The 144,179-nt window shown below is 43.6% G+C and overlaps 3 protein-coding genes across 6 annotated transcripts; 2 read left to right on the top strand and 1 right to left on the bottom strand.

Annotated features, from left to right (window-relative positions):
* The first annotated feature begins 39,036 nt into the window (after window positions 1–39,036).
* Window positions 39,037–41,834, top strand: cldn2 (claudin 2). 2 transcript variants are annotated; one of them, XM_041894575.2, is made up of 3 exons: window positions 39,037–39,173; window positions 39,327–40,948; window positions 41,601–41,834. In XM_041894575.2, the coding sequence occupies exons 2-3, from the start codon at window positions 40,122–40,124 to the stop codon at window positions 41,620–41,622; spliced, it is 849 nt and encodes a 282-aa protein (XP_041750509.1). In that variant the 5' UTR covers window positions 39,037–39,173; window positions 39,327–40,121; the 3' UTR covers window positions 41,623–41,834. The 2 variants fall into 2 exon arrangements, with proteins under 2 accessions (XP_041750509.1, XP_041750510.1); XM_041894576.2 differs by having other exon boundaries at window positions 39,037–40,948.
* Window positions 41,835–43,379: 1,545 nt separating this feature from the next.
* Window positions 43,380–54,770, bottom strand: LOC121578940 (RNA-binding protein 41). The gene is made up of 5 exons (XM_041893235.2): window positions 54,736–54,770; window positions 54,206–54,304; window positions 53,515–53,582; window positions 52,416–52,729; window positions 43,380–43,804 (listed from the first exon to the last, which is right to left on the bottom strand). Exons 1-5 carry the CDS (start codon window positions 54,741–54,743, stop codon window positions 43,646–43,648), a joined length of 648 nt encoding a protein of 215 aa, XP_041749169.1. The 5' UTR covers window positions 54,744–54,770; the 3' UTR covers window positions 43,380–43,645.
* A 982-nt stretch (window positions 54,771–55,752) lies between these two features.
* Window positions 55,753–136,186, top strand: klf8 (Kruppel-like factor 8). Of its 3 annotated transcripts, none has more exons than XM_041894573.2 (7): window positions 55,753–56,293; window positions 108,295–108,492; window positions 121,367–121,663; window positions 123,480–123,717; window positions 127,543–127,654; window positions 132,975–133,117; window positions 134,496–136,186. In XM_041894573.2, exons 1-7 carry the CDS (start codon window positions 56,267–56,269, stop codon window positions 134,675–134,677), a joined length of 1,197 nt encoding a protein of 398 aa, XP_041750507.1. In that variant the 5' UTR covers window positions 55,753–56,266; the 3' UTR covers window positions 134,678–136,186. The 3 variants fall into 3 exon arrangements, with proteins under 3 accessions (XP_041750507.1, XP_041750505.1, XP_041750508.1); XM_041894571.2 differs by having other exon boundaries at window positions 121,367–121,684; XM_041894574.2 differs by lacking the exon at window positions 55,753–56,293 and adding an exon at window positions 107,676–107,884 and having other exon boundaries at window positions 121,367–121,684.
* Window positions 136,187–144,179: the final 7,993 nt, after the last annotated feature.

Here is a 144,179-nt window from a genome sequence, read left to right as displayed (position 1 = left end):
CTTTTGACGAACCTATCAGCAGGGTTCTGATGGACTGTGTTGGTCCTTTGCCCAAAACAAAGACCATCATGTGCGCTGCGTGAGGTCATTCCACTGAGGAAAACCACAGCTCCTAGTATCGTTAAAGTCCTTATGAAATTATTTTAAGCTTTGAGCGTTGTGTCGATCTCTACCCGTCTTGTGGTCTATACCGATCCTAACTCTCTCGTTTTCCTGCAAAAGATTAACTCCACGAATAGCTGACTCCTTAGCTGGAGTCTCACATTGCAGGAGTTTCCCCTTGAAATCAGACATGTCTGTGGTAAGGACAACTTGGTTGCAGATTGTCTTTGAAGGATGGGTAATCAAAAAAGTTTTATGTTTTGCCAGTGTGTAGCCCTGGCATACATTTTGTTTTGACTGCACGTTTTGCCATATTGGAGATGAGTTTTGTTTTGGTTGGGCTCGTCCCAAGGGGATGAGCGTTAGAAAGGTAGAAAGATAAAAAATGTACTTCTCAGTTTTAGACAGCTATATACAGTACCAGTCAAAAGTTTGGACACACCTACTCATTCAAGGGTTTTTCTTTATTTTTACTATTTTCTACATTGTAGAATAATAGTGAAGACATCAAAACTATGAAATAACACATATGGAATCATGTAGTAACCAAAAAAGTGTTAAACAAATCAAAATATATTTTATATTTGAGATTCTTCAAAGTAGCCACCCTTTGCCTGAATGACAGCTTTGCACACTCTTGTCATTCTCTCAACCAGCTTCACCTGGAATGCTTTTCCAACAGTCTTGAAGGAGTTCCCACATATGCTCAGCACTTGTTGGCTGCTTTTCTTTCACTCTGCTAGCCAGCTTGGGAGAAGCGATGGATCGGGTTCTCCAGGTCGTCCAATGCCTGGAGAGGAGAGGACGCGATCTTTCTGGACCAGCTGGCCGACTGGATCCAGCTACCCACACCCCAGCACCCAGAAGGATCCATATATCCCGACCACGGGATTTCGACGGGACAGCTGCTCTCTGCCAGGGATTCCTCCTACAACTGGAGTTGTACTATTCGAACTTCAGCCCGGCTCCATCGGAGCAGGAGAAGGTGTCCGCCCTCGTCTCCTGCCTCTCGGGGAAAGCGCTGGAGTGGGCCAGCGCGGTCTGGAGTGAAGGAGGAGCCGTGTTGGACAACTACGGGGAGTTCGCTTGCCTATTTCGGGCTGTCTTCGATCACCTGCCCGAGGGTCGAGATGCGGGCGAGCGGCTGGTCCACCTGAGGCAGGGGACGAGGACCGCGCAGGACTTCGCCCTGGAGTTTCGGACTCTAGCGGCTGGGTATGGGTGGAACAAGCGGGCCCTCATTGACCACTTCCGATGCAATCTACAACAGGACGTCCGAAGGGAGCTAGCCTGCCGGGACACCATGTTGTCTTTCAATCAACTGGTGGACATGGCCATCACTGGTTGGACAACCTGCTGGCTGCTAGAGGATGTCCTGGAAGGGGCCTGCCCATTCTCCCCCCCCTCCCCCTCCGGAGTGTGTACAACCTGGTGCGTGTCCGAGAGGAGGACGAGTGGAAGACAGCATTCAGTACAACCACGGGGCATTACGAATACCTGGGGATGCTGTACATTTGATGATCGCTCCATCAGTCTTCCAGTCCTTTGTGAACAAAGTGTTTCGGGACATGCTTGGTCGCGGTGTAGTGGTCTACATCGATGACATTCTGGTGTATTCCACTACGCGCACCGAGCATGTGTCCATGGTTCGTAAAGTGCTGGCCCGACTGTTGGAACATGACCTTTATGCCAAGGCAGAAAAGTGTCTGATTAGTCTTTCTCCTTCCTCGGATACCGCATTACCACCTCAGGTGTGGAGATGGAGGGAGATCGCATTTCAGCCATGCGTAATTGGCCGACTCCAACCATGGTTAAGGAGGTGTAGCGCTTTATTGGCTTTGCCAACTACTATCGGAGGTTAATCCGGGGCTTTGGCAAGGTCACAGCTCCCATCATATCTCTGTTGAAGGGTGGGCCGTCCCGGCTCCGCTGGTCTGCTGAGGCTGACAGGGCCTTCAGTAACCTGAGGGTTCTGTTCACCTCAGCCCCGGTACTGGCCCATCCCGATCCATCACTACCATTCGTAGTGGAGGTGGATGCGTCCGAGGTAGGGATAGGCGCTGTCCTATCTCAACCCTCGGGCACGCCACCCAAGCTCCGCCCCTGTGCCTTCTTCTCCAAGAAGCTCAGCCCGGCGAGGCAGAACTACGACGTTGGTGATCGGGAGCTGTTGGTTGTTGTCCGAGCCCTGACCGTGTGGAGGCACTGGCTCGAGGGGGCGAAACACCCTTTCCTCGTCAGGACGGACCACCGTAACCTGGAGTACATACGGGCAGCGAGGAGGCTGAACCCTTGCCAGGCCAGGTGGGCCCTTTTCCTCACCCGTTTTGATTTTACTCTATCATACATCCCAGGTACGAAGAACGTGAAGGCAACGCACTGTCACGGCTGTACGACACAGAGGAGAGGCCCATAGACAACACCCCCATACTCCCAGTCTCCTGCATTGTGGCACCGGTAGTATGGGCATTGGATGTGGACATAGAGCGGGCGTTACGCACAGAGCAATCTCCACCTCAGTGTCCAGCTGGGCTGCAGTACGTGCCGTCTCTTGTCCGTGACCATCTGATCTATTGGGCACACACGTCCCCCTCCTCTGGTCACCCAGGTATCGGTCGTACAGTGCGCTGCCTGACCAGAAAGTACTGGTGGCCTACCTTGGCTAAGGACATGAGGGTGTATGTCTCCTCCTGCTTGGTGTGCGGCCAGAGGAAGGCACCTAGGCACCTCCCAGCAGGTAAGTTACAGCCCTTACCAGTTCCACAACGGCCATGGTCCCACCTTTGTATTGACTTTCTCACTGATCTTCCCCTCTCTCAGGGTAACACCACCATCCTGGTTGTTGTGGACCGCTTTTCAAAAGCCTGCCGCCTCCTTCCTCTGCCAGGTCTCACCACGGCCCTGCAGACTGCGGAGGCCCTGTTTACTCACGTCTTCCGGCACTACGGGGTGACAGAGGACATAGTGTCTGACCGGGGTCCCCAGTTTACATCCAGGGTCTGGAAGGCATTCATGGAACGTTTGGGGGTATCCGTCAGCATGACCTCTGGTTTTCACCCCCCGAGAGTAATGGGCAGGTGGAACGGGTGAATCAAGATGTGGGTAGGTTCCTGCGGTCCTACTGCCAGGACCGACCGGGGGAGTGGTCAGTGTTCTTGCCATGGGCAGAATATGCCCAGAACTCTCTTCGCCACTCCTCCACTAACCTATCGCACTTTCAATGTGTTTTAGGTTATCAGCCGGTTCTGGCACCATGGCATCAGAGCCAGACCGAAGCTCCTGCAGTGGCTGACTGGTTTTGGTGTGCAGAGGAGACGTGGAACGCCACTCACGTCCACCTCCAGCGCGCCGTGCGTCGCCAGAAGGCCAACGCTGACCGCCACCGCAGTGAGGCCCCGGTCTTGGTACCGGGTGATCGGGTCTGGCTCTCGACCCGGAATCTACCCCTCCGCCTGCCCTGCCGGAATCTGAGCCCGCGGTTTGTGGGGCCGTTCAAAGTCCTGAGGAGGATAAACGAGGTTACATATAGGTTATTACTCCTTCCAGATTATCGTATTAACCCCTCGTTCCATGTGTCTCTCCTCAGGCCGGTGGTGGCTGGTCTCCTCCAGGAGTCTGAGGTGCGGGAGATTCCTCCGCCCCCTCTGGACATCAAGGGGGCCCCGGCGTACCCGTCCATTCCATCCTGGATTCGAGGCGTCTGGTGGGGGCCTTTTAAAAATACATGTAGTCCTGCTTTGTGGCTTTTCGCGAAGACTATGTTATACTGATCGCATTTTACGTTTTTGTGGGTGTCGATATGGTTGTCCTTGTTTCGATAGAGCCATTGGATATCTTTCAGCGATGTTCCTATCGGCGGATTCATTGCTAAATATACAAGCAGACACATTTTTTCCAGTCTCTGAAAGACTACAACTTGTGTTGGGCGGTGCTTTGTGCTCTGGCCCCCGTCCCTTCTCCAAGGCGGGCTTAAAAAAAATTAAAAGGAGGCGGACACTAGCAACAATCCTTCGTACAAAACTGAAAGAACTGACCAGAAGCAATGGCTTCAAAGGATTCCTCTCATCAACATGAATTTGACGATGGAGGATCTATTAGCTACATGGTGACATTCAACCATAGATATTTCAACTGGAATAAAGCGAAGAGGATTCGAAACAAAGAGTTGGATTTAGCTAACATTAGAAGCTCAGCTACAGCCGATATCAGCACCAAGAGGGCAGATGACAGTAAGAGGGCAGATGCCTAGCTAAGTAAGTTATTTCTCCTGCAAGCCACCTAGTTAGCTAGCTAATTTTAGTTTATCTACTGAAATACATATTGTGTATTGCTGGCTAACATACAGTACTACTGTGTTACAGTGTGGGGAAATCACATTATTTTTCTGTTTGCTAACTTAGCTAGCTAAACAACTACCGGTAGCCGTATCTATGACTAAAAATAGAAGAGGTTTTGCAATAGGAAATAGTTTGTATCTTGACTGTAAAACCTCTTTTTTTTTGTCATAGATATGGCTAGCTACTAAACAGCAAGCTACAACGTTACAACCTACCACCTAAAGCTAGGTTTACCAGCAAACGTTAGCACATGACTGGAGTTGGCTGGCTAGTTAGCCTGGCACCTGCTAACTTGTTATGCGCCGTGTCTCACGTTTGTAACTTGTTAGCAATGATGTGTAACATCAGCAATTGTAAATAATTTTGCTAACTAGCTATGTAACATAATTGACTAGGGTTGACATTGGTTATGATTATGACCTTGGATGCATTTCAGTCTCACAAAATTATAGGCATGATGCAAGATAGGATTCCAAACAGATGTAAATAAAAAGCATTGCATATCCAGCAAGCTAGCTAGCTAAATGTACTAGCAAACCGTGAGGAGAAACAATAATACAACAACTTACTGTTGTAAATCTCTAAAACTGAAGCTGGTTTTACTATAAAAAAAATAATTGCCTAAGCATGCCTGATAGACATGGCTGTAGGTAGATAGTCTGCCTCCCTACCTTGGCTCATTTGTACGGTCTGGTCACTGTGCAAAGGCTGAGGGTTTATGCCATATTTCTTTCTATTAGGCTAGATATTGTTGTAAATGTAATCTCTGTGCCTGTGCATATGTATGCATGTTCAACTAGTCTACCGTAATGTTGACGTTATGCTGGCACGGTTCAACTGTTGTTCAAACTGTACAATAGAGTATAATTTTCTTGTCTTACAGACAATACCGTGTGGTGCCTGGGCTTCATCCTGTAGTGGATTCTAGATACAGAAACAGAATTCCTTTGCCTGCGTGTGTCATTGTAGCAGAACTGTATCCCATGAACTGTATCCTTCTTGAGGGATTAGACATTAAGATGGATTTCATGAGGAGCTGAATGGCAGTTTGATCATGACAACACTCCTCCCACAGCTTTATAAGTATTCCCTGAACTTACTGTATGTTTCTTTGGAATGGCAATTTCATCATGACCACCTCTCCCATCATCTGCTGATCACCAGTTTTCTTAGCTACAGATTGTTACACCAGATAATGTGATTTAACCAAAGATGTTTGGTATCCATTACTGGGAGTTACAGGATAGGTACTGTTTGGTGCAGCACAGAACATTTTCTACCAACCTGAGCGATGCTGGTTTCGTCCTCGATTTGGGGGAAAAGGATTCTCATAAAATGTCAGTGTCCAGTTGCAGGGGGTCAGTTTGAATTTAGAAAATGATCCGTTATACTTTTTTGCTCTACAAAGTATTCTAACAATATGTGTGGTGCCATCGTGTCTATTTCAACTCTTCTCACTCTTTGATTGAGACAGGTCTCTGTCATCATGACATGCAGCACGTCTCGATCAATGAAAGAAGACTTGAAATAGACAAGATGTCGGCAAAAATCTTTGGGTAAATCACATTATCTGGTGTAACAATTTGTAACTACAGTTCTCTGCACTTGAGACACACACTCAGACACACTGAACTGTACTACACTGTTCATACTATTTTTTTGTATGTTACTTTTACCATATAACATTGTTGTTGAATACCCGGTTCTCTTGAGTTAGCATTAAATAGTGTACACTCTCCTGTATTTTAGATTTTGACAAATAAACATGATGCTACAGAGCCCTGTACAGCTTATATAAATATATTCTGTAAATCCATAAGGGGAGACACATTTCGAAGATTGATAGAAAATATCCATATTTATTTTATGGTGGTTCTACTTCAGGACTCTCCAACCCTGTTCATGGAGAGCTACCATCCTGTGCGTTTTCACTCCAACCCTAATCTAGCACACATTTCTAATAATTAGCTGGTTGATAAGCTGAACCAGGTTAGTTTCAACTGGGGTTGTAGCGAAAACCTACAGGAGGGTAGCTCGCAAGGAACAGGGTTGGGGACCCCTGTTCTACATGGTCTTATGCTGAGCCACACTGGCTGTGTTTACACAGGGAGCCCAATTCTGATACTTAATGACATCAGATCTTTATCAGAACTGATCTGATTGGTCAAAATACCAATTAGTGAAAAAAAAAGGTCAGAAATAGGCTGCCTGTGTAAACGCAACCATAGTCCTTTATCCGGCTTCGGTACACTGGTAATGGTGCGCTGGGGAAGCTGAGACTCTTTGTGCTTATGGCGATGGGCTTGTCCTGTCTGTGGTGAACGGCCAGCTGGATAAGACTCTGCCGAAAGTGGTGTAGGGCTTCTTAGCCACAAACTATTTTGTTTTCTTGTAGAAGATTTCTGGTACCGCACGTCTCCTGGAAAGACATGGTTGTGGTGGTGTTAGCATTTTACACTTTTTGTAGAAGGTACGTAGGGAAACACGCCTTTGTTGGTAAATGTATAAACCGAATGGGACCAGCTAGCGTATTGTTTAGGGACAATAAGGGGACATTGGGAGCTGCTTTTGAGAGCAATGATCAGTCAACAAAGTGAATGGACTGGGGGGCAAAATAAGGTGTGAAAAGTCTTAGGAATGCAGTTCTTACACAGTATGAATTGTGGTGTATGGGAGATTGAGGAGAAATGGCACCTCAATCGCTCTCATACACAATACATTTACTGTCTAAGCACAACCCTGCACACCCAAAACCCCCTTCCTCATCTCAAAGTACTGTCTGTAAACCTCCCCCAGCCCATTGACATTGAAAGATCATGCTTGTCAACAGTAGCCCTTTGCAGGGGAATTTTGTATTGTCTTTGTTTTGTGTTTTGAGAATCTGCAGAGAAGAATGAGGTGGTTGTGTCATTACTGTTGTAGTCTTGATTTTATACATTTCAGTGTCCCTTGCTGGTTTCTGTCCAGCAATCTTGGTGTGCTCCATAACCGCAAGGTGTGTCCGCTCCCTCATGCTTGTGTACCCAAAATGCCCCTGCTTTGGGGTATTTTTCAGCAGGGCACTGTGGAATGACCTGGTTTTACAAAAAGAAAAGTTAAAAAGAGAAGAGGGGTAGACTAAATTGATTACATGGTCTGTAAGGTACTCTGTGGTCCTCAGGCTACCTCGAACCACATGTAACCCCATAACACAAATACAAACCATACAACACTACCCAATTCATGTTTATACCATGCTTACTGTAAATTGAGCTACTGTATCTTAGCCGTCAGCTTGTAAATATTTTGGCCAATTTACCTTCACCTTGCGCAGAGCTAGGGGTTGGAAGCGCATGTTGGTAGAATCAGATTCTGTGCCACCTACAACAAAATAACCACCCCACTAATTGGATTTATCTCTATTAGACTAGCTAAGCATACCTAACATGGACATTTCAATATTGTCAGCTTGCTGTTAGCTAACTAGCATCACCAAATTGTCAACAGGATTGCTAGCCAGCTGAGACTGGCTGAGAACCAACCGACTAATACACATTCATCATTGCTACCAACACACAAAACAGCGTTTGGTTTGCTCCACTTGCTTTTATCTCCATATTATACACTACCGTTCAAAAGTTTGAGGTCACTTAGAAATGTCCTTGTTAAAAAAAAATATATAAAAAATAAAATAAAAAAATTGTCCATTAAAAGAACATCAAATTGATCAGAAATACAGTGTAGACATTGTTAATGTTGTAAATGGCTATTGTAGCTGGAAACGGCAGATTTTTATGGAATATCTACATAGGCGTACAGAGGCCCATTGTCAGCAACCATCAGTCCTGTATTCCAATGGCACGTTGTGTTTGCTAATCCAAGTTTATCATTTTAAAAGGCTAATTGATCATTAGAAAACCCTTTTGCAATTATATTAGCACAGCTGAAAACTGTTGTGTTGATTAAAGAAGCAATAAAACTGGCCTTCTTGAGACTAGTTGAGTATCTGGAGCATCAGCAATTGTGGGTTCGATTACAGGCTCAAAATGGCCAGAAACAAATAACTTTCTTCTGAAACTCATCAGTCTATTCTTGTTCTGAGAAATGAAGGCTATTCCATGCGAGAAATTTCCAAGAAACTGAAGATCTCGTACAACGCTGTGTACTACTCCCTTCACAGAACAGCGCAAACTGGCTCTAACCAGAATAGAAAGAGGAGTGGGAGGCCCCGGTGCACAACTGAGCAAGAGGACAAATACATTTGACTGTCTAGTTTGAGAAACAGACGCCTCACAGGTCCTCAACTGGCAGCTTCATTAAATAGTACCCACAAAACACCAGTCTCAACGTCAACAGTGAAGAGGCGACTCCGGGATGCTGACTTAGGCAGAGTTGCAAAGAAAAAGTCCAGTGTCTGTTCTTTTGCCCATCTTAATCTTTTCTTTTTATTGGCCAGTCTGAGATATTACTTTTTCTTTGCAACTGCCTAGGTCTATAGAGTTGAGTGCTACACACTTTGACCCAGTGGCGTGTATTCATGGATGCCAAGGGAAGCCAGGCTTCCCCAAAAAAATTTATCAAGAAAAAAAGAAAATATTTTTTATCTTTCGTCTCTCTGTGTTTCATAATTTTCCTTCAATTCGCAAGAGGCTGAATGTATCTCGACGGAGAAAGCATCTGAGCGAGCGGAACAGCGCCCCTCTGTCTCTGTGTGTAGCCCATCTATATGATGCTGTCTGGTCAAAAAGAGTATGACATTGTTGCCGCCTGTGTCATTGAATGCAAGGGAAGCCAGCGAGCATTTGGCATCCCTTGATAAAAAACTAAACCGTTTTATTCTACTTGCACGAACGCACATACACACCTTAGGCCTATACAGTATATTACAGTGGCAATGCAATGAACTAACAGGTTATAGAGCAAACAAAGCAATTATCACAACACATACTGTAGGTTCTAATATGGCCTTTTTTTCTGGCTTGGCTTCCCCAGTGATTTTACCCACACAACGCTACTGCTGTGACCTACGTAGGAAAAGAGAGACACTGGCTTGCCTGGACATACTTGGTCAAATAACCACACGCTGAACCACTGACCTCATTTTGAGGAATAAAATAAAGATTATATAGAGAGTTGAGGCCATATAGAGACTGAGTTGAGGCTGACTGAGTTAAGGTTATATACTGTAAAACTTCAATTAAACGTTGAGTCTCAAATAGCAGCCTGTCCCTTTTAATAGCCGGGGCGTGGCACACATTTCAGCAAATAAACCCCCTTTTTAAATAAACGCTGGGTCTAAATGAATTGTTTATGAGGTTATCATGAATTACCATTAATTGTTTAAGAGAATGTTTGATTTGTTACATTAAATAATTCAGTAATGACTCAAAAAAGTATTTTTATCGCCAGTAAGAAACTGCTAGCCATTGGCTGCTAACAGCTTCTTCTTATTATTATTATTCTTTGGGTTTTATGGCGAACTACACGCAAAAAGGTGTATTGTCGCCACCAACTGTGCGGGATGAATATAAAAGATCCCAAAATACAAAATGTATGTGGATAACAAAAAAAAACTATCAACAACATGCTCCTTGTTTCATCTGTTAAAATCAATAATCCATGTCTGATTCCTACACAGGCTCAGGAGCCTGGGAAGCCTGCACATCTTCTGTTCACCAACCCTTGTAAATCTTCCACTGTGAATTCCTAAAGCCCCAGATTCTTTCCTGCCTCAGTCACAATGATGTCCAATTTCTTTGATTTCCTTTCTATTTGAGCCGTGCAGTTTATCACAGTTGCAATGAACGCCACAAAATACACTTTCTTTACATACAGCATGTCTGGTTCTCTCGGTTTACAAATAGGCCTATTCACTACGGGCATTGGTGCATCCACTACCATTTCGTCAACTTCACTTGCTCTCTCAATTATTTTGATTGCCTCCGCATAGGAGATCCGATGGACCACCCTAAATTGTGCCACCTTAACCGCCTTCACCCTTACAAGGCGCTCCATTAACTCTGGGTCATGATCCCCACCACAATTGCAACATGGCCGTTCTTCACTCCGATCTTCTGTATACTCCACCTGTCTGAACACACTTGAAACATGGCCAAATCCTTTACAATTTTTCACTAATGGTTTGGGGACAAAAGCTCTTACTGCGTACCTCATATACCCCAGCTTTACAAGCGTAGGGAGGTGCTCATCATCAAAAAACAATAAAACCGACACTTTTTCTTTCTTTCTTCCATCCACCATGCAGGTCAAGCGATGGGCACTAAACATGCCTGGGATTCCTGTCGCAAGATTTTCCTCCCTGTAGATGACTCCCTTAAAATCATTAAGAGTCTATTGATGCACCTGTGCGTCAATCTAAGTAACATAATAAAAAAAATCCCCAGTTTAAGCTAGAGATATCCATTATTTTGCATGGGCTGCGTTTCAATCTGCCGCATCTACCTATGTGGGCCTTCCAAATCTGCGTTTTGTTGTCAGACCTTCTCATAAAGACGTCTGTAGCGTCCGAACGGTTTGGACTAATATGACTCTATTGAAAGATGACACTCATGAACATGATGGTGTTCTCCGTTTTGCTCTACGTCCCCCACAAGCCCCATGGGACTGGTCTGAATTCGGTAACGCTGATGTGCGAACTTCTGTAGCATCCGAACCGTTTGGGCTACAAACCAATATGACCCCACTGTGGAAAGGGGAGACTCTCACGAACAGAGTTCTCCATTTTGTTCTACAACCCCCAAGTGTCATGGGACTCGTCTGAAGCTAACCCATATAAATGAATGGAAGTCTGGAGGTAGATTGATTCTAACAAAAATAAGGGGTTAAATATGTATTTTAAAAAACAAAAATATATCTAGAGCTTTTTTATATATTCTAGATATAGGACAGACACACTTCAAAACCTTATTCATGATTAATTTTTTACCTTTCTTTTTTGCCATTTATGCATGTTATTAAATGCGTTTCTACGGGCTATAGTAGTAAAGGACACATTTTATAACATTTTTTATTTACAAAAAATTATACCTAAAGGCGTCCTAAAATTCTAACTCAAATAGCTAAATGATCCATATTATGACCATCTTAAAATAATTCCATACGTTATCTTAGTACCGCCCCCCCCACCACCCCTCCCAGAAATTGGCTGATAGTGGCGAAAGTAAGAACTGCCGATAATACACAGTCACAGTGAGTAAATGATTACACATTAGTGCAGGAAATGAAGAAATTGATTGAAATGCTGGAAGTGAATGCTGAAATTCAACAATTAACTATGCAAACGAGAAAAAGCTGTGTGCATTAAGGAAATATATGCCGGTCTCAAATAGAAGCCTATTTCAAATAAGCGCCTGTTGTGTTCTGTGATTTAAGCAAATAAACGCCCAGGCTATTAATTGAAGTTTTACGGTAGGTACAGAGTTAAGTGACACAGTAGGTCCACAGTCTGTTATATTCAGAGACAGTAGATGTAGGCTTACAGTATGTGTATAAAAACAAAGAGACCAAAATGAGCATTTACACAAAAAGTGAAGAAATCTTGTTTTAGTCACCATGTTTACAATGTAACCTCCACAGTCAATTCAAGTAGTTGAACAGCACACTGTATTACATTAGAATAAATATTACAGAGATATCACTATAATGAAATGTAACGGTACATTTTGATTGTCCACCCCACTCTGACCCCATTGAGGGTCACTGTGTGTCTACAATGAACAGTTGAAACTCAATTTCAACCACTCCACAAATTTCTTGTTAACAAACTATAGTTTTGGCAAGTCGGTTAGGACATCTACTTTGTGCATGACAAGTAATTTTTCCAACAATTGTTTAGAGACAGATTATTTCACTTATAATTCACTGTGTCACCAATTTCAGTGGGTCAGAAGTTTACATACACTAAGTTGACTGTGCCTTTAAACAGCTTGGAAATTCCTAAGACAGGGAATTTTTACTATAAATAAATGTCAGGAATTGTGAAAAACTGAGTTTAAATGTATTTAGCTAAGGTGTATGTAAACTTCCGACTTCAACTGTATATGGGTAACAGAGTGACTTTGCCTCTGGCCATCCTGACCACGCCTCACACCTCTGGCCTCATTTGGGGAGGTGTTGGGGTGTCAGGTCAGCCTTCACCCCCCTCTCCTCACACCTCCACAGGCACACTCCAGGGCCCAGTGCCCCTCTCCCTCCCCTCCCCTCCTCTTTCTCCTAGCACCTTGTTAGAGCCAGTCTCATGCACCCGCAGGAGAAACACACTGCAATGTCCCAGAGTTCCCACATCAGCACCTAGACTGTACACTCTCACTGTGACCTGCAGGCACTCACACACTCACTGACATGCCTGAACAAGCTCAGATACACACTTTGAGCCACTGCACTGACCCTGTATTGACCAGTACTAATTTAGTAGAGAAACAATGAAAGCATACAACATAGCCCACATTCTTATACCCCTGACATTCAGCTACTTGGATTCTCATGTCATCACTGGGCAGTGAGAGGGAAAGAGGGATGTGGCTGTAAAAACATAATTCAATTCCCAGGGATATCCAAATGTATTTTTTATAGGATTAGTTTGGGAATTACATCCTTATCCTTCTGGTGTTTTCCTCTGATGATTTTCAAACATGTTTCTGAGGAGTTGTATTTGTATGATATTTCTATAGGTTGTAGCGATGTCATCTTCAAAATGGCATTATATACTCGAGAGGGTCTCTCCGAAATGGTTCTGGACAGACAGGGAACAGCTAATGCCGATTGAAGTCGTTTTAATAGCTGTATTATCAATGTTACTTCTGTAATGTAATTCTTGTGTATTATAGGTCAGAGCAGGGTCAGTAGTTCAGGATATAATTTTTTTTACTGAAATATCACATTTACATAAGTATTCAGACCCTTTACTCAGTACTTTGTTGAAGCACATTTGGCAGCAATTACAGCCTCAAGTCCTCTTGGGTATGACACTACAAGCTTGGCACACCTGTATTTGGGGAGTTTCTCCTCCATTCTTCCCTGCAGATCCTCTCAAGCTCTCAGGTTGGATGGGGAGCGTTGCTGCACAGATATTTTCAGGTCTCTCCAGAGATGTTCCATCGGGTTCAAGTCAGGGCTCTGGCTGGGCCACTCAAGGACATTCAGAGACTTGTCCCGAAGCCACTCCTGCGTTGTCTTGGCTGTGTGCTTAGGGTCGTTGTCCTGTTGGAAGGTGAACCTTCGCTCCAGTCTGAGGTCCTGAGCGCTCTGGAGCAGGTTTTCATTAAGGATCTCTCTGTACTTTGCTCTGTTCATCTTTCCCTCGAACCTGACTAGTCTCCCAGTCCCTGCCACTTAAAAACATCCCCGCAGCATTACATTTTACATTACACTTACGTCATTTAGCAGACGCTCTTATCCAGAGCGACTTACAGTTAATGAGTGCATACATTTTTCATACTGATATCTCAGCTTGCTGCCACCACCATGCTTCACTGTAGGGATGGTGCTAGGTTTCCTCCAGACATGACGCTTCGCATTCAGGCCAAAACGTTCAATCTTGGTTTCATCAGACCAGAGAATCTTGTTTCTCATGGTCTGAGAATCCTTTAGGTGCCTTTTGGCAAACTCCAAGCGGGCTGTCGTGCCTTTTACTGAGGAGTGGCTTCCGAGTGGCCACTCTACAATAAAGGCCTGATTGGGGGAGTGCTACAGAGGAACTCTGGAGCTCTGTCAGAGTGACCATTGGGTTCTTGGTCACCTCCCTTCACCGCCGACTGCTCAGTTTGGCCGGGCGGCCAGCTCTAGGAAGAGTCTTGGTGCTTCCAAACTTCTTCCATTTAAGAATGATCGAGGCCACTGTGTTCTTGGGGACCTTCAATGCTGCAGAATGTTTTTGGTACCCTTCCCCAGATCGGTGCCTCGACATAATCCTGTCTTGGAACTCTAAGGACAATTATTTCCCCATGGCTTGGTTTTTGCTCTGACATGCACTGTCAACTGTGGGACCTTATATAGACAGGTGTGTGCCTTTCCAAATCATGTCCAATCAATTGAATTTACCACAGGTGGACTCCAATCAAGTTGTAGAAACATCAAGGATGCTCAATGGAAACAGGAAACACCTGAGCTCAATTTCGAGTCTCATTGCAGGGTCTGAATACTTATGTAAATGTGTTTCTGTTTTTTATAAATTTGCAAAAATTTCTAAAGACCTGTTTTCACTTCTTCACTATGGGGTATTGTGTGTAGATTGATGAGGGAAAAAGTTAATTAAATCAATTAAGAATAAGGCTGTAATGTATCAACATGTGGGGGAAAAGGCAGGGGGATGCACTGTACAGAATGCACTGTACATGGGATAGGGAGGTGCGAGGTACAGTCAGGTCCAAAATTATTGGGACCTTTGATAAAGATGAGCAAAAAATACTATTAAATAAAAAATACAAATAGTAAGCTGTATTGTATGCTAAACATTTTTTTAAATTCTATTATTTTATGCTAATGAAATTGCTCAGAGAGATTTTGTTTAACAAGTAATCATTTTTCATCTCATAAAGATAGGTTTCACAAATATTGTTATACATGTCAAAAAATATATAAAAATATCAACATTAACATTCTACTTTAAAAAAAATGTTTATCTCAATTTAAGGAACTGTAATTGTGGCCTTCCATGGCTTCCTGTTTCACTGGGGTATAAAAATGAGGTAACACGCATGTCAAATCCCTAGTTACCACAGACACAAGGCCCGCCTGGACCAATCAGATAAGGGAGTGTGATGACGCGTATTCTGACCAGCTTGCAGGGGCAGAGGAGAGACATGCATTTCTTTTATCTATTGATCCATCAATGATTTGGTTATTTATTAGATATAGTAAAAAAATAAATAAAAGTTACTTTAATTGGCACCCAGGCACTTACTATAGTAATTTATTTATTTAACTTAACATACCCATAAGATGAACAGCAAGGCTATTTTGTAACCGTTTCCATCTCTGTACAAAGGCATGGTCTTCAGTGTGTGGAAGATGGCAGCAGTTTAATAATAATAATTAATTGGACTTAAATGATGGCACATTTCTAGACACCCAAAGCCCTTTACAGTGTAAGGGGAAACGCATCACCCTAACCCAAATTACATACTCTTTATTTGTCTCCTGAGTGGCGCAGTGGTCTAAGGCACTGCATCGCAGTGCTAGCTGTGCCACTAGAGATCCTGGTTCGAATCCAGGCTCTGTCGTAGCCGGCCGTGACCAGGAGACCCATGGGGCGGCGCGCAATAGGCCCAGCGTCGTCCAGGGTAGGGGAGGGAATGGCCGGCAGGGATGTAGCTCAGTTGATAGAGCATGGTGTTTGCAACGCCAGGGTTGTGGGTTCGATTCCCACAGGGGGTATGAAAAAAATAAATAATAATGTAAGTCGCTCTGGATAAGAGCGTCTGCTAAATGACGTAAATTTGTATTTATTTTATTGGCCCATCCACCTCCCTCTTCAGAGGACTACAGTTACTTACATTTCGGTTTTTACAGATATTTTTTTTACATATACAGTGCCTTCAGAAAGTATTCACACGCCTTGACTTTTTCCACATTTTGTTGTGTTACAGCCTGAATTTAAAATGTATAAAAAATTAGATTTAAAAAAAGTTATTTTTTACATTTTTACAAATTAATTAAAAATGAAAAACCTTGATTCAATAAGTATTCAACCCTTTTGTTATGACAAGCCTAAGTAAGTTCAGGAGTAAAGAAAATCTTAACAAGTCACATAGGTTGCATGGACTAACTCTGTGTGCAATAATAGTGTTTAACATAATTTGTGAATGACTACCTCATCTCTGTACTCCACACATACAATTATCTGTGTCCCTCAGTCGAGCAGTGAATATTAAACACAGATTCAACCACAAAGACCAGGGAGGTTTTCTAATGCTCGCAAAGAAGAGCACCTATTGATAGATGGGTAAAAATAGAAAATAACAGACATTGAATATCCCTTTGAGCATGGTGAAGTTATTCATTACACTTTGGATGGTGTATCAATACACCCAGTCACTCCGTTGCCGGAGAGGAAGGAAACCGCTCAGTGATTTCACCATGAGGCCAATGGTGACTTTAAAACAGTTCCAATGTTTAATGGTTGTGATAGGAGAACTGAGGATGGATGAACAACATTGTATTTACTCCACAATACTAACCTAATTGACAGAGTGAAAAGAAGGAAGCCTGTACAGAAAAAAAATATTCCAAAACATGCATCCTGTTTGCAACAAGGCACTACAGTAATACTGCAAAAAATGTGGCAAAGCAATTAACTTTTTATCCTGAATGTAAAGTGTTATGTTTGGGGCAAATACAACACATTACTGAGTACCCCTCTCCATATTTGTAAGCAGTGGTGGCTGCATCATGTTATGGGTATGCTTGTAATCGTTTAAGGAAAATTTCAAAACATTTCAACTTCATATTCATCATCTCTAGCACCACCCCAACATCAACATATGTGAAAATTGTGCGTTTCTATGTTTCGTAATAAAAAAGATCGAGGAAGGTAAGTGTTTCCGATGACATCATCGGTGTGCATTGTGTGATTTTAACCAATACTCTCAATGCACATTCCATGCTGGAACGTTCCAAGCACTCTTCCTACCGGGGGAGCCGTTTCCAGTGCGTTGTCAGGCATTGCCAACAGGGAGGATATATTGATAAATATGGATCCAATTTGTTAAAATTACGAAATGACATTCACAGAATGTAAAAGGTACAGCAATGTGCTTGTGAGAACAATTTTGGAAATTTTAAAAACAAGTGTTTCAACATAGTATAACCACTAGAGCTGATGCTAACTAGCTAGCCTCTTCCATAGACTTGACTGGTTAGCTAGGAAGCATCAGAGCTTACTGGCTAATATACAGCACATTCGGAACGTATTCAGACCTCTTCCCTTTTTCCACATTGTTACATTACAGCCTTATTCTAACATTGATTAAATAAATATTTTTCCTCATCAATCTACACACAATACCCAATAATGACAAAGCCAAAAAAGGTTTTTTGAAATGTTTGCAAATGTATTATAAATACAAAACAGAAATACCTTATTTACATAAGTATTCAGATACTTTGCTATGAGACTCAAAATGGAGCTCAGGCGCACCCTGTTTCCATTGATCATCCTTGAGATGTTTCTACAACTTGATTGATTGGAGTCCACCTGTGGTAAATTCAATGGATTGAACATGATTTGGAAAGGCACACACCTGTCTATATTAGGTCCCACAGTTGACAGTGCATGTCAGAGCAAAAAGCAAGACATGAGATCAAAGGAATTGTTCGTAGAGCTCTGAGACAGGATTGTGTCGAGGCACAGATGTGGGGAAGGGTACCAAAACATCTCTTCAGCATTGAAGGTCCCCAAGCACATAGTGACCTCCATCATTCTTAAATGGAAGAAGTTTGGAACCACCAAAACTCTTCCTAGAGCTGGCCGCCCGGTCAAACTTAGCAAACCGGGGAAGAAGGGCCTTGGTCAGGGAGGTGACCAAGAACCCGATGGTCATGCTGACAGAGCTCCAGAGTTCCTCTGTGGAGATGGGAGAACCATCTCGAAGGACAACCATCTCTGCAGCACTCCACCAATCAGGCCTTTATGGTAGAGTGGCTAGACGGAAGCCACTCCTCAGTAAAATGCACATGAAAGCCTGCTTGGAGTTTGCCAAAAGGCACCTAAAAGGACTCTCAGACCACGAGAAACAAGATTCTCTGGTCTGATGAAACCAACCTGAATGCCAAGTGTCACGTCTGGAGGAAACCTGGCACCATCCCTACGGTGAAGCATGGTGGTGGCAGCATCATGCTATGGGGATGTTTTTCAGCGGCAGGGACTGAGAGACTAGTCAGGATTGAGGGAAAGATGAAAAGAGCAAAGTACAGAGAGATCCTTGATGAAAACCTGCTCCAGAGCGCTCAGGACCTCAGACTGGGGCGAAGGTTCGCCTTCCAACAGGAAAACGACCCTAAGCACACAGCCAAGACAACGCAGGAGTGGCTTCGGGACAAGTCTCTGAATGTCCTTGAGTGGCCCAGTCAGAGCCCGGACTTGAACCCAATCGAACATCTCTGGAGGACCTGAAAATAGCTGTGCAGCGACGCTCCCCATCCAACCTGACAGAGCTTGAGAGGATCTGCAGAGAAGAATGGGAGAAACACCCCAAATATAGATGTGCCGAGCTTGTAGCGTCATACCCAAGAAGACTCGAGGCTTTAATTACTGCCAAAGTTGCTTCAACAAAGTACTGAGTAAAGGGTCTGAATACTTATGTAAATGTTCTATTTCAGTTTTTTATTTGTAATAAATTAGCATTCATGTGCCAGACCACACCCACATGAATGTTTATTGGTCAGTTGTTTGACATACTATTCTGGAAAATATTGCTTTGAAAGACCTTGGTCCATAGATGCCTTTATCAAGTTTCATTCAAATCGGCCCTGTGGTTCCGGAGGAGATGTCATTTAAGTGTTTTTCAAAATATCTAAAAATGGTGGAAAATCTATCATGGCAGACCTTGTGGGTCCTTGAGGTAAATTTGTTCCTTGTGAGAAGAGGGACCTATGCACAGAATTTCAGGGGGCCGCAAAGGCCTCGGATAAATTTATCTCAGAAAATAGTAGAAAAATCTATTGTCAGACTATGTCATAATAGTATTTTAATTCCTAATTCTATGGTCAGGCCACTGTCTGTCTCTCTTATCTTGTATCCCCTGCCCAGTATTCATGGATACAGCTCTCAGATGATAAACAATGGTCCGTGATATTCAGAATCCTTTGGATGTCCCTACCCCATTGAAGTTGACATTTAAAATGGTTAAGTTAGGTAAGGGATTTGGTTATGTGTAAGGTTAGGGTAAGGGTTAAGGTTAGGGTTTTGGTTTAGGGCAGGGACATCCCAAGGATCTCAGATAGCACTGAACATAAACACATAGGAGTTATGGATGCAAGGACTGGCCATTCATTGTATACAAATTATAGTTTTAACCATGTTTTGAGGCTATAAAGTGTTTGTTTTCAGTTAAACAGGCCTATGTTTGGTTCTGATGGGGAAGAACAGTTCAACTAAGCTCAACAAGCATTTATACTGTAACTTATTTTCTTAAAGTCTACACACCCTTGAGCCGTTTTCAAATTTGAGATTGACTCCTTTACTGTCCAGCCACACCAGCTCAGGCTCGGTGTGCCAGCCTTCAGATTCACATTTTGAGTATTTGGCGCACGGTGGTGGAAGGTGGCGACAGTCCATCAGAGAGGCTGAGGGTGGAGAAACAGAGTCTGCTGGTAGGGAGACAAACAAGAAGATATGTATTGTCGAGCACATCACTTTACATGGGGTTCAAGTGAGGAATGGGATCAGCTGGAAACACTAATCATTCAACCTATAGAATGTTGTTTTACATTATACTTATAGTTTATTTAATTTTTTTATAGATTTGCTTTTCAATGAAAGAAGACAGCAGCTGATTGACACATAGGTCAATATGAACCATATAGGGTCAACCATGAATAGTTTCGCAAAACTATTTATTGTTTTGTGGTCGACCACTAGCTAGATCCAAATAATTCAGATAGCTTACGTTACACAGAACAACCGGGACCATATACAATTGTATGTGTTACTGTAATTCAGCATTTAGCTGACATAGTACACATGACACGAAATTAACCATTATCATCATCATTGTTGTTGAATCTTGGAGAGCTTTTTGCCATCACCGCTCGAGACCAGTTGGGGTCGCGCGACTCCTTTGTGACTCACTGGACATAGCTAGCTAGCGTAGATACTGTGACCATTAGCTAGCTATGTTAGCCAGGTACTTTGCTTAGTCTTAGCTAGACTACCAATGTTTTACAAACAAAAACGCTAGCTAGCTCAATTAGCTACCTAATATCACATAGGCTAGACCCTAAACGTATTGTCTTAGCTAGCTACCTCTGTTCTAACAGTTAGCTACGATAGCTAGCTAGCTAACAGTCACAGTTAGCTGACGTTAATGGAGAAACATTGACCACATCCATGACCAGTCCAGAAATGAACCTAGTTAATTTGAGCTTTTTGGGTATTTTCTCCAGCTGGCCTCAACTGTTATCCAACTGAGTGACTCTCACAACGATTGTTGGAAAGTCAGGCGCAGAGGCAGGCTCAAGCTGCAAGGCAGACGGCTCGAGTAGCAGAGACCACCGCTGCTGGATCGTGTTTTTGGTTCCTTTAGAGGTAATACTAGCTCCCTATTAAGGATACTTCAGTAAGCATTGATGTTGGCAATTGCCAATACAGTGAGGGAAAAAAGTATTTGATCCCATGCTGATTTGGTACGTTTGCCCACTGACAAAGAAATCATCAGTCTATCATTTTAATGGTAGGTTTATTTGAACAGTGAGAGACAGAATAACAACAGAAAAATCCAGAAAAACATGTAAAACAATTTATAAATTGATTTGAATTTTAATGAGGGAAATAAGTATTTGACCCACTCTCAATCAGAAAGATTTCTGGCTCCCAGGTGTCTTTTATGCAGGTAACAAGCTGAGATTAGCTAATTTCAGCTTGTTACCTGTATAAAAGACACCTGTCCACAGAAGCAATCAATCAGATTCCAAACTCTCCACCATGGCCAAGACCAAAGAGCTCTCCAAGGATGTCAGGGACAAGATTGTAGACCTACACAAGGCTGGAATGGGCTACAAGACCATCGCCAAGCAGCTTGGTGAGAAGGTGACAACAGTTGGTGCGATTATTCACAAATGGAAGAAACACAAAATAACTGTCAATCTCCCTCGGCCTGGAGCTCCTCTGTAGCTCAGCTGGTAGAGCACGGCGCTTGTAACGCCAAGGTAGTGGGTTCAATCCCCGGGACCACCCATACACAAAAAATGTATGCACGCATGACTGTAAGTCGCTTTGGATAAAAGCATCTGCTAAATGGCATATTATATTATATCTCACCTCGTGAAGTTGCAATGATCATGAGAATGGTGAGGAATCAGCCCAGAACTACACGGGAGGATCTTGTCAATGATCTCAAGGCAGCTGGGACCATAGTCACCAATAAAACAATTGGTAACACACTACGCCGTGAAGGACTGAAATCCTGCAGCGCCCGCAAGGTCCCCCTGCTCAAGAAATCACATCTACAGGCCCGTCTGAAGTTTGCCAATGAACATCTGAATGATTCAGAGGAGAACTGGGTGAAAGTGTTGTGGTCAGATGAGACCAAAATCGAGCTCTTTGGCATCAACTCAACTCGCCGTGTTTGGAGGAGGAGGAATGCTGCCTATGACCCCAAGAACACAATCCCCACCGTCAAACATGGAGGTGGAAACATTATGCTTTGGGGGTGTTTTTCTGCTAAGGGGACAGGACAACTTCACCGCATCAAAGGGACGATGGACGGGGCCATGTACCGTCAAATCTTGGGTGAGAACCTCCTTCCCTCAGCCAGGGCATTGAAAATGGGTCGTGAATGGGTATTCCAGCATGACAATGACCCAAAACACACGGCCAAGGCAACAAAGGAGTGGCTCAAGAAGAAGCACATTAAGGTCCTGGAGTGGCCTAGCCAGTCTCCAGACCTTAATCCCATAGAAAATCTGTGGAGGGAGTTGAAGGTTCGAGTTGCCAAACGTCAGCCTCAAACCTTAATGACTTGGAGAAGATCTACAAAGAGGAGTGGGACAAAATCCCTCCTGAGATGTGTGCAAACCTGGTGGCCAACTACAAGAAACGTCTGACCTCTGATTGCCAACAAGGGTTTTGCCACCAAGTACTAAGTCATGTTTTGCAGAGGGGTCAAATACTTATTTCCCTCATTAAAATGCAAATTAATTTATAACATTTTTGACATGCGTTTTTCTGGATTTTATTTGTTGTTATTCTGGCTCTCACTGTTCAAATAAACCTACCATTAAAATTATAGACTGATCATGTCTTTGCCAGTGGGCAAACGTACAAAATCAGCAGGGGATCAAATACCTTTTTTCCTCACTGAACATGTATGCTGCTATTTGCTATGTTGAAAATTACAATCACAGATTTGTAAAACAGACAGGAAATAGTAACCTATTGTTGACTTGGTGATGTGAGGTCTCAATCTTGAATTAAACTTAGTCTATGTTCAGGTTCAGCAACAATGTGGCATGACAAAGAAACGCTATGATGGTGATACGATATGGATTACAATTATCATCCTGAATATTAAGGCGATACTCACTACATCTTACACACATAGACACTCAACCATGCAAATTGTCTGGGTTATTATTTATTTGGACATCACACATTCTAGTCTTACTCTTATCCAGACATCATATACACTCTCACTAAATCACATCCAATATCACACACATCAACCTACTCAGATTTACTACACACATAATATCTTGACTCAATTGTCTAAGATCTGTGGCATTGGCTCACAGGCAAACAGGCAAGGGAATAAAACAAATATTGCAAGAACCTGTTTCTTGGACATGGCAATCTGCATGTCCAAGTATCTATTTTTCAAACAAGCATTGCAGAGCTGGCTACAATTTCAATTTCATCCTCCTGAAAAGATAGAACAAATATTACAACAAATATTATGGCTGAACTCAAATGTGCTGGTTGATAAAAGACCTGTATTTATGGGAAAGATGTTTGTAAAGGGTATTTTGTTTTCAAATGATATTGTACATTTGAATGGTAGAGTTATGTCTTTCATGGAGTTAACACAATTGTATGGGAAGGTCTGCTCAATCCAAGATTACAACCAGTTGATTACAGCATTACCCCAAAAATGGAGGATGCAGGTGGCAGTGGGAGGAGGTAGGGAACTGGTCTGTCTGCCCAATATAAAGGATCAAAACTGGCAGAGGAATAAAAATAGCATAAATAGGAAAGTACAGTGGGGAGAACAAGTATTTGATACACTGCCGATTTTGCAGGTTTTCCTACTTACAAAGCATGTAGAGGTCTGTAATTGTTATCATAGGTACACTTCAACTGTGAGAGACGGAATCTAAAACAAAAATCCAGAAAATCACATTGTATGATTTTTAAGTAATTAATTAGCATTTTATTGCATGACATAAGTTTTTGATCACCTACCAACCAGTAAGAATTCCGGCTCTCACAGACCTGTTAGTTTTTCTTGAAGAAGCCCTCCTGTTCTCCACTCATTACCTGTATTAACTGCACCTGTTTGAACTCGTTACCTGTATAAAAGACACCTGTCCACACACTCAATCAAACAGACTCCAACCTCTCCACAATGGCCAAGACCAGAGAGCTGTGTAAGGACATCAGGGATAAAATTGTAGACCTGCACAAGGCTGGGATGGGCTACAGGACAATAGGCAAGCAGCTTGGTGAGAAGGCAACAACTGTTGGCGCAATTATTAGAAAATGGAGTTCAAGATGATGGTCAATCACCCTCGGTCTGGGGCTCCATGCAAGATCTCACCTCGTGGGGCATCAATGATCATGAGGAAGGTGAGGGATCAGCCCAGAACTACACGGCAGGACCTGGTCAATGACCTGAAGAAAGCTGGGACCACAGTCTCAAAGAAAACCATTAGTAACACACTAAGCCGTCATGGATTAAAATCCTGCAGCGCACGCAAGGTCCCCCTGCTCAAGCCAGCGCATGTCCAGGCCCGTCTGAAGTTTGCCAATGACCATCTGGATGATCCAGAGGAGGAATGGGAGAAGGTCATGTGGTCTGATGAGACAAAAATAGAGCTTTCTGGTCTAAACTCCACTCGCCGTGTTTGGAGGAAGAAGAAGGATGAGTACAACCCCAAGAACACCATCCCAACCGTGAAGCATGAAGGTGGAAACATTCTTTGGGGATGCTTTTCTGGACAGGACGACTGCACCGTATTGAGGGGAGGATGGATGGGGCCATGTATCGCGAGATCTTGGCCAACAACCTCCTTCCCTCAGTAAGTGCATTGAAGATGGGTCGTGGCTGGGTCTTCCAGCATGACAACGACCCGAAACACACAGCCAGGGCAACTAAGGAGTGGCTCCGTAAGAAGCATCTCAAGGTCCTGGAGTGGCCTAGCCAGTCTCCAGACCTGAACCCAATAGAAAATCTTTGGAGGGAGCTGAAAGTTCGTATTGCCCAGCGACAGCCCCGAAACCTGAAGGATCTGGAGAAGGTCTGTATGGAGGAGTGGGCCAAAATCCCTGCTGCAGTGTGTGCAAACCTGGTCAAGACCTACAGGAAACGTATGATCTCTGTAATTGCAAACAAAGGTTTCTGTACCAAATATTAAGTTCTGCTTTTCTGATGTATCAAATACTTATGTCATGCAATAAAATGCAAATTAATTACTTAAAAATCTGGATTTTTGTTTTAGATTCCGTCTCTCACAGTTGAAGTGTACCTATGATAGAAATGACAGACCTCTACATGCTTTGTAAGTAGGAAAACCTGCAAAATCGGCAGTGTATCAAATACTTGTTCTCCCCACTGTGTGTGTGTGTGTGTAATATATATATATATATATATACATACACACACACACACACACACACTACTGGTCAAACGTTTTAGAAGTTTGGACACACCTATTCATTCAAGGGTTTTTCTTTATTTTTACTATTTTATACATTGTTGAACAATGGAGAAGACATCAAAACTATGAAATAACACATATGGAATCATGTAGTAACCAAAACAGTGTTAAACAAATCAAAATATATTTTATATTTGAGATTCTTCAAATAGCCACCCTTTGCCTTGATGATAGCTTTGCACACTCTTGGCATATATATATATATATATATATATATATATATATATATATATATATATATATATATATATATATATACAGTTGAAGTCAGAAGTTTACATACGCCTTAGCCAAATACATTTAAACTCAGTTTTTCACAATTCCTGACATTTAATCCTAGTAAGAATTCCCTGTCTTAGGTCAGTTAAGATCACCACTTTATTTTAAGAATGTGAAATGTCAGAGTAATAGCAGAGCGAGTGATTTATTTCAGCTTTTCTTTCATCACATTCCCAGTGGGTCAGAAGTTTACATACACTCAATTAGTATTTGGTAGCATTGCCTTTAAATTGTTTAACTTGGGTCAAACATTTCGGGTAGCCTTCCACAAGCTTCCCCCTTGACTTTGTTGTCCTTAAGCCATTTTGCCACAACTTTGGAAGTATTCTTGGGGTCATTGTCCATTTGGAAGACCCATTTGCGACCAAGCTTTAACTTACTGACTGATGTCTTGAGATGTTGCTTCAATATATCCACATAATTTTCCAACCTCATGATGCCATCTATTTTGTGAAGTGCACCAGTCCCTCCTGCAGCAAAGCACCTCCACAGCATGATGTCTTGAGATGCTGCCACCCCCGTGCTTCACGGTTGGGATGGTGTTCTTCGGCTTGCAAGCACCCCCTTTTTCCTTCAAACTTAACGATGGTCATTATGGCCAAACAGTTCTATTTTTTGTTTCATCAGACCAGAGGACATTTTTCGAAAAAGTACGATCTTTGTCCCCATGTGCAGTTGCAAACCATAGTCTGGCTTTTTTATGGCAGTTTTGGAGCAGTGGCTTCTTCCTTGCTGAGCGGCCTTTCAGGTTATGTCGATATAGGACTCTTTTACTGTGGATATAGATACTTTTGTACCCGTTTCCTCCAGCATCTTCACAAGGACCTTTGCTATTGTTCTGGGATTGATTTGCACTTTTCGCACCAAAGTACGTTCATCTCTAGGAGACAGAACGTGTCTTCTTCCTGAGCAGTATGACGGCTGCGTGGTCCCATGGTGTTTATACCTGCGTACTATTCTTTGTACAGATGAACGTGGTACCTTCAGGCGTTTGGAAATTGCTCCCAAGGATGAACCAGACTTATGGAGGTCTACCATTTTTTTTTCTGAGTTCTCGGCTGATTTCTTTTGATTTTAGCATGATGTCAAGGAAAGAGGCACTGAGTTTGAAGGTAGGCCTTGAAAAACATCCACAGGTACACCTCCAATTGACTCAAATGATGTCAATTAGCCTATCAGAAGTTTCTAAAGCCATTACATCATTTTCTGGAATTGTTCAAGCTGTTTAAATGCACAGTCAACTTAGTGTATGTAAACTTCTGACCCACTGGAATTGTGATACAGTGAATTATACGTGAAATAATCTGTCTGTAAAAAATTGTTGGAAAAATTGTGGTCCTCTGTAGCTCAGCTGGTAGAGCACGGCGCTTGTAACGCCAAGGTAGTGGGTTCGATCCCCGGGACCACCCATACACAAAAATGTATGCACGCATGACTGTAAGTCGCTTTGGATAAAAGCGTCTGCTAAATGGCATATTATTATTATTATTATTATTACTTGTGTAATGCACAAAGTAGATGTCCTAACCAACTTGCCAAAACTATAGTTTGTTAACAAGGAATTTGTGGAGTGGTTGAAAAACGACTTCCGACTTCAACTGTATATTAGGACGTTCATCTATGATCAAAATATGAACAAATACAAGAAACCCTCCAAAAATATTTATTTTTAAAACTCACCCATTGTCATGAAGTCACCCATTGTCACAATACTGCACTGGAATCATCATTGTAAATATATTTAGTACTTATGGCAATATCCCAAACATTATTATGATAGAACCATATTAGTCGATTAGATCAAATATAGCAATCTTGATGTCACCATATTTGTACAGCAACGTGTCAGACAAACACTGTATTTTTGCTAGTTGTGGCTGAAATAAGCTAATGTTAGTAGTAGCTATCAAAACAAATCGGAACTATGATTTGATTTAGTTTATACTTGTACATAGGGTACTTTCAGGGCAAGTAACCATTCTACAACATGAAAAATCCTGAATTGATGTTGCTAATTATGGAAATCCTCAGGTCATCATACCCAATGTGTGAATTTCACCTCCTCAGTTCCATGTCCTTCCATTTTGAATATAAAAGCTGTTGCATGTAAGGTTCATACCTGCAATTATTGCTTAATGTCAATAACATATCAGATAAGCTAAAAGAAAATGACACCAGTCAGAGCATTATTACAAAGTTAAGGATTGTGCCTTTATTAAGTATGCAGAAGGAGGAACCATCTAATTAAAACAGGGGAAATCCCAATTTAATCTAAAACATTTCTGTCAAATAATGTTATCCATCAATGAAGTTGAAAGACTTACCACCCTCAAGGGCCCCTCAAACCGCAACCTTGAAAAGTAGGCCTTCTGCAAAACAATGAAAGGTTGATGAAGTACTAGAGTAAGCCAAAGTCAACTAATCTAACTGCCTGTGTACAATATTAATTTCAGTTAGCTAAGTATTAAAAATAACATTACATCCATTAATTTACACATAAACACAAGTGCAGGAAATGTATACAGCTGCACAGTAAATGCAGAATGACCAAAACTTTTAGTGCAATTAAACAACTGTCTTACAAGGCACCATGTTACTTCTACAATGTCTTATTTATTCACTTGTTCAGTTAAAGCATTTAGGCTACATATGCATGTACCATTTTACACTTTAGCCTATATCAATTAACACTGAAACTAGAATAAACCAAAAGTGCAATAAAACTAAAGCACTGCTGCACTCAAATACTTTGATTAAAAAGCATAAAACATGAGCAAACAACGTCAGGATTAATAAATAGTGCCATCATGTGGACACCGGAGCTAGCTGGTTCTAGATTTACTAGTTTCCACTACCACTTTACTTCTCTTATTTCCTTTTGCATTCGCCCGAGTAATCCAATTATTCTCACTCTCATCTCCGCTCGACAGGTCATCCGTTTCAAACAGGTCATCCGTTTCAAACAGAACATCCGCTTCCGCCATTTTCACAAATCAGCCCAGTGTCCGCCTCCCACTCTCATCTCCACTCGAAACGTCATCGGATTCAAACAGAACATCCGCTTCCGCCATTTTCCTAAAACACCCCGCGTCCGCCTCCCACTCAACCATGTCACAGATAGAACAATGAGACAGATATTTCACCGGATGTATAAATTTGAAGCAACCGCTTGGCGGTTCCACTCACTACCAAATATGGTAGTGAGGAAACCCACTGGCCGGCAGTGGGAGAAGATGGAACGAGATTGATTTTGGCCGACATTCTACACATTTTGTCATCGATTAAACATTAGATCTCAATAGATTTCATGTTGCCAAAACTACAATCTATTATGAACAGAGTGGACTAAGTTTTGTAGACTTTATCCGTTGTTTAGGAGTGCAAAGGCGAATTGAGTTATCGCACACGCGCACTTCACAGAGTAGGCGTTCCCTAACGGAAATATGCTTATGAATGCCAATAGGATCTCGCTAGCTCGTCCTTGGCTCTGCGCGCCTCCTTGCTGGCTCTGCCCACTATGAGTCATTTGTTTCCATTGGAAACAACAGGCTGTGGTCTATCTTGGTTTAGTTACAAAAAATCTTCGACCAGATTTGTTTACTGGGCGCCACCATTTTACATTATTCTGTGCAAGAACACTAAGGTTGGTTATCACTAGTTACCACAGCCACAACGTCAGAAGGCTCGCCTACTCGACCAATCAAATGACGTGTGATGACGTGGGAAACGACCTATCAGATGAGGTGGGCAGACAGCCGACCGGTAAAACGTCAAAAAATATCTATAAAACAAATTGCATTATCAGTGCGGCGCCACTTATTGGGGTCGGACCCACCTATGTGAAGCTAGCCACAATAAGGATTAGCCACAATAGTGGAATTCGCTCTTTGCTTTCAAAATAAAAGTATGTCATTGACAGTGATGCAAACTATGCAAATAGTGGAAATATGCCATGGATCATGCTGAACGAGGTTGGATTGTTGTTATATCAATTCAACAAAATAAAATAATTTGTTAATTTGACAAAAATCTGTTAATCACACTGGATGTATTAGACTTTAGAATTGCATTGGGGGCATATTTATTTCACTGTACAGCTTTACCTATGGATTATGGATCAATGACATGGGGTATCAGTCTACTCAGTGACAACAAGAGAACATTAACGTCGTAGCTCTTATTGCGGGACTCTGAAACCACTGTGAATTGAGCCACATTTATTGTACCAGTCACCCTACTATGTGTATTGAACACTATTCCTGGATGTTTTGGAGTCTGATAACTCTGAGGAGGACGTTGGGAAAAAAGCTCTTGGTACTGAGTAGACTAACACCCCATTTAATTGATCCCCAATCCTTAGGTAAGGCTCTACAGTGCAATATGAATGTCAATACGCACAATAGGTTGACTGGGGAGGTGATTTCACACAGTCACAGCCCCGCGAGCTATAACGCTAATATTTGAGTAAACTCTTCACAGTTGTGTTCTGTGGGTGTCACCGAGTAGACTGATACCCCATTTCATTGCTCCACATTCCAACCTTGTTTAACATTATATAGTCTAAATATTGCATGATTTCACCAATTGTTACCTTCTGCGTCACTTTCAAATAGGTACTTGTATTTTGAAGGGAAACAGCAAATTCCACTATTGTGGCTAATCCTTATTGTGGCTATTTTCACAACACATACGTTTCCTGGCTGCTTATAAGGTTTGGTTTGGGCAACAGGGTTAAGTAGCTGGCTAGCTAGTTATTTTCATGAACTGAAGTTCAATTTCAAGTGGCTAGCTAGCTATTACTTACTCACATGGATTCCTAAATCATTGCTAAGAATATTGAAAATGACTGCAGTTTCTATTGGTCATTGTTTTCAGGCTAACGTTAGTTGCATTGGTGCTAGCTCGGTAACGTTACCAAGCTAAAGCTAGCTAGCTACCCCAGAAGTTGCTAATAACATCTGTATCAAAGATATTTGCAAACGTTTTTGATCCTGCTCGTTTGATCCTGATCTTATTTCAAATGCTCACACAGACGTTTTCCTATTTGGTTGAACAAATAAGGCATTATTACCAACGCGCTATTGTAAACACATAGTTGGTGGCCGGTATGTGCTTGTTTGCAGACTTTTTGTACAGCTTTGACAGTGCTACTGATCGTAGTGGTGGCGCTTGGCTTGCACATGCAAATTCAGCACACACAACATTCTATAATGGAATTGTATTAGGGTTATTTGACGTGTATCTTTTTTGAGACGCAAAGACCCACACGGCGTTCCATAGTCATTCAAGTGCTTCTTGCCTGACGTATAATCTAGTGGACGGGACAGGATGCTAAGAACAGCAACACGGCTACTTATTCATCCACCTCGATAGCTTGCTAGCCAAGGTTCATGCTCCAGTCGCCAGCTACCCATACTTTAAACTCATGAACGAGGAACTCCCGTGGTTAGGAGAGGCTGGAAACGAATCGAGGAATCTGGGAGGAAGAGAGCGCGCTTGTTTGAAATGGAAAAGCGTTGCGGTAGCTATTGATAAAGAAGAACATCAAGACGAAGTAGCTGCTTTACAAGTGGGATGCACTGTTGAGCACTACATCCCGAGGGGTTCGTGCTGATTGTACGGAGACTGTGACAGACTGTTAAATGGCGTCCCTTGACAAGGCAAGAACAAGATGTATGTCAGGAGAAGTGCAGTATTATCATAAGGAGACTAATACTTGGAATACGGAGGTGGAATGGAGGGAAAAGAGAGAGGCAGAGGTCTAAGAGAGGGAGGGAGGATGAGCTTGAGTCGGTTAAAAATGGCAGAAAAAAGGGAGATGGTTTGTTAAAGAAGAATGGTAGAAGGCGTAAGCAGAGTGAGTTGAAGACAGGAGGAGAAATGGAAGTGAATGAGGGCGAAGTATCGGAGGTGGTAGGTGTGGTGAAGTTCTCGGAGCCAGAGGCTTGCACTGAGGGTCAGAATAAAGAGTCTGTGACAGTAGGAGTGAAGTTTTTGGAAAAAGTGGACCCTTGCCTTTTTGGCTGATCCATTTCTGGTTTCAGGGTGGGTGAAAACAGAGTTGGGTGCTGTGGAATCTGTGGAGGTAACCTGAAGTGGTCTTGTGATAATCGTTTGTGTTTCTGCTGGTCAGAGGGAGCAGGCGCTCCATGTTAAACGAATGGGGACAAGAGATGTGAATTGATTTCTCTCAAGAAAAGGGTGCCGTTGAAAGGAGTGATCACTGCGGTAGCGGTAAATGTGAAAGCTGACCAACTGAAGGTTAAGATTCCTGGTGTTTGTGATGCTCGTCATTTGCTGCGACGCAGACAGGGTGGCGTGAGTGGTGAAACAGAAGTCATTGTCTGTTCTTTTGAGTTTTGATGTTGAGTCTTTGCCCGACAAAGTGATGCCGAATACTTTACGTTGTTACAGGTGTCAAGCTTATGGGCATGTGGCAGCAGTGTGTATGAGGGAGGTTCCTAGGTGTGAGAAGTGTGCAGAAGGGCATGATACAAAGGAATGTGTAGCATTGGGGAAAGTAGTGATGTGTTAATTGTTTGGGTGCCCATGGGGCTGGGGATCAGAAATGCCCCATGCAAGAGAGGCAGGTTGAGGTTTACAGGGTTAGAGTAGTGTTCTACTCATTCATTTGTTTGTTTCAGATCTTGGCTGATCAGGGTTTTACCCTTAAAAATCAAATCAAATGTTATTGGTCACATACACATATTTAGCAGATGTTATTGCAGGTGTAGCGAAATGCTTGTGTTCCTAGCTCCAACAGTGCAGTAGTATCTAACAATTCACAACAATACACACACATCTAAAAGTAAAAGAATGGAATTAAGAAATATATAAATATTAGGACGAGCAATGTCGGAGTGGCATTGACTAAAAATGACTTCGCCCTGATTGGTGCCAATCTACTCACCCCAGCGTTCACCCCTGGCAGGAAACCGCTCCCAGGGAGAGATGTTGAAGAATCCAGAGTCAAATCCAATGTTCGGATTCATATTGTCAAGTTTATTTCTCAAATATTCCAGTAATGAACAATTCCAAATAACATTCAGAAATAAATATAGTACTAAGAATGTGTACATTCAATAACCTGGATTACATTTGTGAACAAAGAGGAAATAAAATGACTAGTGGACTCTATTCATAGACCAGATTAGCTGAGCCACATAACTGTTTTAGACAGTCACTACTTTTTTACACCCCCTGAAAGCTGTAAAGCCTTAACCCCAGTGTCACTATCGTCTATGGTGGATAGTGCCAGACTGTGTTTGCCTCAGTGTCTTACAACACAACCACTATACCGGTATTATATACCGCTGGGCAAGTCAAAGTTTGAAACTCATTTATTGGATTCATATTGTGTTGTTGAAGATAGTTCCAGTATGATGTGAAAGTACAGATGCTTATCCAGTATGATGTGAAAGTACAGATGCTTATCCAGTATGATGTGAAAGTACAGATGCTTATCCAGTATGATGTGAAAGTACAGATGCTTGTCTTTATTATGATGTATTGCATTATGAGAAAAAAAGGAACGGGACAAAGCGCCGGCTGTCATGGTTCCGAAAGACAAAACTGTTGAAAGGCATATATGAACCAAAATAATATTATGAAAATATGAATGTGCATTTTGTTATAGAGCAGGTAATCGGCGTCTTAGAGGGGAGGTTCCATATTCTTGATGGGCCACTTTCTCTTCAGTTTGTGAAAAGACTGCAGGACTAAATGAAAACAGGTTGGTGGCCACAATTGATAAAATGTTACATCAAATCAAATTACATTTTTGTCATTTAGCAGACACTCTTATCCAGAGCGACTTACAGTTAGTGAGTGCATACATTTTCCATGCTGGCCCCCCGTGGGAATCGAACCCACAACCCTGGCGTTGCAAGCACCATGCTCTACCAACTGAGCCACAGGAGGCCCTATCAAATTTTATTTGCCACATATTTGACATTACAGTGAAATGCTTACAAGCCCTTAACCAATAATGCATTTTTTAAAGAATAAAAAAAAAAGAGTGTTAAGTAAAAAATAAATAAAGGCAAATAACTAAAGAGTAGCAGTAAAATAAAATAACAGTAGGGAGGCTATATACAGGGGGGGTACCGGTGCAGAGTCAATGTGCGGGGGCACCTGCTAGTCGAGGTAATTTAGGTAATATGTACATGCGGGTAGAGTTAAAGTGACTATGCATAAATAATAGACAGAGTAGCAGCAGTGTAAAAGAGGGGGGTGGGGGCAGTGCAAATAGTCTGGGTAGCAATGATTAGCTGTTCAGGAGTCTTATGGCTTGAGGGTAGAAGCTGTTGAGAAGCCTTTTGGACCTAGACTTGGCGTTCCGGTACCGCTTGCCGTGCGGTAGCAGAGAGAACAGTCTATGACTAGGGTGGCTGGAGTCTTTGACAATTTTGAGGGCCTTCCTCATGTGTGTGTGCAGCTTTGATAAATATGTCAGCAAGTGGTGTTCAACAATAACAGGTTAGGGGATGGGCAGTGTCCAGCTTCCTAATTCAAGAGCTCAATTGAAAGTAAAATCTGAACTTGAACCGCAAAGGAGTATACCTGGTCAACCTAGTCAATTAAGCTAAATCAGCTGTTATTGTTAGCTCATTAGACACATTCATTTGTGTTGATATGATTGACTTAATACATGTACCAGCATCTACCTTACTGAACTGCTCTCCACCCTGCACTGTCTATATACTCTGCTTCTATCTCCTGAGAATGCAAAACATGAATTGTGACATGTATTATATTAATTGTCATGTGATTAAGACAAAACATTGAATTTCAATAAAAACGTAAATCATGTTTTAACTGACTAACTAATACATGTTCTATTTATACTGAATAGTCTTTCAACCACAATTTGTTTTACCTGAACCTCCTGGTCCATCTCTTGGGCTGAAGTTCCCACAAGCCGAGGGTAAATGTCACAATCGTTGGAGGAAGTGGACCAAGGCGCAGCGTGATATGCGTACATACTTATATTTATTAGAGTACCACACGAACAAAACGATCCGTGACGTCCTTGGTAACAGACACTAACCATACACGGAACAAGATCCCACAATACACTGTGGAAAACAGGCTGCCTAAGTATGGTTCTCAATCAGAGACAACAAGCAACAGCTGATACTCGTTGCCTCTGATTGAGAACCACCCCGGCCAACACAGAAACACATGAGCTATGAAAATGAACCTAGAACACAAACACATAGAAACTACACACCCTGGCTCAACATAACAGAGTCCCAGAGCCAGGGCGTGACAGTAAATGTGCCTCGGCCAGAATCTGCTGATGGTGTCCAATGTCTTGATGATGAAATCCTCATCTCGTGGGACACGGAAGATGACATTTTTGCTAGCGGTCCAGGTGATAAAATCAGCATAGCCTGCATGACAGACAAACATCTGCAGCTGCACCTGTGAAAACAAACGGGACAAAGTAACATGCACCACAGCCCCATGATAGCCTAGCAGTCTAGGCTCTATCATGAGGCTGACGTTAAGGCTAGGGACAAAGTGTAATTCCACTTAATTTTATATGATGCTTTCACACTGACATACTGTATATACAGTACCAGTCAAAAGTTTGGACACACCTACTCATTCAAGGGTTTTTCTCTATATAACTTTTGTCCTTTCTCAATGTTATGAATTTTGGTGACGTTGCCAATTCTTTATCCCAAATGTATTTAGTTATTTGGTCATCAAAATCAGGCGTAAACCTTCAATTCCACTCAAGGCAGTCGGCTGTAATGAGGCCTCACTGGGCCAATCCAAAATCGACCCCTAAACTCTATGCACTTCTGGAGATCTGAGAGGATTTGATTGGTATACACAATATTGTGTAAATTCCAACTAGTGGGGCAAGGTCGAGCTATACCAGCTTGATGCACCTGTCAATTCCTCTCAGATCTCCACAAGTGCATAGGACATAGGGTTTAGGGGATGATTTTGGATTGGGGCATTTATCTTGGATGTAAAAAACATTTAGACAAAACCTTTCACAGTTAATCAATTATTTAATAGCACAGCTGCTTTGGACTTGTTGAATGGATAGCATGTGCTATAATCCTTTTCTACCCTGCTTATTGTAATGTTGCATAGTCGGGTAAAGCTCGCCGCCATTGGACTATGGAGCAGTGGAAACACGTTCTCTGGAATGATGAATGACGCTTCACCATCTGGCAGTCCGACTGACTAATCTGGGTTTGGCGGCTGCCAGGAGAACACTACCTGCCCCAATGCATAGTGCCAACTGTACATTTTGGTGGAGGAGGAATAATGGTCTGGGGCTGTTTTTCATGGTTCGGGCTAGGCCCCCTAGTTCCAGTGAAGGGAAATAACGCTACAGCATACAATGACATTCTAGATTATTCTGTGCTTCCAACTTTGTGGCAACAGTTTGAGGAAGGCCCTTTCCTGTTTCAGCATGACAATGCCCCCGTGCACAAAGCGAGGTCCATACAGAAATGGTTTGTTGAGATCGGTGTGGAAGAACTTGACTGGCCTGACCTCAACTTCATCGAACACCTTTGGGATGAATTGGCACACGGACTGCGAGACAGGCCAGATCGCCCAACATCAGTGCCCGACCTCACTAATGCTCTTGTGGCTGAATGGAAGCAAGTCCCCGCAACAATGTTCCAACATCTAGTGGAAAGCCTTCCCATAAGAGTGGAGGCTGTTATAGCAGCAAAGGGGGGACCATCTCTATATTAATGCCCATGATTTTGGTATGAGATGTTCGACGAACAGGTGTCCACATACTTTTGGTCATGTAGTGTACATGGAATCAGTGAACACTATAACAGTGTAACTTTAACACTGACCTAGTGTAACATTTAAGTGTGACTGGTATTGGAAAGTGTTGGTGTTGAATGGGAAACACTTTGAAAAGTGTACATTTTGTAAATTCAACACTTTTTGGTGACTTTTATATGAATAATAATAATAATAATAATAATAATATGCCATTTAGCAGACGCTTTTATCCAAAGCGACTTACAGTCATGTGCGCATACATTTTTACATATGGGTGGTCCCGGGGATCGAACCCACTACCCTGGCGTTACAAGCGCCATGCTCTACCAATTGAGCTACAGAGGACCAAAAAGTGTTCAATTGAACACCCACAGTGTTCCATTTGCCAATTGGATTTTGCTGTGCTAAAAAAAAGCCTTTATTGAGAATAACCAACAAATATAAATGCCTGGAATTTGCAAAACGTCATTGGCACTTGGATTGGAACCGGTGCTATGGTCAGATTACATGAAAATAGAGCTCTTTGGCCACACACACCAGTGGTGGGTTTGGCGTCGAAAGAAAGATGCATATGCAGAAAGTAACCACATACCTACTGTAAAATATGTTGGTGGATCTTTGGTGTTATGGGGCTATTTTGCTTCCACTGGTCCTGGGGCCCTTGTTAAGTTCAATGGCATCATGAGCCAAAAACCTGGTTTCCTGTGCCAGGAGGCTGAAACTTGGCCGCAAGTGGATCTTCAGGCAAGACAATAACCCCAAGCACACATCAAAATAAATGGTTAATTGGCGACAAAATGTACATTTTGCAATGGCCATCTCAGTCTCCGGACTTGAAACCCATTGAAAACCTGTGGTATGAATTGAAGAGGGCAGTTCATAAGCGCAGATGAAGGATATCAATGATCTGGAAAGATTATGTACGGAGGAATGGTCTAAGATCCCTCCCAATGTGTTCACCAATCTCATAAAACATTTGAGAAAAAGGCTCAGTGCCGTTATCCTCCAAGTGGAGGGTGCCGGAGTATTGAAAACAGGGGTGCCAAGCATACAATATACTGTAGCTCAGTATTTGTATTGTTTATTTTATACAGTATTTTTTGCTAATCTTTATGGAAGCCAGTTTCCTTCTAGAACGGGTGGAGTACAGTTCAAACTATGAGTCAGAGAAGAATCAGAACATAATTTGTCATATCCATTCACACAATGAATGTGATGCAAGAACTTCCACAATTAACTTTCTTGATGCAAATTAGCAGCCGTTCATCCCTGAATTGAATGCTGCAAACTGGTAATGGATGATGGGAGGGTAACAACCACACAACATGAAACCCATTGAGATCCCGGCCGAGACGAGGAATTTCAATGACTATCTTTTTATTTTTACATTTACATTTACATCATTTAGCAGACGCTCTTATCCAGAGCGACTTACAAATTGGTGCATTCAACTTATGATAGCAAGTGGGACAACCATATATAAAATATATATGTGGGGGGGGGGGTGGGTGGGTGGAGAAGGATTACTTTTATACTATTCCAGGTATTCCTTAAAGAGGTAGGGTTTCAAGTGTCTCCGGAAGGTGGTCAGTGACTCCGCTGTCCTGGCGTCGTGGGGGAGCTTGTTCCACCATTGGGGTGTCAGAGCAGCAAATAGCTTTGACTGGGCTGAGCGGGAACTGTCCTTCCGTAGAGGTAGGGGAGCTAGCAGGCCAGAGGTGGATGAACGTAGTGTCCTCGTTTGGGTGTAGGGTCTGATCAGAGCCTGAAGGTAAGGAAGTGCCGTTCCCCTCACAGCTCCGTAGGCAAGCACCATGGTCTTGTAGTAGATGCGAGCCTCAACTGGAAGCCAGTGGAGTGTGCGGAGGAGCGGGGTGACATGAAAGAACTTGGGAAGGTTGAACACCAGACGGGCTGCAGCGTTCTGGATAAGTTGAAGGGGTTTAATGGCACAGGCAGGGAGCCCAGCCAACAGCGAGTTGCAGTAATCCAGACGGGAGATGACAAGTGCCTGGATTAGGACCTGTGCCGCTTTCTGTGTAAGGTAGGGTCGTACTCTGCAAATGTTGTAGAGCATGAACCTGCAGGATCACCACTTTGATGTTAGCGGAGAACGACAGGGTATTGTCCAGGGTCACGCCAAGGTTCTTTGCACTCTGGGAGGAGGACACAATGGAGTTGTCAACCGTGATGGCGAGATCATGGAGCGGGCAGTCCTTCCCCGGGAGGAAGAGAAGCTCCGTCTTGCCGAGGTTCAGCTTGAGGTGGTGATCCGACATCCACACTGATATGTCTGCCAGACATGCAGAGATGCGATTCGCCACCTGGTTATCAGAAGGGGGCAAGGAGAAAATGAATTGTATGTCGTCTGCGTAGCAATGATAGGAGAGACCATGTGAGGATATTTGAAATTTTTTGACATTTTAGTCATTTAGCAGACGCTCTTATCCAGAGCGACTTACAGTTAGTGAGTGCATACATTTTCATACTGGCCCCCCGTGGGAATCGAACCCACAACCCTGGCGTTGCAAGCACCATGCTCTACCAACTGAGCTACACGGGGCCACGTGACTTGGTGTATAGAGAGATTAGGAGAGGGCCTAGAACTGAGCCCTGGGGCACACTAGTGGTGAGAGCACGTGGTGCGGAGACAGATTCTCGCCACGCCACCTGGTAGGAGCGACCTGTCAGGTAGGACGCAATCCAAGAGTGAGCAGCACTGGAGATGCCCAACTCGGAGACCACAAGTTTGGCCATGTTGTTACCATAGAAATATAATGTATTCTAATTCTATGGTTGGTACAGTATACCCATATAGACTCTGCTCTTAATAATCATGTAGTGTTTCTGGTGCATTTGGACCTTGGACCTCTCCCTCTCTCCCCCACCCTCTTTGTATCTGCTCCACTGAAAGAGTGGCTGGATTATATGCTAATCCCATTATGCTGTTGGTGACATGTGAGCACAGATTAATACAGATTAGGAACAGAGCGTCAGGTCTCATACACACTTAGGCCTAGTATGAACACACACTTGTATGTCTCCATTAAGGAATAACATTGACATCTCTCAACCAGACACAGGGATTTTGTGACGGTACGTGTGTGTGTGTGTGTGTTAATGATATTTTAATCCATAATGTAACATTATAGCTATGGGATTTGTTTTAGGGTTGAGGTCAATATTGCTAAATTTGATCTGTCCCTTACTCTCCCTTACTTAATATTTATTTCCCTTGTTTACCCTTAGTTCCATAGAAGTGTTTGGCGAAGATACAGGAGAGATGCTGCTCTCTCTAGCTTGGCCTGTCCATCAGCTGGCCTTGTTGTAGCCTGGACCGTGTACCAAAGGTCTGTTCTGTGAGAGAGATGACTGATGGCTGAATGAATGTTTAACCCACTGTGCCAATGGGGATGTCAGTGTGTGTGTGTGTGTCTGTGTACATGGAGAGGTGAAGGACCTGATAGGTTAGTTTGATGGTGGGTTCACAAAAACAACGAGAGAGGCATAATATACTGAGCCGTAGAGAGACCTAGAGAGAGGAGGAAAGAGACAAAAAAAGACAAAAGTCAGGATTGAGACTGTAGAGTAGAACAAGAATTGAGAGCGAGAGAACATCATTCATCAAAAGCCAGAATTCTTATCACAGTCGTAGCAAGCTAGTGTAACACTCCATCTGGAGGGTCTGGAGAGTGGCTACGGAGTGTTATGGTGAGGAACATGGTTTCAATCAAGTTACCAGCCAGTCGGTAGGTCAGTCTTTGCTAACCAGTATGTGTCTGAGAGAGAGAGAGTAAGGAGTTACCACAGGATTGGAACTGGTTCTATGGCCAGTTACAGTCAAAGAGAGAGCAGCGTGTTTAGAGGATTGTAACAGGCAACAGTGCTGTCATAACAGTCGTGTTTGTAGTAGAAGAGAGTGTAGTGTTTGTGTTAGTGTGGGGAAGGATGACCAGTGAGTGTATGAGTTAAAAGGACGGAGAGCTGGAGTTAACTGAAACAGCAGCAAGAGGGTTCATCATCATCATCAGTCCCACCACAGCCATGGCGTCAGCCGCTCTAGAACTGATGGGTTTCTTCATGGGTCTGCTAGGCATGCTGGGTACCCTGGTGTCCACAGTGCTTCCCTACTGGCGGACATCTGCCCACATTGGGCCCAACATCGTCACTGCCGTCGGCAATATGAAGGGCCTCTGGATGGAGTGTGTCTACCAGAGCACCGGAGCCTTCCAGTGTGAGACCTACAACTCCATGCTGGCCTTACCCTCAGACCTCCAGGCCTCGCGGGCCCTGATGGTGGTCTCTGTGGTCTTTTCTGTCCTGGCCATCGCCATCTCCACCGTGGGCATGCAGTGCACCATCTGCATGGAGGGCTCGGCGGCTAAAGGCAGAGTGGCCGGTACTGGGGGAGGCCTCTTCCTCACCGCGGGGTTCCTGGCTCTGATCCCGGTGTCGTGGACGACCCACGAGGTGGTCCAGACCTTCTACCAACCCAACCTGCCCAGCAGCCTGAAATACGAGCTGGGGGACTGTCTGTACGTGGGGCTGGCCGCCGCTCTGCTCTCCATGCTGGGCGGGGGGCTGCTGTGTGTCTCCTGCTGCGAGAAGCAGGATGTGGGGCGCCATGGAGGGAGGAGACACGGCGGAGGGTACCCCTACCCAGCCACAGGCATGGGGGTAGCCACTGGGGGGGTCAGGACCAGCTCACAGACCTATAGGAACCCAACGCTCCAGATGGGGGTGAACGCTGCCACCAAGGCAGCGACCCTGGCGAGGAGTCACACCAGCACTACTACCCAGTCCAGCACCCCCGCCCAGGGGGCCAAGAAAGACCCACGCCGCAACCCTGCGGCGGGCTACGATGTCACCGGGTATGTCTGATCGTGTTGAGACCAATGTTAACATTTACACACACACCAAGCTGTCTCTTCCATACAGTATATGGTGCAGAGAATGACAACCCCAACTACGTGCTAAGGTAACTGTGTGTGTTCTCTTTCACAATGAATTGATCATGGGACTTTCAGTGCCACACTACTGTATATGAAGACTTTTGCTCCTCACAATGGAAATCAGAGACTTGTACTGCTTGACCATGCATACAGCACTGTAGTGACTGAACGAACTGAGCGTGAAGCTCCAACTCTGAAACATGTTTTATGGATGTTTTGATAGATTTACTATTGAAAATTGATTTATTGCAGCAACATCTGTCTTGATGCGATTACTCTGAAGTGTTCGCTCCATGTGCAGATAAGGGCTCTTGAAAGTAAACACACACTCAGTAAAACCCAGTGACCTTGCACTGCATGCTGTGCCAGCCTCTTCAGTAAGGTCCACTGGGTCACCAACTGCAGTACGGTATCACACAGCCAAATAGGGTTTTAGGACACACTTTCTTTTATACCTTTTCACCCTAGAGCTGATGTCCGCGCCCACGCAGAAATCTAAATGGGCATAATAAAATATTCACCATCACAATATTCACCACACTAATATAACCCCTCTATTTTTTTGCTCTAGGACACCCACAAGCCTCGTCTGAAGGCAGGCCGGTACCAGTTTAAAACATGAATGGAAGTATATAATGGTAGCTTAGTACCCCAGAAAATGTGTTAAATATTGGTAAACAATACATATAATAATTTCCTGATCTGTCTTATATCTCTCAGATACAGGACAGACACTTTAAAACAAACGTCCTTTTGATTTTCTTTTTTTACTCTGTTTTTCCATGTATGAATCTGTTATTCAATGCGTTTCTATGGGCTAATAGCAGTAAGGCCAAATGAAATGTTTCATTAAGAAATATATAAAATAAATGTGTTTTTATACCTAAAGGGGTCCGAAATCAAATAACTAAATGATCCTTGGTATGACCATCTTAAAACAATTCCATATGTTAGCTTAGCAGAACCCCCCCTCCCCTTGCTTATACTATTGTGGATTTAAATCATTAAATGTTCATTATCAATGACTGTTAGCTAATATTGCATGTTTCTTTTGATTAATAATCATTGATTTGAAAGTCAAAATGCTTTCTTCTCTTTTGCAGAATGTTTAATGTGATTTAACACTACTGATAGTTTTTTTTTTATATATAGTTTTTTTCATATTAAGACCGGTTTACAAATAATTGCAACACTTTCTAAACAGAACTTCTATTTCCCAAAGATGTTTTGCAGTCAAAATAGTAAAGAAAACGAAATAAAATATTTTTTAGATCTTCAAACATTAGAACTGTCAATCATTTTCAGTTTATTACAGATGAAGCCCAATGACGGCTGATTAACCTGAATGTCATCTAATGTATCTCTGCTGTAGAGGGACCCTTATGTCCCATCCCATTCCCAAACAGATGAACCATGAACGATGATGAAAGACAAACAAGGAAAGATGGGCGCAAATAAACCCAAAACAAGCAACAAAGACAAACTCCCCTCTAATCGATAAGTAGTTAGTTTCGGTGTTGGTGGTCAGAGTGAGGTCCTTGGGGAGGTTGAGGTGATTTGACAGATGATTTGAAGACAGGTCACTTTGGCTGTTGTCCAAAGGTATACAGTAAACAGACAAGACCGCTGTTTCCTTGTATTGGTGGGAAAGCAATGTAACTGTATGTGGGGTTCAATGACCCCTAAAACGACCTCTAAAAAGAATGCTGTACAACTGACATCCCTGGACTTTAACCTTGATTGAGCAGTATTGTGCATGGTTTAACACACACTTCTGCTGGTGGGAAAAACAAACACAACCTAACACACATTCTCTCCTCAGTACATACAGTTGCATTTCAGTCTATTCCCGCTCCCTGGGACCGGTAGTTGATAATCCTCCTAGATCATTTTGTGTACGAACTTCACTTCAATCAAGGGGTGAAACACCAAGCTTATCTTTCCACTGAGTTTTAAAATATGGCCTACTAGTCAGGACTCAACTAGTCATATATCTACATTTTCTGACCATTATCATTTCGACATGAGAAGAAAAATGTGTACCTTTTCTGACCATTATCATTTCAACATGAGAAGAAAAAGGCTCCTTGCTCTGTGGGAAAGGAGAGAGGAATACCATGGAAAGATCTCCTCTACAACTCTCTCAAGTGGCAACTCTGCCCTCTACAGTCATACATGAAGACTGAAGCAAAACAGGTTCCAAATGCAGATTATAGGGTACAGGTCAGTGAGTGCAAGGCAAAACCACTCATAATGAGCAGTGAGGTATAGTGACGTCTAGTGACCACCAGAGGAATGACACTCACTCAGAATGAAAACCGACCAATAGTCAAAGAGAACTGAAACCCATGTTGGGTTTATATAACTCACATTTCAAACACAGCCAAAGCGATAACACATAAAATCCACTAACATCCAGGACAAAAATACAAATAAAACCACATTTGTTTTTAATTGACCTTCACACAACAAATTGCACAATGACCAGAAATGTCAAACCTCAGTCATTGAGTTGAGTAGTACCTACCACTCTCCTCCTTTGACATCAGTTGTCTGTCTCTTATTAACGACTCAGCCTGTGTTGAGGCTGTAGAGTCTACAGAGGGTCAGAGATCACTACATCCTCCTTTTCTCCTCCTCCCTTTTCGGTTTATTCTCAACCCGCCGCTCTCGGCCAAACTCAATCACCAGAGATTTCCCTAGCAACCAGTACCCATTCACTATCTCCAGGGCTCTCTGGGGCGTTTCAGTGTCTAGAAAATCATATTTTATACCCTATAGAGATCACATTAAATGACTATTTAATTAATGATTATTACTATGAAATAAGCATTATAATTCCTAATTCTATGGTTATACCACTATAGGATATGACATAACATGGCTAAAGTTAGCTAGGTTAGGGGTTAGAGTTAAGTTTAGGAGTTAGATTAAACAGTTAAGGTTAGGGGAATGGTTAGCTAACATGCTAAGCAGTTGCAAAGTAGCTAAAAAGCAGTAAGTAGTTGCTAATGAGCTAATATGCTAAAGCTGTCCGTGATTCGTTTTTGCCTTAAGTAACCATCTGTCTTATGTAACCATACCAAACGTAACATATCATACTAATTTCAGTGTCCTGGGTTTACATTTACTATGTTACGTCTAGTCTATGAGACCAGGCTGATATATCAGACATGTAACATTCATTTGGGTTCCTGGATCCTTTCACAGCATTATAAGCCTGCGTTGAGACAATGACTTATCAATGACCCAAGACCAGCTCAGTTAATCCCTACCATTGTGACGCTAAATTGTCATAATGCTTCAGCAAATTTACATTATACCAGGGGTGTTGGTTGACACAATGTAAGTAACCTAATGTATGTCCCTCTAACTGCCCTGAATGCCTCTACTGATCCTACAGCTATTGTATGCAGTAATCATGTGCCTATGAACCAGATTTATACTGTTAGCTCTGAGGTGGTGTGCCCTAGTAGGAAGTCCACTGTATGCAGCTCACCCTGCACTAATAAAAATACAGTGGGGAAAAAAAGTATTTAGTCAGCCACCAATTGTGCAAGTTCTCCCACTTAAAAAGATGAGAGAGGCCTGTAATTTTCATCATAGGTACACGTCAACTATGACAGACAAAATGAGAAAAAAAAATCCAAAAAATCACATTGTAGGATTTTTTATGAATTTATTTGCAAATTATGGTGGAAAATAAGTATTTGGTCAATAACAAAAGTTTCTCAATACTTTGTTATATACCCTTTGTTGGCAATGACACAGGTCAAACGTTTTCTGTAAGTGTTCACAAGGTTTTCACACACTGTTGCTGGTATTTTGGCCCATTCCTCCATGCAGATCTCCTCTAGAGCAGTGATGTTTTGGGGCTGTCGCTGGGCAACACAGACTTTCAACTCCCTCCAAGAAAATCACATTGTAGGATTTTTAATGAATTTATTTGCAAATTATGGTGGAAAATAAGTATTTGGTCACCTACAAACAAGCAAGATTTCTGGCTCTCACAGACCTGTAACTTCTTCTTTAAGAGGCTCCTCTGTCCTCCACTCGTTACCTGTATTAATGGCACCTGTTTGAACTTGTTATCAGTATAAAAGACACCTGTCCACAACCTCAAACAGTCACACTCCAAACTCCACTATGGCCAAGACCAAAGAGCTGTCAAAGGACACCAGAAACAAAATTGTAGACCTGCACCAGGCTGGGAAGACTGAATCTGCAATAGGTAAGCAGCTTGGTTTGAAGAAATCAACTGTGGGAGCAATTATTAGGAAATGGAAGACATACAAGACCACTGATAACCTCCCTCGATCTGGGGCTCCACGCAAGATCTCACCCTGTGGGGTCAAAATGATCACAAGAACGGTGAGCAAAAATCCCAGAACCACACGGGGGGGACCTAGTGAATGACCTGCAGAGAGCTGGGACCAAAGTAACAAAGCCTACCATCAGTAACACACTACGCCGCCAGGGACTCAAATCCTGCAGTGCCAGACGTGGCCCCCTGCTTAAGCCAGTACATGTCCAGGCCCGTCTGAAGTTTGCTAGAGTGCATTTGGATGATCCAGAAGAGGATTGGGAGAATGTCATATGGTCAGATGAAACCAAAATAGAACTTTTTGGTAAAAACTCAACTCGTCGTGTTTGGAGGACAAAGAATGCTGAGTTGCATCCAAAGAACACCATACCTACTGTGAAGCATGGGGGTGGAAACATCATGCTTTGGGGCTGTTTTTCTGCAAAGGGACCAGGACGACTGATCCGTGTAAAGGAAAGAATGAATGGGGCCATGTATCGTGAGATTTTGAGTGAAAACCTCCTTCCATCAGCAAGGGCATTGAAGATGAAACGTGGCTGGGTCTTTCAGCATGACAATGATCCCAAACACACCGCCCGGGCAACGAAGGAGTGGCTTCGTAAGAAGCATTTCAAGATCCTGGAGTGGCCTAGCCAGTCTCCAGATCTCAACCCCATAGAAAATCTTTGGAGGGAGTTGAAAGTCCGTGTTGTCCAGCGACAGCCCCAAAACATCACTGCTCTAGAGGAGATCTGCATGGAGGAATGGGCCAAAATACCAGCAACAGTGTGTGAAAACCTTGTGAACACTTACAGAAAACGTTTGACCTGTGTCATTGCCAACAAAGGGTATATAACAAAGTATTGAGAAACTTTTGTTTTTGACCAAATACTTATTTTCCACCATAATTTGCAAATAAATTCATAAAAAATCCTACAATGTGATTTTCTGGATTTCTTTTCTCATTTTGTCTGTCATAGTTGATGTGTACCTATGATGAAAATTACAGGCCTCTCTCATATTTTTAAGTGGGAGAACTTGCACAATTGGTGGCTGACTAAATACTTTTCCCCCCCACTGTAACCTGAGTATGTCTACCTCTGCTAAGCTTCCCAGTAAAGCAAGAAAGATAATCAAGCATCCCAGAAAAGTGTTAAAAATAGCCCACGTTAACATATGTAGCTTAAGAAACAAGGTTAATTACATTTTACATTTTAGTCATTTAGCAGACGCTCTTATCCAGAGCAACTTACAGTTAGTGAGTGCATACATTTTTCATACTGGCCCCCCGTGGGAAACGAACACACAACCATGGCGTTGCAAGAGCCATGCTCTACCAACTAAGCTACAGGGGACTGTTCATGAAATCAATAATTTGCTAGTAACAAATGACATTCATATTCTGACAATCTCTGAAACTCACTTAGATAATACCTTTGATGATACAGTGGTAGCAATACAAGGTTATAACATTTACAGAAAAGACAGAAATGCCAATGGTGGAGGTGTTGCTGTTTATATTCAGAACCACATTCCTGTAAAGCTTAGAGAGGATCTCATGTTAAATACTGTTGAAGTAATATGGCTACAGGTTCATCTGCCTCACCTAAAGCCCATTCTTGTGGGAAGCTGCAATAGACCACCAAGTGCTAAGTCAGTATCTGGATAACGTGTGAAATGCTTGATAATGTATGTGATATCAACAGACAGGTATATTTTCTGGATAGTTACAAACAGCACATGAATTAAATCATCAACATGTATTGATCACATCTTTACTAATGCTGCAGAAATGTGCTTAAAAGCAGTATCCAAATCCATCAGAAGTAGTGATTACAATATAGTAGCCATATCTAGGAAAACCAAAGTTCCAAAGGCTGGGCCTAATATTCAATGCCATATCTAGGAAAACCAAAGTTCCAAAGGCTGGGCCTAATATAGTGTATAGGAGGTCATACAATAAGTTTTGTAGTGATTCCTATGTTGTTGATGTAAAATAATATTTGTTGGTCCGTGGTGTGTAATGAGGAGCAAACAGTCGCTGCACTTGACACATTTATGAAATTGCTTATTCCAGTTACTAATAAGCATGCACCCATTAAGAAAATGACTGTAAAAACTGTTAAATCCCCGTGGGTTGATGAGGAATTTAAAAATGGTACGGTTGAGAGGGATGAGGCAAATGGAATGGCAAATAAGTCTGGCTGCACAACCGATTGGCAAACGTATTGCAAATTGAGAAATCATGTGACTAAACTGAATAAAAAGAAGAAACTCCACTATGAAACAAAGATAAATGACAAAGAATGATAGTAAAAAGCTTTGGAGCACCTTAAATGACATTTTGGGAAAAAAAGCAAACTCAGCTCCATCATTCATTGAATCAGATGGCTCATTCATCACAAAACCAAATGATATTGCCAACTACTTTAATGATTTTTTTCATTGGCAAGATTAGCAAATGTAGGCATGACATGCCAGGAACAAGCGCTGACACTACACATCTAAGTATATCTGACCAAATTATGAAAGATAAGCATTGCAATTCTGAATTCCATAAAGTCAGTGTGGAAGAGGTGAAAACATTATTGTTGTCTATCAACAATGACAAGCCACCGGGGTCTGAGAACTTGGATGGAAAATTACTGAGGATAATAGCGGACGATAATGCCACTCCTATTTGCCATTTTTTCAATTTAAGCCTACTATAAAGTGTGTGCCCCCAGGCCTGGAGGGAAGCAAAAGTCATTCAGCTACCTAAGAATAGTAAAGCCCCCTTTACTGGATCAAATAGCAGACCAATCAGCCTGTTACCAACCCTTAGTAAACTTTTAGAAAAAATGGTGTTTGACCAGATACAATGATATTTTACAGTAAACAAATTGATATCAGACTTTCAGCATGCTTATAGGGAAGGACATTCAACAAGCACAGCACTGACACAAATGACTGATGATTGGCTGAGAGAAATTGATGATAAAAAGATTGTGGGGGCTGTTTTGTTAGACTTCAGTGCGGCTTTTGACATTATCGATCATAGTCTGGTGCTGGAAAAACATATATTTTATGGCTTTACACCCACTGCTATATTGTGGATAAAGAGTTACCTGTCTAACAGAACACAGAGGGTGTTCTTTAATGGAAGCCTCTCCAACATAATCCAGGTAGAATCAGGAATTCCCCAGGGCAGCTGTCTAGGCCCCCTACTTTACTGACAACATGCCACTGGCTTTGAGTAAAGCCAGTGTGTCTATGTATGCAGATGACTCAACACTATACACGTCAGCTCCTACAGCAACTGAAATGACTGCAACACTTAACAAAGAGCTGCAGTTAGTTTCAGAGTGGGTGGATAGCAATAAGTTAGTCCTAAATATTTCTAAAACTAAAAGCATTGTATTTGGGACAAATCATTCACTAAACCTCGACTAAATCTTGTAATAAATAATGTGGAAATTGAGCAAGTTGAGGTGACTAAACTGCTTGGAGTAACACTGGATTGTAAACTGTCATGGTCAAAACATATTGATACAACAGTAGCTAAGATGGGGAGAAGTCTGTCTACCTTCTTAACAGCACTATCAACAAGGCAGGTCCTACAGGCCCTAGTTTTGTCGCACCTGGACTACTGTTCAGTCGTGTGGTCAGGCGCCACAAAAAGGGACTCAGGAAAATTGCAATTGGCTCTACAGAGAGCTAACATCAATAATATGCATGTCTCCTCTCCTGGCTCAAAGTGAAGGAGAGATGGACTTCATCACTACTTATATTTATGAGAGGTAATGACATGTTGAATGCACCGAGCTGTCTGTTTGGATACCCATGCATACCCCACAAGACATGCCACAAGAGGTCAGACTATGGGAGGCGCACAGTACTACATAGAGCCATGACTACATGGAACTCTATTCCACATCAAGTAACTGATGCAAGCAGTTAAATTAGATTTTTTTTTAAACCCAGATAGAAATACACCTTATGGAACAGCGGGGACTGTGAAGCAACACAAACATAGGCACAGACACATGCATACACACACATGATAACATACACACACGTACACATGGATTTTGTATTGTAGATATGTGGTAGTGGTGGAATATGTGTGTTTCACAGTGTGTTGTGAAATCTGTGAATTTATTGTAGTTTTAAAAATTGTATAACTGCCTTAATTTTGCTGGACCCCAGGAAGATTAGCTGCTGCCTTGGCAGCAGCTAATGGGAACCTCTACCTATCTCCGGACCATCACCAGACCCCGCCTTTGTCACACCACACAGGCTACCGATTGGCTGGCTCACGTTGATCCTCTTTGGAGCTGCCAATCGCTTGAGTCCCGCTCTTTCCATTGGTCAGAGTCCTTGATCCGGCCTCTTAATCCCGCTACGCCCTCTGACGAACCATCAAACAGGCAAAGTGTTAATACAGAACTAAGATCAAATCCTACTACACCGGCTGTGACGCTCGTCGGATGTGGCAGGGCTTGCAAACTATCACAGATTACAAAGGTAAACCCAGCCATTAGCTCCCCAGTGACACGGGCCTACCTGACAAACAAAATGCTTTCTATGCTCTCTTCGAGGCAAGCAACACTGAACCATGCGTGAGAGCACCAGCTGTCTTGGACAACTGTGTGATCATGGTCTCCGTAGCCGATGTGAGTAAGACCATTAAACAGGTTAACACAAGGCCGCAGGGCCAGACGGATTACCAGGGCGCGTACTCAGAGCATGAGCTGACCAGCTGGCAAATATCTTCACTGACATTTTCAACCTCTCCCTGACCCAGTCTGTAATACCTTTATGTTTTAAGCAGACCACCATAGTTACTTTGCCCAAGAACGCCAAGGTAACCAGTCTAAATGACTATCGCCCAGTAGCACTCATATCTATAGCCATGAAATGCTTTGAAAGGCTGGTTATGGCTCACATCAACACCATCATCCCAGACATCCTGGACCCACTCCAATTCGCATACCACCCCAACAGATCCACAGATGACGCAACCTCTATTGCACTCCACACTGCCCTATCCCACTTGGACAAAAGGAACACGTATGTGAGAATGCTGTTCATTGACTACAGCTCAGCGTTCAACACCATAGTGCCCCTCAAAGCTCATCACTATGCTAAGGTCCCTGGGACTGAACACCTCCCTCTGCAACTGGATCCTGGACTTCCTGACGTGCCGCCCCCAGGTGGTGAGGGTAGACAACAACACATCCGCCACACTGACCCTCAACACGGGGGCCCCTCAGGGGTGTGTGCTTAGTCCCCTCCTGTACTCCCTGTTCACCCATGACTGTGTGGCCGCGCACGACTCTAACACCATTATTACGTTTGCTAGGACAACAACCTCTCCCTCAACGTCAGTAAGACAAAGGAGCTGATTGTGGACTACAGGTAACGGAGGGCCGAGCACGCCCCCATTCACATCAACGGGGCTGTAGTGGAGAGCTTCAAGTTCCTCGGTCCATCTCACTAAGGATATATCATGGTCCAAACACACCAACACAGTCGTGAAGAGGGCACGACAACGCCTCTTCCCCCTCAGAAAAGATTTGGCATGGGCCCTCAGATCCTCAAAAAGTTATACAGCTGCACCATCAAGAGTGTCTTGACCGGTTGCATCACTGCATGGTATGGAAACTGCTTGACATCCGACCGCAAGGCACTACAGAGGGTAGTGCGTACTGCCCAGTATATCACTGGGGCCGAGCTCCCTGCCATCCAGGATCTCTATATTAGGCGTATTAGAGGAAGGCCCAAAAAATTGGCAAAGACTCCAGCCACCCAAGCCACATACTGTTCTCTCTGCTACCGCATGGCAAGCGGTACCAATGCACCAAGTCTGGAACCTACAGGACCCAAAACAGTTTCTACCGCCAAGCCATAAGACTTCTAAACAAGACCGCTAAATAGCTAATCAAATGGTTACCCGGACTACCTGCATTTACCCTTTTTTGCACCAACTCTCTTGCACTGACTATACACACACACTGGACTCTACCCACACACTCACACATACTTACACTGACACCCCAACACACACACACTACATACGCCCACACACACATAACATGCACACACATGCATACTGACGCCACACACTCACACACACTTTCACACATACGCTGCTGCTACTATCTATCTAGTTGCCTAGTCACTTTACCCCTACCTATATATACAGCACATAGCTACCTCAATTACCTCGTACCCCTGCACATCAACTCGGTACTGGTATTCCCTGTAAATAGCCCACTGTCTTTTTATTCCTCGTGTCTCTATTTTTATTTTATCTTTAACTCTGCATTGTTGGAAATCGACCCGTAAGTTAGCATTTCACTGTTAGTCTACACCTGTTGTCTACGAAGCATGTGACATATAAAAATGTGATTTGATTTGATAAATGACAGATTTACAGTCAGGCTGGACTTATGATTGGTCAGTGCTTTTCCATGAGCGCTGTGATTGGTCTTACTCAATTTGAGGTCTGGGCTGAGGCATGAGATGAGTCTCCTGTGGTTTTCAGTTCAGAGTTCTCTGATACAGATGATAGACACAGATGTGCGTTTTCTCCTGTCACTAAGGACATCTCTGTACAGAGTCCAGGAGGTCTGAGGAGGATGCCCCCTGCTGGTCTTAGAGGTATCTTCCTCTAAGGGAAAATACCAAAAACGTGAGCACATAAGTGTTAGTACTCCATGACAGCTTGTAGCCTACTTACTAGGTAGTTACAGGGTAATTGCTTACTGTCAGATTGCAATATTGCAAATGACAAACAGGACGATGGACAGCTGAATTCCTTTCTTTCTTTTAAACATTTTACTTTATATTTTCAATACATGACAGTCACCAACAACAACAACACAAAACATACAACATATACACAAAATACATACCACAAAACCACAGTGATGGTCATTCAAAATAAAACATCTTAAGACATTTTACTTCCCTTCCCTGAAATCCGCAAGAGCCAGTCTGTTAGCTGCAGTGTCCGGTCCAAGCCCAGCCCCCAACTCCTATTGTGTCTTTGCAAGGAATTTGAAAGACACTTCCAACACACATAGGACTTGTTCAAACTCCTCCAAAACTAATTTTCGTTCTAACTCCTTCAGGCTTTCTAACCTCTTGGTCTATGGAAGTTGCAGTGCGAACGACCAGACACTTAGCATTGTATAACATCCTCCCACCTTGGTGATAGAGTGCAGTGAGGAAGCCCAGGCGGTCATTGCCATGGAACAGGGCCTTCTCAATCTCCATCTCTCTGCGGGACAGGGGTCGGCTGGCTGAGAAGCGCTGTGGATTGGACATGAGCTCTGCCCGAGCCGCCATCTTGTCCTGGATCACCTGCAGACGCTGCTGCCACTCCCCGGGGGCACACACACCCTGTGACCCTGTAGGACAGAACACACAACATGGCTGCCTGTAGCACACACCCCACGGCCCTGAACCACACACACACAGCTGCCTAATTGACCATGTTGATTGGAGTGAAAATAGATTTTATCTCAATGAGACTAACCGGTAATACAGGTGGAATAATAATAGCATCCTTTTATGAGTAAGTATTGAAGTAAATATAGTTGAGGAAAGTTACACCCTCATCTCTTACAGTTTGGATGGATGCCTGAGTCAGAAAATCAATATCAGGCTACACCACCAAGAGGTTTTCGTGTCTGACAACACACTCATAGTTGATCAGTCAGTCAATATCACTAACTTTTTGACATTGTTTTCTTTAAATACAGGCTCTGTATTCCTTCTCAGGAGGTGTAATTGATAACCACAACCACACACATTGTCTCTATACATAAAACATATTGTCATTATATCCAGCAGTATATCCAGCAGCTGGCAAAACCAGTGGGCAGAACTGGTTATTACAATCTGGTTGTAGAGACATCATTTCAACCAGTTTTGCCCACTGTCTGGGAAGCAACAATCACCTTCTCTTCACTATTATTACCCATTATTCCTCCTTTGCGGGTGTCCAACTGTACTGTCCCTGGTAGTAAATGGCATAACTATATAAATAAAGAACATTCACCTTCTCAGTGTTATCTGGCTGGTCTCTGGGGAACCACAGTTCTATCTCCAGGTCTGTGAGCCCCAGCTCCCTAAGACTGGCCAGCTCCCTCCCCCCGTCCTGGTGAGCCTGGAACTGGGATATACCCCTCACCCAGGCAGCCTATCCCCAAAGGCTTGTACAACGCTGCAGGGGCAAAACACTTCCTCTTGACAACACATCTGGGACAACACATGAGAGGTCTCTAAGTCTATGTAGTCTCTCTGAATGTGGTCTGAATGTAGAGAATGACAATTCATGTAGAAAGTACATAATGACATTTCGTTTTGGGAGCAGCAATACTTAATCATTTAGTTCTTATGCCTTGCTCGTTTCAGGTGAAATACAAGAGTCGATCAGGTAAAATATGAGAGTTGAGGAATTCTCATATTATTCTCTGACTTTCAGCCATTGTTTAATTCATGGGTTGGGTTAAGTCAAATTATGCAGTGAGTTGACAAGTTCATGTGTCTAGACGTTGACAAATCATTGGCTGGCTGTCCTTTGGTGAAATGTACTGGAATGCACTGGGGAATGTAGACCCTCCTCTGAGGTCAGTCCAGACCTAGGGAATACTAAGAATATGTAAATAGTGTGGCTGTTGCAAACTTGCTATTGTAATGCTGTATCAGAAAAGAAACAGTTGGATGAGGTGAGTGTCTCCACTACTATGTAAAGCACTTTGAGCTTTAAGTTGGTAGAAAAGAGCTATAGAAATCCAAATCAAATTATTATTATTTATTACTATTGTATGTAAACTGTGTGGTTGATGCTATTGTAATTGTCTGTGTGTGTGGAGGCTCACCTGTCTATATTGACGTCCGTGTCTAGCTGCTGTAGGAGGAGACTGTGGATCGGTCTCTGTCCCTCTGTCTCCTGTTCTTCACACATATGACAGGTCATACTGTAACACACACACACACACACACACACACACACACACACACACACACACACACACACACAAACACAAACACACACACACACACACACACACACACACACACACACACACACACAAACACAAACAAACAAACAAGCAAGCAAAAAGTATATGCATTGGTCTCATACACATTACTCTATACATTTTCATTAAATATCCACCTGTTTTTAGCAACCCATTTCAAAGGGGCTGCTATCATTAGAGTAGCTAACTAGCTAACGTTAGTGCATCGCATTCCAGCTACACAATGTTAGTAATTCTGGTGACAGACAGCTATTGGCTACACGATTATATAAACACTTCATATATGCATGCATATCACAGAGTAAACTGTTTTAAAAAACGCAGTAAATCAATTTAATGTGAGCTTGTCAGCAGAGAACGTTGTTTACCGTCGCATGTTTCCGTTTTGTTCTCCTGTAGGAGGAGTTTGGGACACAGCGCGGAATTATGGGAAATGTAGTGAAATTCTGATAGCTCAATTTCACAGACTCCAGAGGGAATTATCGTTCAATCTATAATAATGGCATTTAAAGTGAGTTAATGGAAGAGAATTTGAGGACAGAAGCCATTCTCACATAGCTGTGCCTTAGGTTTAGTGTAGAAAGTCTACAAAGGTAGGTTAAGCCAGATCCTGAAATGTTTCCAGTTGTTGCACTAAAAGGAAAAAACGTTGTTCAGTTATGTATTGTCAGCATTGACAGTAATAGAATTGTAATATAATTTTAGCTGTTGAAACCATAGACAATGTGGTTGAAACAACTATGTTGGATCAACACTCAAATCAAATCTAATCAAATCAAAATTGTACTGGTCACATATACATATTTAGCAGATGTTATTGCGGATGTAGCGAAATGCTTGTTGATAAAACAGTTGTGAAGTGAGAATTCATCTTAATGACACATTTACCTAATAGTCATCTTATGAATACCTATAAAGTAGAGGATGAATAGGCTATACAATATTGGAGGACACCTTTTTAACACATGTTTTGTTGTGAAAGGGCTCCCAGAATGTAGATATTTTTTAGGAAAAGATGTCAAAACATTTTCATTTGTTTTCATACTGGTCAATATCTTCTATTATAGATAATATTGGCACTGTACTGATCATAAATGTACAGTAGTAATTTGGGCACCTACACTATCCCTTTAAGAAAAAGATTTTCTAGGAACCACACCCTTCTGACGTCATGACAGAGACCACACCCTTCCCACGTCATGACAGAGGGTGTGGTTGAGAAGCCATCCTCCCCTCCCCTTACACCAGCATTTACAGAATGTTCAGAATGTAATAACACATTAATTAATGTATTTTTGGACCGGTCTTTCTTGAGTTGCATTGAATACATGTTCCAAGTTAGTTAATAAGAGACATTGCAATATTCAGGTGTGCCATATCAATTTGCCTCATAGACATCCGCTACAACTTACTTTACATCATTAGGTTGACATGTGTGTGTGTGTGTGTGTGCCTTTACAGAAGCTATGACGGCGAAATGCATGCACATTTAGTGTGTGGTTTTGTGGGATAGTTTGGCGTTGCTGCAGGCTCGGGTAGGTCTGGTCTGTGGCTGGCTGCTCAGTTTCTGATTGACAGGGTTGAGGGGTGGAGACGCAGGGTGGGGTCACAAGCAGGGAGAGGCGGAGGAGAAACGAAGAGAGAGAGCCCAACCCTGTACACGGCAACAACACACCGAGAGAGAGAGAGACTTTACTGGTGAAGGAAAGAGGAATAGTCGACGCCGTGGATATGATCTAAAATAATATCCGAAGAGGCAAACAATACAACTTTCTCCCAAATAGCAAATTGATTCGAAAGGTGGAAAACTGCCAAAAAGATTACTATTATTCAAATTCACCCCACCCGATCGACCCCCCCTCTACTCCACCCCTTCAGCGCTGCACCCTAGCTACCGAGATGCACACCGAGACTCGAAGCAAGAAAGTAAGTCTGTCTTGACCATTATTGACTTTGCCCTGTCCAGCAAACTGCTATCGGCAGAAATTTAAATGAGTTTACATTGTCAGTTCAACATGTGCCAATTTAAAGAATTGGAGAGTGTCTTACAAGGGGGAAGGCATATGCAGGAAGCTTGACTGTTACATTCAGTTAGCTTGGTAGTTGACCAACTACTAGGCAACGGTACTGATAATAATAGCATGCTAGCTAGCTAGGTGACTGACGCAGGCTACTGAGAGCTAGAGGTGGAGAGTCGAATCGATTCCTCGACTCCCGGTGTCGACTCCCATTTCTGGGTGTCAAGCTTCGATTCTGCTAGGAATCGACTCCTAAGATTCAGTATTGTTGCAACGGAGGAATCGACAACTAAGATTCAGTATTTTTGCAATGGAGGAGACTTTTGCCGTAGGCTACTTCCAAGAAGCCAAACTCTGGCATCTTTCACAGCAAAGAAAGAGGTTTGATAGCTCCGACAATCGACCGCAGACAGTGATGTTGCCTCTCTCTCCCTCTCTCTTAGTAACTGTTCTCTCCTCTGTAAACGTTAACAATTAACGTGCATGCAAATGACTGGAACGGGTTAACTATACATGCCTTCTCGGGTAACTGTCTCTCTCTCTCATTCCCTCTCTCTGCGAGCTTTGGGGTCCAGGTTTTTTAAAGTGCACTGTGATCTATGTGAGCGAATGAGGCAGGAAGGAAACGCAGGAACTGCAGCTAGTACATAGAGATAGATAGAGATCTCAAGATGGGTATAACCCCTTTTAGCATGGACATTGCCATTGAGGGCTTCGACGATTCAACTGGGTGAGGATTCCTATGGGTTGGGAGAGATCAGATAATGATCAGAGCATTGTCTTCTTCTTCAAATTGGGTTGACTATGGCTTTAAGCTATATCACTGCCATCTAGTGGTCACAATAGATGCGTGACACAATATTTGGTTGTGGACTCCAGTACTGCAGGTGGTGGTAAATCACCAATATTAGCTTTACACTTTTTTCAAACACAAAATAAGAAAAATGACTTCTTCAAAATGGAGACGGACTCAATGGTGCTGCCCATGCCTCCACAGCCCCCATAATGGCACAGATACAAAGATGAGATCTCTATCTATCTCTATGAGCTAGTAGGACACGTCTTAGTTCCTTAAAGGGACAGTAGCGCTCGCTCACATCCCAACCCAGGGAACGAGCCAGGTGTAGGCCTATTGCCTCGAGCGACACTGTACACGCATCCGGCCTGCCGCATCTCGTGCACAGAACTTCACATCATTTGGAAGCCTGCTGTAAATGTTTTGGTACAGCCGTCAGGTACAGTAGCAAAGGGTCAGAGTGCAAGACAAATATTCAGCCTCAACCAGGGACAGGAAAGGAAACCCATCCTTCAAGCTTGTCTGGGGTGTCAAGACTTTTCATCATTCACAAGATCGTTATCCTTCAACAGCAATATCAATAAGGGTTTCATTATGCATTACAAATTAAATAGATAGCCTACTGATCTATCATCATGTTGACAAAAATGATGCATTATCTCTGAGATGCCTCCGCATTTCTTTTGGCCTCAGTTATTGTTTTTCTCTAAGCATGACACAAATCCATTTCTTATCATATCTGTAGTCAGTGTAGTTGCCTTATTATGATGATTGACAGTTTCATGCTGTAATGAAACATGAATCGGATGTCGTCACTCGTCAGTGCTACACAAGAGATACAGACCACACTCCTTTTCCTGTGTGTTTGTGTGTGTGCAAGCGTGCGTCTTTGTGTGTGTGCTCGTCTGCGGGTATGCGTCTCTCTCTCTGTGTGTGTGTGTCTGTGTGCGAGTTTGGCTTGTATACGCCTCTGTATATGTGTGTGTGTGTGTGCATGGCATGGATTAGGCCAGCTCTGAAGGTGTAATCTATAAGCAGGGCCTATTACACATTCCTATGCAGGGCAGCAGCAGCTTCAGTAGGCCTAATGGTTGTGAGCACAGCTCTGTGGAGGGAGAGGCCCAGTCATTTGGAGGCCGGTAGTGTGTGTCTGTCTTGTTTCTGTTTGTTTGTGTGTGTCTATGTGTATGTTTCTGTGTGTGTACGCGCGGCTCAGCCCAGGGTGTGCCAGACGGTAGGCAATGATTAACAGCGGATAGATAAACTTTGCTCAAACTGGTTAAATGCGGGACGGGAGACGAAGGCAGCCATCTCCTGTGTGTGTGTTTTCTGGCCACAGAGTAACCCACCCTAGGGAGGTGTCTGTCAGGGTGACATGGTGACATAAGGGACACACAGTGACTGGTGGTGCCAAGGTGCTTCATGTTGTGGTGGTATTGGCTTAGGTCATCTAGGCCTGATCCTGACCGTTTCTTCATTCAAGCATTCAAGCATGCCAAATTGTCAACTTACCAAATAAAACATTGACAAGTTGACTAAGGCAGAAACAGACTGGCACCCAGGCTAGGAGCAGTGGCCCCTTTCGGGCTTCAGCTTGTTTGGGATTTGAGACAGGAGTGGGCCCTGTACTATTACAGGGTTGTAGCACGTAGAGCATGATATTTGAGGCGGAGGGGATTCATTGGTGAGGGTGTCACAACAGGGGGTAAAGAGAGGTGAGGTGACCCTGACTTGGCAGACTGGGGGCATTAGCTGACTTTGGGGTAGCCAGTCACGTGGGTATGAGCTGGGTGGGGAGACAGGGTGGATGGTGTCACAGGGGTATTAGTTTGGAAGGAAGGGAAGAACAGGAGGGTGGGGTTGGGGTGGTGCCATAGGGGTATTAGCTTTGGAGGACAGGAGAGGTGGGGCGATGGTAAGGGGGGTGTAATGCGTGTCACTAGGGCTGGCACAATTACCGTATAGGCCTAACTGTGTAACGGAAGGTTATGGCTGAAGACCTTCATGAACATAAAATAACCGTCATAACCGTAAAGGATAATAATTGTGTACAGTGCATTCGGAAAGTATTCAGACCCCTTGACTTTTTCCACATTATGTTACGTTACAGCCATATTTAATTTAATACAAATGTTCCTCATCAATCTACACACAATACCCCATAATGATGAAGCGAAAACAAGTTTTTCCAAAGTTTTGCAAATTTAGTAAAAATAAAAAACAGAAATAAGTATTCAGACCCTTTCCTATGAGACTCGAAATTGAGCTCAGGTGCATCCTGTTACCATTGATCTTCCATGAGATGTTTCTACAACTTGATTGGAGTCCACTTGTGGTAAATTCAATTGATTGGACATGATTTGGAAAGGCACACACCTGTCTATATAAGGTCCAACAGTTGACAGTGCATGTCAAAAACCCAGCCAAGAGGTCGAAGGAATTGTCTGTAGAGCTCCGAGACAGGATTGTGTCGAGGCACAGATCTGGGGAAGTGTACCAAAAAATGTCTGCAGCATTGAAGGTCCCCAAGAACACAGTGGCCTCCATCATTCTTAAATGGAAGAAGTTTGGAACCACCAAGACTCTTCCTAGAGCAATCGGGGGAGAAGGCCTTGGTCAGGGAGGTAACCAAGAACCCGATGGTTACTCTGACAGAGCTCCAGAGTTCCTCTGTATAGATGGGAGAACCTTCCAGAAGGAAACCATCTCTGCAGCACTCCACCAATCAGGCTATGGTAGAGTGGCCAGACGGAAGCCACTCCTCAGTAAAAGGCACATAACAGCCCACTTGGAGTTTGCCAAAAGGCAGCTAAAGACTCTCAGACCATGAGAAACAAGATTCTCTAGTCTGATGAAACCAAGTTTGAACTCTTTGGCCTGAATGCCAAGCGTCATGTCTGGAGGAAACCTGGCGCCATCCCTACGGTGAAGCATGGTGGTGGCAGCATCATCATGCTGTGGGGATGTTTTTCAGTGGCAGGGACTGGGAGACTAGTCAGGGTCGAGGGAAAGATGAACGGAGCAAAATACAGAGCGATCCTGATGAAAACTTGCTCCAGAGCGCTCGGGACTTAAGACTGGGGCGAAGGTTCACCTTCCAACAGGACAACAACCCTAAGCACACAGCCAACACAACGCAGTAGTGGCTTCGGGACAAGTCTCTGAATGTCCTTGAGTGGCCCAGCCAGAGCCCGGACTTGAACCCGATCGAACATCTCTGGAGAGACCTGAAAATAGCTGTGCAGCGGCGCACCCCATCCATCATGGCATAGCTTGAGAGGATCTGCAGAGAAGAATGGGAGAAACTCGCCAAATACATGTGTGTCAAGCTTGTAGCGTCATACCCAAGAAGACTCGAGGCTGTATTCACTGCCAAAGGTGCTTCAACAAAGTACTGAGTAAAGGGTCTGAATACTTATGTAAATGTGATATTTCAGTTTTAGATTTTTTATAATTTAGCTAAAATGTCTAAAAACCTGTGTTTGCTTTGTCATTATGGAGTATTGTGTGTAGATTAATGACAGGGATTTTTTTTTTCTCATCAATTTTAGAATACGGCTGTAACGTAACAAAATGTGGAAAAAGTCAAGGGATCTAAATACTTTCCGAATGCACTGTAGACGGCAAAAATAAGGCTACATAACCTTTTACCAGCCGCACCGTTTTACACTTCATATGGCCTGCTTAAGGTCTAATGAACGAAAGCCTGAATTCATGTAATAATTAACTGATAATTAACTGAATTATCAAAAACAAATAGTCCTAACTACTTACACTTTGTCCAGGCTGTGGTTTGAATACTTATGTAAATAAGGTATTTCTGTTTTTTATTTTTAATAAATTTGCAAAAATTTTCTTTGCAGAATGAGCTCTAGTTTGTATGAACATCTTTTTAAAAACCATCAACAAAAAAATTCATTTTTTAATGATAAAGGAAATGTATATTATATATACAATATACAGCTCTGGAAAAAATTAAGAGATCACTGCAAATTGTTCTTAAATCTGCATCTCTACATGTATGACAGCCATTCCATTCCAGTGTCTGTTGAATTCCAACACAGGCACACCACATTCTACTGAATTATGTACTGATTAGGTGATCATCTGAACCAAATCTTATTTAACGAGGAAAAGTATAAAAACCACTGCTGTGGTCATCACTTTCCTCTTGTAATAGGACCAGCTGGATGGCAAAAACAGTGCTAATAGTACCTCAAAAGTAATATTAATCAAAAAATAACTAGTGACCATGCCAAAAGAGTTGAAAAGGAAAGTTTTGAGTGAGGAAAAGAAGGGTTAAATTCTGGCTTTACTGGCAGAGGGATACAGTGAGCGTCAGGTTGCTTCCATCCTTAAAATTTAAAAGACGGCGGTTCATAAGAACAAGGTCAAGCAGCAGATATTGGGGACAGCAAAGCTACAGACCGGCAGAGGGCGAAAACGACTCTCTACTGACCGGGATGACCGCCAACTAATTTGAATGTCACTCAACAACCGTAGGATGACATCAAGTGACCTACAAAAAGAATGGCAAACGGCAGCTGGGGTGAAGTGCACGGCGAGGACGGTTCGAAACAGGCTCCTAGGGGCTGGGCTGAAGTTGTGCAAAGCTAGAAAAAAAACCTTCATCAATGAGAAGCAAAGAAGAGCCAGACTGAGGTTTGCATAAGACCATAAGGATTGGACCGTAGAGGACTGGAGTAAGGTCATCTTCTCTGATGAGTCCAATTTTCAGCTTTGCCCCAACACCTGGTCGTCTAATGGTTAGACGGAGACCTGGAGAGGCCTACAAGCCACAGTGTCTCGCACTCACTGTGAAATTTGGTGGAGGATCAGTGATGATCTGGGGGTGCTTCAACAAGGCTGGAATCGGGCAGATTTGTCTTTGTGAAGGACGCATGAATCAAGCCACGTACAAGGTTGTCCTGGAAGAAAACTTGCTTCCTTTTGCTCTGACATTGGTCCCCAACTCTGAGGAATGGTTTTTCCAGCAGGACAATGCGCCATGCCACACAGCCAGGTCAGTCAAGGTGTGGATGGAGGACCACCAGATCAAGACCCTGTCATGGCCATCCTAATCTCCAGACCTGAATCCCATTGAAAACTTCTGGAATGTGATCAAGAGGAAGATGGATGGTCACAAGCCATCAAACAAAGCCGAGCTGCTTGAATTTTTGCGCCAGGAGTGGCATAATGTCACCCAACATCAATGTGAAAGACTGGTGGAGAGCATGCCAAGACGCATGAAAGCTGTGATTGAAAATCAGGGTTATTCCACCAAATATTAATTTCTGAACTCTTCCTAAGTTAAAACATTAGTATTGTGTTGTTTAAAAATAATAATAATAATAAATAATATGCCATTTAGCAGACGCTTTTATCCAAAGCGACTTACAGTCATGCGTGCATAAATTTTTTTGTATGGGTGGTCCCGGGGATCGAACCCACTACCTTGGCGTTACAAGCACCGTGCTCTACCAGCTGAGCTACAGAGGACCACCCTGTGGAAAAATGAACATTAACTTATTTTCTTTGCATTATTCGAGGTCTGACAACACTGCATCTTTTTTGTTATTTTGACCAGTTGTCATTTTCTGCAAATAAATGCTCTAAATGACAATATTTTTGTTTGGAATTTGGGAGAAATGTTGTCAGTAGTTTATAGAATAAAACAAAAATGTTAATTTCACCCAAACACATACCTATAAATAGTAAAACCAGAGAAATGTATATTTTTGCAGTGGTCTCTTAATTATTTCCAGAGCGGTATGTTATCTATGTAGTTTCTATATTTGTGATTTTTTTTTTGGCAACCGCCAACCACAGGAGGAGCCCACTCTCAATGAGTGTATTTATTTAACCATTATTTAACTAGGCAAGTCAGTTAAGAACAAATTCTTATTTACAATGACGGCTTACTTGTAAAGCCCCTGCGGCCAAACCCTCCCCTAACCCGGACGATGCTGGGCCAATTGTGCTCCACCCTATGGGACTCCCGATCACGATACAGCCCGGGATCAAACCCGGGTCTGTATTGACACCTCTAGCACTGCGATGCAGTGCCTTAGACCGCTGCACCACTCTGGAACCAGCCTGCTGCTGCCTTCTGCTGCTCTGCTAATCATCAGATGGGGGAGGAGAGGCGGTAGGGGGCCCACATGGTAACTGATTAATACATTTACATTTTAGTCATTTAGCAGACGCTCTTATCCAGAGCGACTTGCAGGAGCAATTAGGGTTAAGTTCCTTGCTTAAGGGCACATCGACAGATTTTTCACCTAGTTGGCTCGGGGATTAGAACCAGCGACCTTTAGTTTACTGGCACAACGCTCTTACCCACTAAGCTTACTGAGTCCGCTCTCAATGAGTGTATTTATTTAACCATTATTTCACTAATAAAAAATTTAACTGCATAATACACTGAACAAAAATATAAATGCAACATGCAACAATTTCAAAGACTTTACTGAGTTACAGTTCATATAAGGAAATCAGTCAATTGAAATAAATTAATTATGCCCTAATTTATGGATTTCACATTACTGGGAATACAGATATGCATCTGTTGGTCACAGATACCTGAAAAAAAAGTAGCAGCGTGGATCAGAAAACCAGTCAGTATCTGGTGTGACCACCATTTGCCTCATGCAGCGCAACACATCTCCTTCGCATAGAGTTGATCCGGCTGTTGATTGTGGCCTGTGGAATGTTGTCCCACTCCTCTTCAATGGTTGTGCAAAGTTTCTGGATATTGGCGGGAATTGCAACATGCTGTTGTACACATCGATTCAGAGCATCCCAAACATGCTCAATGGGTGACATGTCTGGTGAGTATGCAGGCTATGGAAGAACTGGGACATTTTCAACTTCCAGGAATTGTGTACAGATCCTTGCGACATGGGGCCGTGCATTATCATGCTGAAACATGAGGTGATGGATGAATGGCACGACAATTGGCCTCAGGATCTCGTTACGGTATCTGTGCATTCAAATTGCCTAGATAAAATGCAATTGTGTTCGTTTTTCGTAGCTAATGCCTGCCTGTACCATAACCCCACTGCCACCATGGGGCACTCTGTTCACAACGTTGGCATCAGCAAACCTATTGCCCACACGATGCCATACAGGCTGTCTGCCATCTGCCCAGTACAGTTGAAACCGGGATTCATTCGTGAAGTGCACACTTCTCCAGCGTGCCAGTGGCCATCGAAGGTGAGCATTTGGCCACTGAAGTCGGTTACGATGCCGAACTGCAGTCAGATGAAGACCCTGGTGAGGACGACAAGTTTCTGACAGTTTGTGCAGAAATTCTTCGGTTTTTCAAACCCACAGTGGGTCATCAGCTGTCCGAGTGGCTGGTGTCAGACGATCCCGCAGGTGAAGAAGCTGGATGTGGAAGTCCTGGCTGGCGTGGTCTGCGGTTGTGAGGCCGGTTGGACATACTGCCAAATTCTCTAAAACAATGTTGCAGGCGGCTTATGGTAGAGCAATTAACATTACATTCTCTGGCAATAGCTCTGGTGGACATTCCTGCAGTCAGCATGCCAATTGCATTGTATTGTGTGACAAAACTGCACATTTTATAGTTGCCTTTTATTGCCCCCAGCACAAGGTGCACCTGTGTAATGATCAAGCTGTTTAATCAGCTTCTTGATATGCCACACCTGTCAGGTGGATGGATTATCTTGGCAAACGAGAAATGCTCACTAACAGGGATGTAAACACATTTTAAAAAAATAACTCTGGATTTAAGTTTTATCACAAGCACATACAGGTATCTGCCAAAATAAAGGAAACCCCAACATCAAGTGTCTTATAATATATAATAATATATAATAATATGCCATTTAGCAGACGCTTTTATCCAAAGCGACTTACAGTCATGCGTGCATACATTTTTTTGTGTATGGGTGGTCCCGGGGATCGAACCCACTACCTTGGCGTTACAAGCGCCGTGCTCTACCAGCTGAGCTACAGAGGACCACAGAGGACCACCGCTGTTCGGTCGTCAATCAAAGCACAGTAAATAGCCTATGCACCCCGACTCTTAAAAGGGTGTTGGGCCACCACGAGCTTCCAGAACAGCTTGAATATGCCTTGGCATAGATTTTACATGTGGACCTAAACCATGCCAGGAAAATGCACCATAACATAGACTTTGTATATGTGTTACCTTTATTTTGGCAGTTACTGGTATGCCTACAGTCGGGAAGGCTGCAGTTTGGGCAGCATGCCCGTCAAATATACAGCTTGTTGTGTTGTGGCCATTGACATATAGTCCATAGAAGGGTATTGGAACCTCTTACCCTGGCAATGTGATTGTTAAACTCATGGGTACACTAGCAATGGGTGCCTGTCCTGGCTTGAATGGCAACTGCCATCTATAGATTATATTTGTACGGTTGGATTTCAAAATACAATCGTGGGAAAAACGTAGTTTGGAAACCAATAGAAACAATGTTTTCTAATTTTTTTGCAAACAGCAACACTGTTTTTCAAAGTAGCTCATCTGCCATCTAAGTGATCTCTGATTTGTTAATCGAGCCCTGGTTAGCTTAGTAGACCCCCCCCCCACCCCGCTCTGGACCAGAATTAGGCTCTCTCTCCACTACCTATTGTTCCTGCAGTGAGGATTCAACATCTTCATCGAATGTTTTCAGAGTTTATCTGCAGATAATCACCAAAAATGTAAAAAGCAGTTGTAGCCTACCAGTATGCAAATTAGGTAGCCAAATGAAAGGCTCTTTCACCGATGCGATTCAGTTCCTGATCCGTTCAAAAAGAGCCGTTCGTTCCCGAACAACTCATCACTGATGAGTCACTTTATCGGTCACTGGCAAGTCTCGACATAGGAAGATGCAAACAAGATCTTGGTTTACTTGTCCCGATGCGATACCATGGAGATACTGTATAACTGCATTGTATGATTTATGAATAGCAAAGGGATATAGGAGATTGACTTTATTCAGTCAGTTCAACACTTTTTATAAACTAGTCAACACTTGCTGTTCGGTCGTCAATCAAAGCACAGTAAATAGCCTATGCACCCCGACTCTGTGGCAGGCTATATGAAAGTTGAAACACACAAAAGAAAATGAATGAATGTGCCACAAAACAATTAAGTCAATTAAACTCATCGTAACCACTTACATTACATGGTACATTCACTCACAGGAGTGATGAAGAAGCATCATGCTCTCTCCCGCTTCCGTGAAAAGAAATGTGACTGCAGCCAACCACATCGCACAAAAATAACACAGGTACCGAGAGGCGGGACAGACCGCAGACTGAAAAACCAGCAGTGTTTCCCTGTCATAGCTCGCTTTGTGACTGACAGGCGCCTGTCCTATCAATAGATCACTAGAAGATGCATATCGTTCATTTGAGCAGGAGAAAGCTATGCAGACTTTTAAATGGGGAAAAAAAAAGCTTGAAGTGGAAAATGTAGCCGGCCGACACTGAGTCTATTATCGGCTGTTTATGCGCTTAGGGAAAACACTGATAATAGGGCTGGGGCTGGGTTATAGGGCCGAGACTGTGAGTAGAAGCAGTCAAGCAGAGGTGCTGTCAGAGACCACAGGCACGCCACCCTCTCCCTCTTATTTCTGCCCCTCCCTCAACCAGCCTCCCCCTGCCCAACATGGAGAGGAGTGGAGGATTGGAGATGTAGAACGAGCTCTGCCTGGAAAATAATCTCCAACACTCTTGCCTCCTATAACAAGGATCAGCTAGCTGCTATAGCCTAACCCTGCAGCCACCATCTAGGAATGCATACTCCAGTACTCTCTGTCTCTGAGTCTCTGGCTCACTGGGCACATCCCAAATGGCACCCTATTCCCTATATGGTGCACTACTTTTGACCTGAGCCCTATGGGCCCTGCTCAAAAGTAGTGCACTACAAATTGTATTTGTCACACGGGGACACATCCTCTGTTAAGGTGTGAAGACGAGCCACAGCTATTCTCTCACCTCTACCTTTCTGTCAGAAGTGTCAGGACTCATATGCGTGTCAACCTGCTCACTGTGACGCTGGTTTCAGCTAAAGTAGCTCCTCTCAGAGAAGATGCATTCTTGACTCTGTATGCAGTATGAGGCGGTGCGAGTGGCAGAGTAAATGAGGAAAAGAGAGGGGGACAGAGGAAGGGAGGGAAAGAAAGAGGGAACAGGGAATGTATGGTTCTGTCAGGGTTACACACGCACGCATGCACACACAGACCGAAGTGTGTGTGAAGAGTGGGGTTTGTGTATTCTCATGTCTGATAAGGATAGAGAGGGTACGCTAAGCCCGTCTTTTTATGGTGGACTAACACTCAGTGATAAAACATTAAAGGGTTCAACTCTACTACCACAAGGGCTGCGTCCCAAATTGCCTCCTATTTCCTTTAGTGCACTACTTTTGACCTGAGCCCTATACTACGAATCAGGTTTGAGGAGTTACGGAGGTAACGTTGGTCAACGAAAGTGGCTCACGAATCCTTCAGAACTAACCTGCTCCGTGGCAGGCTAACTCAGGGCTAACTCCATTTACCCTGAATGAAGTGTCTGAGCTGGGAGTTGAGGTCCAATGAAATCAGATTCCCTCTCTCTCACAAAGATTGCATCATCCCCTTCATTTGAGGAAGATGACTGATTTTAAATATTTAATCAAGTGTTTATTTATGTGTTTAAAAAAAAAGAGTAATGTTAAAATGCATATCACATTATGCATTTGATAGGAGTGGGAAAAAAGGTGCTCGTACACACCAAAGACAGCATGACGATGAGTAATACAATAAAGACAGCACTTCTAAAAGTGACAAGCCTGCTAGAGTTAGCGGCTAGCTTTGGAAAACCCTGAGTAGATCTAGCTTCCTTCATAGTATACCCCTCAAGGCCCCTATGGGCTCTGGTCAAGAATAGTGCACTAGACTTATACAGTAGGGAGAACAAGTATTTGATACACTGCCGATTTTGCAGGTTTTCCTACTTACAACACATGTAGAGGTCTGTAATTTTTATCATAGGTACACTTCAACTGTGAGAGACGGAATCTAAAAAAGAAATCCAGAAAATCACATTGTATGACATAAGTATTTGATACATCAGAAAAGCAGAACTTAATATTTGGTACCGAAACCTTTGTTTGCAATTACAGAGATCATACGTTTCCTGTAGGTCTTGACCAGGTTTGCACACACTGCAGCAGGGATTTTGGCCCACTCCTCCATACAGACCTCCAGATCCTTCAGGTTTCGGGGCTGTCGCTGGGCAATACGGACTTTCAGCTCCCTCCAAAGATTTTCTATTGGGTTCAGGTCTGGAGACTGGCTAGGCCACTCCAGGACCTTGAGATGCTTCTTACGGAGCCACTCCTTAGTTGCCCTGGCTGTGTGTTTCGGGTCGTTGTCAAGCTGGAAGACCCAGCCACGACCCATCTTCAATGCTCTTACTGTCTTGTTGGCCAAGATCTCGCGATACATGGCCCCATCCATCCTCCCCTCAATACGGTGCAGTCGTCCTGTCCCCTTTGCAGAAAAGCATCCCCAAAGAATGAGGTTTCCACCTCCATGCTTCACGGTTGAGATGGTGTTCTTGGGGTTGTACTCATCCTTCTTCTTCCTCCAAACACGGCGAGTGGAGTTTAGACCAAAAACCTCTATTTTTGTCTCATCAGACCACATGACCTTCTCCCATTCCTCCTCTGGATCATCCAGATGGTCATTAGCAAACTTCAGACGGGCCTGGACATGCGTTGGCTTGAGCAGGGGGAACTTGCGTGCGCTGCAGGATTTTAATCCATGACGGCGTAGTGTGTTACTAATGGTTTTCTTTGAGACTGTGGTCCCAGCTCTCTTCAGGTCATTGACCAGGTCCTGCCGTGTAGTTCTGGGCTGATCCCTCACCTTCCTCATGATCATTGATGCCCCACGAGGTGAGATCTTGCATGGAGCCCCAGACTGAGGGTGATTGACCGTCATCTTGAACTTCTTCCATTTTCTAATAATTGCGCCAACAGTTGTTGCCTTCTCACCAAGCTGCTTGCCTATTGTCCTGTAGCCCATCCCAGCCTTGTGCAGGTCTACAATTTTATCCCTGATGTCCTTACACAGCTCTCTGGTCTTGGCCATTGTGGAGAGGTTGGAGTCTGTTTGATTGAGTGTGTGGACAGGTGTCTTTTATACAGGTAACGAGTTCAAACAGGTGCAGTTAATACAGGCAATGAGTGGAAAACAGGAGGGCTTCTTAAAGAAAAACTAACAGGTCTGTGAGAGCCGGAATTCTTACTGGTGATCAAATACTTATGTCATGCAATAAAATGCAAATTAATTACTTAAAAATCATACAATGTGATTTTCTGGATTTTTGTTTTAGATTCTGTCTCTCACAGTTGAAGTGTACCTATGATAAAAAATTACAGACCTCTACATGCTTTGTAAGTAGGAAAACCTGCAAAATCGGCAGTGTATCAAATACTTGTTCACCCCACTGTATAGGGAATAGCGTGCCATTTGGGACAGAACTATCCCTCATCCCTGCTCTGTCTCTCTGTGCTCTGTTAGTGATTATGTGTGCCTGGGGGTCCACTCACCACCTCAGCATCAATACTCATCATATACTGTTAATTCAGAAAGTGTTCAGACCCCTTGACATTTTGTTACGTTACAGCCTTATTCTAAAATTGATTAAATTGTGTTTTTCCCTCATCAATCTACACACAATACCCCATAATGACAAAGCAATTTTTGGAAATGTATTAAAAATAAAAAACTGAAATCACATTTACATAAGTATTCAGATCCTTTACTCAGTACTTTGTTGAAGCACCTTTGGAAGCGATTACAGCCTTGAGTGTTCTTGGGTATGACGCTACAAGCTTGGCACACATGTATTTGGGGAATTTTTCCCATTCTTCTCTGCAGATCCTCTCAAGCTCTGTCAGGTTGGATGGCGAACGTCGCTGCACAGCTATTTTCAGGTCTCTCCAGAGATGTTCGATCGATTTTAAGTCCAGAGACTTGTCCCGAAGTCACTCCTGCATTGTCTTGTCTGTATGCTTAGGGTCGTTGTCCTGTTGGAAGGTGAACCTTCGCCCCAGTCTGAGGTCCTGAGCACTCTGGAGCAGGTTTTCATCAAGGATCTCTCTGTACTCTGCTCAGTTCATCTTTCCCTCGATCCTGACTAGTCTCCTAGTCCCTGCAGCTGAAGAACATCCCCACTGCATGATGCTGTCATCACCATGCTTCACCGTAGAGATGGTGCCAGGTTTCCTCCAGAAGTGACGCTTGGCATTCAGGCCAAGGAGTTCAATCTTGGTTTAATCAGAACAGAAAATCTTGTTTGTCATGGTCTGAGAGTCCTTTAGATGCCTTTTGGCAAACTCCAAGCGGGCTGTCATGTGCCTTTTACTGAGGAGTGGCTTCCATCTGGCCACTCTACCATAAAGGCCTGATTGGTGGAGTGCTGCAGAGATGGTTGTCCTTCTGGAAGGTTCTCCCATCTCCACAGAGGAACTCTGGAGCTCTGTCAGAGTGACCATCAGGTTCTTGGTCACCTCCCTGACCAAAACCCTTCTCCCCCGATTGCTCAGTTTGGCTGGGCGGCCAGCTCTAGGAAGAGTCTTGGTGGTTCCAAACTTCTTCCATTTAAGAATGATGGAGGCCACTGTGTTCTTGGGGACCTTCAATGCTGCGGAAATGTTTTGGTACCCTTCCCCAGATCTGTGCCTCGACACAATCCTGTCTCGGAGCTCATGGCTTGGTTTTTGCTCTGACATGCACAGTCAGCTGTGGGACCTTAGACAGGTGTGTGCCTTTCCAAATCATGTCCAATCAATTGAATTTACCACAGGTGGACTCCAATCAAGTTGTAGAAACATCTCAAAGAAGATCAATGGAAACAGGATGCACCTGAGCTCAATTTCGATTCTTATAGCAAAGGGTCTGAATACTTATCTAAATAACATATTTCATTATTTTTTTTGCAAAAACAAATCTAAAAACCTGTTTTTGCTTTTTCATTATGGGGTATTGTGTGTAGATTGATGAGGGAATAATTTTTTTAAATCCATTTTAGAATAAGGCTGTAACGTAACGAAATGTGGAAAAGGGGAAGGTGTCTGAATACTTTCCAAATGCACTGTACATGTTAGCTCAGAACCAAATCAAGAAGCGTTCACGTGATAATTTGGTTCTGGTTTGCTAAGATTAGTCAACAGTGGATGTCTAGATAGAATACATGGTGTATGTTATTTTACTGGAAGCCTGTTTGAAGGTGGTAAGGTGAGGTTATAGCAAGAACACAGCTCATTGTGGCTTAGTGACGCTCTCCCTCTTATTCACTATTTTTCTCTCTCTAATTCACTCGTTCTCTCAATTTCAATTCAAAGGGCTTTATTGTCATGGGAAACATATGTTTACATTGACAAAGCAAGTGAAATAGATTATCAAAAAGTAACAGTAAACATTAAACTCCAAAGGAATAGAAACATTTCAAATGTCATATGGCTCTCGCTCTCCGTCCTCCTTTGCCCTGAGTGCTCTCCTGAAACGATCCTATTCCTCCAGCGCAGAAACAGAAACAGACTAGCCCAGTTCGGCTCTATCTGGGTCTGTCTGGCATATAGAACCACTGTTCCATGAATCCGGTGTAGTGAAACAGAATGTTTTGTGGGGCCTCTGTAGACCCTGTCCTACGTCTCAGAACTAGGACTGCATCAAAGGGAAGGGTGGCAGCTGAGACACACACTGCAGATGTTATCAGCCGGGGGAAGGTTTACTTAGTGGGAGCCGCTAGTTGGAGGATTCTGAGGAACGTACAGTATCTGGTGTGTGTATGTTATGGGTGTGTGTGGGTCTTGGGGAAAGGAGGAGCGATTGGCTGGGTGAGGGGATGAAGGCAGGCTGCAGGCAGAGGGGAGCTGGGAACTGCGAGGGAGGGAGTCAGTCTGGGTTGGGTTTGGTAGGATAGGAGGGGGCTGCCTGGCTAGCTGGCTGTGTGGTTTCGCTTGGAGAAAAGGAAGTGCGTTTTTTTTTTTCTGTTGAGAGAGGGATGTAGGCTGTTTGGGAGAGGAGAAGGGGAGAACAGCTCTTGTATCTGAGTGCCTCTGGTAGGTGTGTGTGTGTGTGTGTGTGGTAGGGGAATATTGTCCATGTCTTTCCAGATTAGGGCTGATGTGACGGATTGAACCCCTACCATCGCACCACAATCATTAACCAGCGAAAGAATCCGGTCCCCATAGCAACCCCTGCAGCTCTGCCAAGCGCACAGGGCCAAGCTGAAAAGCGAGAGGAGGAGGAGGAGGTAGGGTGGGAAGGGTGTGTCTGTGTGTATGTGTGTGTATGTGTGTGTGTGTGTGTGTGTGTGAGAGGGATTTCCATGGAAAAGGGGTCTTTGGAAATATCTACCAGAAAAAGTCTTAAAAGGAATTAGAAATGCTTTAAAACACTAATGTTGAAGTTAAGATCCCTGCCAACTAATAACATCTTTAAGATATTTTCTAATTTCTCTCGCTAATGAGGAGGAAGGATAATGAAAGTTCACAGAATTAACAAGTAAAGGTAGACCTATCAATTAGTTATAGTGTTTTATCGATATCCATTTTGTTTATGAATTATTAAGTAATTAAAATTATTTTACCAAATCGTACAGTACATAACCGTAGAGTTCAGTACAGTAGAGCATCATTCAGTTCAGTAGAGCAGAGTACAATAGAGTACAGTAACAGAAAAATTGCAAAATCGGTAACGGAATTTCTGCAATTGAAGTTGTCACAAACCACAGTTGATTTCACAAGTTTGTACAGCACAGTACAGTAAAGTACATTACAGCACAGTAGAGTACAGTAAATAAAAGATAATTACCGTACAGAAGAGTACAGTAGAGAAAAGTAGAGTATAGTATAGTACACAGAGCACACTAGAGTTGAGTACTCCATAATGTACTGTGGTGTACAGTATTGTAATGAACTCTACTGTACTCTATTGTACTCTGCTGTACTGAACTGAATGATACTCTACTGTACTGAACTCTACTCTACTGCTATGTACTGTACTCCACTGAGCTCTACTGTGCTGTACTTTGATGTCCAAACTTGTGAAACATAGACATCTATGATTTGTTCAGATTTGGTCCGGTCCGGACCAACCAAATTTGGTCTTGTTTGGGGGCAGAGCTCATTACAATAATAGCCAGTGTGTAGAATAATACCCAAATATGCAAAGGAGGATATTACATATTTATACCTTTGTGTACCTATTTACGATACATCACCATGAAGACAATGACATTCATATCCATAATTATATATTTTTTGTGTAGTACAGATCAGGGACCCATGATGAAATTCTGTTACCGCAATTCCGTTACCTGGTGTAAATCCACTTCATTTACTGTAGTTCAACAACCAAAATATTTAATTTTCAAAGGGAATATGTCATGTCACAGCTGTACAGTGCATTCGGAAGGTATTCAGACCCCTTCCCTTTTTCCACATTTTGTTACGTTACAGCCTTATTCTAAAATTTATTAAATGCATTTTATTCCTCATCAATCTACACACCATTCCCCATAATGACAAAGTGAAAAACAGAAATACCTTATTTACATAAGTATTCAGACCCTTTGCTATGAGACTCGAAATTGAGCTCCGGTGCTTCCTGTTTCCATTGATCATACTTGGAGTCCACATGTGGTAAATTCAATTAATTGGACATAATTTGGAAAGGCACACACGTCTAAGGTCACACAGCTGACAGTGCATGTTAGAGAAAGAACCAAGCCATGAGGTCGAAGGAATTGTCCATAGAGCTCCGAGACAGGATTATGTCGAGGCACAGATCTGGGGAAAGGTACCAAAAAATGTCTGCAGCATTGAAGGTCCCCAAGAACACAGTGGCCTCCATCATTCTTAAATGGAAGAAGTTTGGAACCACCAAGACTCTTCCTAGAGCTGGCCACCCAGCCAAACTGAGCAATCGGGGGAGAAGGGCCTTGGTCAGGGAGGTGTCCAAGAACCCAATGGTCACTCTGAAAGAGCTCCAGAGTTCCTCTGTGGAGATGGGAGAACCTTCCAGAAAGACAACCATCACTACAGCACTCCACCAATCAGGCCTTTATTGTAGAGTGGCCAGACGGAAGCCACTCCTCAGTAAAAGGCACATGACAGCTCGCTTGGAGTTTGCCAAAAGGCACCTAAAGACTCTCAGACCATGGGAAACAAGATTCTCTGGTCTGATGAAACCAAGATTGAACTCTTTGGCCTGAATGCCAAGTGTCACGTCTGGAGGGAACCTGGCACCATCCCTACGGTGAAGCATGGTGGCAGCATCATGCTGTGGGGATGTTTTTCAGCGGCAGGGACTGGGAGAATAGTCAGGATCGAGGGAAAGATGAACGGCACAAAATACAGAGCGATCCTTGATGAAAACTTGCTCCAGAGCGCTCAGGACCTAAGACTGGGGCAAAGGTTCACTTTCCAACAGGACAACAACCCTAAGCACACAGCCAACACAACGCAAGAGTGGCTTCGGGACGAGCCTCTGGATGTCCTTGAGTGGCCCATCCAGAGGCCGGACTTGAACCCGATCTAACATCTCTGGAGAGACCTGAAACTAGCTGTGCAGCGACGCTCCCCATCTTACCTGATGGAGCTTGAGATGATCTGCAGAGAAGAATGGGAGAAACTCCCCAAATACAGGTGTGCCAAGCTTGTAGCGTCATACCCAAGAAGACTTGAGTCTGTAATTGCTGCCAAAGGTGCTTCAACAAGGTACTGGTTTTGCTTGGTCATTGTGTGTAGATTGATACATTCATGTTAAATAGTGAACCTGGCCTACCTCTTTCAGTCTGCAGTACAGATGAGCTCTCTTTTGCAGTCACTAGGCCAAACTCCTTCCTTGCTGTGTCTAATGTGGTGTCAATCAGCCATAAATTGCATCCCAAATGGCACCCTATTCCCTATTCCTATTTATTTAACTAAGCAAGTCAGTTAAGAACAAATTCTTATTTACAATGACGGCCTACACCGGCCAAACCCGGACGACGCTGGGCCAATTGTGCGCCGCCCTATGGGACTCCCAATCACGGCCGGTTGTGATACAGCCTGGAATCGAACCAGGGGGTCTGTAGTGACGCCTCAAGCACTGAGATGCAGTGCCTTAGACCGCTGCGCCACTCGGGAGCCCGATATAGTTCACTACTTTCAACCAGAACCCTATGGGCACTACATAGGGAAAAGGGTGCCATTTCGGATACAAACTGGCTGTGTGACTGTCTTCTGGGTGTTGAGAGAGAAAACATCCCCCTAGATAAACATTGCTACCAGGGAACAAGCTATTTTATAGTTCTGAGAACCGTTTGCCACTCTCTCTCTCTCTCTCCTTCTCTCTCTCTCCTTCTCTCTCTCTTTCTCTTTCTGAGTGTGCGGGTGAGTCGGTTAGGAACAGTTTGGGAGGCAGGCAGGCAGATTGGAATTCAAACTCCAATTTATTGGATGCGAATGTCCACTTCAAATGGATCCCAATCCCAGTTAGTGTTTTATTTGGGGTGGGCATGTGTGCGTTTCTGTCTATGTGGACAAGAGTGTACTGTGCACAGTGTGCAGTGCCTCTTTAGGGCGTGTCGGAAGTGGTGGCCAGCCTTGCGTCAGCAGGGTGTAGTAAGATAAGACCCAGCCTCTCCACTCCTCTCCTCCCTTCTCCTCTCCTGCTGTGAGCTTCATTGCCAACCAGAAGGGAGACACTCCCAGGCGTTCGTGTGTGTGTGTTTGTGTGTGTGTGTGTGTGTACATAGACTCCTCTGTTTTTTTTTACCAAGCCTGCTAAAGCCTTAAAGCAATTAAATAGTAGTGTTTGTGTCTCTCTTTTGGTATCTGTGTGACAAAGTCAATAAATGCCTTTTTGAGGGTACAGAGAAAGAACACACTTGTTGGTGTTCACAACGCCCTCTGATAAAGTACTATATACTTTTATTTAGTTCCCCTTTAAACCACAACTTTTCTCTCCCTTCCCACTTTCCTTTATCTCTCTCTCTTCCTCATAGACAAAAACACAATAACAGGTCAGACAGTGTGACAACATGTTGCATAACCCAAAGCAGTTCAACTTTGACCCCAGCCTGTCAGTGAACACCACTCCTTAGCTTCTCTGCTCCTCCTCATCCTGGGAGAGAGGTGGATAGTAACCCAGTCTTAACCCCTGACTTAAGCCTTAGCCTACCTCAGTACCCAGCTTCATTCTCAGTTTCAGAACCTATCCTAAGCCCCAGCCCTAGCCCTATACCCCAGCTCCAGCACCAAGTTTCAGCTTTAGCCCCAAATACCAAGCTTCTTCCTCAGGCCTCAGCTCTCCAGGTAGGTTTCAGGGGGGTGAATGGAAGATATGTAAGGAGCACCCAGGCTGGGGTAGAGCTCTCAGGCACTGCCTTTACCTTTTTTAAGGGAAACTGCACCCGCTGATTTGGCCTAGTTTTTTGTCTTGCTCCTCAAGAAAAGTTGCCGGCCATGACAGAAGCCAAATGTGAGTTGGCTTTGGGGTGTGTGGTTTGATGTGGGTGTTTCTTGAGTGTGTCCTTGCCACCACCAAGACACTTCCATCTGTCAGAACCTTGCTGCAGATGTTTCCCCCCACTCAATCACAACAAACAAACCTCCTGCAGGTTGAGTTCAAAATCTACAGGCAGATGTACAGCGCCTTCTGAAAGTTTTCACACTTCACCCTTTACTTTTTCCACATTTTGTTGTGTTACAGCCTGAAATTAAAATGGATTAAATAGAGATTTTTGTCACTGGCCTACACACAATACCCCATAATGCCAAAGTGAAAATCAATTTCATCCATTTTGAATTCATGCTGTAATGCAACAATGTAGAATAAGTCAAGGGGTATGAATACTTTCTGAAGGCACTGTATGGTGAGATGCCAGAGGAAGCTTTTATTTATTCAGGGAAAACCCATTGAGATCAGGGTCTTATTCACAAGGGTGCCATGATCACAGCAACACAACAATCAAACACAATATGAAACAAAACAGCAATCAAATAACAGCAAATGACCTTTGAATAGGTCAGTAGCCTACAAAGTAATATGAGAAGAATGCAATTGCTGAATTTATGTAGATATTCTAAAACTGTGTTTTGATAACTTTCAAATGTAGTAACAGGTCCATGTAGAATTTAAATACCCTTTACATAATACCATTGAAGCAGTGTTCTGATAATATAACAATGTTCACCTTTTCATCTTTCATTGTCAATCCCAGCCGATACCGATACTGTGCCTATCAGCATTTTGTGTGGTGGTAATGTTGCTACCTTGGCAAACATGTCAGAGTGGTCATACCTTCCTGTGTGGTGTCCTGTATACAACAGGAGTACCCTGATCCTGCTGCAGAATACACAGGGTTTCTCCCTCCCCATATTGACTGATAACATTCAATTGAATAATAAAAAAGATAATAAAAGTAAAATGTTAATGCCGAGTGCCAGGTCATTCTCCATTTAGAGACATCAGTATCAAGTCCGTCTGTGAGTCTGGACTTCATCACATCTTGCAAGTCTCCATGTGCTGGCTCCACACATGTTTCTGTGAACACATACACACATAGTCGCTGTTCTATTACCAATGGCAGTTAGGATAGGTGATATCTGACACACAAACGGGTACTAATGTTGAAGTTTGAACATGTCAGACTGAACCTACCTAATTCTGGTCTCCACATCAAACAACTGAGGCTGCTGTCTGGCAAAATAATCACCAGCACTGGAGGTTGGTGGTGTCTTAATTGGGGAGAACGGGCTCGTGGTAATGATTGGAGCGGAATCTGTGGAATGGTATCAAATACGTCAAACAAATGGTTTCCAGGTGTTTGATGCCATTCCTTTTGCTCCGTTCCGGCCATTATTATGAGCCATTCTCCCCCCAGCAGCCTCCACTGACTCCAGTCCATCTGTAGAAATACTGTAGGCAGAGTTGAGGCGGAGTTCATCAGTGACACATGGAATGAAAAGGTGTTGCTATTACCTGACATTTGTGCTTACTGTATTATTAGCAATCACCTCATTGTGGATGTGTTGAGTGCAGATTCTCTCTGCATCTCATGCATTTGTGAACACATACACACAGTCACTATTCTATTACCAATGGCAGTTAGGGATTGGTGATATCTGACACAAACATATACTATGTTGAAGTTTGAACAGGTCAGACTAAACCTACCTAATTCTGTTCTCCCCATCAACGACCGTTGGCGAGCAGGCAAGAGGTGAGGTCTTTGCCAGAGCCCCATTGATGGGCATAGCAGCGTAGATCAGCTCCTGGCCCTCAACAAAGATACTGTCTGTCACACACACACAGCACTGATGACATTATCAATGGTGGTTATGATTAGCCTGGCGGAACCAACCTGTGTTCACCTTTCTGTTTCACTTCAGATATTATAAAATGTGAAGTGAAATAGAATGGTGAACCCAGCGATCAGGCTGGTTCCACCAGGCTAGGTTATGCCCTGGACATTATATGCATCTATGAAATAGAAAATAAGCAACAAATAATGGCAGTTTACATAAATTACATAAATGAAGTGGGTTACATTCTGTACTGTGAAAGCTGTTGCCGCTGACAGGTGAAGATTGCTGGCCGGATACTTACCATAATGTGGCTGACTGCTCCATTCATAGCTCCATTCATGATGCTGATGAGGGCCCCCTTGCTGGTCTTCTCTATGCTACATGTTCGGCTGCAAACTGGACATCGCTTGAACTGCAGCAGGCAATCTTATGAGGTGGTGTTGACTGGGAGGGCCTGTGACAGTGTTATATAATAGACAGCCAAGTGGTAAGTTGCATTTTGTTGTAAAGAAAGGACAAAGCTTTTTGCTAATGCACTCTACTAGTTGTATCTGCTTGGCTGGGGAATTAGCCTACTAGTTTATTATGCCAGGGATTTTTCAATACAACTTAACACATATTACCTGTCGTTGTTGATAAAGCCGTCTGTGTCATCAGGGTAGTAACTCGGTTCGCTATCAGAGGCCTCATGATGGCGTGTCCTTTTCATAGGTGTCGAGGGAGACTGGCAACAACGGAGAAGGTGTCTCAAGGGTACTTGTGTCGCATGACACACTTTTATTCTGAGGTCTTGCCTGTCAAGCTGTGGAAATAGCAAGTGAACAGTGAATGAAATTTATTTTTGGAGGTCCCTAAACCATTGCAATCACATTGCTGGACAGGTTATGATACCCACCTTTGCTCCTTCTGGTAAGTCCCGGCATCCATTCATGACAAGGGAATCAGTCTGGCACCCAACTGGGCACTTTGTCTAAAAGTAAAACAGGGTCAACGATTGTCATCATCCCTCAATTATAAACACTGCTCGAGAAAATAACGTAATCTCGTTTGGAAGCTAATTCTATGCTTTACAGATGTTGACTGACTGGCTTCAGATTGGATTAGATTCAGGGTGGTGACGCCATTACACTATGCAACCAACTGTGACATGTTTTGCTATGGTCCTGGGTTGGTTTTGAGTTCGTTGCTGCTAGTTAGTACACTGTTGTAGTCAGACATGAGTTAGCTAGTACCACCATAGCTGCATCTAATATTTATTTGTGCCCTAGACATGGGTTGCACCTCGGAGACTATTGTGACTGTTTAGTCTAAATTACACCAATTTAGAGTGCCATGGAAATACGATGACATTGGTAAAGTAGGCAAATAATTAGTAGGAAACAACTTTGCCTTATTATGATGTTGTAAAATTAACTTTAGAGAGATGGCAATGTTGCAATTACTGTAACTAGCAAAGTTAGTCAAAAATAGCTAGCAATGCTAATGTTAGCAAGGTCAAATACAGTGGTCCCCTCAATCTTAGTTATCTGGCTGAAGTTATACTGCATCTAAAGTCAATCTGGCGACATCACAATCATGCCAAAAGGTTTTACTACTAATTATTTGCTGTCTTTTGAAATGTTATCGTGTTTCCAAGCCAAATCCGAGTTGTATTGAGGTAGGCTAACGTTAGCCAGCGATCTAATTAGGTAGGACAAAATCCAACCACCGATTCCGCAAGATAGGGACCTTCGGCAGGGCATGCAAACCATAGTTGGTCAATCCGTATAGCTAGGGCTTTTCAGTCTCAAACAGCCGTGACTTTTGAATGCGCTGGGGGCAATGAAACAATTCAAAGAAGGGAAGCGAAGTGGGTGGAGGGGCGATTTGCACATGGAGCTTGGCAAAAGGGGGCATGATTTGTTGACATAATTGTATAATCCAAACCCAACCTTCATTTACTCGTTGTGACGCACTGAGGTTCCAAACTCCGTTTTACACGCGACTGACTTTATGACCAAAATGATCAATTTTACACTTTGTAGGCAATTTTGATACTAGAATAAACGTTTATGTATCATATCGATACCACATAGGCCGTTTTTAAAAGGGATTAGTTGGTTTTAGGGGCAGTCGCTCTTTAAGAACCACTGCCAAAGCCAGGCAAAGCCAGGGGGACAGAGTGAGAGAGAGAGAGGGGAACAGAGAGGGTGGGAGCGGGAGAGGAGGTGACGGAGGGAGGCAGAGAGGAGGATACACATGTAAGGTCACAGCTGTGTGAGGTTGGCTTGAGGGGTGGGGATGGGGGAGCAGAGCGAGAGGGAGAGAAAGAAGCTAGTGACACACAGCGGAGGAGGCAGTCAGTGACGCAGTGGTGCTCTCTTTCTGTCCTGTCCCCTTGCTCTCTCCTTCTTGCTGCCCAGACAGTCTCTCGCTCTCTTGCGCTCTCGCTCTCTCTCTGTGTGTGTGTGTGTGTGTGTGAGAGAGAGTGCAGTGGAACTCCCACCCACCCACCCTCTCTCTCTCTCTCTCTCTCTCTCTCTCTCGCTCTGTGCCAGTGCAGTGGAACACTCTCTTTCTTTCCCTCTCTCTCTCCCCTTCTGTCTCTCTGTGTGTTAGTGCCATATGCAGGACAGGGGCAGGGAGGGAACAAGGGAGGGATGGCGTTGGCTGGTACAGAACACTATGTGCCCCAGGGCACGGCAACAAGCTTCAGGGATAGGCTGCCCTTACAACACACACACTGCCCTGACATACAACATGAAAATGTAGATGGTGCCTTCAGAAAGTATTCATACCCCTTGACTTATTCCACATTTTGTTGTTACAGCCTGAATTCAAAATGGATTACATTCTTTTTTTTCCTCACCCATCTACACACTATACCCCGTAATGACAAAGTGAAAACATGTTTTTATAAATTATCTGCACATTTATAAAAAATGAAATGCAGAAATATCTCATTTGCATAAGTATTCACACCTCTGAGTCAATACATGTTAGAATTAACTTTGGAACCGATTACAGCTGTGAGTCTTTCTGGGTAAGTCTCCTAAGAGCTTTGCACACCTGGATTGTAAAATATTTGCACATTATTATTTTAAAAAATGTTCAAGCTCTGTCAAATTGATTATTGCTCATTGCTAGAAAGCCATTTTCAAGTCTTGCCATAGATTTTCGAGACGATTTAAGTCAAAACTGTAACTAGGCCACTCAGGAACATTCAGTGTCGTCTTTGTAAGCAACTCCAGTGTATATTTGGCCTTCTGTTTTAGGTTAATTTCCGGATGAAAGGTGAATTTGTCTCCCATTGTCTGTTGGAAAGCAGACTAAACCATGTTTTCCTTGGGGATTTTGCCTGTGCTTAGCTCTATTCCGTTTACAAAAACCCTTGTCCTTGCCAATGACAAGCACACCCATAACATGATGCAGACATCACCATGCTTGAAGAGTGGTACTCAGTGATGTGTTGAATTTGCCCCAAACATAATGCTTTGTATTCAGGACATAAAGTTAATTTCTTTGCGTTTGCAGTTTTACTTTAGTGCCTTGTTGCAAACAGATGCATGTTTTGTAATATTTTATTCTGTACAGGCTTCCTTCTTTTCACTCTGTCATTTAGGTTAGTGTTGTGGAGTAACTACAATGTTGTTGATCCATCCTCAGTGTTCTCCTATCACAGCCATTCAACTCTCTGTTTTAATGTCACCATTGGCCTCTTGGTGAAGTCCCTTAGCAGTTTCTGTCCTCTCTCGGCAACTGGGTTAGAAAGGATGCCTCTATCTTTATAGTGACTGGGTGTATTGATACACCTTCCACAGTGTAATTAATAACTTCACCATGCTCAAAGGGATATTCAATATCTGCTTTTTTATGTTTTATTTTGTATCTATCAATATGTGCCCTTTTTTGCGAGGCATTCGAAAACTTCCCTGGTCTTGGTGGTTGAATCTGTGTTTGAAATTCACTCCTCGACTGAGGGACCTTACAGGTAATTGTATGTGTGGGGTACAGAGATGAGGAAATCATTCAGAAATTATGTTAAACACTATTACTGCACACAGACTGAGTCCATGCAACTTATTATGTGACTTGTTAAGCACATTTTTACTCCAGAACTTACAGTTGAAGTCGGAAGTTTACATACACCTTAGCCAAATACATTTAAACAGTTTTTCACAATTCATGACATTTAATCCTAGTAAAAATTCCCTGTTTTAGGTCAGTTAGGATCACCACTTTATTTTAAGAATGTGAAATGTCAGAATAATAGAAGAGAGAATGATTTATTTAAGCTTTCATCACATTCCCAGTGGGTCAGAAGTTTACATACACTCAATTAGTATTTTGTAGCATTGCCTTTAAATTGTTTAACTTGGGTCAAATGTTCCAGGTAGCCTTCCACAAGCTTCCCACAATAAGTTGGGTGAATTTTGGCCCATTCCTCCTGACAGAGCTGGTGTAACTGAGTCAGGTTTGTAGGCCTCCTTGCTCGCACACGCTTTTTCAGTTCTGCCCACACATTTTCTATAGGATTGAGGTCAGGGCTTTGTGATGGCCACTCCAATAACTTGACTATGTTGTCCTTAAGCCATTTTGCCACAACTTTGGAAGTATGCTTGGGGTCATTGTCCATTTGGAAAACGCATTTGCGACCATGCTTTAACTTCCTGACGGATGTCTTGAGATGTTGCTTCAATATATCCACATAATTTTCCTTCCTCATGATGCCATCTATTTTGTGAAGTGCACCAGTCCCTCCTGCAGCAAAGCACCCCCACAGCATGATGCTGCCACCCCCGCGCTTCACGGTTGGGATGGTGTTCTTCGGCTTGCAAGCACCCCCCTTTTTCCTACAAACATAACGATGATCATTATGGCCAAACAGTTATTTTTTTTGTTTCAGCAGACCAGAGGACATTTCTCCAAAATGTACGATCTTTGTCCCCATGTGCAGTTGCAAACCGTAGTCTGGCTTTTTTTATGGCGGTTTTGGAGCAGTGGCTTCTTCCTTGCTGAGCGGCCTTTCAGGTTATGTCGATATAGGACTCGTTTTACTGTGGATATAGATACTTTTGTACCTGTTTCCTCCAGCATCTACACAGGGTCCTTTGCTGTTGTTCTGGGATTGATTTGCACCAAAGTACGTTCATCTCTTGGAGACAGAACGCGTCTCCTTCCTGAGCGGTATGACGGCTGCTATATATTTTTTTTATATTTGAGATTCTTCAAATAGCAACCATTTGCCTTGATGACAGCTTCACCTGGAATGCTTTTCCAACAGAAGGAGTTCCCACATATGCGGAGCACTTGTTGGCTGCTTTTCCTTCACTCTGCGGTCCGAATCATTCAAAACCATCTCAATTTGGTTGAGGTCGAGGGATTGTGGAGGCCAGGTCATCTGATGCAGCACTCCATCACTCTCCTTCTTGGTAAAATAGCCCTTACACAGCCTGGAGGTGTGTTTTGGATCATTGTCCTGTTGAAAAACAAATTATAGTCCCACTAATCCCATTCCAGATGGGATGGCGTATCGCTGCAGAATGCTGTGGTAGCCATGCTGGTTAAGTGTGCCTTGAATTCTAAATAAATCCCAGACAGTGTCACCAGTAAAGCACCCCCACACCATATCACCTCCTCCTCCATGCTTTACGGTGGGAACCACACATGTGGAGATCATCCGTTCACCCACACCGCGTCTCACAAAGACAAGGCGGTTGGAACCAAAAATCTCCAGTTTGGACTCCAGACCAAAGGACAGATTTCCACCGGTCTAATGTCCATTGCTCGTGTTTCTTGGCCCAAGCAAGTCTCTTCTTATTGGTGTCCTTTAGTAGTGGTTTCTTTGAAGCAATTCGACCATGAAGGCCTGATTCACACAGTCTCCTCTGAACAGTTGATGTTGAGATGTGTCTGTTACTTGAACTATGTGAAGCATGTATTTGGGCTGCAATTTCTAAAACTGGTAACTCTAATGAACTTATCCTCTGCAGTAGAGGTAACTCTGGGTCTTCCATTCCTGTGGCGGTCCTCATGAGAGCCAGTTTCATCATAGCACTTGATGGTTTTTGCAAAATGTTCCGTTTTGACTGACCTTCATGTCTTAAAGTAATGATGAACTGTCGTTTCTCTTTGCTTATTTGAGCTGTTCTTGACATAAAATGGGCTTGGTCTTTTACCAAATAGTGCTATCTTCTGTATACCCCCCCAACCTTGTCACAACACAACTGATTGGCTCAAACACATTAAGAAGGAAAGAAATTCCACAAATTAACTTTTAAGAAGGCACACCTGTTAATTGAAATGCATTCCAGGTGACTACCTCATGAAGCTGGTTGAGAGAATGCCAAGAGTGTGCACAGCTGTCATCAAGGCAAAGGTTGGCTATTTGAAGAATCACAAATATAAAATATATTTGGATTTGTTTAACACTTTTTTGGTTACTACATGATTCCATATGTTTTGATGTCTTCACTATTATTCTACAATGTAAAAAATTGTAAAAATAAAGAAAAAACTTTTGACCGGTAGTGTACATGGGCATGCAGACACACACCCACACAGACACACTCATGTTAAACACTACATGCACACACAGATACAGAGACACATGATCCTCAGTAAACAGATGATGGTTTAACACGCTCAAACACACACACACACTTCTATATTAAACAAAAATAGAAACACAACATTTACAAAGATTTTACTGAGTTACAGTTCATATAAGAAATCCGTCAATTGAAATAAATTAATTAGACCCTAATCTATGGATTTCACATGACTGGGATTACAGATATGCATCTGTTGGTCACAGATACCTTAAAGAAAAGGTAGGGGCGTGGATCGGAGAACCAGTCAATATCTGGTATGACCACCATTTGCCTCATGCAACGCGACACATCTCCTTCGCATAGAGTTGATCAGGCTGTTGATTGTGGCCTGTGGAATGTTGTCCCACTCCTCTTCAATGGCTGTGCAAAGTTGCTGGATATTGGTGGGAACTGGAACACGCTCTCGTACACGTCGATCCAGAGCATCCCAAACATGCTCAATGGGTGACATGTCTGGTGAATATGCAGGCCATGGAAGAACTGGGAAATGTTCAGCTTCCAGGAATTGTGTACAGATCCTTGCGACATGGGGCCGTGCATTATCATGCTGAAACTTGAGATGATGGCAGCGGATGAATGGCACGACAATGGGCCTCAGGATCTCGTCACGGTATTTCTGTGCATTCAAATTGCCATTGATAAAATGCAATTGTGTTCGTTGTCCATAGCTTATGCCTGCCCTTACCATAACCCCATCGCCACCATGGGGCACTCTCTTCACAACGTTGACATCAACAAACCGCTCACCCACACGACACTATACAAGTGGTCTGCGGTTGTGAGGCCGGTTGGACGTACTGCCAAATTTTCTAAAACGACTATGCTTATGGTAGAGAAATGTACATTCCATTTTCTGGCAACAGCTCCGGTGGACATTCCTGCAGTCAGCATGGCAATTGCACGCTCCCTCAACTTGAGACATCTGTGGCATTGTGTTGTTGACGAAACTTCACATTTTAGAGTGGCCTTTTATTGTCCCCAGCACAAGGTGCACCTGTGTAATGATCATGCTGTTTAATGAGCCATGGCTGGAACATGGACATGGGCTGGGACTAGGGCAGGGGCTGGCTGGAGCAATAGGTAGGAGGCTGATGCAATTGGTAGGGGGCTGGCTGAGTCTGGGGCAATGTGTAGCGTTTGGCTGGGTAGGGGCTGGCAGGGCTGGGGCAATTGGTAGTTGGCTGGGGGAGTTGATACATATAGTACAGGGTGGTGGATAGAGGGGGATCTGGGGAGGTCCATATTATCCATAGGAAGAGAGGGAGGGCTCAGACACAGCAATACTGGTTGCTAGAGTACTTAGCACCTCAATGTAATTTGTAAACAGAGTGCGCACCGATTTTTACATGTAGAATTGCGTGAAAAATACCAGCAGTCAGACGTCCTACAGCGTGTGGTCCCTGAAACACAGCATGCTGAATGACCGGCAGACAAACGCTAAGTCCACATTTGGTGCGATGTGTGTGAGCCTGTACAGTCAGTCTAAAAGATGTTGTTAGGAAGCCTAAGTAATAAGCCTGCACGCATCAAACACACACACACACGTGACACCATTAGAGGCTGTTGAAGGGAGGATGGCTCATGATAATGGCTGAAACGGAGCCTATGGAATGGCGTCAAACACATGGAAACCATGTGTTTGATGTATTTGATACCATTCCACTGATTCCGCTCCAGCCATTATCACAAGCCCGTCCTCCCCAATTAAGGTGCCACCAACCTCCTGTGCGTGACACCAAGTTCAGATGATCTGATCGCATCTGTTTGTAGGTGTGTGCGTACTTGCGTATGTCCTCTCTGTCCTCTCTCCAGTCACACCCCTCCCCCCTTGACGCAGAGTTATAGAGTGGATGCTTTGTTGCCCCACCCCACCTCCCCCCTGCCCCACCCCTTCTCTCCCTCACTCCTTCCCTCCCCCCTTCCCCACCCCCCATGTCAAGCCTCCTGTTACTGAGGCTGCACACCTCGCCGCCCTTCCTTCTGACCCCGCCCCTACTCCACCCCTCTAGAGTGAGAGGGAGAGAGAGAGAGAACAGAGAGGTCTTGAGCTCATGGGCTCCTGACTTTTTCATTTAAAAAAAAGAAATATTAATTTTTTTGCAAGGACTTATACAGGATACTACCCTCTACAACAACCTTCACCCCAAATCAAAATTCCAAACCTAAAACCTTTATTTTTGACAGAATTAACTGGAAGGATTCTTACTACCAAGGACTATCCAGAAAATATGTCTAGCAAACCAAAACCTGCAGAACAAGCACAGCAGAGACCTGGAAATACCATCCAACCCAAAACGGAGATAGTAATGTTCAGTCTGAAGCTACTTCTGAAGCCAAAAAGTAAAAGACATTACAATAATCTGTAGATACTGTATTTTGTTATATAAAGACTTAAATTAAGGCTACCAATCTACCAAGCTTGCTTGGACAGGACAGATGTCCTGGCTGCAACTACAATTTGCACCGAGGTGTGAAAGCCCTTGAACCCGACAATAGTAGCAGAGAATCACAGCCACCTAAATTCAGAGGCCTCTGAGGCCCCCTGATCCATGGCTTTCCACTGTGCAGAGGTCATCACAGTACAGTACCCATTGGATATAAAAAATAACACTGCCCGGAATAAGTACAAAAAATAAGCTCCTCAAGGACAAGCCAGAGACACTATTTGCTGACTGTTACAAAGATGGGAACATAAGCAACTTCATTTTCCACACAGACCATCCCATGGCATGGCACAGTGCTATAAGAACACACTACCCATCTGTCAAGAGCGGGTGGAAGGGGGGGTAGCTCAGGGTGAAATACTAGACATTGAGGACCCTGGAACAGAAGTGGTACAGGGCAACCTCAAACACTTTTGAGGGATCAAAGAGAGGGCATAGCAGATACAGACCCGTAAAACAGACCAGCACAACAACCCGGAGGGCTGAAGGGGGAGATAGACGGCTGTCTGGGAGAGCTGGCTGCACTCTGGACTGAGGTGAAGAGAACGCAGGAGAGAGAGGAACATATGGCCCAGCAACAACACTGAAGGAGGAGGTGAGAAAGCTGTGCGACAGAGAGCAGGCCACTTCCCCAGAGAAGCCAGCAGAACAGCCAACCTCACACCCGGACCACAGTTTCAACACCACAGTGGGACGTACAACACAGGACCCACCAACCCAGCAGACCCCAACCCCTCTTATCGAATCAAAATGAAGTTTATTGGTCGCGTACACTGATTTGCATATGTTTTCACAGGTGTAGTGAAATGTATGTGTTTCTAGCTCCAACAGTGCAGTAATACCTAGCAATAATTTTTGTAACCTATGCACACATAATCCAGAAGAAATACTAACAAAATGTAAATAAAATTAAGAAATATCAGAACGAGCAATGTCAGAGACAGGAATATATATATATACTACCGTTCAAAAGTTTGGGGTCACTTGGAAATGTCCTTGTTTTCGAAAGAAAAGCAATTATTTTGTCCATTAAAATAACATCAAATTGATCAGAAATACAGTGTGGACATTGTTTATGTTGTAAATGGCTATTGTAGCTGGAAACGGCTGATTTTTTAATGGAATATCTACATAGGCGTACAGAGGCCCATTATCAGCAACCATCAGTCCTGTGTTCCAATGGCACGTTGTGTTTGCTAATCCAAGTTTATCATTTGAAAAGGCTAATTAATCATTAGAAAACCCTTTGCAATTATGTTAGCACAGCTGAAAACTGTTGTGCTGATTAAAGAAGCAATAAAACTGGCCTTCTTGAGACTAGTTGAGTATCTGGAGCATCAGCAATTGTGAGTTCGATTACAGGCTCAAAATGGCCAGAAACAAATAACTTTCTTCTGAAACTCATCAGTCTATTCTTGTTCTGAGAAATGAAGGCTATTCCATGCGAGAAATTGCCAAGAAACTGAAGATCTCGTACAACGCCGTGTACTACTCCTTTCACAGAACAGCGCAAACTGGCTCTAACCAGAATAGAAAGAGGAGTGGGAGGCCCCGGTGCACAACTGAGCAAGAGGACAAATACATTAGTGTCTAGTTTGAGAAACAGACGTCTCACAGGTCATCAACTGGCAGCTTCATTAAATAGTACCCTCAAAACACCAGTCTCAACGTCAACAGTGAAGAGGCGACTCTGGGATGCTGACCTTCTAGGCAGAGTTACAAAGAAAAAGCCATATCTGACAGCCCATCTTAATCTTTTCTTTTTATTGGCCAGTCTGAGATATGGCTTTTTCTTTGCTACTCTGCCTAGAAGGTCAGCATCCCGGAGTCGCCTCTTCACTGTTGACGTTGAGACCCACAATTGCTGATGCTCCAGATACTCAACTAGTCTCAAGAAGGGCAGTTTTATTGCTTCTTTAATCAGCACAACAGTTTTCAGCTGTGCTAAAATAATTCCAGAAGATGATGTCATGGCTTTAGAAGCTTCTGATAGGCTAATTGACATCATTTGAGTCAATTGGAGGTGTACCTGTGGATGTATTTCAAGGCCTACCTTCAAACTTAGTGCCTCTTTGCTTGACATCATGGGAAGACCTCAGAGAAAACATTGTAGACCTCCACAAGTCTGGTTCATCCTTGGGAGCAATTTCCAAACGCCTGAAGATACCACGTTCATCTTTACAAACAATAGTACGCAAGTATAAACACCATGGGACCACGCAGCCGTCATACCGCTCAGGAAGGAGACGCGTTCTGTCTCCTAGAGATGAACGTACTTTGGTGCGAAAAGTGCAAATCAATCCCAGAACAACAGCAAAGGACCTTGTGAAGATGCTGGTGGAAATGGGTACAAAAGTATCTATATCCACAATAAAACGAGTCCTATATCGACATAACCTGAAAGGACGCTCAGCAAGGAAGAAGCCACTGCTCCAAAACTGCCATAAAAAAGCCAGACTACGGTTTGCAACTGCACATGGGGACAAAGATCATACACTGCTCAAAAAAGGAAACACTTAAACACTTAAACAACACTATGTAACTCCAAGTCAATCACACTTCTGTGAAATCAAACTGTCCACTTAGGAAGCAACACTGATTGACAATACATTTCACATGCTGTTGTGCAAATATAATAGACAACAGGTGGAAATTATAGGCAATTAGCAAGACACCCCCAATAAAGGAATGGTTTTGCATGTGGTGACCACAGACCACTTCTCAGTTCCTATGCTTCCTGGCTGATGTTTTGGTCACTTTTGAATGCTGCCGGTGCTTTCACTCTAGTGGTAGCATGAGACGGAGTCTACAACCCACACAAGTGGCTCAGGTAGTGCAGCTCATCCAGGATGGCACATCAATGCGAGCTGTGGCAAGAAGGTTTGCTGTGTCTGTCAGCGTAGTGTCCAGAGCATGGAGGGTCTACCAGGAGACAGGCCAGTACATCAGGAGACGTGGGGGAGGGCGTAGGAGGGCAACAACCCAGCAGCAGGACTGTTACCTCCGCCTTTGTGCAAGGAGGAACAGGCGGAGCACTGCCAGAGCCCTGCAAAATGACCTCCAGCAGGCCACAAATGTGCATATGTCTGCTCAAACGGTCAGAAACAGACTACATGAGGGTGGTATGAGGGCCCGACGTCCACAGGTGGGGGTTGTGCTTACAGCCCAACACCGTGCAGGACATTTGGCATTTGCCAGAGAACACCAAGATTGGCAAATTCGCCACTGGCGCCCTGTGCTCTTCACAGATGAAAGCAGGTTCACACTGAGCACGTGACAGACGTGACAGAGTCTGGAGACACCGTGGAGAACGTTCTGCTGCCTGCAACATCCTCCAGCATGACCGGTTTGGCGGTGGGTCAGTCATGGTGTGGGGTGGCATTTCTTTGGGGGGCCGCACAGCCCTCCATGTGCTCGCCAGAGGTAGCCTGACTGCCATTAGGTACCGAGATGATGAGATCCTCAGACCCCTTGTGAGACCATATGCTGGTGCGGTTGGCCCTGGGTTCCTCCTAATGCAAGACAATGCTAGACCTCATGTGGCTGGAGTGTGTCAGCAGTTCCTGCAAGAGGAAGGCATTGATGCTATGGACCGCCCGTTCCCCAGACCTGAATCCAATTGAGCACATCTGGGACATCATGTCTCGCTCCATCCACCAATGCCACGTTGCACCACAGACTGTCCAGGAGTTGGCGGATGCTTTAGTCCAGGTCTGGGAGGAGATCCCTCAGGAGACCATCCGCCACCTCATCAGAAGCATGCCCAGGCGTTGTAGGGAGGTCATACAGGCACGTGGAGGCCACACACTCACTACTGAGCCTCATTTTGACTTGTTTTAAGGACATTACATCAAAGTTGGATCAGCCTGTAGTGTGGTTTTCCACTTTAATTTTGAGGGTGACTCCAAATCCAGACCTCCATGAGTTGATAAATTTGATTTCCATTGATAATTTTTGTGTGATTTTGTTGTCCGCACATTCAACTATGTAAAGAAAAAAGTATTTAATAAGATTATTTCATTCATTCAGATCTAGGATGTGTTATTTTAGTATTCCCTTAATTTTTTTGAGCAGTGTACTTTTTGGAGAAATGTCCTCTGGTTTGATGAAACAAAAATAGAACTGTTTGCCCATAATGACCATCGTTATGTTTGGAGGAAAAGGGGGAAGCTTGCAGGCCGAAGAACACCATCCCAACCGTGAAGCACGGGGGTGGCAGCATCATGCTGTTGCGGTGCTTTGCTGCAGGAGGGACTGGTGCACTTCACAAAATAGATGGCATCATGAGGAAGGAAAATGATGTGGATATATTGAAGCAACATCTCAAGACATCAGTCGGGAAGTTAAAGCTTGGTTGCAAATGGGTCTTCCAAATGGACAATGACCCCAAGCATCCAAAGTTGTGGCAAAATGGCTTAAGGACAACAAAGTCAAGGTATTGGAGTGGCCATCACAAAGCCCTGACCTCAATCCTATAGAAAATGTGTGGGCAGAACTGAAAAAGCGTGTGCGAGCAAGGAGGCCTACAAACCTGACTCAGTTACACCAGCTCTGTCAGGAAGAATGGGCCAAAACTCACCCAACTTATTTTGGGAAGCTTCTGTAAGGCTACCCGAAACATTTGACCCAAGTTAAACAATTTAAAGGCAATGCTACCAAATACTAATTGAGTGTATGTAAACATTTCACATTCTTAGGATCACCCCTTTATTTTAACTGACGTAAAACAGGGACTTTTTACTAGGATTAAATGTCAGGAATTGTGAAAAACTGAGTTTTTAAATGTATTTGGCTAAGGTGTATGTAAACTTCTGACTTCAACTGTATATACACACCTATGACCTGGCCTCCACAATCCCCCGACCTCAACCCAATTGAGATGGTTTGGGATGAGTCGGACCACATAGTGAAGGAAAAGCAGCCAACAAGTGCTCAGCATATGTGGGAACTCCTTCAAGACTGTGAAGCTGGTTGAGAGCATGCCAAGAGTGTGCAAAGTTGTCATCAAGGCAAAGGGTTGCTATTCGAAGAATCTCAAATATATAATATATTTTGAATTTTAACACTTTTTGGTTTACTACATGATTCCATATGTGTTATTTCATCGTTTTGATGACTTTACTCTACAATGTAAAAAAACAGTAAAAATAAAGACAAACCCTTGAATGAGTAGGTGTGTCCAAACTTTTGACTGGTAGGTGTGTCCAAACGAAGACCTTCAAAGTCATTGATTTTACTCGCTGAGCACCCTTTGTCAAAGAGAGACTCCTTCTCTCTAGGGAATTCAACAAAAGTTTTTATAGAGGATTTGGAGTGCTTTCTAAACTTTTGTCTATAATCCTCCGGCACAAGCTCATACCCACGGAGCACAGTAGCCTTAACAATGTCGTAATTAAGACTATCAGCGAGAGAGTACCCATTACCTCCTGCGCTTTACAGGACAATTTACACTGAAGTAAAATGTTAAATGTAAGTAACAGCGGCCACACATCCCTAGGCCAATTCAAAGCCACTGCTATGCGTTCGAATGCACAAAAGTAAGAGGCAACCTCAGACTCACAGAATTGTGGAACTAAAGCAATATGCCGGCTAATGTCAAAGGTAGAGGCAGATCCTGGGGTGGAAAACACACTAGTGGGAACGGCAGGGACAGCGGCCAGCCTCGCTGTCTCTGCCTCTAATTCCAATTTGCGCGTTTCGAAGTCCATCTGCCTTATCTTAATGTCTGCTTCCAACTCCAGTCGGCGCATCTCCAACTTGAGATGTAGCTCATCCTTTCGGTTTTGTGCTCTCTCTTCTGCCTCCAGCTGCAAGTGTACAGCCATAGGCATAGGAGAGAGAGGATCAAATCGAGGAAAGGTGGCCGGGGCCTTATACTCGACGTCGTCGTCGGGCCTATACGGGGTACCCGGAGCATCCACCATCTCTCCCACCGCAGGCCGAGGCAAAACCAACACCTGCCGTTCAATCAACGCCGCTAACACCAATGCCTTTACCTCCGCCTTAACAAAACCCCTTGGCACGGAGATATCGAAATGGTCTGCCAAAGTCTCTAAATCCACTCTCCTACAATTCTCAAAACCCTCCCACGTAGGGTTATCCAGAAAAAACGTCAGGTTAAAGGTGGCCATTTTCTAAATCCACCACCTAACTACAACATCCAACACAGAACTAAACACTACACTACACCCAACACAACAACCACACAATCCACATCTACTACCAAAGTGTGCGGGCAGAAGCTGGATCAAAGATCCCGGACGAGCCCCCATGTTACGTTCTCCCCTCGGGTGTAGCTCGTCTGAGGAGGAGACGAAAATGCCCGTGCCTGCACACACAATGTAAACTAGATGGATGGGGAAGAAATGTGGGGTGTAACGAACTAAAATAACCAGACACAACAACCAGAACTCTACGTGTGAATGTACACCCATGGGCAGAACTACCTTTCCCTTCTCCAGGACCCAGGGAGGGTGGAATACAGCAGGAGGACAGGCTGGAACACAAACAAAGATAAATCAAAACATCCAGTTAACAAATCCTCAGACAAACAAAAAGTGCCCCCTCTCTCTCTCTCTCTCTCGCTCACACGGCAAACAGTTTATATACTCTAGTCAATCAGTCACTCAACCACAGCTGCCAGGACTCCGGACCGAAGCCACGCCCACCATCGTCAGCCGCAACTCGGCACACCTGTAATAACCAGAACACACAAACAGAACAACCACTCTGAACCACACACACACTACAAAGGACGATTGGGAGAAAGAAAAACATGTCACACGTAACAATCGCTCTCTCGCTCTCTCTGTATAGACAGCATGGATAATATATGAATAGAAAAGGTGTGTACAGCAGTAGTTATATAGGATGAGCCATGACTAGAATACAGTATATACATATAAAGTGGTTGAAACGGTATGTAAACATTATTAAAGTGACTAGTGTTCAATGGCTCTATGTACATAGGGCAGCAGTCTCTAAGGTGCTGGGTAGAGTACCGGGTGGCAGCCGGCTAGAACAGTGACTACGGTTCAGGTCAGGGTCCTGGGCGGAGTCCGGCTAGTGGTGACTGTTTAACAGTCTGATGGCCTGGAGATAGAAGCTGTTCCTCAGTCTCTCGGTTCCAGCTTTGACGCAACTGTACTGTCTCTGCCTTCTAGATGGTAGCGGGGTGAACAGGCCATGTCTCGGGTGGCTGAGGTCCTTGATGAAATTCTTGGCCTTCCTGTGACACCGGGTGCTGTATATGTCCTGGAGGGCAGGCAGTGTGTCAGCCCCCGTGACAACCCCCCAACACCCACTGAGGGCACACAAAAGCCAGAGATTGTGCTTCTCACAGACTCTAATGGGAAATAAAGAGAAGAACAGAAACTATTTCCTAAACGCTGGTGCCCAAACACCTGATTAGGGTCTCCTAGCCACATAATCATTCACATGGGCACAAACGGCCTTAGGAACCAGCAGGAAAGGGTAGCCACAGCACTCAAGGGAGTGATAGAGCATCTTCCACATTCCCCAACTCAAGAGTGGTCCTCTCTACCCTTCTACCAAGAAAATACTTTCACCTTGCCACCACACAGCGGGTAAATACAAGCATTTCCTGTGACTGTGCCTCGAAACCCAATGTTTACCTGGCCAATCACCACACCCTGGATTTGGACAGCCTCTGCAACCAGGGCCACCTCGACAAAGCGACAGTCTCAACTATTGCCAGGACCCTGAAAGACATCGCACACAACCGCAGCCCCTGCACTTCACACAGGAGCAACAGAGCGATGAACCCCTCGCCCAGACCTGTCCTCATGTTTGCTGCCTGTATCCCCCAATAGAATCCCCTTACTTAGCGATGATAGCTTCTCCATCCTAGAGGTGGAGATTAACCATTTCCAGGCCCAGGGACATGTACTAGTCTGTGGTGACCTAAATACCAGAACTGGACAAGAACCTGACACTCTCAGCACACAGGGACAAAAACCAACCTGGAGGTGACGGCATTCCCTACCAAATATACCCCCCTTGACACAAGCACAACAAAAATGGGTCACAACTCCTGCACTTCTGTCGCATGCTGGGTCTGTACATAGTCAATGGTATGCTTTGAGGGGACTCCTATGGTAGGTACACCTATAGCTCATCTCTTGGCAGTAGTACTATAGATTACTTTATCACCGACCTCAACCCAGAGTCTCCCAGAGCATTCACAGTCAGCCCACTGACACCCCTATCAGATCACAGCAAAATCACAGTATACTTGAACAGAGCAATACGCAATTATGTGGCATCAAAGTCTAACAAACTGCATACTATTAAGAAAAGCTATAGATGGAAGGAAAGTAGTGTAGAAACCTACCACAAAAAATTGGGCAACAACTAATTCTATCTCTTTTAGACAACTTCCTGGACAAAATGATTTACAGCATAATGAAAGTGTAAACCTGGCAGTAGAAAGCCTGAACTGTATATTTGACCTTTCAGCTTCCCTGTCAAATCTAAACATTTCAAGCAGACAACCTAAGAAAATGAACAACAATGACAAATGGTTTGATAAAGAATGCAAAAACCTAAGAAAGAAATTGAGAAACCTATCCAACCAAACACGCTGAGACCCAGAACCTGAGCCTACGCCTTCACTATGGTGAAACACTAAAACAGTACAGAAATACACTATGAAAAAAGAAGCAACAGCACGTCAGAAATCAGTTCAATGTCATTGAAGAATACATAGAATCTAACCACTTCTGGGAATAGTGGAACACACTAAACAAAAAACAACATGAAGAGTTATCTATCCAAAACGGAGATGTATGGATAAACCACTTCTACAATCTTTTTTGCCCTATAACAAAGAACAAACAGCAAAAACATATGCATGATCAAATACAAATCTTATAATCAGTTATTAAAGACTACCAGAACCCACTGAATTCTCCAATTGCATTAAAGGAACTACTGGACAAAATACAAACCCTCCAACCCAAAAAGACCTGTGGTGTTGATGGTATCCTAAATAAAATTATAAAATATACAGACCACAAATTCCAATTGGCTTTACTTAAACTCTTTAACATCATCCTCAGCCCCAGCCCCATGCCCTAGCCAGGTAGGGTGAGGCAGGAGGGGTGGGTGGTGAGTGGACTCCAGCCCTACAGCTCCGGTTACAGTGATTGTGCAACGGATCGCTGTGAACCTCACAGCCCCCTCCCTTTTCCTCTCTGCTGCCCTGTTCCCTCTCCTCGCTCTCCTACTACCCCTCTATCTCTCTCTTCTCCTCTCTCATACCCCTACACTATCTTATTTTTCTTATCATCTCCTGTGGCCTCTCCTCACTCCACTCTCCCCACTCTCCTCTTTCCTCTGCCTTCTCTCTCTTCCCTACCCTTCTCTCCTCTCATCGTTACTCCCCTCCCTTTTCTCCTCTCCTCCCCCTCTTCTCCTCTCACCCAGTGCTCGAGGTGTCAGACGGAGGAAGAGCAAACTGTGGTAGAGCTTATGAGCCTAGTAGAACCTAAGACTAGAGCCTAGAAAGCTCCCTCCCTCATCCGCCTGCGTGGGAAACAGGACGTTTTCTCTCTTACACGGAAGAGTGTTTTGATCAGCTACTCTCTACCAGAGGAAGACTGTGTGTGTGTGTGTGTGTGTCCAGAGTGCCCACTGCAATTATGCTCCTTACTCATGATGACTGTTAAGCAGAACACACAGAGGTCAGAGTGGTAGAGTTCATAGCAGCCACTGAGAGGCAGCACTGAAACCGGAGGAGAGGGGGCTTGGCCAGGTCACTGGGTGTGCAGGTTTGCTGTATATTCTGTGTCATTAATGTGTCACATGTACAGTATGTGTCATCGTGTGTGTGTGTGTGTGTGTGTGTGTGTGTGTGTGTGTGTGTGTTTGAGACCGAGACAGAGAGTGTTGTTATGTGTATGTCTGTGTTCTCTTCCCCTCAGTCACCTCTTGGCTGTGGTGTTCTATTTGTGGCAGCCGTATCATCTGTGAGTCTCGATGGTAAACCATAAACTGTCTTACTTCACACAGAACCAAAATGGAGTCGTGGTACAATTACAGTAGACAGAGCATACTGTCACTTCCTCCATTCTGGGGCTACAGGATCTATCCCATTTTCCTCACCTCATAGTTAATGGCAATGGGCCTTGTGTCACTGTGTGCTGTTAGAGCCACAATGGTCCCAGAGACTCCTGTGTCCAATTTTGTGTCTGGGATATAGGCGTGTGTGTGTGTTCCAGACGACAGGCCACACTGTGCCCACAGGGAGGGGACACAGGGAGGGAAACAGCCAGGCAGCCACGTGGTGTGGGAGCAGGGGGGATGACAGGGAGGGAGAGGAGAGGGGGAGCAGGGGGGACAGGGGAGGAGAGGAGGGAAGATCACTGACCCAAATAGTCACTCTGTTCCCCCCGCTCCCTCTCTGTCACACACATCACTCTCTTTCTTTTCCCTCTCCTACTATCCCACTCTTGCTCTCCCTCTCACTCCCTATCCTGTCTCTATTCCGCTTCCACCCCTCTCCCCTTCCCTCTATCCCACCCTCTTTTTCTCCCCATGCTCTGTTCTCCCTTCCACCTTCTACTCTCTTCCCCCTTCCACCCTCCCTCGCTCTCTCCCCTCCCTTCCCCCTCTCCCCCACTCTGTAACTTCCTGTAGTGGGATAGCAGGGCTGGGGTCACACCCACCCCACCCTCTCTCTCTCTCCTCCCTCTCCTCTCTTCCCCTCTCGCTCTGTAACTTCCTGTAGTGGGAAAAGCAGGGCTGGGGTCACACCCACCCCACCCTCTTTATTCCTGGAACTCCCCACATTGTGAGGTCCCAGGGGAGGGGAGACACGCGCACACCCCACATTCCCTTAGCCCCCATGTCTCTCTCTCTCTTTCTCTCTCAGACACACACATACAAACAGTCCCCCAAGCCCCTTGCCCCATCAGCCGGCATCTCAGCTCTCTCTTCTCAAAGCGCTGGGTGAACACAGGAAGTAGCCTAGTACAGATAGAGAGAAAGATGGAGAATCTCAATTGCATACTCATCGCGTCCTCTCTCCTCTTCCTCGCCTCTTTCTCAAAACCCATTGGAGTAGAAGGTCAGAAGGGGGGTACCGCTGGCTTTCTCATGAGTTTTGTGAAGGAGGCGAGAGGACGCGAGGAGTATGCACTTGAGATTCTCCCAGTGAAGAGAGGGGAGGGAAGAGGGGAATCTAGCCTAGTTAGCCATCCTGAGCCTGTAGCCTTCCTGGCTGACTCTGTGTGTATCTAGTATCTCTGTGTCTGTTGTGGTTAGCTAGCTAGTCAGAGGTGTCGCATCACATTGAGCTCAGTGCTTACTTTTGTGACTATAGAAGGGTCTCTGTCCCTCTACAATGGGCATTGGGAGAGGACAGTGTGTGTGTGAAGGGGGAGGGGTGTGTGTGGTGGGGGGAGGCGTGTATGTAGCGGGGGGATGGTGTGTGTGTGTGTGTAGTGGAGGCAGGGGTGTGTGTGTGTGTGTGTGTGTGTGCGTGTAGTAGGGGGGAAGTGTGTGTGAGTGGAGCCACACCCAGGCTGATTGGGGGACCACACCTCTGTGAGGAATCTGCTGCAGCTGGGTCACATGTCTGCCCCCCCTTTCCTCCCTCCTCCACCCCATCCCACCCCACCCCCACACCTAAACAGTTCCATATTGCAGCCAGCTCTTTCTCACTCCATTCAATTCAAAGTGCTTTATTGGCATGTTTACATTGCCAAAGCAAGTGGAATAGATAATAAACCAAAGTTAAATAAACAATCGAAATTAACAGTAAACATTAGTTTTGTATTTACAATGGTGTGTGTGCTTCACTGGTTGCCCTTTTCTTGTGGCAATAGGTCACACATCTTGCTGCTGGCACACTGTGGTATTTAATCTAATAGATATGGGAGTTTATCAAAATTGGATTTGTGGGACTGTGTAATCTGAGGGAAATATGCTTCAGTGCCTTCAGAAAGTATTCACACCACTTCGACTTTATCCACATTTTGTCGTGTTACAAAATGGGATTAAAATTGATTTAATTGTCATTTTTTGCCAGTGGTCTACACAAAATACTCTTGACGTCAAAGTGGAATAAAAATTCTAACATTTGTATTAAAAAAACACTCATATATAGTGAGGGAAAAAAGTATTTGATCCCCTGCTGATTTTGTACGTTTTCCCACTGACAAAGACATGATCAGTCTATAATTTTAATGGTAGGTTTATTTGAACAGTGAGAGACAGAATAACAACAAAAAAATCCAGAAAAACGCATGTCAAAAATGTTATAGATTGATTTGCATTTTAATGAGGGAAATAAGTATTTGACCCCTCTGCAAAACATGACTTAGTACTTGGTGGCAAAATCCTTCTTGGCAATCACAGAGGTCAGACGTTTCTTGTAGTTGGCCACCAGGTTTGCACACATCTCAGGAGGGATTTTGTTCCACTCCTCTTTGCAGATCTTCTCTAAGTTATTAAGGTTTCGAGGCTGACGTTTGGCAACTCGAACCTTCAGCTCCCTCCACAGATTTTCTATGGGATTAAGGTCTGGAGACTGGCTAGGCCACTCCAGGACCTTAATGTGCTTCTTCTTGAGCCACTCATTTGTTGCCTTGGCCGTGTGTTTTGGGTCATTGTCATGCTGGAATACCCATCCACGACCCATTTTCAATGCCCTGGCTGAGGGAAGGAGGTTCTCACCCAAGATTTGACGGTACATGGCCCCGTCCATCATCCCTTTGATGCGGTGTTGTTGTCCTGTGCCCTTAGCATAAAAACACCCCCATAGCATAATGTTTTCACCTCCATGTTTGACGGTGGGGATGGTGTTGTTGGGTCATAGGCAGCATTCCTCCTCCTCCAAACACGGCGAGTTGAGTTGATGCCAAAGAGCTCCATTTTGGTCTCATCTGACCACAACACTTTCACCCAGTTCTCCTCTGAATCATTCAGATGTTCAATGGCAAACTTCAGACGGCCCTGTATATGTGCTTTCTTGAGCAGGGGGACCTTGCGGGCGCTGCAGGATTTCAGTCCTTCACGGCGTAGTGTGTTACCAATTGTTTTCTTGGTGACTATGGTCCCAGAAGCCTTGAGATCATTGATAAGATCCTCCCGTGTAGTTCTGGGCTGATTCCTCACCGTTCTCATGATCATTGCAACTCCACAAGGTGAGATCTTGCATGGAGCCCCAGGCCGAGGGAGATTGACAGGTCTTTTGTGTTTCTTCCATTTGCGAATAATCGCACCAACTGTTGTCACCTTCTCACCAAGCTGCTTGGCGATGGTCTTAGAGCCCATTCTAGCCTTGTGTCGGTCTACAATCTTGTCCCTGACATCCTTGGAGAGCTCTTTGGTCTTGGCCATGGTGGAGAGTTTGGAATCTGATTGATTGATTGCTTCTGTGGACAAGTGTCTCCCTTTAAGAGTGTGCTCTAATCTCAGCTCGCTACCCGTATAAAAGACACCTGGGAGCCAGAAATCTTTCTGATTGATAGGGGGTCAAATACCTATTTCCCTCATTAAAATGCAAATCATGTGTTTTTCTGGATTTTTGTTGTTGTTATTCTGTCTCTCACTATTCAAATAAACCTACCATTAAAATTATAGACTGATCATTTTTTTGTCAGTGGGCAAACGTACAAAATCAGCAGGGGATCAAATACTTTTTTCCCTCACTGTACATATTCGGATTAGATAAGTATTCAACCCCCTGAGTCAGTACATGTTAGAATCACATTTGGCAGCGATTACAGCTGTGAGTTTTTCTGGTTAAATCTATAAGTATGTTCCACACCTGGATTGTGCAACATTTGCCCATTTATTCTTTTCAAAAGTATTCTTCAAGCTCTGTCAAATTGGTTGTTTATCATTTCTAGCTTCTACTAAGCTAACATATGGAATTGTTTTAAGATGGTCATTACATTTACATTACATTTTAGTCATTTAGCAGACGCTCTTATCCAGAGCGACTTACAGTTAGTGATTACATATATATATTTTTTTATACTGGCCCCCCGTGGGAATCGAACCCACAACCCTGGCGTTGCAAACGCCATGCTCTATCAACTGAGCTACATCCCTGCCGGCCATTCCCTCCCCTACCCTGGACGACGCTGGGCCAATTGTGCGCCGCCCATGAGTCTCCTGGTCGCGGCCGGCTGCGACAGAGCCTGGATGGTCATAAGATGGTCACATATTTAACCCCTTATTTTTGTTGGGGCAAAACTATCTCCATACATCCATTCATTTGTAACATTCATAACGTTAAGCTGACCAATAGAATGGGTAAACTTTTCTACTATGGGGGTTAGTAGATTGACATAGGCTAGTGATTTTTCTGTTTGTTACTCGTCATGTTGGCTGAGGAAAAGTAAATGTGGACAGTTATTCTAACATAGGCAATGCGTGGGTTTCAAGTTTGAGGACGCAAATTTAGATCATAAAAATGCAACTTTATAATTTAAAAAAATGATATCCTCACATTTGCAGACATATGTAAGATAGCCTACTATTCCTAATGTGATGATTAGATTGGATAGTCATAATTTAGGTTAATAATATAACTCAATCACTGTTCGCAAAAAAGACTGGTCAATGCAGTACGTAGTGGCGTAGAGTAGGCAGACTATAGGCTATATCACAGGAAAATGTTGGCCTTTCATAAACAACTTTCATGCAATTTTCTACAATTTATATGACTTGAGACATTAGCAGAATCTTTTTTTATACAACAAAAATGTCAGGATAGCCTACTCTGGGCCTACGAAAAGGGGAGAGACAAATACAAGATGACGTCCTTCTAACCTGGAGGAGAAATTGATTGTCCAAAAACAAACAAAAGTGGCACTGACCCAATGATAGACAGTGAATATGCACACTCACCGGGGAGCTGGCTGATGTACTCTAGTGGTGCCAATAAGATAGGCTACGTTTCGCTCAATTAAATTGAGAATTTGGATAATTAAAAGACCGATTGGAGTCTTTTCATTGTCTTCTATTTACAGCAATAGCCATTTCGCTTTCCAAACTGTTTTTCCGTGATTGTATTTTTTTATGTTGCGATATGCCTGGCTGGGTCTCTCTGCCTTTCACTGGCAGTCACAACTCAGCAATAATCTATTTGCTGTGTGCTCTGCCCAAATTGCTGGCCATTCCGACTGTAGGCAATGCGATTTAAAACAATCCACAGCATTTTTTGTTTAAGAAGCTAATGATCCTCTGTGGCCAAATCATGCTTTCTGGGGTAGTAGCCTATTTTGAGTGATTTTATTTATGTACGTAAATAAGCTATTTAGGCTATATAATTTTGGCAATTTAATTCAATTTACTTTAGGGAAAGCTTAGCTTCAACTAGCCTATGTAGTCTAACATCTCATCGGAATTCGGTAAGAATGATGCACGCTGTTGCATCGGAGTTACATGTTCTGTTAAGATGAATTGCCATAAACTAAATGTGATTTCTGGCATTCTGAGCACCGTGGGTGGACACCCTAATCAGGTTGCGCAACCGATGCATATGAATCCAGTACATTTCTTAAATGTCCGGTAAATTAAAATGCTGCCGGTCAAATTTATGGCACCACTTTTTCCTAACGGAAACCCTGATGTGTGTGCATGTTATGTGTGTGTGTTGGAGTGTCAGTGTGCGTGAGTGTGTAGAGTCCTGTGAATGTACAAGGCAAAAATTTTTTATAAATACAAGGGTCAACTCAGTCTGTGTAGCCATTCTGTTAGCTATTCAAATAGTCTTATGACTTGGGGATAGAAGCTGTTCAGGAGCCTGTTGGTGTCAGACTTAATGCACCAGAGAACAGTCTCCTTTCACATCGCCTGATATAGAGGTCCTGGATGGCAGGGAGCTCGGCCCCAGTGATGTGCAACACCCTCTGTAGCGCCATGTGATTGAGGGCAGTGCTGTTGTCATACCAAGCACAGAGTTAGTCCAGGCAAATTATTTTGTGACCTTTTATTTATTTATTTTGTTACTCGTGAACTTATTTAGGCTTGCCATAACAAAGGGGTTGACATTTCAGCTTAATTTTTAATTCAGTTGTACACATTTCTAAAAAACATAATTCCACTTTGACATAATGGGGTATTGTGTGTAGGCCAGTGACAAAAATCCCTATTTAATCCATTTTAAATTCAGGCTGTAACTCAACAAAATGTGGAAAATGTCAAGGGGTGTGAATACTTTCTGAAGGCACTGTATGTGTCTCTAATATGGTCATACATTTGGCAGGAGGTTAGGAAGTGCAGCTCAGTCTTCTCTCGAGAACCAGGTCTGTACATAGTCAAAGCTTTCCTACATTTTGGGCCAGTCACAGTGGTATTCTGCCACTGTGTACTCTCTGTTAACACTAGATTCGCTAAAGCATTCATTTGACTGCTCATGATTATAATTTTTTTATTACGCTGCCATTTTTGGTGATCGCTGTCCTTGACATTTCCTAAATAAGTCTATATAACACACTGCCATTGTTAGAATCGTAATATCACAAACAGAACTGGAGTTATAAGCAGTTTTAGGAGGGCATGTCCATTTTAAAATGGTTTTCCCCCTTTGCCCCTCCTTCTCCCGACAGTAGGGCCTGCTCAAGCTCCTTCTCCCGACAGTGGAAGTGGAAGGTGCCATGCCCAGTTGATAATCATTCCGATAATTGCCTCGAAACTTAACCTAAACTATACCGAAACTAATTTCACACATAAAACAACAGATTAAATAAATGGAGTCGAGTATGATGGGGGAGAATGGGTGAGTTGATGAGCGAGGGGAAGCGAACAATGCATAATTATGTAATCACCAATTGTGAATGAAGAACAGGGTGGGCCATTCTATTTTATTGATACTGTATATTCTAATTATAATCTCAAAATACCCTATATCAGTCCACACGCCACTATAGCAGACTTATCAGTCTACTCTGGCCTACTTGGAGTAGGCCCTACACAGTGAGAGCGTACGTAATTTACAATGGCAAGAAGACCAAGACGAATGGATGCACATGCTGCGTTAGCGCTGCTACAAGATCTGAATGAAAATGACTCAGATGGTGGGGAAGAAATTAATCATGACATCTCTAATGATTATCCTTCTGATTCTGAGCCTCCGTCTGAACCTATACCGCCGAGGCCTAAGCGAGAAAAAGCCAGAATGGTGCTCACTGAGCAGGTGCTCACGCCACCACCAAAGGAAATGTTGAGACAGGACAGAGAAAGGGAACGGCACCGTTTGGATAGAACAAGCCGGTGACAATGCTATGGGCCGATTTATCAGCACAAAATGTAATCACTGAGAGAGCAGGCCCTACATCTCAAGCTAAAAACAACATCAGCAACACACTCACCAGCTTTCGTTGTTTATGTGACATGGTCTGTGGCTGAGGTGCACAGGGAGCAAGGAGGCACTGCCTGGGATCTGTCTGTTGATGAGCTGGAAGCGTTCATTTCAATCCTGTATGCCCGTGGAGCATTCGGTGGAAAGCACATGTATATGGAGAGCTTTTACTCGGACATGTATGGGATACCTTTCTTTGGAGAAACCATGTCACAGGATCACTCCAGAGAGATCATGCGTTACCTCCATTTTGATGACAAAGAAATTAGAATGTGACGCCTGGAAACAGACAAATTTGCCATGGAATCCGATGTTTGGAACAAGTATAGACAATACTTGACTATTTGACTGCTGTCATATCGACACTTATATTCATTATAATGCCATTATTGGTTTTGTGCAGATTTTCACTATTTATCAAGCACACTTGGCACTTATAATGATGATTAGGCTACTGATGATTTCATAATTTGACCACCTGTCTTGCTCACCGTGCGTCTTTGTGGTTGGGGTATTTTATTTAGTTGTTATAAAAAGAAGCTGTTGCCGTGTTCCAACACATATGCTTTCTGTTTCATAGTTGTAACAAAGGCATCCTTCAAATAGAAAGTATTGAACATTTGAATCTTGGTGTTTTTTGTTTTTACATATAGACTACAGTAACGTAAACTAATGAAAATGCTATTGTGTTATTTGAAATCAAATTAAAATCGTATTCTAATGTTACCTAAAACCTTCATAAACACAACCAAATGATTATTTTTGCGATAGCATATATGATACAGTTGAAGTCGGAAGTTTACATACACCTTTGCCAAATACATTTAAACTCAGTTTTTCACAATTCCTGACATTTAATCCTAGTAAGAATTCCCTGTCTTAGGTCAGTTAGGATCACCACTTTATTTAAGAATGTGAAATGTCAGAATAATAGTAGAGAGAATGATTTATTTCAGCTTTTATTTCTTTCATCATATTCCCAGTGGGTCAGAAGTTAACAAGACATTTGTGGAGTGGTTGAAAAACAAGTTTTAATGACTCCAACCTAAGTGTATGTAAACTTCCGACTTCAACTGGATGTATTAATTACTGTTAGAATTTTGCAGTCAAAATGACTGCTCTTTAGATTGAAGGGGGGTCCCTCGAGGCCCAGCGGTTCTAGTGTTAAGGGCCATATATCATTCCAGTTTGCTTAGTTTTTTGGTTAGTTCTTTCGAATGGGTCAAGTAATTATATTTTTGTTTTCCTCATGATTTGGTTAGGTGTAATTGTTTTGCTGTCCTGGGGCTCTGTGGGGTCTGTTTGTGAACAGAGCCCCAGGACCAGCTTGCTGAGGGGACTTTTCTCTAGGTTTCTCTAGGCTCTCTGAAGGTGATGGCTTTGCTATGGAAGGTTTGGGAATCGCTTCCTTTTAGGTGGTTGTGGAATTTAACGTCTCTTTTCTGGATTTTGATCATTAGCGGTTAGTCTTAATTCTGCTCTGCATGCATTATTTGGTGTTTTACGTTGTGCACTGAGGATGTTTTTGCTGAATTCTGGATGCAGAGTCTCAATTTGGTGTTTGTCCCCAATACTTCAATCAGTTATAGAACCCACTGCTCTAAATGTGAGGTCTCGGGTCCACTCACCAACCAAGAATTCACAAAATGGGATAAACCCCCAATTGAGACCATGCATGCAGAATTCTTTAAAAATATCCTTCATGTACAACGCAAAACCCCAAACAATACATGCAGAGCAGAATTAGGATTATGCGCGCTAATGATCAAAATCCAGAGAATAGCTGTTTTTAAATTCTACAACCACCTGAAAGGAAGCGATGCCCACACATTCCATCACAAAGCCCTCACCTACAGAGAGATGAACCTAGAGAAGAGCCATCTCAGCCAGCTGGTTCTGGGGCTCTGTTCACAAACACAAACAGACCCCACAGAGCCCCAGGACAGCAACACAATCAGACCCAACCAAATTATGAGAAAACAAAACGGTAACTATTTGACACACTGGAAAGAATTTGACATACTGGAAAGAATCAATGAAAAAACAGAGCAAACTGGAATACTATCTAGCCCTAAACAGAGAATACACAGTATCAAAATACCTGACCACTGTGAATGACCCAAAAATTAAGTAAATCATTAACTATGCACAGACTCAATTGAGAGAGGTCGCCATAGCTCTCTCGAGAAGAAAGGATATGCCCGCAAAATGAGGTGGAATCTGAGCTGCACTTCCTAACCTCCTGCCAAATGTATGACCATATTAGAGACACATATTTCCCACAAATCATACCCACAAAGAATTTGAAAACAAAACAAACATTGATAAACTCCCATATCTGTTAGGCGAAATACAGCAATGTGCAATCTTAGCAGCAAGATTTGTGACCCGTTGCTATGGAAACAGGGCAACCAGTGGAGCACAAACAACATTGTAAATACAACCAATATTTATCTGTTTACTTGTCTTCCCCTACTATTCGTATTACAACTATTTGCACATTGTTAAAAACACTGTACAGAGTTGATAATAGTTTTTTGTTTCTTCTCACTTTTTTCGTATTGTTTATTTCACTTGCTTTGGTAGTGTAATCAATGTTTCCCATGACAATAAAGTCCCTTTGAATTGAATTGAAAGAGAATGTATGTGTATAGATTGTGTGTGTGTCTCTCTCTCGCTCCCCACTCCCCTCTGCTTCTAGACAAGGGTGTGACTGCCTACCAGTGTGAGAGAGGGAGGAGACACAACACTTCTGTTGAGTTGCTCCTCCATTTCTCTTTCGCTCTCATTCCCTCACTGGCAGGGCTAGGATTAGGCTTTCTCTCTCTCTTTCTCTCTTTCTCTCTCTCTCTCTCTCTACTTCTATGTCCCTCTTTCTTTCTCTTTTCCTCTCACATAGGCCTACCCTTTATTGTATTTCTCTCTACTCCAACTGAGTATTTCTATTGTTTTTCTTTCTGCATAGTACAGTTTCAGAGTAGTAGGCCTACAGTTTGAGAAGAGGTAATGCTGGTTGTATTTGTTTTGTAATTTCCTATATTCTTACCTGTCTCTACTCCTCCTTCCCCTCCCCCTGTTCTCACCTCTCCTCTCTTATTGCTCTGTTATCTTCCTCTTTGCCTCTCTCTACCTCTACTGCTTTTTCCCTCTCTTTCACCCAACTCCTCCTCTCTCATCTCTCTGTGTTGTATGTCAGGGTATGTAGCAGTTGGCTAGCATGTCCTCTCTCCCAGTGTAGCAGTAGTCTAACTGTACCCCTGTACAGATAACTGTGCCTCTCTCTCTCTTTCTCTCTCTCGCCGTTCTCTATATGTATTATGTGTCTAACATGTAATCTCTTCCAATGTAACTGTTTCTCTTCTTCATATGTACTACTGCTGGCTAACAGTCCTCTCTCTCCCTCTCCTCTGCAGTGCCAGTCGAGTCCTAAGAAGGCCAGCAGTGGTGCCAGCTCCCAGTCCCAACCACATCCCAAGGAGCCCCAACCCAAGAAGGAGCCCCAACCCAAGGTTCCCAAGAAGGAACCCAAGACAGAGCCCCAGACCCAGGAGGAAGAAGAAGACATGCCCTCAGTACACATCAAACCAGAACCAGAGGAGGTGGAGTGCACGGTGAGAGAAGGATAGAGGAATGGGTGAATGAGTTGGGGTAGAGGGACAGTGAAAGGGGGTTAGAGGGATGAGTGGAGGGGTTGGGGTGGAGGAGTTGGGTGGTGAAGAGAGATGGATGACTAATTGGAGAGAGACATAGAGAAACAGGTCTGAATAGATGAATGGTTATAGGTGGGTGGTTATAGAGAGAGGCTAAAAGAAAATGGAGACTGGGTCTGTCTCTGGACTGTTAGAGAGGGTGGAGGAAAAGGTGGGGTGGTGATGACTGGCTGGAGAGGAAAGAGCAAGAGAGAGAAGGGTGGAGAGGGTGTGGATGGTTAGATAAGAAGGGTAAGGGCGGGGGAGGTTGGTGAAGAGAGGGAGAGAGATGGAGGAGGTGACCTGCAGAGTGGGTGGGGTTTGTTGGGTGAGCTGGGGCCCTATTTAGGACTATGCAAACTAAGTTACAGAAAATTCAGGATAAAATGTTTAGTGTAGAACAGATTATTTGGAAAAGGGAATCGTGGCAGCTCTATAGGCCTAAGTTACATTTCTATGTGCAACGCTGTGAATGTAGAGAGAGAGAGAGGGGGCTGGGTAAGCAGTACAAAGTTACATAGCTTCCAGATAGAAATGTGTTGTGTAGAATAGATTATCTGTCATCATGTTGGCTCTATAGACCCGTGTTACATTTCTATGTGGTATGTTGTGAATGGAGAGAGGGAGGGAGGAAGAGTTAGAGGGGGGGAGAGAGGGAGGGGGATGGGTGGGTGGGCTGATGGGGCGGGTGTGGGCCACCATTGCATAAGTGCTTGTTAGAGAGGGGTGTGGTTGGGTTGTCGTGTGTGTGTGTGTTTGCCCGCGCCCTTGTTTGTGTTTGCCCACGCATGCATGTTTGCCCGTGTCCATGCGCGTGTGTGTGTGTGTGTGCGCACATTTAGGTTAGTATTGTGGAGTAACTACAGTGTTGTTGATCTATCCTCAGTTTTCTCCTATCACAGCCATTAAACTCTGTAACTGTTTTAAAGTCACCATTTGCCTCATGGGGAAATCCCTTTGCGGTTTCCTTCCTCTCTGGCAACTGAGTTATGAACTACACCTGTATCTTTGTAGTGACTGGGTGTATTGCTACACCATCCAAAGTGTAATTAATAACTTCACCATGCTCAAAGGGGTATTCAATGTTTTATTATTGCTATTTTTACCCATCTACCAATAGGCATTGGAAAACTTCCCTGGTCTTTGTGGTTGAATCTGTGTTTGAAATCCACTGCTCGACTGAGGGACCTTACAGATAATTCTATGTGTGGGGTACAGAGATGAGGTAGTCATTCAAAAATCGTGTCCGTGCAACTTATTATGTGACTTATTGACTCAAGACATTTCAGCTTTTCATTTTTAATTCATTTGTCAAAGGAAATTCACTCACTCAATTTTGGGTAAGTCACAGTGGTCAGGTATTCTGCCACTGTGTACTCTCTGTTTAGGGCCAAATAGCATTCCAGTTTGCTCTGTTGTTTGGTTAATTATTTTCAATGTGTCAAGTAATTATCTTTTAGTTTTCTCATGATTTGTTTGGGTCTAATTGTGATGCTGTCCTGGGGCTCAGCGGGGTCTTTTTGTGTTTGTGAACAGAGCCCCTGGACCAGCTTGCTGAGGGGACTCTTCTCTAGGTTAATCTCTCTGTAGGTGATGGCTTTGTTATGGAAGGTTTGGGAATCACTTCCTTTTAGGTGGTTGTAGAATTTAATGGCTCTTTTCTGGATTTTGATCATTAGCGGGTATGGTCCTAATTCTGCTTTGCATGCATGGTGTTTTAAGTTGTACACGGCGGATGTTTTTGCAGAATTGTACATGCAGAGTCTCAATTTGAGGTTTGTCCCATTTTGTGAATTCTTGGTTGGTGAGCGGACCCCAGATCTCACAACTATAGAGGCCAATGGATTCTGAAACTGATTCAAGGATTCTTTGCCAAATCCTAATTGGGATGTTGAATTTTACAGTATGTTCCATTTTGTGGCGTAGAAGGCCCTTCTTGCCTCGTCTCTCAGATCGTTCACAGCTTTGTGGAAGTTACCTGTGGTTCTGTTTAGGCCGAGGTAGGTATAGTTTTTTTGTGTGCTCTAGGGCAACTGTGTCTAGATGGAATTTGTATTCGTGTTTCTGACAACTGGACCTTTTTTGGAACACCATTATTTTTGTATTACTGAGATTCACTGTCAGGGCCCAGGTCTGACAGAATCTGTGCAGAAGATCTAGGTGCTGCGGTCCTTGGTTGGGGACAGAAGCACCAGATCAGCAAACAAACATTTGACTTCAGATTATATTAGGATGAGTATGGGTGCTAAAGACTGTTCTAGTGCCCTCGCCAATTTCTTGATATACACAGAGTATACCAAACATTAGGAACATCTTCCTAATATCGCCCCCCCCCTTTTGCCCTCAGAACAGCCTTAATTTGTCAGGGCATGGACTCTACAAGGTGTCGAAGGAGTTCCACAGGGATGCTGGCCCATGTTGACTCCAATGCTTCCCACAGTTGTGTCAAGATGGCTGGATGTCCTTTGTGTGGTGGACCATTCTTGATACACACAGGAAAACCCAGCAGCTTTGCAGTTCTTTAAACAAATCGGTGCGCCTGCCACCTACTATCAAACCCCGTTCAAAGGCACTTAAATCTTTTGCCCTGCCCATTCACCCTCTGAATGGCACACATACATAATCCATGTCTCAATTGTCTCAAGGCTTACAAATCCTTCTTTAACCTGTCTCCTCCCCTTCAGCTACACTGATTGAAGTGGATTTAACAAGTGACATCAATAAGGGATCATAGCTCTCACCTGGTCAGTCTATAGCTAGGTTTCCATCCAAATTGTCGAAAGATTTTAATGCGAATATTCTAGAATCCGCATAAAAAATAAAAATAAACTCATTTCCCCCCAGTGGTGTGCTTCCACCAAATTGACATGTTGCAGATAAAAAATCAGTTCATGATGACGTAGTGCACACAAAATGTACTTTTTCCTCTTACATTTTTCTATATCGAAACAAAATCCAAAGTTCAATATGTTTCCATCGCATTTTCAACTCTACCGATATTTTTGTCAAAAAATAGAAAATCTGCCTACTCTGGTCTTGGAACGTGCTCTCTAGCCAACAGCTCCCAGATACAGTGTGGGTATGCTGTGCGGGTAGGCTAGTCTACATAATAAGATTATTATTGATAAGGCTGAAAATATTTGTATTTGTCAAAAGGCAGTCAAGCAGCGATCATCAAGTCACCAGAATAAGACCCTCGATATTTATTGGAAAGACGCATCAAGATCACTGTGCACTTTAACCACCCTGTGAAGTTCATCATAATTTATTTCATCTGTAGCCTAATAAACTGCATGGTTTCCCGAGTCATAGGGGGAGGACCACACACCATATCATTGCCTGAATCCACCAAATCACTGCCATTTTGCGCATAATAACTTTTACCGACACAAAAAGATTCCACCATCTCGAACGAACAAATGATCTGTTAGCATTTATAAAATTGTACCGTAACTTCCTGTTTCCATCACAGCTGTCGTTTTTTTATTCGGTTTTACTTTACTCGCAGAAAAACTGTGGATGAAAACGTTGTTGGTGTCATGGAAAGAGCAGGTGTCCTTAATGTTTTGTACAGTCAGTGTATATGTTGAAGAGGGTGGGGCTCAAGCTGCATCTCTCGCTCTCTCTCTCTCTCGCCTAGGCCCCTAATATCGAGGGAGGCTTCCGCTCTCTGGTAGCCATGGCAACGGGGCACTGGCGGGAGTTGGAAAGACTGTGATGTAGCCTGCTTGCCCACACCCCTCCCTACCCCCTCCTTCCCCCCTCACACACACACCCCTCCTCCACCTCTTCACTGCTACCCCACCCCCTCCCTTGCAACCCTCCCCCCTCCCCAAAACACACCACTACAGCCAAAGGCACATGCAAACACAAATACACACAGTTAAACTGACACACACACACAAAAATGAATACCTGCTAGCAATACAGTCTCATTTGGATACAATCTCTCTCTCTCTCTCTCTCTCTCTCTCTCTCTCTCTCTCTCTCTCTCTCTCTCTCTCTCTCTCTCTCTCTCTCTCTCTCTCTCTCTCTCTCTCTCTCTCGCAATCTCTCTCTCTCTCTTGCAATCTCTCTCTCTCTCTCTCTCTTGCAATCTCTCTCTCTCTCTCTCTCTCTCTCTCTCTTGCAATCTCTCTCTCACACACAGACACACCCACACAGTGAGGCGCTCACGGAGTATGCATGTGCAAACACAAAAACACACAGCTAAACTGACACACACACAAAATGAATACCTGCTAGCGACACATTCTCATTTGGATTCTCTCTCGCAATCTCTCTCTCTCTCTCACACACACACACCCACACAGTGAGGCACTCACGGAGTATGCATGTGCGTGTCATGCATGTGCGAGTATGCACATAGACAGGGAGTTTTTGTTATCGTTTTTTCCGTAAAAATAAGAAAACATTTAAGAAAATTCCACGTCAAATCCTATTGCATGGTATGACCATTAGGGTGCAATTCACATTGACTCTAGTGTTCCTTCCATTTGTTATGTGTATTAGCGACTCACAACAAAAATATATTTCAGTTCTTCTCCCTACATTCTCTCAATTTCGATCCAACCGCTCCCTCTACACACACGCGTGCTGTTCACCCAAGCTCCCGTTAGGTCTACAGAAATGACTGCCTACAGAAACATATCTAACTGATGGGATACACCAAAAAAAACAGTGGACAAGCTACATTCCTCGCCAAATCACGACAACTTTATCACAAATTCAAAATGGACAGGTTGATGAAAGTAGGGAAATATGTGTTCCAACCACAAGTTGTAGTTTTGGAATAATAAATGCATCTCGTCTATTCTAGGCTTTTTTGCTAACTGCTATAGTGTGCCATTTAGAATAGGTTAAAAAAAAAACCTAGGCAGGTTACAGACTGAAATATGCAACAAAAACAAATTGCATATTCGTATTCATTAATCTAGGGGCCTACTTTGTATCATTATTAACAAAAGCCTGCCCACAAATGTACTTTTCGGAGAGAAAAAAATCCCTTTATGATGATAATAATAATAATAATAAGAATATGCCATTTAGCAGACGCTTTTATCCAAAGCGACTTACAGTCATGCGTGCATACATTTTTGTGTATGGGTGGTCCCGGGGATCGAACCCACTACCTTGGCGTTACAAGCGCCGTGCTCTACCAGCTGAGCTACAGAGGACCATTATGATCGGGACTTGTTAGTGGGAGTTTTGTGATAACTGCATTGTGATTTTAATTTTGTGGAGAGAAAAAAAAAACATTTTTCAGTTAGTTTTAACATTAAGGATTCAATTTAGTTTAAACGTTCATACCCCTAACACAGACCACTGTAGTATCGCTAGGATGCAGCTAGCTCTATTCTCTGTCCCTATTCAACCTGTCAGTCATGGTGTCGTTGTCCAGAGCGAGTTAGTTCTCCTCCTGACTCAGAAACAACAGTACATTGGGGTGTGTGTGTTTGTGTCAAGTTGGGTTGTGTTATTGTTTGTATTAATTAGTCATCTTCAAGACTTTACATTGACGTGTTTGTTATGTTTGGCTCTCTATTGTGTCATGCTGTTAGATTCTGTGTTTTCTACTGTTGTAACTACAATCAACTGTGGACTCCACCCTACTTTAAAGCACAGGTTATTGTGTGTGTGTGTGTGTGTTAGAGCCCTGCACAGGCATGAATTTTAAGCCCTACCCATGTCAGAGATGTTCAGGCCCTAACCGATCCCTTCTGCCAAATTTAAGGTGAACCCGAAATCAGAAGTAACTTCCTCCTTTAGTATCCATTAGCTGCTCGTCTGTCTGTCTCTCGCTCCCTGCGCTGCATGCACTCTGTGCATGGTTCTGCTTGTGTGAGTATCCATAGCAACGCCTCTGCTTGCTGTAATGATGAGGCAGAGATTTGGGCATTCAATGTATGGGACATTGCAACACAATACATGCTAGTCAGCCTGCAAAGTAAACACTTAAATAAATATGTGGGCTTGCTTCAGCTTCAGCTTTTTTCTCCAAAAACAATTGCACAAACCTGTTTACATCTCTGTTAGTGAGCATTTCTCCTTGCCAAGATAATCCATCCACCTGACAGGTGTGGCATATCAAGAAGCTGATTAAACAGCATGATCATTACACAGGTGCACCTTGTGCTGAGGACAATAAAAGGCCACTCTAAAATGTGCAGTTTTGTCACAGATGTTTTGAGGGAGCTTGCAATTGGCATGCTGACTGCAGGAATGTCCACCAGAGCTGTTGCCAGAGAATTGAATGTTAATTTCCCTACCATAAACCGCCACCAACATCGTTTTAGAGAATTTGGCAGGACGTCCACACAACCGCAGACCATGTGTATGGTGTCGTGTGGGCGAGCAATTTGCTGATGTCAACGTTGTGAACAGAGTGCCCCATGGTGGCGTTGGGGTAAAACTACGGACAACAAACACAATTGTATTTTATCGATGGCAATTTGAATGCACAGAGATACTGTGACGAGATCCTGAGGCCCATTGTAGTGCCATTCATCCACCGCCATCACCTCATGTTTCAGCATGATAATGCACAGCCCCATGTCGCAAGGATCTGTACACAATTCCTGGAAGCTGAAAATGTCCAGCCATTGAAGAGGAGTGAGACAACATTCCACAGGCCACAATCAACAGCCTGATCAACTCTATGCGAAGGAGATGTCGTGCTGCATGAGGCAAATGGTGGTCACACCAGATACTGATTGGGTTTCTGATCCACGCCCCTACAGTATCTGTGACCAACAGATGCATATCTGTGCACACCCTAAGTGTTTGAATAAAATCAACTATATATGGAGGCTACTGAGCTGGTCCGATGCTTTAAGCACACTGTGATTAAATAATTAAGACACACAAATGACTCAAGAGGGAGCCAGAGATCAAGATAGCCTAACGAGAAGAAGAAAAAAACTGTTCCCGAACCAACTCCTCCCGCTGCTGCTGGCCTTCGCAGATTCTGCCATTATGCTCCCGACGTTGCCGGTAATAGGCTACACCAGGGGTCGGCAAACTTTTCCATTTGGAGTGCCAATTTATCTTACCATTTCTACCGATTTGTGTGCCAGTTATGATTTTCATATGCACATTTTCGTGGAACAGTTTCATTTCTTTTATAATAAAGTCTTTGCATCTCAAAATCATTGTCATGTGATTAATAAAAAGTATATCTAAATAAAAATGATACAAATCTAAAAGTAATTACTATTGCCATTGCCAACTATGTAAAAATAGCCTACATAAAGCCATCAAATAAAAACATTGCAGCCTGCAGGTAGGAAATATCCTGATCAAAATAAATCACATTGGCTATGCATGGCCTATCTGCAAGGAACTTGAAACATTGTATCAACTATCAACTTGGTCCAGCCTGAAGCTTGTGCTAACAAACTTGCAACATTGTATAAAATAGCTTCTCAATGGATGTAAAAACAGACTTTGTTTACTTGCTTGAAGAAGAGGTGAAGAAAAAATTACAGCTCATTTGTGGTGGTGAGTTAAGACAATCAGAAGTACTATCAGATCTCCAAATGGGCACATTTATAAGACAGGTAACCTATAGGCCTATATACTTCTATGCGTAATCAGGGCCCTGACCTCAACCTCATCGAACACCTTTGTGATGAATTGGAGAACCGACTGCGAGCGAGGCCTAGTCGATATTAATACCCATGATCTTGGAAAGAGATGTTTGACGAGCAGGTGTTCACATACTTTTGGTAATGTAGTGTGTGTATACATATATGTAGGCAAACACAACATACACACATGCAAATATACATAACTTGCAAAACAAGCCAGGTATCAATGACAATACTACAGCTGGAGGGAGATTAAGAAACAGGAAGAGGTGAAAGAGGGTGAGAGAAAGACTGATGTCCCATGTGGAGACCAGACATACAGTTAGGATAGCTTTTATGAAACCTGCCCATCAATCCATGATATCTACCTCCGCTATCTAGCAGTGGTGGAAAAAGTACTCAAGTGTCATACTTGTGTAAAAGTAAAGATGCCTTTAATAGAAAATACCTCAAGTAAATTCACCCAGTTAGAAACTACTTTAGTTAATGTCTAAAAGTATCTGGTTTAAAATGAACTTAAGTACAGTGGTGGAAAAAGTAAAACATGTTCTCACTTGAGAGAACGTAAAAAGTAAAAGTAAAAGTAAAAGTAAAAAGTAAATGCTATACATAAAATTCCTTATATTAAGCAAACCTTCTGGCGCAAATTTCTTGTACTTTTAATTTACAGACAGACAAGGCCACACTCAGACATAATTTACAAACACAGTATTTGTGTTTAGTGAGTTCGCCAGATCGGAGGCAGTAGAGCTGACAATGCGTTATATTGATAGGTGCGTGAATTGGCTCATATTGCTGTCCTGACTGAGCGTTCCAAATGTAACGAGTTTTGGGTTTCAGGGGAAATGTATGGGAATAAAAAGTACATATTTTCTTTAGGAATGTAGTGGAATAAAAGTTGTCCAACATATAAATAGTAAAGTGAAGTACAGATACTCCAAAAACTACTTAAGTAAAAAATACTTTGAAGTACTACTTAAGTACTTTACACCACTGCTATCTAGTTGTCTCAGTAGTACTATAGCTGGAACACAACATTGTTGACTCCATCATCATATGGACCTTAACCAGGGTGGATGACGGTACCCTAGTCTCTCCTCTCTCTCTCTCTCTCTCTCTCTCTCTCTCTCTCTCTCTCTCTCTCTCTCGTTCTCTCTCTCGTTCTCTCTCTCTCTCTCTCTCTCTCTCTCTCTCTCTCTCTCTCTCTCGTTCTCTCTCGTTCTCTTCTCGTTCTCTCTAGTATCTCTCTCTCTCTAGTATCTCTCTCTCTCTCGTATCTCTCTCTCTCTCTCTCTAGTATCTCTCTCTCTCGTATCTCTCTCTCTCGTTCTCTCTAGTATCTCTCTCTCTCTAGTATCTCTCTCTCTCTCTAGTATCTCTCTCTCTCGTATCTCTCTCTCTCGTTCTCTCTAGTATCTCTCTCTCTCTCTCTAGTATCTCTCTCTCTCTCTCTCTAGTATCTCTCTCTCTCTCTCTAGTATCTCTCTCTCCCTAGTATATCTCTCTCTCTCTCTAGTATCTCTCTCTCTCTAGTATCTCTCTCTCTCTCGTATCTCTCTCTCTCGTTCTCTCTAGTATCTCTCTCTCCCTAGTATATTTCTCTCTCTCTATCTGGCTGTGAGTAGAAATCCATTAACCCTTTGAGCTCTTGGCTCTATTAAGATTCACCTCAGGCTTTAGGCATGACCTTCAGGGCCACGGCAGAGAGCTATTGACTGGAGACAGATAACCCTGGAGAGAGTGAGGGGGAGGAAGGGAGAGAGAGAGAGGAGAATGAGAGAGGGACAAAAATTGGGAGAGGTACCGTTTGCAATCACACTCTCTTTCTCCTCCTGACACCTTTTTTCTCCTCTCTCGCTCTCACATACACACCCAATCACACACACACACACACACACACACACACACACACACACACACACACACACACACACACACACACACACACACACACAGAGAGACAGAGCATTGTTTCTCTCACCTTGTGACCTATTGATTTCCTCCTTTAGAATAACTTAGTGACTTAGTCAGAGCCTATTGGAGTTCAATTGAGTTGACTGTCACAGCTACAGGTTCTCTCTCAGCTCTCCACGGCAATAACCAACAATGCAATATCAACACCAGCATCGCAATGCAATAGCATAAATGAATGAATACTTTATTTTACCATAGGGAAATTTGTCTGCCAACAATACAGGGTATTCCTGGCATACATAACACATCACAAGACATACAACCAACCGTGCATAGCAAGCCATTAAAGTTTAAATTACATCAATTACTCTGCATCTGGTGACCCATTTATATGGAGTTGTTGAATTAAAAGTGAGAGGAGAGTAAATAATCGTCTCGTCTCTTGCCAACCTTCCAGGGTGTCGCTGACACAGTTCTGTGACCAATATTCTTCTCCCTGTGTTACTCAGTTCAGTTAATGTGTTGCCATCGTCACTTTCTTTACCCAATCATTTTCTCTCTGTATGCCCCCTCTTGCTCTCTCTCTTTCTCTCTCTATCGCTCTCTCTTCATCCTGTAAGTCTCCTCTCCATCTCTCTCATTCTATCGCTCTCTCAATCGCTTTCTCTCCTCCCTTTCTCTCTCTGTAGTGATAGTGGGTGCTGCGGTGCAGGGCTGAAGGCTTATAGAAGTGTACAGAGATAGATTTCTAGATATAAAGCAGTGCTGGGAGGGTAGCCTACAAGGACAGAGATGGAGGCTGATCACTCAGAGACCGTACAGGGAGAGAGATGGAGGCTGCAGGGAAAGGATAGATACTTAGTTCAAAGTACAGGGAGAGCGAGGCAGAGGCTGATGACAGAGGTCAAGCTGTTAGTCATTGCTGAGAGAATACAGGGGTCAAGACGGATAGAAAGTCAGTCAGTACGGAGTACAGAGAGAGATACTCAAGATATCTGAATGCTCAGTGGTGTAGTAGTAAAAGTAGTTGCAGAGAACACTTCAATGCTGCCCTCCATCTCTTTGTACTTCCAGGAGACAGCTCTCATCTCTGCCACACTGAAACAATACTTCTCCCATTCGCTAGGCCTTTTGCTAATACACTACAGCCTCAGGATCGCAATAGCATTGGGTGTGTCTTGTGTTTGAGACAAAGCCTTCCCACTGGGCACAGACGTCAATTCAATGTCTGTTCCACGTCAGTTCAACGTAATTTCATTGAAATGACATGGAAACAACGTTGATTCAACCAGTGTGATCCCAGTGGTTTGCTTGAATTAGATGTATATTAAACCCTATTGTTGCCTAACAACTGACGCCCTTGTCTGTGTGTGATGTGGCCCACTTTATCTCTCACAGTGTTCGTGAACTCTCCACTGCTCATACAATGACTGGGTTCGTCCCAAATGGCACCCTATGCCCTATTTGCCGCACTACTTTTGACCAGAGCCCTATGCACCAGATAGGGCCTGAAAACTCAACTCGAAGCAAGTTCCACTTTTTTTTCATTGTTCCCCTCTAATCAGGCACTTATTTAGACCTGGGACACCAGGTGGGTGTAATTAACTATCAGGTAGAACAGAAAACCAGCAGGCTTCGGACCTCGTAGGGTTGAATACCCCTGATATAGGGAATAGGGTGCCATTTGTTAGTGTGTACTTGTTAGTGTGTACTTGTTAGTGTGTAGTAGGAACAGGGTGAGGGTGTAATTTTCAGGAGCAAATGTTTTAGCTGAGAATAGTGGGTGTGTCTGAATACGCTTACAAGTCTAATCTAAACCATTGTGAAGGGGATATGGGAGAGAGATGGATGGAAAGAGAGAAGGAGATATGGAGGGAAGGTGTGGGGGACAAACAGACTAGCATGAGAGGATGAGGTGAAAGGGTGTGGAAGCAGAGACAGGGAGGGAAAGCGGGGGAGAGCGAGGGAGGAAGGGAGTGGGTGGGCGTGAAGATGGAATGAGGGAAGAAATGTGTCAGCTGATACTTCCCAGTTTCCATGGCAACCAGAGGCCTTTCCCACCCACTCTCCTTTTTCCTCTCTCTCGCTCTCACTCGCCCACCCTCGCACTCTCTCACTCGCCCACCCTCGCACTCTCTCACTCGCCCACCCTCGCTATTCTCTCGCTCTTCTTTCCCCCAACAACATGTATCCTAGCCTATATGTTATTATGGACACTGACTGACCTCCCTCCCTCTCTGGGTCCACCTGTGTAACTGTCGTGATGTAGGCTAGGAGAGTTTGGTTGGTGGGTTTAGAATAGCACATCATCCCTATAGCCATATCTCACTGATGGGTTTTCAGCTTATGCTGAACCAGACAACCAAAAGCAGGAATTGTGTGTTTGTCTTGAAATGACTGCAGGAATGATGAACTCACACCCATCATTCACCTCACATGCACTGAGGCTCACTGTCTGTGTACAGTCTCTACAAAACCCCTGCCTTTTCTTCTTGTGCGTGTGCACCTGCGTGTGTGCGTGCTGGCGGTTGTGTGAGGGTGAGCGAGTGCGTGTGTCAGCGTGCATGTATGTGCATGCCTGCCCCCCTGGGCTGGGCGTATGCCTGAGCACTGGGTACTTGGTAGTGCTCTGATCCAGCCTCCCCACTTCATGCTCCAGGCTGAATAGGGATGTTGTGTACTCCTATATGCTTAGTGCTCTCTGCTGTGTATGCTGTAGCAGGGTGCACTCAGTGCCTCAGTGGCTGGCTTCGCTTGGGCTAGGCTAGGCATGGTTGAGCAGGACTGTTCTGTGCTGAATGTATGCTATACTGTACGCTCGGTACTGACTAGTGATCAGCAGGCAGGGTGCAGTCAGTGCCTCAGTGCAGGGCTTGGCCGGGGCTAGGCAGGGCAGGGCTGCTCTCTCCTGGCAGTGTGCCATCTTTAGGTCTGCTGCTCTGCTCTCCACCTCCCAGCTCCACCTCTCCCTCCCAGCTCCCAGGACCCCACACAGCAGCCATTGTTCCCCTACCCTGCTTTGCTCTGCTCTGTTTGTGCAGCCAGAGAGTACAGCTGAACTGAGCCGAGGTGAGAGCAGGGTCTGGGGGCCAGGTCTGTGTGTGTGTGTGTGTGTGTAGTGTGTGCATGTAGGGGGAAATCATGCGCTGATCATCTCTCTCTAATTTTCTTTCTTTCTTTCTTTCTCTTCCTTTTCCTCCCTATTCATCTCACTTCTCTCTCCTTGACTCTGTCACTCATTCTTCTTCATATCTCTCTACCCTCTCTCTCTCTACCCTCTTCCCTCTCTCTAGCAAGCTGAAGTGGGTGAGGAGTGTCCCCAGCCTACAGACCTGAAGATCAAGACAGAGAAGACCCAGCCTGAGTCTCCCCCTCCCCTCTGCACAGCCACAGACATGACCATAGACACAACCACAACAGACACAACAAAAGATGACTCCTTCCACCCCCCAGAGGACCAGACGGAACCTGTCGACCTGTCACTTGGCAAGCCACGCCCCTCCCTGCCCGTTTCCACACCGTCCACCACAGCTAACCCCGCCCCCAGCTCCGTGGCGCCGCCTACGCTGTCGGCAAACCACATCCCTACGGTAACCATTCTAGACACCATGGTAACCACGCCAGTTATTAAGCCAGTCGGCTCGCTAGCTAGCTCCTCTTTTGGAATGATGGGTAGAAGGGGTTGCCAAAAATGTCGTATGCAGTGACTGTTAGTTTACAATGTTTTTCTTTTGAAAGGCTCAGTCTTTCAGTTTAACAATTTAATACTTACATGCTCTTTGTTTTCTCGTCAGCTTAGCTGTTGACGCAATGTCTGTGTCCAAAATGGTACCCTATTCCCCTTTCTGGCCAAAAGTAGTGCACCATATCAGGGATTCCCAAACTTTTTCACTCAGGCCCCCACTTCAGCATTGGAGAACATCCCGCACCCCCACTCAACCCGTGTCACATCTATTTCTATGGGCACAACCACTATTCATGACACAAACTGTTCACACCCCTCTTGTTGGCGGAGAGAACATTTTGCAGGTTTATAGCTTATTTCCTACAATTCTACACATTATTCTACACAATGATTACCTTTTAATGTGGCATGAACACAACCAGTCATGATATTTTCATCTGATTGTCAAACAAATCACTTCAAAAAGTAGGCATGTTCGTCCACTCCAAAATAATTCCAACATCCAAACTACATGTATACTCGTGCCATTTGATTAATGGAAATAGACATCTGTTACAAAACACCAAAGTATGCCTACTGACATTCAGCGATTGCCATTGATTAGGCCTACATTAATTGATGATTCTTGCTGACAAATGTAACTTTATAGTAGCCTGAAGTTGGGACACCTGAAATGGGGCTGAAACTGTCCCAGGAAAAATGGGGCTGAAATAGGCATACCGGTAGCCAGTGATGTAGTATTTTTAAAAATAGGTGGGTAAACTGGTTGCCGGTCACGGTGATATAAATAACGCTCCGCTCCCTATGCTTTCAATAAAAAAGATACAAAATAACGTGTGTAAACGCCGTTTACTTGCGTTTACCCCCTACCAGCTGATTGATAAAAGCAAACAATGATAAATCAACAGATAAATCGAATACATTGGAATAAGGATTTTTTTTAATCAAGGACACATGGCAAACAAATGGCGAAAATGAGGAAGTACAAAAGAAAATCTATGTGTAAAGGAGCTAAGCTGAGGCCGAAATTCAGAGCTACTGGATGGACAGCACTACCACCTAGAAATAAATGGTTTAAACCATGACAGAGAGGTGGGGGTGTTAATTTCATTGGAAACATTTATTTTCATATTTACCACTGTAAAACATATTTTCCACTGCATTTTAAACAAATAGGAGAATGGTTAAATTAGCATTATTTAGAGAAACCCCCAAAGTCCGGCTTTTGTTGGATTTAGGGGAGCTGAGCCCCCCTGGCTCCCCTGTAATTTGCACCATGGAGTGACTCAAACATTACAACAAAATGTATGGGCAAAAAAATCTAGCAAAAAAATTTTTGGCCGACATGGCCTAGTTGATCTGGACATTTCTGACAAGTTATAAATAGCTCTCTAAGGTATACAATGACTGACATGATGAGGAAAACTGATGATGCACTACCCAATTTCGAAATTGCACCTTGTGCATTCATTACATTTTAGTAATTTAGCAGACGCTCTTATCCAGAGCGACTTACAGTTAGTGAGTGCACACATTTTTCATACTGGCCCCCCGTGGGATTCGAACCCACAACCCTGGCGTTGCAAACGCCATGCTCTACCAACTGAGCTACAGGAGGCCACTGCACTATATAGAGAATATGGTGCCATTTCAGACAGTACTGCTCCCCTCCATGTATTACCACCTTAACCCCTCCTCTCCTCCATCCCTCCCTCCTCCAGATGCTCTCCCCAGGGTCCATCCTAGCGTCCACCCAGGGGGCAGGCGGTCAGCAGATCCTGCATGTTATCCACACCATCCCGTCAGTCAACATGCCCAGTAAGATGGGCCAGCTGCAGACCATCCCCGTGGTGGTCCAGTCTCTGCCCTTGGTCTATACCACCATGCCCACAGATGGGGTGGCCACCGCTGCCATCACAGTGCCCCTCATCGGGAGCGACGGGCGCTCTGAGGGATCCGGTGAGTCGGGAGGGAAGGATAAGTTGCGTTTTGTTGAGATTGAGCTTTATGTTTTAGATTTAGGCGATTAGCAGACACTCTTATCCAGAGCATAGAAATTATGAGGCTGAAACAATCACAATACGAACATCGTAAGTACAACCTTCTAAAATAAGCGTTGAAATAAAAGCTTCAAAGTTAATAGAGAAATTATAATTGAGTTCTCTCTGGTCACATCCGTCCTCTTCTTCTCTTATACACACTCTCTTCTCCGATTTCTCTCACTTACACTAAAGATGATCTATTACAGTGCATTTGGAAAATATTCAGAGCCCTTGACTTTTTTCACATTTTGTTACATTACAGCCTTATTCTAAAATTGATTAAATAGTTTTTTCCCCTCATCAATCTACACACAGTACCCCATAATAACAGAACAAAAACAGGTTTTTAGAATATTTTGCAAATGTATTACAAATTAAAAACTGAAATATAATATTTACATAAGTGTTCAGACCCTTTACTCAGTACTTTGTTGAAGCACCTTTGGCAGCGATTACCGCCTCAAGTCTTCTTGGGTATGACGCTACAAGCTTGGCACACCTGTATTTGGGGAGTTTCTCCCATTCTTCTCTGCAGATCCTCTCAAGCTCTGTCAGGTTGGATGGGGAGCGTCACTGCACAGCTATTTTCAGGTCTTTCCAGAGATGTTCGATCAGGTTCAAGTCCGGGCTCTGGCTGGGCCACTCAAGGACATTCAGATACTTGTCCCGAAGCCACTGCTGCGTCGTCTTGCCTGTGTGCTTAGGGTCGTTGTCCTATTGGAAGGTGAACCTTCGCCCCAGTCTGAGGTCCTGAGCACTCTGGAGCAGGTTTTCATCAAGGATCTCTCTGTACTTTGCTCCGTTCATCTTTCCCTCAATCCTGACTAGTCTCCCAGTCCCTGCTGCTGAAAACCATTCCCACAGCATGATGCTGCCACCACCATGCTTCACCGTAGGGATGGTGCCAGGTTTCCTCCAGACGTGATGCTTGGCATTCAGGCCAAAGAGTTCAATCTTGGTTTCATCAGACCAGAGAATCTTGTTTCTCATGGTCTGAGAGTCCTTTAGGTGCCTTTTGGCAAACTCCAAGCGGGCTGTCATGTGCCTTTTACTGAGGAGTGGCTTCCGTCTGGCCACTCTACCATAAAGGCCTGATTGGTGGAGTGCTGCAGAGATGGTTGTCCTTCTGAAAGGTTCTCCCATCTCCACAGAGGAACTCTGGAGCTCTGTCAGAGTGACCATCAGGTTCTTGGTCACCTCCCTGACCAAGGCCCTTCTCCCCCGATTGCTCAGTTTGGCCAGGCGGCCAGCTCTAGGAAGAGTCTTGGTGGTTCCAAACTTCTTCCATTTAAGAATGATGGACGACACAGTATTCTTGGGGACCTTCAATGCTACAGAATTATTTTGGTACCCTTCCCGAGATCTGTGCCTCGACAGCTCTATGGACAATTCCTTCGACCTCATGTGTTGGTTTTTGCTCTGACATGCACTGTCAACTGTGGGACCTTATATAGACAGGTGTGTGCCATTCCAAATCATGGCCAATCAATTGAATTTACCACAGGTGGACTCCAATCAAGTTGTAGAAACATCTCAAAGATGATCAATGGAAACAGGATGCACCTGAGCTCAATTTTCGAGTCTCATAGCAAAGGGTCTGAATACTTATGTAAATTGGCAAAACAATTCCTAAAAACTGTTTTCGCTTTGTCATTATGGAGTATTGTGTGTAGATTGATGAGGAAAAAATTTAATTTCATCAATTTTAGAATAAGGCTGTAACGTAACAAAATGTGGAAAAAGTCAAGATGTCTGAATACTTTCCGAATGCACTGTAGGTAACTTCCTAAATAAAGGAAACACTGGAGTAAATGAGGGATACAAAGTATATTGAAAGCAGGTGTGGTTCCTGAGTTAATTAAGCAATTAACATCCAATCATGCTTAGAGTCATGTATAAAAATGCCCAGTTGCACATTATTTTGGTGACAATGGCTATACTTTGAAAGAGGGGTCTCAAAGAAGCATAGGGGGTTTAAAGTGTGTGTGTGTGTGTGTGTCACCAGATCTTAACCCAATTAAGGCAGGGGTTCCCAATTTTTTTCACTTTTTTCAAATTTTTTCCCCCCTTCCAGCATTGGGGAACATCCCACGGGACAGCCACCTCTCAATAGAAATAGGTGTATAAACAAGGACTTTGCACTATATTAATTTAACAATAGGTTTGTTATTGCCTTGGATTGAATTAGGACATATCATGATGTAAATAAATGTCCTACGTTTGGAGACTTAACTGTTTTTTAAAATAGATTTTGGGAGATGGGACTGCAATTTGCACCACTCTGTAGAATCACCCATATAGTGCACTACTTTGACCTATATCCCCTATGGACCTTGGTCAAAAGTAGTGCACTATATAGGGAATACGGTGCCATTTGGAATGAAGCCAGAGACCATAGTCAGACACCATAGTTAGCACTGGTGGGAAAAGCACTGCTGTCTGTCGCTGGATAGTAGTAAATTCCCTTGATTAGTAACGGATGCTATTACAGGCCTGGTGTGTACGAGAGAGTTACTGCCCAGCAAAGTAGGACTTGTAATCTTAATACGCTATCAGTGTAATATTCTCCAATAACGTGAAATACTTACTGTTCTCGAAAGGAGAAGAGAGACGGATTTGTCAAGTGAACACTACACAGTTCATCAATGTGATTTACAGTGCTGCTTAACACTCAAACAGTAATGGTATGATGTTGTTAAGATGTTGACCATCCCAAAATGTATTTAGGCTAATGAAGACAAAGTTGAGCAAAACTATGGACAAGTTTTCAAGAGATGTAATTTCTAAGTAAATAAGGAAGCAGGAGATTCAACAAAGGCAAACAAGTGGTCTTTGACCTCACGGCCCCACAGTCTCTAGAGCTCTAGAATTCTAGGGTCCAGTTTCCCGGGCACAGAATACCCCAGGACCTCTAAAGTGTCAACATGAACATTCTGTAAGTAGAAAACACATGTAGATGAGTGTGTTGATACAGAGTGTACATGAGTAGGTGCAGATTTTAATTCAAAAGAGTTGCTACACTACACTAGTGTAACACATGAGTGCACCCACAGAGCTCTGAGTAGAGAGAGTGGGAGGGTGGAGTATGGGAGAGAGGGTGGAGTACGGATGGAGGGAGGGAGGGAGTTTTAGAAGGGGGAAGAGGTATAGAAGGGAGGAGATGGGTCATTCTGCCTTTGAATAAGGTGGGTTTCAGTAAGAATAGGGATAAGAGGGGGGGATCGTCCCAACATACAAAGGACAGTTATTTACCCCTATCCCAACCCCATCGTCACAACCAACCCCCACCCCCACTCATCCTCAAGCAAGATACACTTTAAACAGTGCAGTCACCACATTCTGACCCACTAAAGGAGGGAGGGAGGGATGGGGTGGGGGAGGGGGGTTCACAAATACAATCACCACCCTCCGCAGCACAGCCAACCATACCTAAGTATCATGAGGAATTCTCTCACACCTAAATAGACATTCAAATGAGCTCAGCTGGGATGACTTACCTTTTGTGTTGCCAAGTACTGTGTGTTACTGTTGGATTTAAGTCGCTAACTCCCCGTTGTTTGTCTTTCTCTATTTATACCCATCTTTCTTCCTCTCTCTCTTTCTTCCCCCTCTTTCACTCTCCCTTCCCTCTCTCACCCCTCCCTCCCTCTACCCCCATCTCTCTCTCCCTCTCTCTTCATCTTCTCCATCCCTCCATCTCTCTCCCTCCCCCCTTTCTCCATCCCCCCTCCTCTCCCTACAGTGCGAATCAAGCCTGGCTCGGCGTCTCCAGTGGAGTACCAGAGTGACAGTGATGTGGAGAGTGGGACAGAGTCGGGTTCAGCGTCCTTCAGTACACAGGGACTGGATACTGGGTGCGTGTCATAGAATGGAAGGTGGTGGTATAGGCCTGGACACAGGGTGGTGGTGTAGGGGTGGTGGTACTGCAGGACTCAGCCTCCTTCAGTACACACAGCTTGGACACAGGGTTAGTGTTAAGGCGTCCACATGCTTCCCAGCCGAAACAGTTCGGAACAGTTTGTGCATATATTATGACAATTTTGTGACGATTTTCGTTCAGCTGTTCAGGCACACCATTTTTTTTCTCGGCAGCTGAAGTCTACGCCCCATTGTTAGGCTACGGGATATGGCGTCTCAAAATGGACAAACAGTACTATTGCCGGGTTTTTATTTTATTTTTTTAAGCGAAGGTCTTTTAAGGGAGAATGTGAGCACACTCGTTCGGCTAGGCGCCAGCCCAACTGAAGCATGCTGACACCTTTAGAGGATGGAGGTTGGGTGATACATTGGGTTTTTAATCGATATAAGATAACAATACTTATTGCAATCGCTATTTCAAAACATATCTTGCATTATTTGTGGGTAGTTGAGTAAACTACATAAAGTATTCATACCCCTTGACTTATTCCAAATTTTTTGGAATTCAAAATTGATTAAATAGATTTCTTTTCTCTCACCCATCTACACGCAATACCCCATAATGACAAAGTGAAAACATTTTTGTAGAAATGTTTGCAAATGTATTGAAAATGAAATACAGAAATATCTAATTTACATAAGTATTCACACCCCTGAGTCAATACTTTGTAGAAGCACCTTTGGCGGCGATTACAGCTTTCAGTCGTCTTGGGTATGTCTGCCTTTTTGCAAACTCCAGGCCAGCTGTCGTGACTTTTACTCAGGGGTGGCTTCCGTCTGGCCACTCTCCCATGAAGTCCAGATTGGTGAAGTGCTATAGAGACTGTTGTCCTTCTGGCAGGTTCTCCCCATCTCAGCCAAGGAACTCTGTAGTTCTGTCAGAGTGGTCATTGGGTTCTTGGTCACCTCCCTGACCAAGGTCCTTCTTGCCCGGTTGCTCAGTTTGGTCGGACGACCAGCTCTAGGCGACCAGCTCTGGATAGTTCCATATTTTTTCCATTTCCCAATGATGGAGACCATTGTGCTCTTGGAAACTTTCAACACTCCCTAGATATATGCCTCATCACAATTCTATCTCGGAGATCTACGGACAGTTCCTTGGACTTCATGGTATAGCTTCTGCTCTGACATGCATTGTCAACTGTGGGACCTTATATAGACCGATGTGTTTCTTTCTAAATCATGTCCAAACAATTGAATTGGCCACAGGAGGACTCCAATCAAGTTGTAGTGACATCTCAAGGATGATCAGAGGAAATTGGAAGCACCTGAGCTCAATTTGGAGTGTGTGAATACTTATGTAAATGAGACATTTATGTGTTTCATTTTCAATGACGTTGCAAACATTTCTAAAAGCATGTCTACACTTTGTCATTATGGGGTATTGTGTGTAGATGGGTGAGAAAAATATACATTTAATCCATTTTGAATTCAGGCTGTAACACAACAAAATGTGGAATAAGTCAAGGGGTATGAATACTTTCTGAAGGCACTGTAGGAGTAGAGTGATACAGGAAGTGTATAGCAGGACTGGGCTTGAGTGTATTAAAGAAAAGTATAAAGGGTTAATTTGCTCCTTCACTGGGGGTTTTGGCTGTGGTGAGCTGGGCCCGTCCCCCCTCTCTCCTCTCCTCTCCTCTCTCTGGCACTAATTACATTACTGCAGCACTGCTTTTCTCTGGACCCTTACATAACCCCTGAACACTGGGATGAGAGGAGAGTCAGTGTGTATGTGTCACACAATGTGTAGTGAGGCAGCAACCAGGAGAGACAGAATGTATTAATGTGTAACTCTATTTGGTAGGAGGACGCAGCAACCTCAACACCCCAAAGGCGTAGCTTTGTGTGTGGGAGAGCTTGCTGCACTCTATCTAACTGAAATGCAGGGTGTGTGCTTGGAGAGTTCACTTAGCTGACGTGTGTTTGTGTGTTTGTGTGTGTTGCTGGGCAGGGTTGTCACAGAACTGGGTGTAAACAAGGTTACGTAATGCCGTTTTCTGTCACACCTCCTTATAAATGGTTTGGAGAGAGAGAGAAAAAGAGAGGAGCGGGGTGAGGGAGTGTTAGAGGCGGGATGGGGTGAATACTATTCTCTCTCTTTTTGCTGGTTTAGTGTGTTTGAGCCAACGGCTGGGCAGAGAGAGAGAGAGAGAGAACAAGAGAAAGGAAGAGAGAGAGGAGGAAAGGGAGTGAACTAGTTGGCAGGCGGGGTGGAGAAAGGGAAGGCCGCGAGGAACCGGGAGGATGGGAGGGAGAGTGTTAGAGGAAGGAAAGGCGGGGTGAGGGAGAGGAGAGTTGGGGAGAGAGGGAAGAGAGAGGAGAGATCAGCATTGAACTGGAAGCTGTCTAGCTGTATGGGTATTCGACAGTCACTCTCTAGCACTCTCTGCTGCCTGTGGCCTGTAACTTCACCCAGGGATAAACCTAAACAATAAACTTAATCAGCAGTGATTACCAGGAGTGAGGCTCTGTTAGAATCATCAAAATTAACATGATGTATTTAACTATTCTGTATGTATACTGAACAAAAATATAAATGCAACATGCAACAATTTTAAATATTTTACTGAGTTACAGTTCATACAAGGAAATCAGTCAATTGAAATAAACTCATTAGGCCCTAATCTATGGATTTCACATGACTGGGAATACAGATATGCATCTGTTGGTCACAGATATATTTTTAAAGAATGTAGGAGTGTGGATCAGAGAACCAGTCAGGATCTGGTGTGACCACCATTTGCCTCATGCAGCACGATACATCTCCTTCGTATAGAGTTGATCAGGCTGTTGATTGTGGCCTGTGGAATGTTGTCCCACTCCTCTTCAATGGCTGTGCAAAGTTGCTGGATATAGGCGGGAACTGGAACACGTTGCCTTACATGTCGATCCAGAGCATCCCAAACATGCTTTTGGTCCTCTGTAGCTCAGCTGGTAGAGCACGGCGCTTGTAACGCCAAGGTAGTGGGTTCGATCCCCGGGACCACCCATACACAAAAAATGTATGCATGCATGACTGTAAGTCGCTTTGGATAAAAGCGTCTGCTAAATGGCATATTATATTATTATATTATGCTCAATTGGTGACATGTCTGGTGAGTATGCTTGCCTGGAACATTTTCAGCTTCCAGGAATTGTGTACAGATCCTTGTGACATGGGGCCGTGCATTATCATGCTGAAACATGAGGTGATGGCGGCGGATGGATGGCACGACAATGGGCCTGAGGATCTCGTCATGGTTTCTCTGTGCATTCAAATTTCCATCAATAAAATGCAGTTATGTTCGTTGTCCATAGCTTATGCCTGCCCATACCATAACCCCACCGCCACAATGGGGCACTCTGTTCACAACGTTGACATGAGCAAACCGCTCGCCCACACGACGCCATACACCCTGTCTGCCATCTGCCTGGTATACAGTTGAATCCGGGATTAATCCGTCAAGAACACACTTCTCCAGCGTGCCAGTGGCCATCGAAGGTGAGGATTTGCCTACTGAAGTCGGTTACGACGCTGAACTGCAGTCAGATCAAGACCCTGGTGAGGACGACGAGCATGCAGATGAGCTTCCCTGAGACGGTTTCTGACAGTTTGTGCAGAAATTCTTCAGTTGTGCAAACCCACAGTTTCATCAGCTGTCAGACCATCCTGCAGGTGAAGAAGCCGGATGTGGAAGTCCTGGGCTGGCGTGGTTACACGTGGTCTGCGGTTGTGAGGCCGGTTGGACGTTCTGCCAAATTCTCTAAAACGACGTTAGAGGCTGCTCAAGGTAGAGAAATTAACATTAAATTATCTGGCAACAGCTCTGGTGGACATTCCTGCAGTCAGCATGCCAATTGTACACTCCCTCAAAACTTGAGGCAGCTATGGCATTTTGTTGTGACCAAACTGCACATTTTATAGTGGCCTTTTTTTTGGTCCCCAGCACAAGGTGCACCTGTGTAATCGTCATGCTGTTTAATCAGCTTCTTGATATTCCACACCTGTCAGGTGGATGGATTATCTTGGCAAGGCGAAACACTCACTAACAGGGATGTAAACAAATTTGTGCACAACATATTTGAGAAATAAGCTTTTTGTGCGTATGGAACATTTCTGGGATCTTTTATTTCAGCTCATGAAACATGAGACCAACACTTTACATGTTGCATTTATATTTTTGTTCAGTGTAGTTCCCTCATGTAGCCATGTCCAAATACATAGGGGCAAATCCTAGCTTCCCATTGACATCAATGCATGACTAAGTAAATCAAATTGGAAGTTAGGATTCGCCCCCATAGTGTCACCTAATGATGACGCAGCATTGACAAACTCATTTCTATGACTTCATCAGTCATACAGATCAGTACAATAGAGTGCATTAATAATAAACCCATGGATATATCTTGATTGGCCAGTCAGCCACACTACTATGGCAGTTCCCTATAGGTGTTACATCACAGTCCTTTCCTTCTAGGTTTAGTTGGGGCTTAGACAATATGGGTGGGGTTGGGGAGGTTAAAGGTCATAGAACATGTCTGCTCATGTAACACTAACAATTCCAGACCTGGGTTCACATACCATTTGAACTCTTTCAAATAGTTTTAGTGTTTTCTTTAGCCTGCCTGGAGTGCCAATTCTGTTAGTTTCATTGTGCCGGCCAAGCTTTTATCAAGCCCAGATTAAGTATTTGAATATGTTGTTGCTGTTATAATCATATTGTATTGGATGTAATGTAGTTGTATTTTGTATTATTTTAGTGAGTGTTTGTATTTGCACTCTGGCTGTATAATTGCCCTTACCTGCCCAGGGACTACGGGTGCAAATTAGCTCTGTACTAACCCCAGCACATTTACATGGATGTTGCATTACTGTAATATTGGTGTTGATTAATGTGCATTGTCCTTATAAAATGTAAATAATAATATAATAGTAACCCAGGTCTGAAGAGTTAATATACAGGTAGCTAGCTGCTGTCTGGTAATCCTGCTATTGCAGGTGATCCGGTGTTACGTTTTGTAATTTCACTAAATACATGACTCAGTGCATATCACTCCAGCCTCACCCATATAATGACAGGTCTGTTTTCTCTCTCTCATCCCTCTCTCTCTCTCTCTCTCTCTCTCTCTCTCTCTCTCTCTCTCTCTCTCTCTCTCTCTCTCTCTCTGTCTCTCTCTCTCTGTCTCTTTTTCATTGAGAGCACACACTCTCTCGTACGCATAAATGCTGTCTCTTCTATCTCTCTCTCTCTCTCCCTCTCTCTCTTTGTCCCTCAGGTCGGGCGTAGACATGGACATGCAGGTGGATCCTGATTCGCCAGATATGAAGAGGAGGCGTGTCCATATGTGTGACTATGACGGCTGTAACAAGGTGTACACAAAGAGCTCACACCTCAAAGCCCACCGCAGGATACACACAGGTAACACCAGTGTTGGGAAAGTAAGATATTACTAACCCTGACGTTTTACAAAAGTAACATGTTACTTTACAATATGACTTTGTGTGGAAAGTAACGAGTTCTATTACTTTGCGTTACTTTCATGGGAAAAAATCTCAATCTCACCCGTTTGTTTAACTGTGGAGGGAGCAAGACAAGCCGCGCTCTACCAACGATAGACTACTTACTAACTCAGGTTTGATCACTAGTTTCTCCTTTCATCTGAGGTGCTGCTTTCCTGCGCTATCATATGGGCTACTTAATTAGCCATATACTGTAAGCCCAAAATCTGTACATATTTCCTATCTTTTAATTCAAAATCTTTCCCTCGAGCTGCCAGTTCTTTCTTATAGACCTCACATACATGGCCCATAGAGATGTATAGACATCAGAGGTGCGCCCTCTATGCATTTCTATGGACAGCAGCTGTCATGACATTTCTCTAAACAGCCATTCTCCGAGATCGAGATCGGATCATGGAAAAACGCCCGGTGGAGATAAGATTCTGAAAGTAACGCACGCGTTTTGATAAAGTAACTGTAATAAAATTACCCAATTTGATAAAATAACGCATTACTTTACTCTGTTACTCATAAAAGTAACCAAATTACGTTACGTGTTCTTCTGTAACGCGATACCCCCAACACTGGGTAACACACACCCTGACCCGCCCACATACTCATCTGCATCGCAGTGCTAACTGTGCCACTAGAGATCCTGGTTCGAATCCAGGCTCTGTCGCAGCCGGCCGCGACCGGGAGACTAATGGGCGGCGCACAATTGGCCCAGCGTCGTCCAGGGTAGGGGAGGGAATGGCCGGCAGGGATGTAGCTCAGTTGATAGAGCATGGCGTTTGCAACGCCAGGGTTGTGGGTTCGTTTCCCACGGGGGGCCAGTATAAAAAAAATATATATATATGTATTCACTAACTGTAAGTCGCTCTGGATAAGAGCGTCTGCTAAATGACTAAAATGTAAATGTAAATGTAATGTAAATGACTGATCCAGGGCCCGCATTCTGTAGCCCAGTGGTTCCAAACTCCAGTCCTCCAGTACCCCCAACAGTACACATGTATGTTGCAGCACTGGACAAGCACACCTGATTCAACTTGTCAACTAATCATCAAGCCCTCAATTAGTTGAATGAGGTATGTTTGACCAAGGCTACACATTTTGTTGATGCTGTTGGGGGTACCCGACGACTGGAGTTGGGAAACACTGCTGCAGACCTTGAATAGACTGCGTAGATCTATACTATAGCTTCTTATCTGAAGATGCCTTGTTTTTGCTCAATTACATGCACTGAATGTACTGCCTATTAAACCAATCAATCAACCAACTCCATGTCTTCTTCCCTGTAGGAGAGAAGCCGTACCACTGTACATGGGAGGGCTGTACCTGGAGGTTCGCCCGGTCAGACGAGCTGACGCGACACTACCGCAAACACACGGGCATCAAGCCTTTCCGCTGCACCGACTGTGACCGCTCCTTCTCCCGGTCCGACCACCTAGCCCTGCACCGGAGACGCCACGTCATGATGTGAACCATGACCTCTGACCCCTGATCTTTAAACCCTGCCACCTACCACCATCGCCCCCCCAACCCATCACCTCCCTGCCCATCCCCCCCTCAGTACTCAAATGAAACTCAGATGGGAGGGGCTAAACCCTGAACTGTCACTTCCTGTTCCTGTCCCTTTTCTCCTCGTCCTCCAATTTGAACTGTGGGTCATCATGGAGATCAGGAAATTAAAGAGGTGGAGAACGAAGATTGCAAAGTAAGCGATGAGAGCAGTTCATTGTTGTTACTTGGTTGCCTAGCACCTGAAGGGGTAGTCCACCACTCTTCACAGCCACCTTCGCCCCAATGCTTACCATCTCATCTCTCCCTCACACCCCACTCAGTGTGACCATGGCGTGACGCCATCCTCCTCTATGGCTCCCAATCCATCCAGAAGACAGATCAGTGAAGACAAACCAGTGAAGCCTGACTGGGATACTGCAGTGAGAAAGAGACAGACAGGCTGGACTGAGAGAGACAGAGAACAGACTTTGAAATGATGCAGGGATACCTACACCATACACTCAGCTCAGAGGAAGAAGATGAGGAAGGAGGAAGACGGAGAGGAGGTGGTGAAGGGGGCGGGGAAGGATATGTGGCTTTTGTGTGTTGTTTGTTTATTTCAGAGGGGAAGATACTGTATTTTCTTTCTCAACTTCTGTTATCCTGCATTGCATGCATGGGCTTAGCTGTGTGTGTGTGTGCATAGCTTTAAGTGTGTGTGTGTGTGAGCGTTAGTGAAGTGTGTGCTATTTAAAGACAGTTGAAGATGCATCATGTCCTCTCCTCCATATCCTTTCCTGAGCAGAGTCCGCAGACCCCTCGGGGTGTGTGGGGTAGAAATGTTATAGTCGTATTCAACCCGCCCTCCACTTCCCCCATCCCCTAAAACAGGGAGCTACAAGACTGTGAATTGTTATTAAGATTCTGTTTTCCTCATAGTTTCAATTAGAAATGAATTTATGTTCACTTCCCCACATTTTTTACGTGTTTGTTCAGTAACAGTATTTGTGTTGTTAAAAAAAAAGGCCTTCTGTTGTTCTTTTCTTTTTCTCTTTGCCAGTGATTGGCTCTTAACAGAATAACATCCCTTCTTTTTTTTGTCTAATTCAAATCCTTAGATTGTGTTTGAGGCTGTGAAAGCATAAAGAAAAAAAAGTTTGAGATTACAAACGAAACTCTCGCAGGGATCTAGGGGAGCTTGAGTGTGTGTTTTGTGCGTGTGTATGGACGTGTGTGTGTGTGTGTGGAACAAATAATCAGAACTGATGATTTTAGAAGTGTGTGTTTGGGGCAGCAGTGTGTTACCTCTTGCCCGTCGGAGCCTTAATGAATCAAAGTCAATCTGAGAAACTCTGTTTTTAGAAACGCACGTTTGTTTTGGTCTTCAGGGTTACCCGGGAAACGGGGTCTTATCGCCCTGACAACAGGTCACGAGGCACTCTCTTTTTTGTTACAAGCATTTCTACCCAGACCCAGATCAGGGCTTGTATTTACAAAGAGTCTCAGAGTAAGATTTCTGATCTAGGATCAGGTCCGCCCTTTCCATATGATCTTATTCATTATTATGATCTAAAAGGCAAAACTGTTCCTAGATCAGCAACTTACTGATCTTCATGTCTTAAGCCGGCCGTTTTTAGCTCCTGCTCTCTGGGTTCACTTGATTATGCAACTTCCACAGACCTCGCTCCTAACGCTGTACTGGGGTCAGTGGATAAGTATGTGTTGCTAGTGGAACATACACAGAGCTCACTCCTAAGTGCTGTTATGGAGTAAGTACCAACATACATCTTGCTACTGGGACATACACAGATCTTGCTCCTAAGGGCTGTACTGGAGTCAGTGGTAAAGTATGTGTTGCTGATGGGACATACAAATAACTCGCTCCTAAGCGCTGTTGTGAAGCCAGTGGCTAAGTACGTATTGCCACTGGAACGCACAGCTCCTGTGGTACTAGTGCTGAGCGATTAACTGAAATGACGGTTATTTTTCGTTTTTTAAACAACTAATTGACCAACATCAGTTCAATTATTTGAATTCCATTTTTTTCCCATTGCACAGTTTCTCTAGAGATAAATCAGATACAGCCTGAACTGTGTGATGTAGCAGGGAGGTGTAGTTTCCAACAGGGCCAATATTCTACATAGTTTAGCGCATAAAACGTGATAATTAACTACAAAGATTAAAATGTAATATACACAACTGAAATATTTTGTTAAAGTAAAATAATGTGAATAAATGATGGTTAATAAGTAGTAATGGGCAGTCACTACCATCATGGGACTTTTATTAATTGTTTTGTTCTGTGTTGTTACAGCATTCAACCCACATAATGCATAGTGCTTTTAATGTTTAAAAAAATAATTAAAACGTGATTATGTTTTAATAATTGAACCGAAACCGAACTGACCTTAAAAACCTCTAATCGCTCAGCACTATGTGGTACATACAGTTGAAGTCTGTAGTTTACATACACCTTAGCCAAATACATTTAAACTTAGTTTTTCACAATTCCTGACATCAAATCCTAGTAAAGATTCCCTGTCTTAGGTCAGTTAAGATCACCACTTTATTTTAAGAATGTGAAATGTCAGAGTAATAGCAGAGAGAGTGATTTATTTAAGCTTTTATTTCTTTCATCACATTCCCAGTGGGTCAGAAGTTTACATACACTCAATTAGTATTTGGTAGCATTGCCTTTAAATTGTTTAACTTGGGTCAAGCGTTTCGGGTAGCCTTCCACAAGCTTCCCACAATAAGTTGGGTGAATTTTGGCCCATTCCTCCTCACAGAGCTGGTGTAACTGAGTCAGGTTTGTAGGCCTCCTTGCTCGCACACGCTTTTTCAGTTCTGCCCACACATTTTCTATAGGATTGAGGTCAGGGCTTTGTGGTGGCCAATCCAATACCTTGACTTTGTTGTCCTTAAGCCATTTTGCCACAACTTTGGAAGTATGCTTGGGGTCATTGTCCATTTGGAAGACCCAAGCTTTAACTTCCTGACTGATGTCTTGAGATGTTGCTTCAATATATCCACATAATTGTCCTTCCTCATGATGCCATCTATTTTGTGAAGTGCACCAGTCCCTCCTGCAGCAAAGCACCCCCACATGATGCTGCCACCCCTGTGCTTCACGGTTGGGATGGTGTTTTTCTGCTTGCAAGCGTCCCCCTTTTTCCTCCAAACATAACGATGGTCATTATGGCCAAACAGTTCTATTTTTGTTTCATCAGACCAGAGGACATTTCTCCAAAAAGTACGATCTTTGTCCCCATGTGCAGTTGCAAAACGTAGTCTGGCTTTTTATGGCGGTTTTGGAGCAGTGGCTTCTTCCTTGTTGAGCGGCCTTTCAGGTTATGTCGATATAGGACTTGTTTTACTGTGGATATAAATACTTTTGTACCTGTTTCCTCCAGCATCTTCACAAGGTCCTTAGCTGTTTTTTTTTCTGAGGTCTTGGCTGATTTCTTTTGATTTTCCCATGATGTCAAGCAAAGAGGCACTGAGTTTGAAGGTAGGCCTTGAAATACATCCACAGGTACACCTCCAACTGACTCAAATGATGTCAATTAGCCTATCAGAAGCTTCTAAAGCCATGACATCATTTTCTGGAATTTTCCAAGCTGTTTAAAGGCACAGTCAACTTAGTGTATGTAAACTTCTGACCCACTGGAATTGTGATACATTGAATTATAAGTGAAATAATCTGTCTGTAAACAATTGTTGGAAAAATTACTTGTGTCATGCACAAAGTAGATGTCCTAACCGACTTGCCAAAACTATAGTTTGTTAAAAAGGAATTTGTGGAGTGGTTGAAAAACGAAGTTTAATGACTCCAATCTAAGTGTATGTAAACTTCAGACTTCAACTGTACATACAGAGAGGGCATACTTGAGGACATGTAAACAAATTGTTTGGCTCTCTCGCTAGCAGTCGCAGCAGCCATAATCATTTCAAATGCTAGCTAAATAAAACACGAGCGAATTTAAGATCCATTTTCTGTTGACAATTTTAAAACGAAGTGCAGATAATAACGCTTGTCTGACTCTGAGCCCAGCCTTGGTGTGAGTTGAGTTGAGCGCATGCCGGAAGCAGCGAGAGATCTTATTGGTCCACACAGAGCAATGCAATGCAATGTTCCAATGAGTTTCTATAATTCTCTGCTTAGACTCCTAACAATGTTACTAAGCACATCTTTCTAGAAGAGTATATGCATTTGATTGCAAATTGTTTCATTTTGTAAACTGTTCATATTAGACATTAAGGACTATGAGAATAATTAAAGAAGAATAAGAAGTGTACATTCTGTATATAATCAAAAAGCATAATAAATGTAACAGGTGGAGTTCTATTTTTAACACTGACTAGACAATGTGAAAATATAATTTGTGTTTTCTTTTCTCCTCTGTTGGATGGATTTACAAATGAAATGTGTATAAACAAATGTTCAATTCCTTCTTTACAAAAAAAATCCCCCAAAATCGGTCCCTCTTGTGTTGTGCTCACTGTTGTTGCATGGAGAGTAGCATTTTGTTTTTGTGAAGTTGGTGAGCATGTCGGTGTGAACATGGTACCATAACCTAACAGTCATGATGACCTGCAACAAGCACTGAAAAACCTGAAGAACTCTCTCAACCATATCCTTATCCCAAATGTCACCCTATTCCCTATATAGTGCACTACCTTAGGGTTCTGGTCAAAAGTAATGCACTATATAGGGAAAAGGATGCCATTTGGGACGCACACCATGCTGAAACATTTATAATATGTAATATCTGTTATCACTGGTCAAACCCACCTCACTGCATAGACATAACAATGCCAGTGATATACAATACAAGACACCAACTGTTCCATATGAAATAACATAAAATCCTTTTGAATGTCTATTGTGAAGTGCTACTCCATATACCACAAAAAAAAACTATACAATAATACATCAATACAATACACCAAGATAGCGATGCTGTGTCCATGAAATGTTTAATCTATCTATGGTTTAGACGTGGCAGCATACGACTGAAGACTTCATGATCCTCTGTTCGTTACTGTACTGTATCTGTACAAGCACGTTTATCCACTATCAGCTAGTCACCCATCACTTCAACAATATGGCACTGCATAATGTAAGGGTGAATTGATTGTGTGCGTGTGTGTATAAGTGTGTGAATGTGCTTTTTCTTATCATTCATCAAAACTCTTCTTAAGAAATCAGAATTTTAGGTATTTTTTATTGAATGCAGTAACTTATGGGCCAGTACTATATTACTCAGTGCAATGCAGTTATCGTTATAATAATACAAGTCATTAATATTATTTCTTTTGTATTTGTACAGAACAAATGTGTAAGGATCAGTGAGGAAAACGTGAGCTTTTTGATACTGTGAGATGTTGTTTCATTAAGTCAGTTTCCCCCTGTACAGTTGTGATTTACCCCACTCCTTTTATAGAATAAAATGTTTTTGGTGCAGATTGATGATGCAATGTCTTTATTGTTGACTTACATGCTGTCTACACCAGCGTACGTCCGCATGCGCCATCGCTCACATGTTGATTTTGTCCAACTACAAACGCACATGGAACATTAATGGATTAGCTTGCTATTGCTAGCTAATTTGTACTGGAAGATAAACATTGGGTTGTTATTTTACCTGAAATGCATATGGTCCTTTTTCTGCTGGATCTTTGTATAATTTTGCTGCAGTGTGTGATTGCGGCCCGCAATTCGGGGCGTTCCTGCAGGTTTGGCGTTCCTGCAGTTGCACAATTAAACAGGATTTAAACAGAGCATTTAAAGCATTCACTCTGTTTTAAGTTTAATAATTTCAAATCAAATCTAATTTTGGTCGCATACAGATTTGCAGGTGTTATGGAAGGTGCAGCTAAATGCTTTTGTTACTAGCTCCAACAGTGCACTAGAATGTGCACTAGAATGTTCTAAACAACAAATCAAGAAATAACAATCCAAGTAGATATATTAGTGAGAATATCAATATGCTGTGTGTATAGACAGAATATAATTTTGATAATAAAATGGTATGTACAGTTTGGGCTGTTACGGTGACCATATTACCGCCACACCGGCGGTCACGAGTCATGAAGGCAGTCAAATTCCATGTGACCGTTTAGTAACGGTAATTAGGCTTCTCCAAGCTCTGATGCTGCTGATGGTCATTAGTAGCCTACCAAACTTGCTAACTGCCTGGTACTCCGCACTCTATTGTCCCTCTAATCACTCTGACATCAATGCAAATATAATCAAAAATCTAATCAAACACTTCATGAGAGCCCATGTGCTCATGTTGCGCAACATTTCTATAGGCTATGCAATTGCACGAGAAAACAGAGTGATGGCCTCTATTAAAAAGAGGAGGATCCCATCAGCTTTCAATAGGCTAGGCCTACTATATTTATTTCTCACCTTTACTAATATTAAAAAAATTGCTTCTCTTTACAACAGGAGTATAGCCTACCTGGCTGGCATGAAAATGAACCACGGGAAAAGCGTCCTCCATTCGCTATTTAAGTGCATTAGGAAAGTATTCAGACCCCTTGACTTTTTCCACAGTTTGTTACGTTACAGCCTTATTCCAAAATGGATTCAATCTACACATAATACCCCATAATGACAAAGCAAAAACAGGTTTTTAAACATTTTTGCAAATGTATTAAAAATAAAAACCTGATATTACATTTACATAAGTATTCATACCCTTTCCTCAGTACTTTGTTGAAGCACCTTTGGCAGAGTTTTCTTGGGTATGATACTACAAGCTTGGCACACCTGTATTTGGGGAGTTTCTCCCATTCTTCTCTGCAGATCCTCTCAAGCTCTGTCAGGTTGGATGGGGAGTGTCGCTGCACAGCTATTTTCAGGTCTCTCTAGAGATGTTCGATCAGGTTTAAGTCCAGGCTCCGGCTGGGCCACTCAAGGACATTCAGAGACTTGTCCCGAAGCCACTAGTGCATTGTCTTGGCTGTGTGCTTAGGGTCGTTGACCTGTTGGAAGGTGAACCTTCGCCCCAGTCTGAGGTCCTGAGTGCTCTGGAGCAGGTTTTCATCAAGGATCTCTCTGTACTTTGCTCCGTTCATCTTTCACTCGATCCTGACTAGTCTCTCAGTCCCTGCTGCTGAAAAACATCCCCACAGCATGATGCTGCCACCACCAGGCTTCACCGTAGGGATGGTGCCAGGTTTCCTCCAGACGTGACGCTTGGCATTCAGGCCAAAGAGTTCAATCTTGGTTTCATCAGACCAGAGAATCTTGTTTCTCATGGTCTGAGAGTCCTTTAGGTGCCTTTTGGCAAACTCCAAGCAGGCTGTCATGTGCCTTTTACAGAAGAGTGACTTCCGTCTGGCCACTCTACCGTGGCATGCTGCAGAGATGGTTGTCATTCTGGAAGGTTCTCCCATCTCCACAGAGGAACTCTGGAGCTCTGTCAGAGTGACCATGGGGTTCTTGGTCATCTCCTTGACCAATGCCCTTCTCCCCTCCCGATTGCTTAGTTTGGCCGGGCGGCCAGCTCTAGGAAGAGTCTTGGTGGTTCAAACCTTTTCCATTTAAGAATGATGGAGGCCACTGTGTTCTTGGGGACCTTCAATGCTGCATACATTTTTTGGTACCCTTCCCCAGATCTGTGCCTTGACAGAATCCTGTCTTGGAGCTCTACGGACAATTCCGTCAACCTCATGGCTTGGTTTTTGCTCTGACATGCACTGTCAACTGTGGTCCTTATATAGACAAATCATGTCCAATCAATTGAATTTACCACAGGTGGACTCCAATCAAGTTGTAGAAACATCTCAAGGATGATCAATGGAAACAGGATGCACTTGAGCTCAATTCCAAGTCTTATTGCAAAGGGTCTGAATACTTCTGTAAATAAGGTATTTCTGATTTCTATTTTGAATACATTTTCTTTGTCATTATGGGGTATTGTGTGTAGATTGATGAGGAAAAAATGTCATTTAATCAATTTTAGAATAAGGATGTAACGTAACAAAATGTGGAAAAAGGGAATGGGTCTGAATACTTTCCGAATGCACTGTATGCTAATTTATGCCCATTTCAGCAGTTATAATTTACAGTGCAGACTAGAGCTAGTGTGAGCCAGAGCTAGCTAGCTATGCCCAGGACCAGAGCTGGACTGTAACTAGTGCAAACCAGAGCAGTAGTTGTGGTCAGTAGTTGTGTAGTTATGGTCTGTAGTTCTGATCAGTAGTTGTGTGGTTGTGGTCACTAGCTGTGTGGTTGTGGTCAGTAGCTGTGGTCAGTAGTTGTGGTCAGTAGTTCTAGTCAGTCGTTTTGTGGTTGTTGTCAGTAGTTGTGGTCAGTAGTTATGGTCAGTAGTTGTGGTCAGTAGTTTTATGGTTGTTGTCAGTAGTTGTGTGGTTGTGGTCTTTAGTAGTATGTTTCAGTAGTTGTGTGGTCAGGAGTTGTGTAGTTGTGGTCAGTAGCTCTGTGGTTGTGGTCAGTAGTTGTGTGGTTGTGGTCTGTATTTGTGGTCATTAGTTGTGTGGTTCAGTAGTTGTGTGGTCAGTAGTTTTGTGGTCAGTAGTTGTGGTTCAGTAGTTGGTTCGTTGTGGTCAGTAGTTGTTTAGTTGTGGTCAGTAATTGTGGTCAGTAGTTGTTGTCAGTAGTTGTGTGGTTGTTGTCAGATATTGTGGTCAGTGGTGGTCATTAGTTGTATGGTTCAGTAGTTGTGTTCAGTAGTTTTTATTTTATATTTATTTAACCTTTATTTAACCAGGTAAGCCAGTTGAGAACAAGTTCTCATTTACAACTGCGACCTGGCCAAGATAAAGCAAAGCAGTGCGATAAAAACAACAACACAGAGTTACATATGGTGTAAAACAAAACATAAAGTCAAAAATACAACAGAAAAAATATATACAGTGTGTTCAAATGTAGCAAGTTATGGAGGTAAGGCAATAAATAGGCCATAGTGCAAAATAATTACAATTAGTATTAACACTGGAATGATATATGTGCAAGAGATGATGTGCAAATAGAGATACTGGGGTGAAAATGAGCAAAATGAATAACAATATGGGGATGAGGTAGTTGGGTGGGCTAATTTCAGATGGGCTGTGTACAGGTGCGGTCATCGGTAAGGTTCTCTGACAACTGATGCTTAAAATTCGTTCCAGTCATTGGCAGCAGAGAACTGGAAGGAATGGCAGCCAAAGGAGGTGTTGGCTTTGGGAATGACCAGTGAGATATACCTGCTGGAGCGCATACTACGGGTGGGTGTTGCTATGGTGACCAATGAGCTAAGATAAGGCTGGGATTTGCCTAGCAGTGATTTATAGATGGCCTGGAGCCAGTGGGTTTGGTGACGAATATGTAGTGAGGACCAGCCAACAAGAGCGTACAGGTCACAGTGGTGGGTAGTATATGGGGCTTTGGTGACAAAACGGATGGCACTGTGATAGACTACATTCAATTTGCTGAGTAGAGTGTTGGAGGCTATTTTGTAAATGAC

This window comes from Coregonus clupeaformis, chromosome 13 (assembly GCF_020615455.1).
Source record: "Coregonus clupeaformis isolate EN_2021a chromosome 13, ASM2061545v1, whole genome shotgun sequence".
NCBI classification, from domain to species: Eukaryota; Metazoa; Chordata; class Actinopteri; order Salmoniformes; family Salmonidae; genus Coregonus; species Coregonus clupeaformis.
Note: the sequence above shows the minus strand (reverse complement) of the source record. Positions and strands in the feature narration are given on the sequence as shown.

Coding starts and splice junctions, on each gene's coding strand:
- cldn2 (XM_041894575.2), top strand. CDS start 40,122: ATGGCGTCAGCCGCTCTAGAACTGATGGGTTTCTTCATGGGTCTGCTA. Junction 40,949..41,600: donor GCGGGCTACGATGTCACCGG/GTATGTCTGATC, acceptor TTTTTGCTCTAG/GACACCCACAAGCCTCGTCT.
- klf8 (XM_041894571.2), top strand. CDS start 56,267: ATGCACACCGAGACTCGAAGCAAGAAA. Junction 108,493..121,366: donor CAGAGGAGGTGGAGTGCACG/GTGAGAGAAGGA, acceptor CCCTCTCTCTAG/CAAGCTGAAGTGGGTGAGGA. Junction 133,118..134,495: donor CCACCGCAGGATACACACAG/GTAACACCAGTG, acceptor TCTTCCCTGTAG/GAGAGAAGCCGTACCACTGT.
- LOC121578940 (XM_041893235.2), bottom strand. Junction 53,583..54,205: donor ACGGACGTCAATATAGACAG/GTGAGCCTCCAC, acceptor GTGTTGTCCCAG/ATGTGTTGTCAAGAGGAAGT. Junction 43,805..52,415: donor CGAAAATTAGTTTTGGAGGA/GTTTGAACAAGT, acceptor TGATCTCTATAG/GGTATAAAATATGATTTTCT.